The 140540-nt window shown below is 39.8% G+C and overlaps 12 protein-coding genes and 4 pseudogenes across 15 annotated transcripts in view; 6 read left to right on the forward strand and 10 right to left on the reverse strand.

Annotated features, from left to right (window-relative positions):
• Window positions 1–744: 744 nt before the first annotated feature.
• Window positions 745–5438, reverse strand: LOC149116550 (uncharacterized). Its single transcript, XM_089283763.1, has 5 exons — window positions 5036–5438; window positions 3619–3875; window positions 3082–3193; window positions 1364–1680; window positions 745–1119 (listed from the first exon to the last, which is right to left on the reverse strand). The coding sequence occupies exons 1-5, from the start codon at window positions 5133–5135 to the stop codon at window positions 946–948; spliced, it is 960 nt and encodes a 319-aa protein (XP_089139889.1). The 5' UTR covers window positions 5136–5438; the 3' UTR covers window positions 745–945.
• Window positions 5439–8261: 2823 nt separating this feature from the next.
• Window positions 8262–9265, forward strand: LOC149116551 (uncharacterized). Its single transcript, XM_089283750.1, has 2 exons — window positions 8262–8523; window positions 8972–9265. Exons 1-2 carry the CDS (start codon window positions 8316–8318, stop codon window positions 9064–9066), a joined length of 303 nt encoding a protein of 100 aa, XP_089139876.1. The 5' UTR covers window positions 8262–8315; the 3' UTR covers window positions 9067–9265.
• A 1087-nt stretch (window positions 9266–10352) lies between these two features.
• On the forward strand, window positions 10353–19744 carry LOC149116552 (peroxisome biogenesis factor 10-like; the record flags this gene model as incomplete). Its single annotated transcript, XM_089279924.1, has 9 exons — window positions 10353–10479; window positions 10773–10853; window positions 12503–12579; window positions 14519–14624; window positions 16587–16652; window positions 17115–17197; window positions 17684–17794; window positions 18344–18526; window positions 19527–19744. Coding segments are annotated over 9 exons (909 nt in total), but the record flags the coding sequence as incomplete, so codon positions are not given.
• Window positions 19745–20528: 784 nt separating this feature from the next.
• On the reverse strand, window positions 20529–25075 carry LOC149116553 (uncharacterized). The gene is made up of 5 exons (XM_089283708.1): window positions 24720–25075; window positions 23475–23734; window positions 22728–22842; window positions 21508–21824; window positions 20529–20708 (listed from the first exon to the last, which is right to left on the reverse strand). Exons 1-5 carry the CDS (start codon window positions 24817–24819, stop codon window positions 20529–20531), a joined length of 972 nt encoding a protein of 323 aa, XP_089139834.1. The 5' UTR covers window positions 24820–25075.
• A 943-nt stretch (window positions 25076–26018) lies between these two features.
• Window positions 26019–29722, reverse strand: LOC149116554 (uncharacterized). The gene is made up of 4 exons (XM_089283702.1): window positions 29348–29722; window positions 28430–28576; window positions 26786–27102; window positions 26019–26371 (listed from the first exon to the last, which is right to left on the reverse strand). Exons 1-4 carry the CDS (start codon window positions 29655–29657, stop codon window positions 26198–26200), a joined length of 948 nt encoding a protein of 315 aa, XP_089139828.1. The 5' UTR covers window positions 29658–29722; the 3' UTR covers window positions 26019–26197.
• An 11331-nt stretch (window positions 29723–41053) lies between these two features.
• Window positions 41054–45502, reverse strand: LOC149116555 (uncharacterized). The gene is made up of 5 exons (XM_089283696.1): window positions 45365–45502; window positions 43948–44204; window positions 43410–43521; window positions 41681–41997; window positions 41054–41436 (listed from the first exon to the last, which is right to left on the reverse strand). Exons 1-5 carry the CDS (start codon window positions 45462–45464, stop codon window positions 41263–41265), a joined length of 960 nt encoding a protein of 319 aa, XP_089139822.1. The 5' UTR covers window positions 45465–45502; the 3' UTR covers window positions 41054–41262.
• A 2138-nt stretch (window positions 45503–47640) lies between these two features.
• LOC149116556 (calmodulin) lies at window positions 47641–48641 on the forward strand. Its single transcript, XM_089283752.1, has 2 exons — window positions 47641–47899; window positions 48348–48641. The coding sequence occupies exons 1-2, from the start codon at window positions 47692–47694 to the stop codon at window positions 48374–48376; spliced, it is 237 nt and encodes a 78-aa protein (XP_089139878.1). The 5' UTR covers window positions 47641–47691; the 3' UTR covers window positions 48377–48641.
• Window positions 48642–49601: 960 nt separating this feature from the next.
• Window positions 49602–59107, forward strand: LOC110051394 (peroxisome biogenesis factor 10-like). The gene is made up of 9 exons (XM_089283711.1): window positions 49602–49846; window positions 50140–50220; window positions 51871–51947; window positions 53889–53994; window positions 55955–56020; window positions 56483–56565; window positions 57048–57158; window positions 57708–57890; window positions 58890–59107. The coding sequence occupies exons 1-9, from the start codon at window positions 49738–49740 to the stop codon at window positions 58962–58964; spliced, it is 891 nt and encodes a 296-aa protein (XP_089139837.1). The 5' UTR covers window positions 49602–49737; the 3' UTR covers window positions 58965–59107.
• A 784-nt stretch (window positions 59108–59891) lies between these two features.
• Window positions 59892–64487, reverse strand: LOC149116557 (uncharacterized). The gene is made up of 5 exons (XM_089283465.1): window positions 64388–64487; window positions 63141–63400; window positions 62070–62184; window positions 60855–61171; window positions 59892–60071 (listed from the first exon to the last, which is right to left on the reverse strand). The coding sequence occupies exons 1-5, from the start codon at window positions 64485–64487 to the stop codon at window positions 59892–59894; spliced, it is 972 nt and encodes a 323-aa protein (XP_089139591.1).
• A 659-nt stretch (window positions 64488–65146) lies between these two features.
• LOC149116558 (uncharacterized) lies at window positions 65147–74106 on the reverse strand. Of its 2 annotated transcripts, XM_089283700.1 has the most exons (6): window positions 73981–74106; window positions 73776–73850; window positions 68535–68853; window positions 67638–67784; window positions 65991–66307; window positions 65147–65576 (listed from the first exon to the last, which is right to left on the reverse strand). In XM_089283700.1, the coding sequence occupies exons 3-6, from the start codon at window positions 68842–68844 to the stop codon at window positions 65403–65405; spliced, it is 948 nt and encodes a 315-aa protein (XP_089139826.1). In that variant the 5' UTR covers window positions 68845–68853; window positions 73776–73850; window positions 73981–74106; the 3' UTR covers window positions 65147–65402. The 2 variants fall into 2 exon arrangements, with proteins under 2 accessions (XP_089139826.1, XP_089139827.1); XM_089283701.1 differs by lacking the exons at window positions 73776–73850; window positions 73981–74106 and having other exon boundaries at window positions 68535–68870.
• A 4104-nt stretch (window positions 74107–78210) lies between these two features.
• On the reverse strand, window positions 78211–84276 carry LOC110051370 (uncharacterized). 2 transcript variants are annotated; one of them, XM_089283695.1, is made up of 5 exons: window positions 84057–84276; window positions 81667–81923; window positions 81128–81239; window positions 78839–79155; window positions 78211–78594 (listed from the first exon to the last, which is right to left on the reverse strand). In XM_089283695.1, exons 1-5 carry the CDS (start codon window positions 84142–84144, stop codon window positions 78421–78423), a joined length of 948 nt encoding a protein of 315 aa, XP_089139821.1. In that variant the 5' UTR covers window positions 84145–84276; the 3' UTR covers window positions 78211–78420. The 2 variants fall into 2 exon arrangements, with proteins under 2 accessions (XP_089139821.1, XP_089139820.1); XM_089283694.1 differs by lacking the exon at window positions 84057–84276 and adding an exon at window positions 83091–83352.
• Window positions 84277–99362: 15086 nt separating this feature from the next.
• On the reverse strand, window positions 99363–107731 carry LOC149116559 (uncharacterized; annotated as a pseudogene).
• Window positions 107732–108873: 1142 nt separating this feature from the next.
• On the forward strand, window positions 108874–111217 carry LOC149116560 (52 kDa repressor of the inhibitor of the protein kinase-like; annotated as a pseudogene).
• A 9655-nt stretch (window positions 111218–120872) lies between these two features.
• On the reverse strand, window positions 120873–131928 carry LOC110051408 (uncharacterized). Its single transcript, XM_020757441.2, has 5 exons — window positions 129048–131928; window positions 125451–125707; window positions 124017–124137; window positions 123051–123367; window positions 120873–121951 (listed from the first exon to the last, which is right to left on the reverse strand). The coding sequence occupies exons 1-5, from the start codon at window positions 129130–129132 to the stop codon at window positions 121775–121777; spliced, it is 957 nt and encodes a 318-aa protein (XP_020613100.2). The 5' UTR covers window positions 129133–131928; the 3' UTR covers window positions 120873–121774.
• Window positions 131929–132015: 87 nt separating this feature from the next.
• The window catches only part of LOC110051385 (uncharacterized), a 10684-nt pseudogene continuing 2159 nt past the window's right edge, over window positions 132016–140540 (reverse strand). The window contains exons 2-4 of the transcript XR_016205734.1: window positions 140259–140510; window positions 139322–139436; window positions 132016–137219 (exon numbers count right to left, since the gene is read on the reverse strand). The product of XR_016205734.1 is annotated as an uncharacterized LOC110051385 (transcript). The remainder of the gene's footprint in view (window positions 137220–139321; window positions 139437–140258; window positions 140511–140540) is intronic.
• Window positions 133285–134881, forward strand: LOC110058558 (uncharacterized; annotated as a pseudogene).

Here is a 140540-nt window from a genome sequence, read left to right on the forward strand (position 1 = left end):
AAATCTAAGCGCACCACAATATTCCTTATTAAGTTTCAGGAAAGGTCACAATGTTTCACGACTAGTTAACAAATTGACGTCAGTTTTTATACCTCTGTTCTCTTGTTGATGATAAATTGCGTCATAACGTTGTCAAAGTGGCTGTGGAACCACGAGCCGCAGGCGAGTGGTTCTGCAGTAAACTTTGACGTTGTTATGACGAGATTTATCATCAATAAGAGGGCAGACGCATGAAAAACTGAAGTCAATTTGTTTTTTAAAATAACAAGACCCCAAAATGGTCAAATGCCGGGAATAAATGAGGGGAAAAAGACGCCGTAAACTTGCCGTAAACAAAGAGCGAAATTTTATTCAAAATGACGCGACCATTGTCAATAGCTTTTCTCGCTTTTTGATTGGCTATTTAAAAAAGTCCATAAAATCTCATTGGTTAAAAAGTTGAAGGTTTGACAGCTGAAAATGGAACTTAAAAGCTTGCATAAATTAAAATTTTATGCCTCTGTACTCTTATTGATGATAAAAATGAGCCAATCAGCGCGCGAGAAGTTAGATAGTTATTGTTGAAAGCTTGATTTCTGTTTAAACAAGGACAGATCGAAATCACCACGGGCACTTCAAAACTCTTTCCCCCTACCAAGGCTAAACAGGTTTGAAATCGAAGCTATTGCGCAACAACACCTTGTCTTCAAATAAGGGAAGAAAGTAAAACAGGTACGGAAGAAACAAATCAAATGTGAGCCCAGCTTGTTATTTGTTATCACCGGTTTATTGCTGCAAAGTATTTAACCCTTATTAATTTACAGTTTTAGTTATTTTTCTTTTTTATAGAGTAAAGCGGTTTACGTAGCGCTGTCATTGCAATCATTAAACTAGGAGATTATGTCTTAGCGAAGCAACTCAGTTCTTCTAAACATTGCTCACTCAGTTCAATATAACATCCAATCCTTAATCCTTCTCACAAACAATGTCGCCTTTGAGATCATCAAAGTTTATGTGACCCCACCCACCAGAGCTGGCATCAATGAGCCTGACTCGAGCGAGTTTACCAATCAAGTCTTGGACGTCCCAGCTTTTACGGCGCATCGTCTCCGTGCAGTAACCAGTCTTATTTCTGACCACCTTAAATACAAACAGACAAGAATTCTCAGATCACAAGGAAAAGAAGTAATTTGAATTGCACTTGATTTAATTAAATTAATCTAATTTAATTTTGATGACCGTTCACAATCCTTGAGTACATGCATTCAATTACTTGCGCACCTACCACACCCTATAATCTCTATTCTACTCATTAACACCAATAACCTCTCATGAAATCTTAGAGATGTTCGAGAGAGGCTGGAGAGATCGATTTACTTCTCACCACGTTGTCGACCAGTAGCTCTGCCCGAATGACAGTCACGTTACAGCCTCCACCGATGAGAAACGAGATCTTTCTGCCAATAATACGAAAGCGCGTTGATGTAAGAGTTCCTCTGGGTCCGTCTCCTTGAACGGCTCCCGCCTGTGCCTCTTTGGAAGGCCTGTTCTCGAATCCCCCTATCCACCAGTCCCCCTGGTGTTTGGATGGCTGTCCTCTATTGCGGGCAGTAGGGTTGTCACCAAACGTTGGTTGGTTATTAAACACTGTATCAGTGCTTTTCCAGCCATCAATCCGACGCTCGAAGTCGAAGTTGCAAGCTGTGAATATATAAGAAGAAGAACGAATCAGATAACAGTGTCTTTTTTTTTTTAATTTTGGAAAATCCTGATACAACCGTCCTTGTTGTTGTTGTTGTTGTTGTTGTTTTGTTTTCTTGTCAAATGATTCGAGGCTTTAGTAGCAAATGCAAGGGATGGCCTAGACAATTTCCTTAGACAAGCCAAATCATACGACCATAGATGACACATGTTGACAGATCATAAGTGACAAAATATTCCCTGAAATTAAAAAATTTAAGATACATAAATTTTGATCTTCCAGCAAAAATTTTCTCCAGAAATGTTTTGCCTTGGATCTAGATATTCTAGATATTTCAGGGCAACAGTACTTTGAAACCCGTGTTAACCCTTTGACGCCCAAGGAGTCATATACGGCTACTTAATAGTCGTGCTCTTTGTACCACTTGTGGCGTCAACAATTTAAATGTGACCAGATATTCTTGTTAAGCAGATGGTGGAGCTAGGATATTCGCACAACAGTAGGTTTTGGATATCGACGGCATTCTGACGTAGCAAATTGAAAAACGTTATCAGTTTTGGTGCAAAAATGGTGGTAAAATGGCCCATTATACCTATAATTGATCAAGGTCCCATTTCCAGGCATTGCCCATAATTTACACCAAACTTTTTTACGGCAGCTGGAAAGAATATGAAACGTAAAAAGTAGCGAGAGTGAAAGGGCCGAGAAAAATGAAAGGAAAAGATCAATAAAAACATTCGGAAAGGGAAATCACAAAAAGAAAAGAAATGGCTTATGCGCATCCACCAAATTAAAATATTCTACATTTTTGTACTTAATCTTGGGGAAATCTATCTGTTTGGCAAGAAATAGTTTTTTTCAGCAAAACCTAGCAAGGCCATTTAGCGTCATGTCAGCCATAAACCTGATTTAAGGGTTAAAAACGGTATTTTTTTAGCGACCATTTGACCGTGAAAGAGTTAAATTAAGCCATATTTTTGCTGAAGCCTTCTTTTCGTAATCATAATTTCTAGCTGGATGACTATAGTACAGCTCATTTAAGCGTGAATTTTTTTTTTTTGGCGTCATCCTAGCATTACTTTCTGTAAACAACACGTTGCACTTTTTTTAAAAGGTCTTTCAAGGAGGTTTTAGACGCAGCATTCAAGTTTCTATTTAAGAGCTTTTAATACTTTTGTATTTGGTGGTAGTGTTGTAAGCACTACTACCAAATACAAGGGAAACAAAAGCGCAAATCAAGCCCACATTAAAGGCCCAATTCAGTTCGATTCGGGTCCAAAGAATCTTGGTGAAATTTTCCATACGATTTATTCTCGCCGTCTCCAACTCGAAGTATACATATTGTTCTAGCTGTACCAGAAGGTTACTAAATGTTTCCTTTGTTAAGATTTCACTTTTACCTTCGCAGTGCTCCCCAGTGAATCCTGGTAAACATTTACAACGGAAGTCTTTTGCTGTATATCCTACTTGACAAGTTCCATTGTTAAAACATGGGCTGCGGCTGCATGGATTCTGGTTAAAAAAATGGAGTGTAAAAAATATTGAAAAATCAGTTGTCCACATATGCTCTTTCCGATTTATACTTAACAAACTGACGCCAGCTTTTTATGCGTCTGTCCTGTCACATTGTGAAGTATTATATCAAACAAGAAAAGACCGTGTGTAACCACATTTCCAAACACCGAGGAGATATATGTAGTTGAAATTACGACACGCAGCGGAGTTTTTTTTTTGACGACCCTTGCGGTGTTTGGAAATGTGATCAAACACTGTCTTCAGTGTTTGACCAAACACAGAGTTTTCGTTGGCAGACAAAACAAACATAAACGAAAAATTTACATGCGAAGAAAAATGTACTGTCAATGTTTCGTAAACAGATACAGCTATCAGACAGCTGAACTGAACACTGACTGAAACTCAACAGTAAAACTTTTTACCTCGATACCGAGATAGATGTAATCCATCTTCTTATGCAGCACAGGGAATGGTTTGCTCTCTTCAGTGGCGTTATTCAACTCACATTTGTATTTTCCTTTCCGCCAAGGCCCAAAATTTATGGACACACAGTTGGGCTCAATAAAACACAACACCCGGCAGCTCCCCTGATTAGGTACCTCTTCCATTTTGATTACGTGGCCCCTCATTTCTCTGTCTGCTATTGGTTTCTTAAATATGATCATGCGACATTCATCATCTGTAGAAGGCAAACATGCAGCTGTCAACTTAGAGACAGGAATTCTAAAAGTCATTTGCATTCATCTTGCCTGTACATGTTTTAGACTCCTCTTATTAATGCTCTTTTGGTATTCATGATGTCTGAGCATTATGCATATTTTCGGGCGCTTTCACCTCGAATGAAAATAGAAGTTAATTTAGACGCAACACCCAGCTAAGGAAAAAAAAATATCTCGGAGTAGCTTAAAGAAATAAAAAATGCTAGGGAGCAAGGCGTTTATTGCTCCAAAATGTTAGTTTGTATTGAAGAACATAATCTCTCAATGAGCGCAGCAGCATCTAATGTATTTATAATTTGAATTCATACAAATATTGATTCTAGAATAATCTATTTAGAGACAAGAAATTATGACAGAGGGCATTGTTATCATGTACGATGTTAGAGTTTATTTGGAAATGCACATGTAGCTGGTATCTTTCTGTTAACTCCAATATTTCTAGTTGTCGTTTGACCAAATTTCGTCTAGATTCTCTTCTTATCAAGTCTCTGGTTTACAAAGCTAGCGAAATTCCCTTTTATGGTTTTAGGCGTTATTCCAAATTTCTAAACAGGAAGAGTTAAATTCTTAGACCGGGCTGGAAAGCCAAGAAGAACTCAAGTTTGCACAACGAAAGAAAACTCCGCATACGGCCACACAGCGACCGAATAGCAGCTAATTCCGTACTCTTCTGATATTAAAGATCCAGCTAATGAAAAGGAAAGAAAAAGAAAACTAATAACAATAAAAAAAATTATACCTTGCTTTCGAAGAGGAAAAAAATCATAATTATTTATAAAGCGGTCCGCGATCAAAGATGCAGCTAGTTTTATTTTTGTAGTAGTAGTTTCACGTGCCATGAATGTAAAAGAGAAAGCTAATAGAGTTATGAAGAAAAATTGGATCAATATCAGCCGGGGCCAAATGACCTTATGTAAAAAGAACTATAAAAATTTATCAAAATCACCTTATGAAACTCATGACTCCAGAATAGCCCTATGTAATTGTATTCTTAAATCGGCCGAATAAACCTCCCTAATTTAACAATCTTAAATCGGCCGAATTCTAGGCCAAAAAAAAAAGTGCAAAACGATAAAACGAAATAAGGAAACAAAACGAAAATGAGGGCAACGTTTCCTACCAGAACATCCATAACATCGTGAAGAGATGATTCCAAAGAAAGCAGAAAGAATGTAGATAACGGGAGTGCGCGGTCGTTTAAAATTCCTGGATGAGGCCATTCACAGTTCGGATAAAATTTAGTTCCTTGTTCTATATCCTTCAAAAGCCCTCGAGATCAAAACGGGCTTGGAAAACTGAAGCACCGTTTAACTAAACGACGCAATCGAAAGAGGCGTTAAAATTTGATGTGGCAAAACGGCTACCGCTATGAAAGATCTAAGATCTTAATGGCTAACTTAAAATTAAATTTGCTAATGGGCCATAGAATGGTGATATTTTTTGTTGTTTGTACCAATGGGGAATGAACGCTGGCAGCTTGATACAAATTCAGCTCTTTCGAAGAGTTGTGAATGTTTATGCCACCGGGCTATGTTGTTTTGGCGGATTTCCAGCACTAACAGGTCGGAATTAGCATTAAAACACACGTGAAAAACAAAAACAAAGACGGTGCGCGGGAGAAAAGGCATAATTCTCGGACAAAAAATACAAGAAACTTTAGGTTTCTAGTATTTTTCGTCAATATGATGAGCAAAATGCAATTTCTCGGATTAACTTTCATCTTCTATCCTTTATCTACTAAAATATTTAAGTAGAAAGAAAAAAAAAGGCATACATCGACAAATAGCAAGTTTGACAGGGTAAGACGGAGTTTCATTGGTACAAAAATTGTGGTCTAAAGGAAAGCAGTAACGTTAGTAACGAGATAAGCTAATTGAATATTGAACAGTCTGACATTCAGTATTAGCCTCACGCAACGTTTCTGGGGGCCAGAAAAACACGCGCATGCGAACAATTGCAAAAACTACTAGCTAGGAACAACCATCATAGAAAGCTTAAATGCGAATGCTGTTTGCAAACGAGGAATGTCTAAGAGTGAAGTAGTACAAAAGACGTCTGACAAACTAAACGGTGATTAAAACGGTGGAAATGGAAGAGGAAGAGCGTACATACATGTACTAAAATCTTGAAATATTTACCGCAGCATCCATGCGAAAATGGCAAGACGGTTCCAAGAATTAAGATGAAAGTCTTTATTCTTCGCTTGAATGTGGCTGAAGGAGACATTTTCGCGGGTACCGTATGATAATTTTATTTTAAAAGGAAAATTAAAAAAGGTGTTCCGCATATTTATTTGGCAGATCGACAGTTAGACAAAACGTGTTAAGTGACTTAAAACAGGTGTCGTTAAAATAAAAGTTATAGTTGGGTCTCCGGAGTACTGTTTGTGACTGCCTGTTTTCAAAGTAAGGCAAAAAATGGTCAAAAATATTTATTTCAAAAAAAACTGAGCACAGCTCAAGTGCACCGACTGAAAGCAAAAATTTAGAATTAATTGAGTTGACATCAAGCTCCTGTCTGAGGAGTCCACAAATGTGCCCATAGTTCTTAAATTCATCCAAGCACAACTAAAAGCCGTATCAAAGAAAAATTAATGGACTGAGCAAAGCGTATCTGCAAAAGAGTTTTCTTCAGCTTTATAGATCTTCACTATTCTCATCAGCGCGCGCTCAAAGGATCCGAGAGCGCGTGAGTTTTGACATCTTCTGCTTACCAAAGGATCGAAAAATTATTATCAGCTCTCATGAATATTTGAACAGGCAGAAGATTGACGAGAGCGAAATGTCGTTTTGTTCTTCTGGTACCCCCCACGATTGTCTGAAGACCAAGTTTTGACCACGATGCATTGAGCGCTGTGAGCATTGGAAAACAATAGAAACGTCTGACGTAAACCAACACAATAAGAGGCGTGCAAAAATCATAATCATTATATCAATAAGCATAATACTTTTTCATCAACCAAAACCAATCACTACTCGCTCGCACACGTTTTCCCTCGCTTTGCGTCAGCTACGTGTATTTAAGAGTTTTGATTGGTTCATTGGATTGCCTGATGACCAAAATGGCTCAATTACAAAGTGAAACCATACCTACATGACATATGTAAGGGTGTTAGTAGTAATGGTGGCTCATATGATCGGTAACCAATCAGGAGGCGAGAAAGACAATGGGCTATTGTTTGGAGAACAATGCGCTCTATTGTTCTCCAAATCCAAGATGGCGCCTTGAACAATCGGACCAATCAGGAGCCGAATTAAGAATACAAGATGGCGGCGCCCACGAAAGTCGGGCATGTTGGAAAACAGGCCACCAGCCTCGACGGAGGACTGGGATCGGTCTCACGGATTTCCATGACGACACAAATCACGCCAGGGTCATGCAAAAATTGTCATGCAACTTCAAATTCGATACTTACAGTGTCCTGTGGTCCTAAACAACAGAGGGTCGACAAAGGGGTGACGGATCGACCGGTTCGACCGTCACACCGGAAGTCATGTCGCGAAAAGGGATAGCAGAAATAAACAGGCGAATGAAGTGTGTGAATACTTGGTCTAAAAAAAGGGGGGGCTACAAACGTTCGCACAAGTTTAAAGAACGACGCACACTAATGATGAGTCTCTCGCAAACTGACAAACGGTCACGAATCGCCACCATCTGTCCTGGTCGTGACGATCCGCCAACATGTCGTGATCCATCTCGATTGGTACGGCCGACATTTTCACCTCCCTCCATAATACCATTAAAATTATTTAAGTCTCTCGTGAACGGACAAACTGTCACGAATCATCACCATCCATCACGGGTTGTCGCGATCCGTCCCGATCGGGACGATCTGCCGACAATTTCACCCCCCTTCATAGTACAAATATGATTTTTTCTAAGTCCTTCGTGACCTGGCAAACGGTCAAGGGTTGCTACCATCCATCCCAAACGTGATGATCTGCCGAGATGTCACAAACTGACAAACAATGATGGGCCGTCACGACCCGTCATGGACCGTCACCAGTTTGGCGACCCGTTACGGATCGGGTGTATTGGACAACCCTCCAATCTCTTCTCCAGAGGCTGTGTTTCTTTTTGTAATTAAGCCCCAAGAATTGAAACCTTCAACTTAATCAAACGGCAAACCAGCATTTATCGCAGCATTTGCTCTTTCTTGACATGTTCACAAACCATTATTGAAGTTAAACACTTGCACAATCAAACTGGAACCACAATATCCTAGTTCCAGTTTTTTTTATATTGGTATTTCGTACAGAGTGTCAGAGATCCGGTTGCCGCTGACTGAAAATGCATGGGATTGTGTCTTTTTCCAAAGTGTTTTAATGACCAGTTCCCTTGCTTACATTTTGTTTTCATAAACAGGTAATGGAACGATTGATTTCCCTGAGTTTCTCACCATGATGGCAAGGAAAATGAAAGATACCGACAGTGAAGAGGAAATCAAGGAGGCTTTCCGAGTGTTTGACAAAGACGGCAATGGTTTCACCAGTGCAGCTGAGTTGCGACGTGTTATGACAAACCTGGGAGAGAAACTCACAGATGAAGAAGTGGACGAGATGATCAGGGAAGCAGATATCGATGGCGACGGGCAAGTCAATTATGAGGGTAAGGAACACTGTTGAAACATTTTTTAAGAAGCATGCAGAAGCTTGTTGTTAAACTTGCATTGGCAGAACAGTTTCGTGGTGCGACACTTGTGCAGCTATGTTGGGAGTATAAAGTACCCTTTTTGCTTCCTAGCTAAACACGTGTAGTTCAGTAATCAAGGCTATGGTCTAAGAAAAATTTCAACGAGCTCAGAGGTTCCTAACCATGAAATCCTGGGTGCCCAGCACTTAGGCTTATATGAAAAAAGTCAGCTTTCCCAGTTGCTCAAAGTCAAAAGTTAGTAGCCTGTGGCACCCAGGCACTTCTAGAGCACAGCCCAGGTAATCATACACTATTATTTGTGCAAGCGAGTGAGTTGTGTCAGGATACCACTGAACATGTCTACTTGTACAAATCCAAGATTCAGTGTTCCGAGATAAATTTTGTTTTGTCTCTGTACTTGCAGAATTTGTGAAGATGATGACATCAAAGTTAACATCTGAACTCATGCCAGATTCGTCGACCTTCAGAAGCCATTTTGGTGTATTATACTTCATGTAACACTCAACCAGGAGTGCATCATCACCTTTGGTCCTATGATGACAGTGTGTGTAGATAGCACGGAACAACTTCAAAAGTGAAGAGTTCAATATTTGCTAGAAACTCTCCTCTTGTGCTGTACTATATTTCCAGTCATTTGTGTTTATAATTTATTGTCAGACTTGTTTTGTTGGAGCATTAAAGGGCCACTATAAGAAGATTAGTGAGTGTTGTGTGTTTTGTTAATAAAATGAAGAAGCCAACCCTCGGAAGGGAAAAAACATGGCGACTGGTACATTTACCCAAAATTCATAGTACAGGAAAGTTCTAAAGCCTTCAAACCTAACAGGAACATTGTTTTCAGTACAGGAACAAGTATTGCAAAAAAAAGGCTGTCCGTGTGCATAATAGGCTATAGGTATAATGTACAGGCACTGTCTGGGTTTATTTTCGTCCTTGTGGCAACTACTGCAAACTGGGAAGATCATTAACCACTCCTGCTGTATGATTGGCTGCCCAAGCAGGCAGGCAAAATCGGTACGGAAAGAATTTCATTCCCATAGCCCAGAAGTAGATTCTTTGAGTATCCTTCACTTGTCTGTCTTGTGGTGAGTTAAGAAAATTACCATAAGAAATTAAATTAGCGTAGTTTGGGTTTCCGTAATTAGTACCATACGTGTCTTCCCCCGGCCCTAATTCAGTAGTTGATATTGTACCTGTGATTTGTGCTTTTCAAAAAGTAAGGGACATGGATCAGTGTTTCGGTCTGGCTTGTTCACATGGCTGCTGTGTAGGGTAAGAGTGGCTGCCGCTGGTGCCTTTCCGTGCTGACTTCTGGATTCTGCTCCTGAGTTGAATTGTAAATTACGTTTAAACCTTGGAAAAAATTAACTACAGTGACGCCCTGTTAATCTGGTCACCAATGGGCCACAAAAATCTGGCCAAGCTTTTGTATGGGCCAGAATAAAGTCGTGCTACCACTGTTCATAACCTTATGGGAAGGCTGACACGTAGCAGTAGGGAAATTACTTTTGTGGAGCCGCTATTCTCTCTATAATCTTCCCTGACTAGAGTAAAACCTTGAAAAGATGTTTTATACTCAAGCAAAGCTGCAGTAGTTTGAAACAACCTCGACATGAGTTGTTCTCTCGAGAGAACCTGAGAAAGAGTACCTTTCATATTCGCGCCAGTCTTCCGCGACATGAACCCAAAATGGCGGAGATGTTGGTTGTGGTTGTTAGTCCAATATGAAGCATCAGCATGTCTCTAAAAGATTCCACACGATGATTGCATGCACAGAATAACTCTTCAACAAGCGTTTACAAATTTTTGTTCGTGCAGGGCAACCGGAACTCGTTCGTTCGAACCAAAAAGATGTGTGCTATCTCGGTTTCTTGAGAGAGGGAATTGGACAAATTTACAGGAATTTCCGAGGTGTGCTCTGTCAATTTCTTTACTTAAATCTACTGAAATGCCCTTGTATGTTGACGTTATATCTCCTTTGCTGGATAATGGAGATAATTTTTTAACTCGTTGATTACTCTTTGTTAAGAATTAATCCCTTGATAAAACAGATTCCCGCACAAAGAAAAACGTGCAACTTAATTCATTCTCTTTTTAATATAGAGTCTGTCATTCTTGTCCTGGTCGAAATTTGTAATTCATGGAAATTTCAACTAAAATAATATATAATTTAAGTAATTCACCAATAACATTTTAATTTTAAGGTCCATTCTCTTGGATCAAATGGAAAGCAGAGTTGGAGCTTCTAGCTGATGTCTGTTATTTTGGAATAACTACAATAAGTGGTATGTTGCAGAATGGTTGCCTTAATTTTGCCCCATGGTGTGCACATGACATGTACAATAATGATGATTTCTTTGTCTTCTTTTTAGCTTGATAAGGAAAATTGGTAGACCTTTTTGGAACTTAATTGTTGCTGGAACATTACTTATGATAATGATGGAGGTTTGAACAGAATGATACCAGTTTCGCCCCCACCGAGTTTGCCCCCACTGTAAAATTTCTATTTTGAGTTCGCCCCCAACTTTTAGTGTTCGTGTTTATGTATTTGCCATGAGTTATTGAACGTTTTCGAAGAACCATTTCAGTCTATGTATGTTTGCTTGTTCGCGAGTGCATAGCAACAAAGTCCAACGGTTACCGGTCATCTCGCCACAAGGGAGTCTCGCCACCAATGAAGTCTCCACCAAGGGAAGTCACCTTGCCACCAAGCGAAGTTTCCTCGCCACCAGTAATCTAATGAGGCAGTGGATAAAAGAATGAGGAATAATTTCTATATGCGACTTGATCTGGTTGGGGGCGAACTTGATCAAGTTGAGTCGATGTGGGGGCGAACTCGGTGGGGGCGAACTCGCCATGGGGCGAAACTGGCAGCTACCTTTGAACATGACTCTGAATTACACTGTTCACCACCTCTCTATTTTTCAATGCACCCGAAAGAAAAGGCGAGCAAAGTGAGAGTGAAGCACATGGGGCTGGGGATGACAAACGAAGAATAGAGAGACTGTGGACATCTTTGGAAAAAAGTGGTTTTATTAGGTTCCACCCTCTGTTATCACCTTGTCGCTAACAGCTCCGCCTCTTGGCTAATTGGGTACATGTAAATTGGTTCAATTAAATTTTAGTGGTCACTCGCTCATTTAATTGATTATAAGTTCAGTCTGCAAACAACAGCACATGCATTCAGGTGTTGAGGATGTCGTCTCTGGCAACTATTACTTCACAAAAAAAAAAAAAAAAAAATGCAAAGAGAAAGCCAAAATCAAGAAATCTTTACTACTGACTTGTGGATGAGGAATTTTAGTAAGAGGCCTCATATATCAATGGAAAATTTATTTGTTGAGCCTAAAAGTGAATGTGTTACATTAAGCATGACACAGTTGTGTAGTGGGGTATATTTGTAAGTTGTTTTTCAACATGTTTTGGAATTTTGCATCCAAAAGTCTTTTACTGTACTGAAAACAAGCTTGTACTCTGCTTCTCCAATTGGCGGAAATCCTAAGCTCTTCCATCTCTTTTACATGTATTTGTTCTTTCATGATGCTTTTGAGTGGTGAAACAATGAGAACAACAACATTCACACCATTTGCATTTCTTTTGCCGTTGCGTAGAGTTGATATATCAGACTCTTTCTAAAGCCAGTCAGCAAAATTGTAACAAAGTCCTTCGACCGAAGAAGATGAACAACAACCTCTTTCTCTTCATCTTTGAGCGTGGAAACATGCCCAAAGAATCACATAGAATTACATAGTTACAAATTTTACATACAGTGTACATTACTAATTACATGTAAGTGTGCATAGGAAAACAGTGTTCAAAAGATGTAACAGCATGTAATGCTGTTAGATAAGTAATGTACACTGTATACATAGAATATAACCCAACACCACCTGGGGCAATTTTCAATGGGGCCCTCTTATTTTTGTCCTTGAAGGTTTTCAAGCTCTTGGAGAAGAATACTGTAATATTGTTCAAGTTGACAAAAGTAAAACAAGGGTTCCCTCATTGCTGGTAAGTTATTAAAAGATTAAGGAATAAATCAACATGTGTTTCTTCACTGCAAATGTGTAATTTTGAAATGCATGTAAATATTCTTATTAATACTTTAAAATACTACATGTACACTGTTGTGATGTGGTGTAGGTGGTTATTCAAAATTGTGAATTATTGTCCCCTTTTTCCTAAACTGATTAAAGACTCTTTAAGCCCCGACAGTGCTATTAATGGCACAAACCTTTATACCCTGATAATGCCATATGGCACAAAATGCTATAATAAGCTTAATATTTGTCCAATTCATTTCAAATTTGGACAACAAAAGGATGTTCGAGAGATCTTCACATTGGAAGCATAAAATCATACCCGCCTCCTGAATCAGACTTGATTAACCACCCCTCAAGTTTTTGAAACTTTTGCACTTTACAATTTTACGGTCAAGTGAATATCTGATAAAAATCTGTGCACTCCGAGCTGCAAATTAAGCTATTGTTTAGGGGTGTACCCAATATGTACAAGAAATAAGGTATTTTTGAATGTGTTCATTTTTTTACATTGCAGAATCCTCAATTCAATTTGTGACATTTTGTATACCTGTTGTGGTGATTTAGGACATATCCCAAACAATACCTTTCAGCCAATATATTACTTGTGGTCTTTCAATCTTCTGTTATCATTTTAGAAAAATAGGTTTTTTTCTCCGGAACTTAAAGGGTTAAGAATTTGATATGAGAAGAAATCAGGTGTCAATCTTTTGATGTGATATGTCAAACATAAAACACCAGGTTTGGCCACGTTTCCAAACACTGAGACGGGAGTTGAAAATAAGATGCACAGCGGATTATTTTTGATAAACTTTGAGGTGTTTGGAAATGTGGTTTAACATTGTCTTGAGTGTTTGATATCTAAAGCTAAGGCAAGCCTTTTGATAGGGTGTGACAAAAAAAAAACAGAAACTATGCGAAATTTTTGGGGCAGATTATGCGATGAGAACTGGCTATTATGCGATAAATTATGCAACTTGCAACTTTTTCTGAGCTTTTTAAAACTTGTTTTACTTGGTTTCTGAAGAAGAAAACCACATTTGGGCTGCTCCATAGACAATTTGAACTCAAAGGAACAACAATTAAACATCTATGCATAAATTGGGACAAAAAAGACATGAGGTGCTTGTCGACTATGGACTTCCAAAGATGGTCAATCACAGTGTTGCATGATGAACAAAACATCTGCTTGTTGTCCTCAAGGAAGGCGTATTTTCTTGCTCTGTCTCTCGCAGTTTGATTTTGCAGAAGGCAAGATTTTGTCTTTCACTAAACGAAACAGTGGGAGCTTTCACCACAGACTTATCCGTTAGGGATATTTGTTTCATATAAATTTCCACACAAGAAGCTACAGTTTGCAGTCAAAATAAACAGCAACTTGGATTTCATGTTGTTGAAATATACCAGCAATTCTGATTAGTCCAGGAAGAGAAAGGGATTTTTTTGCATTACACCAATGGACAATTCTTTGAGAATGAAAACTACATGTGGAACCAGTCCCCAGACGGCCAAGAAATGCCTTGGACTTCGGTTGTTTTCGAAGTCATAGGTTTTGGTTGCAGGATAGCCTGCAAACAGGCTCCCGGCGAGAGCAGAAAAAAAGATTCAAGCCCTTGTAGTTGTGTTGGTGTCTGTGCTAATTGGTACATGTAAGCAGCTATATTCTATGTTATGTTTCAGTATGTTACCACATATTTAAGGCAGGGGTTTCATTAACATTTTCAGCAGGACCTGGCGACAGTGTGGTTTCTACAAGCGGGCAAAACGTTTAGAGCTGAATATCGTTATAAGTCAAAGAACTTTTCTCTAGATGGTCAAACCATGCAGGCAGAATTATCCTTACAGCCGAAACCCCTGATAAGGTAGTGATAAATTATTATAAAGCAAACTGGAGTCATTTTATTCAACAGCGCAGAGGGAGTCTGGTTTTGCTCTATGTGTTTGGTCCTTATGTGATTGACAAAGCTCTGAGAAAGCTTGAACTTTGGCTCCATAATGAGGAAAATCAGCCCAGTGGTGAGATGAGTTTTTGAAGATATGATATTAATGTTATTTGCTATTTTATCAGTTGAACAAATAGATTTTATGTAGCTGGTGTCTTTCCAGTAACACATAACAGATGACTTCAAAATTTGGTTAGTATAAAAAAGTGGCACACAAAGAGATAGTCGTCTGTGTGACTGATGTTCTTACCATGCATTGATATCTTCTGTGATCTATTACTGAACAGACTCATGGATCTATCTGTTTTATATTAAAAAAGAAACAGAAAAAAAATTGTGACATCATGTCATCTATGCATGTGATCTCCAACAGATCACAAGTATTATATATACATGTACATGTAAGTACCAATTAAAATGCAAGAATAGTTCGACATATTAGATAAAAAGTTGTTGTCACTATTGTGTGGCTTTCAATGCTGACCAAGGTTATTAGGTCGTGCTCAGTGCTACAATGAAATTTAATGTCGGAGTCTAGGAAATGATATGACATAGAAGTCTTTCTGGGGGAGTCTTTGGTTGATCCTCTGTTCTGGATCCTTAGTTAATCATTAGTGTTCTTAGATTTTTGAAATGAATATTTTGATTTCAAATTTTTAAATTTCATCAAGTTCTTAAAAAAGAAGATCCACTCACTGCTAGCTTTAAGTGTATTTTTTCCCAATGCAGTGAAACCTGTATTAAGCTTACCTCCAATTAAGCTAACACCCTCTATTAAGGGGACACCAACTTGAGTCCCTAAATTTTCTTACCACATTTACTGTAGAACAAATCTGCATTCAGCGGACACCTATATTGAGCCATTTATTTGCATAAAACATGCAATAAAGGAACACTTCAAGTGCTTTTTATTTCCAAGAGCATCTCGGACTCCTTAAAATTGTTCAGTGTTGTCATTTTAAAGCCAAGCAGAATATTCTGAATTGATGCATTGACTGACAGGACATTGGGCTATGAGCAGTCCTTAGTCTCATATACTTGATGACCACAGTTTTAGTCACGAATTTCTGTGCACCAAATTTTTATACACTCGTTACAGTCAGAAAATACTGTTTGGATATCCTGTGATCAGGCATTATTTTTAACCTTGTTTCACTGGCGATGATAAAAGAAGAGAGTGTAGAGGAAAAGATCGCAGGTTAAATTATGTGTTGTTATGCGACGAATTGTGGTTATCATTCAGTAAATGTGATGATTTCAAAAGGGTTAATAATTAACTATTGTTGCACAATGTATCAGAACCAGTTTTAAGACGACACCCTGTATTAAGCGGACACAACTGGGTGTCCCAAGGGGATCCACTTAAACTTATTGGTCAAGAACCTGACCCGGGGAAGGGGGGTACTCCCTTATATGGGCTATATAGGTATGTGCAGCCCCAAAGGGTATGGTTTTTCAGCTGTTTTGGTCATAAATAGGGTATTGATTTTAGCTGATTTTGGCCATTTTGGTCATAAATAGGGTATGGTTTTTGCACTCTAGCCTTGATATGGGTATGTCTTTAAAAAGAAGCCAGTTTTTTCATTATGGAAAAGAAAATCAACAAAAGCCCTTTACAAATTATGGTTACGGTAATTTAACATTGGTCTGAACTAGGGAACTTATTATAATGCAGCTGTGAAGCAGAGTTTTGATTTAAGGGTTAGGTCATAAATAGGGTTTCGAATTTTTGGTCAGCTCATAAATAGGGTAGGGAATATCGCAGATTTTGGTCATAAATAGGGCAAGGGTTTTGGGAAGCGGGCCGCACACCCCCACCCGATTTTTCTGGGAGTTCCCCCCCCCCCCACCCCCCAGGGGTCAAGAACTTAAGGTTGCTCCTAATGGTTTCTATTACCTCCAAGCACTTATGCTATGGTGGGATAAAACTGCCTTAAATTCTCGCAAGTTCAACTCTTTTTTAAATTTTTACGAATTTAGTGGCTCCGAACCCTTATAATACGTTCATCACCAAATGTCTTTTAATCTGTTGCAGGATTTAATACAAGGACAAGAGAACTGCTATGCACTTTTATTCCCATTCTTAGAACTGTGGTTCTTTGTAAGTACAGCGTATATCTGCCGCCATTAAGTGCTATAGAGACAGGGTCCGGTCGATCAAAGGCTAGCCTGCGTAGCAGACGTTTCCAAAAAAGCACGCGAAGGGAACGAAACTGCCAGCGAATGCGAAAAATAAGGAGCAGGGGGGATTTTGCTCACCCCAGGGGAGCTCCTTCGCCTGGAAAAGAAAAGCCGGAAACGGCTGCTACCCGGATTTAAGATTTAAGTGGTTTGACTCTAAAAGAAACTGTTGGGCTACATTATCGGGCAGTTGAAACACCTGCTATTTGTCAATTTGAAGTCGATAAAGATACCTGCCACAACGGACTGGTGAAGCTGGTGTTTTGAGCGTCAGCCCCTTGGTTAATTTGGTTAATTTACCTTCATTTACTTCAAGTTGATAAATAACATAAGCTTCAGTAATGAGAAAATTGTTAACACACATTTGTATTTTAATTTACAGATGTCCATAGAGCACACTTAGCACTGTTTTATTTGAACGGCGTTTTCTATCACATCGCGAAAAGGCTAACTGGAGTCCAATATGTAAGTAATAATGCGCAGTGCATGACACTTTTAGTCCTACCGTGTGCGACGGAGCCACTATTAGATTTGGCTTTCTGATTGGACTGATTACAGGTTTTTTGAGCCAATCGCTTAGCGTAGAAATTTAAACCTAAGAAAAAATGTGCATTACTTGCGACACTCCAGTGGTAATTGCTGGAAAACAAGTTCCCATAAAACAGGTTATTCTATTTGTCTGCAATTCTAAATAAGAGCCGGGTACATTACTCTTACATGTATAAACGTCATCGATTATTTTGAGTTTGTTTTTCTGTTTTTTGTTTGTCTGTTTGTTTGTTTGTTTGTTTGCTTGCTTGCTTGACATGTTTGTTTGGTTTGTTATTACGTGGCTCCTGCGTGCTTATGACCAGCAATCAGGCGTTCTTTTTTTGGTAAACAACGAACGCCTGATCGCAGGTTTGACTGCATTATGATGCTCATCGTATTAAACTCATCTTTGGCTTCCAGCTCTTGGTTCGAAGCAGTCTCAGAAATGATGGTTCCAGACCTACTTATCGCCTGCTTGGTTATCTGTCCGTTATTCAACTGAGTATCACTCTCTTATTGACCGCCTATCAGGTGAGATATCAGCGCAGTAGCCAATACCGTTGCCTCTCGTCACGTATTCCACAACGTTGATGCTTGTGGAGGCGTTACGCGATAAGAAACATGTAAGACAGCGTCCACTCTACGCCGGAGAAATTTGAAAACGCAGCTTTATTTCTACGGTTAGGCCGCCAACCGTTCACACTAATCCGTCACGAAAACGGAGCTTTTCGAAAACGCTCTCGTAACCGTAGGAATTTCAACAGGCTGGCTTTTCGTGCGACCATTTCGTTCACATTTTCGTTTGCATTTTCTTCCTCTGAGTAGACGTTGCATGACGCAAAAGAGAATTCAAATCTAAATGATTTAGCATTTATTTCTAGGTGTTTTTTTACAACTCTGCAATTTTTCCTTTCAAATATGTACTATTTAGTTACATAGCTCGCAGCCTAACATCTATCCCTTTCTGTGTTCTCTCCTCTGGGAAAGAATCGTCAAGGTGACCCTGTTGACTCTCCAGTCCTTACAGAGCTAACAAGTTTACTAACAAGGTTACCACGATTGTCTCTTCGTTTTTAACAGCATTTAAAATCTGGCAAGTCGCTAGAAAGCCTTGTAACAACAGACAAGACAACACAAGCAAGCGCCACTATTACGCCTGGCTTGAAGTGTGCACTCTGCTTGGAGAGACTGCGGGACAAGAGTGCAACTCCGTGTGGCCATTTGTTTTGTTGGAGCTGTATTACTGAATGGTGTAGCAGCAAGGTGAGACCGCCACAGGGCTATGCATGCTGTGAAGTCATAATTGACTAGGCACTCAACTCGAATGAAAAAGACGATTATGGTTACCGAGTGAGAAAAAACAAAGAACGGAACCTTTAAATACAAAATAGAGAACAACCAAAGACCTTTTGGTCGGTTTTGCGGTGACTTCCGTCGACTTGAGTGGATATGTTAGCTCGATCAGCAAATCATTTGATAATACACGTATAAAAAAATTGCTTAATTATGATCGGCTAAAAAAAGTGGTGCAGCTTTCGTGTAATACGAGTGCAGAAAAGTGCAAAATAGCATAGCTAGGGTAAATTACAGCAAAGGCTTCCGACGTTAGTATGACGAAACTCGGAAGATCGTAAATTCCTAAAGCTCTCCTGAGCCCTCCTGGAGACCCGAAGATATAAAGAAGACTTCCGAAGACCTCCAAAGATTGTCGAAGAACAACGAAAGTTCTCAGAATTTCCAAGAATTTCCGAACGTCATCCGGAAATTCCGAAGATGGTCCTAAAAATTCTTAAGATTACCGAAAATCTTCCTAAGAGTTCCAGATATTTTTTAAACCCATCAGAAGGTCTTTTAGTTTGTGAATACTTTCGGAAACTTTTCAAAGATATTAATAAGTACGATCAGAGCGCTAAGTACTCAACGTAATGTGTAGCTCGTGGCTAAAGAAAGTGTACTTACAAGGGCATTATTATCAGTAAATCACTTAATATTTGGAGGAATTGTGCACCTTTTTTTTTCCAAACTCTGGCGCAATCCCCCTCCTGGGGGCAAGGAACTGAAGATTTTTCAAACACTGCAAAATTTACTCGACGCGCCTATCTATTCCAAATTGCCCTTGAAAAGTTGTGATTAACCCAAGTACTCAAAAGTACTGGTTAAACGAGGTGACCCAACTTTACCTGGGTTTTAGTAACTTGATTATTTTCATTCACTCGACTTTGTGACTTCTTCTAATTGAAGTGATCTGTATTTTCTATTCTAGCCTGAATGCCCGCTTTGTCGTGAACCTGTTCAGCTCTCAAGACTGGTATTTCTACACCACTACGAACCCACGTAAACTGTTGCTTTTATTTTAGGTAGTTTAAAACAGATTTTATTCAACTCAGGTCAAAAATCATACAACCCCGCGCATAAGTTGACGTTCGTGTAAAGTTGGGTAGGAAACTTGTAAATAAAGAGGGAATGTATATTCAATCAAAAGGAAGACTTGTTGTTCATTAACATAAATCTTGTGTCTGTTGTTTGCGTTCGGGGGAGATGTGCCTTAATTCTAGTTTCTATAATTATGAACGCATAATTATGAACGAAGCAGGAAATGCCATCGGTTTTTAAACTGGAATACGATAGCGCATTATTTTATCAGGGATCCTGCGGTTTTAAAACAATATTTCTTTCGACCGCGCGAGAGTTCCAGTCATGATTTGGGAAGAGAAATTAGTGTCTATTTTTGTGGGTAGCGTGGTGGCCTGGGTAAGAGCGCTGAACTCCGAATTAGCTCGGATTGGAGGTTGGGGTGGGCTCATTATGTAGTATTTTGGGCAGAGTGACACTTCACTCTCACAGAACCATCTCCACCCAGGTTTATAATTTGGTGTCGGTGAACTTAATGCTCAAGGAAATCTTACGATGGACTAACATGCTATATACAGTTGGGAGGAAAATTACTCCTAGTCGTTTAAAAGCTAGAGTCTAATGGTATGGGACGTCTTGTAGCCCAATGCAGACTGGGCCTATCACTATATTTTTGGTCTTCTTTTGTGTCCAACACTCTCAGAATTATACAATAATACTACAAACTAATTGCCTAAATATATGAATATTGTGCATTTTTCTTTTAACCGGGGGGTGGAGGAGAGGGGGGTCTATTATCCCCGTCATAACCCTCCACAAAATTGCCCGTGATTATTTTAAAGCCATGTAAAATAAAACGGTTTTCATTAACTACATGGAATGTTCTAGTACAACCTTGAAATTGAAATTTGCCTCAGTCTTGTGGACAAATAATATCGCCTTTGAGGTCATCAAAGTTGATGTGACCCCACGAGATGTCGCCAGGGTTTTCGTCAATGAGCCTGACACAAGCATGTTGACCAATCAAGTCCTGCACATCCCAACTCTTACGATACATCGTCTCCTGGCAGTTACCAACCTCGGTCCTGACAACCTGTAAACAATATGGTAATTTCTCGCTCTTCCTCTGTTTGTTTACACAGGCGGTTTGGAGGGTTTTTGTTTGTTTGATTGTTTGTTTGTTTGACGAGCCGCATTAAGGGAGGTGGCCCTGAGAGGAGTAATCTTTGTAAATTTTATGAATGAATAGGTCGTGGTTTGCCCTGTACTTTGTTAGGCAGTGAGCCGGAAAGACATACGACAGGAAAAACTTGTCCAAGAGAGCTGGCACCTCTTAAGTTTGCAAGTTTGCAAGGGGAAAGAGAAAGCTACAAGACTATCATCTTTTCTTTAAATATTCCCTTGAATAAATATTTGACTGACGTTCCACTCTAGCTTCCCATTAGCTCCACCCCGTTCCCCACTGCCTGTGATAATTTGTGGTTTTCTCGCGCGCCTTCGACACTTCGCGCAGAACGAGCCGTTTCATATTACTCCCCTCGAAGACATCAAACTTGTCTATGATCTCCCTGGAAAAACAAAGTTTGCTGTGATAACCCTCCGCAAATGATAAATAACTTCTTGAATTCCATTACTATAACTTATACAGTTCCCACTGGATCAATAGAAAAGGATTTTCCTCTGAAGTCAACTGAAAATTCAAGAATTCAAAAATCAAATCGCCCCCAAAGAATCAAAATTCAAAGATCAAATATGCCCTTAAAGTATTACCAAAATAAAGACAGCTTTGTTAAGCATTCAAGGACACCTTAAACTTGAGTCAAGAGTGTGTGAGGGCTACCACAAATAGCATGACATTAAATCAGCCTGATCATGAAGGATGGATTCTGTACCTGATTATTCACAATTAGCTCTGCACGAACAGAATCCTCAGTGCAGCCTCCACCACCAATGAGGAACGAGATTTTCTTGCCCACGATAGCGAAGCACGGGGGTGTGAGGGTTCCTAAAGCAGCGTCCCCTTGATTTTGGCCCGCTGGGTAATCTGGGGAGGGACGGATCTCAGCACCTCCTATCCACCAGTACCCCTGTTGTTTGGCAGACTCTCTGCCACGCGCTGCAGGATTATCACCAAAGGTGGGCTGTTTATCAAAAGCTGTACCAGTTTTTTCCCAGCCCCCGATACCGTCTTCAAAATCAAAGCTGCAGGCTGTGTAAGAAGGAGAGAAATTTTATTTCAAATTATTCTCAAATTTCACAAAGGTTGAAATCACTAGATTACCAATAATTGACATACGATCTCACGGCCGTTGCTCCAACCTACAGGTGCTAACATTTGTAAATAAAACAGAATTGTCTCGTTAACGGCTGTAAATCAAGGTTCGAATTACCTTTAGCCTCTTTCTCAGAGCCAGTTTTGGTGCCCATTCTATTATATGAAAATGAGGTTGCATTCACATAAAATTTAAACTCATTTTCATATGAATGGTTGTGCACCAGGCCTTGCTTTGATAGAGAGGCTTACGGCAATTCGGAAATTGGCTGTTGTGTTTTCTCTGAAGCGATAATTCAAGACCCTTTTTTTTTCATCATATTAAGATTTACTCTGACGATTTAACTTTAACTTTTGTCAGGCAAAGTTTAAACGCATAAAGAAATTCCTAATCCACAATAGGGGGTTCATGAAACCTTAGGACAAAAGGTTCCGGAAGCGGACAGTTCAACCCTCCCTCCATAAGCCACCCATCTCTCACCCGGCAGTAATTAGCAAAGAAAATTTCCGTGAGGAGAGCTAAAATTGAAGAATAAATGTAGGCAGTTTCTATCTTGCACCATGCAGGCATACTGCCTGAAGATTTGCCTGATGTAATGTGCCCCTTTTTATTCAGAGCATGCCTGTGGAGCTCATACACATATTCACCATGAAGTGCGTGGCTTTCATGTTTTGTTTCTCAATTCAAGAGTGTGGAGAAGCACGTGTGTGTGTGTGTGTGTGGGGGGGGGGGGGGGGGGCGGTGCAGTAGAGATTAGCCTTCTCCTGCTCCCATAGGGAGGGGGAGGATTTACAACCTTCAACCCTTCAATTTTTGACTTAAGAACTTCTTACATTTACCTTTGCTGCAGAGCTCCCCAGTGAATCCTGGGGGACATTTACAACGAAATCCTTTCGCGGTGTATCCTACTTTACAAGTGCCAGCGCTAAAACATGGGTTGCTGCTACAGGGATTCTGTTTAAACGAGAATGAAGCAGATACAAATAGATAAATGTGAATAATATGATTTAAGACTAAGTAGTGCTGGTGATTATCTGGAGAAAGAGGAGGTGATGGCAGGAGAGGAAGAAGAAGGAGAGAAGGAGGAGGAAGAGGAGGAGGAGGAGGGGAAGGAGGAGAAGGAGCGGGAGGAAGAAGAGGATCGAAGAAGGAGGAGGAGGGGAGGAAGAAGAGGAGGAGGAGGAAAAGGGGGATCGAAGGAGGAGGAGGAGGAGAAGGAGGAAGAGGAAGAGGAGGATCGAAGAAGGAGGAGGAGGGGGAGGAGAAGCAGGAGGAGAAGGAGGAGGAGAAGGAGGAGGAGGAAGAGGAAGAAGAGGAGGAGGAGGAAAAGGGGGATCGAAGGAGGAGGAGGGGGAGGAGAAGTAGGAGGAGGAAGAGGAGGAGGAGGAAAAGGGGGATCGAAGGAGGAGGAGGAGGAGGAGGAGGATCCAAGGAGGAGAAGGAGGAGGGGGAGGAGAAGGAGAAGGAGGAGGAGGCGGAGGGGGAGGACGAGGAGGAGGACGAGAAGGACGAGGAAGAGGAGGAGGAGGAGGAGGAGGAGGAGGGGGTGTTACTTTCTTATTCACCCTCATAATCAAACACCTTACCTCAATACCGTAAAAGGTGTAGTCCATCTTGTTCTGTAAGAAAGAGGAAGCTTGGTTTTCAGCCGTATCGTTATTCAACTCGCATTTGTGTCTGCCTCCATCCACAGGTCCAACATTTATGGACACACAGTTAGGCTCATTATAACACTTTACTTGGCAGCTCCCCGGATTGGGAGACTCTACGGTCCTAATCAGGTGGCCGGTAAAAGTTTTGTGTTGTATTGGCTCGTTGAACAAGATTCTGCGACATTTATCAACAACTGTGAAAAGACAAATAAAATTTTGGATCGTTTCTCCTGTTTAACCCGTGAGGGGGAGTGGGTAGGGGGGGGGGGGGGGGGCTTTGGGCGATGCTGATTTAAAACATGCGAACTATATTCGTCGAGCTTTCTGACTTGTCCTAAAATTTACCAGGGATATTTTATTACGTTTGGTTACTTGACTTTCCTACGGAACCATTGTTTTCAAAGGGTGTTTCAACGAAATTTAATGTTCTGGCATGCGTGATTCACCGAAGTGAAAAAACGGTTGACGAAGCTTTACTAGTCAGTCAGTACTTTTGGATATACAGAGTGGGCCACAAAGACATCACCACCTCCCCCCTCTATTTCTGGCTAAATCCTTAAGAAAACCGATAATTACTCACTCATACATGTTGGAAGAACAAAAAGTTGTTAACTTTTGTCGCCGCTTAAGCTTTGAGGCTAATTTCGGTAATGGACGGCGTTTGTGAAGATGAAGCTTTAAGCGTAATTAGCGAAAACAAAAAAACAAACAGCAAAGTATAAGCGAGATACAAGAAAGCAGCTGTGACTAATTAAAGACTGGCGAAAAACAACGCTTTTACTGTGCTTCAGTTTCTTTTCTTTTCTTTTTTTGTTTTTTGAAAAATTTTGTTTAGCACCATCTTGTTCTTCAAGTTTAAATAAATGTTCCGACATGCCTTCTATCTCTATCTAGCGTACAAGTAATTCGGAGCAGACAGTGTGTGTCTTTATAGCTCATATTTGGAAACTTTCTCACCGATCTTGGAATAATTAGCATTTTTAATCCTGCCTGCAGTGCAACTAAACGATGCAATGATTTTCGCAGCTTCTGAAAACTCAGCCCGGATGAGGCAGTATGGAACTTTATTTCAGCACGCGTTGTTCAAACGGATTAGTGATAAAGAAAGTGTTAGAGTGAAATACAACTTCAAACCAAAATAGAGAAGCAAAAAATTAATTGACAAAGTCATACTCTTACCACAACACCCGGCCTGACAAAATGGAAGGATGATTCCAAATGAGATAGCGATGACTGGTAAAAAGTTGCGCTTCAAACTATCTGAAGAAGAATCCAGCATTCTCGTCAACGCGACAAATTTTGATTAAAAATTGTTTTACGGCCACTCTGATATCATCAATTTTAGTTTCACATGAAAATACATAGCAGGTGTTTGCCAAAACGTCAATGGAATCTTGCATGTTGTTAAATACCTTGTTCCAGTTCATTAATAGATATCGCTGTTTTCAATTTTCAGTTTTGGTGCACCGTCATTCCATGATGTAACCTAGACATAACTACAACGGCATGTAGTAATTATGAATACTGAATAAAAATTGTGCTATGCATTTTTAAAAAATCCCACAAAAATATCTTCAGAGAATTAACAGACCAGTTTGTGACGGTAAAAATAACAATTATGATAGATTTGTGAAAAGATTTTGTTCCCAGTGCTTGCCAGTTCTTGATGCCGTGGGATTACGAATTGTTTTAGTCAACAAAGTCCAGGCTACAATCAGGTTGCTTTTTAGAGAGTCATTGTTTTGGCTTACCATATGAATAAAAAAAATCCAGAAATTTTGGTTGGAACGTAAGTGCAATGATTTAGGTAAGAGTAAAGTCGGATAAAACACAGTTAAATGTTCTAAAATCGCCGAGAAACATCACATAGACAACAAATGATGTGAATACATATTTATTATCATTTTATTTCGAGATCAATTTTCGCTGTAAGGCTTCATGCAAATCTACCGTTTTTACGGGTGGTCAAAATTGAGCCTGCGTCCCTTTGGTCAACTCCAACTGTGACAACCTTTCGGAGTGATAGGGTGGGAAGATGAGAGAACCTGGGATCGAGGTTACATCTCCGAGATCTGTGCGGCAAATGTTGCGTTAATGGAAGTCACTCGTGGTTTGCTTTTAACTTCAAGAAAGATAAATTTTGACCAAAAAAAAAAAAAAAAAAAAAAAAAAAATAGCGTGTCCGAGTAAAATAGCAGAACGTTGCATTGGAAACTGATCCCTAACTCTGGTGGACAATTTTGTTTGAATGCTGTTTAAGTATAAAAGCCTCCCAAGGCTAAATAGATTTAAAAGTGATCAAACAATTCCGAAGTTATTGCGCAACGACACCTTGTATTCAAATAAGGAAAGAAAGAAAAGGTAAGAGGTTCGAAAAAAAAACTATGGATATGAGCCCAGCTTTTTATGTGTTATCACTTTTATTGCTGCAAGGTATTTAACAATTGATTTACAGTTATAGTTTTTAGTATTACCTTTATTTCGATTGTGATTATCATTTTTTTTAAAATAGAGTAAAGTGGTTTACCTACGTGTTCACTTTGACTGAAATATGACTTAAAGCTCGCAAGTTAGGACATAATGACTCAGAGAAACGACTCTTATTTCTATCAAATCTTGTAAAAATTGCTCCATTAGTACAACATGACATTAAATCTTTAATCCTTGCCACAAATAATGTCGCCTTTGAGGTCATCAAAGTTAATGTGACCCCACACATCAGAGCTGGCATCAATGAGCCTGACTTGAGCGTGTGTACCAATCAAGTCTTGCACATCCCAGCTCTTACGATACATTGTCTCTGAGCAGTTACCAACCTTGGTCCTGACAACCTTAAAAACAAAACAGAAATATTTTGTTAGATAGAAACAAAAATTAGCGTTCACAACGAGAAACTCAATTCGGTCTTTTTATCAACTGCACTAAACCAGGAGGGTGGAGAGGCAACTGTGGAAATATTTCTTTTTCTAGGTCATTTCTTTGTGTGCAACCTCATCTAAGTTGGTAGAGCAATGCACCGGTATCGCAGAGGCCTTGAGTTTGAATTGCGTTCAAGCCTGCACTTGATTTAATTAAATTAATCTAATTTAATTTTGATGACCGTTCACAATCCTTGAGTACATGCATCCAATTACTTGCGCAGCTACTACACCCTATAATCTCTATTCTACTCATTGAGACCAATAACCTCTCATGAAATCTTGGAAACGTTCGAGAGAGGCTGGAGAGATCGATTTACTTCTCACCGCGTTGTCGACCAGTAGCTCTGCCCGAATGACAGTCACGTCACAGCCTCCACCGATGAGAAACGAGATATTTCTGCCTATAATACGAAAGCGCGGGGATGTAAGAGTTTCTCTGGGTCCGTCTCCTTGAATGGCTCCCGCCTGTGCCTCTTTATAAGGCCTGTTCTCCGCTCCCCCTATCCACCAGTCCCCCTGGTGTTTGGATGGCTGTCCTCTATTGCGGGCAGTAGGGTTGTTACCAAAAGTTGGTTGGTTATTAAACACTGTGCCAGTCCTTTTCCAGCCATCAATCCCATGCTCGAAGTCGAAGTTGCAAGCTGTGCAGATAATTATAGAAAGAAGAGTGAGACTGGTAAACGTTGTTTAGGTCTTGGGACGTTCTCATACAGCCGTCCGGCATGTTTACGACACATGATCCAAGGCTCTAGAGGCAAATGCATGTGAAGTGCCTTTTTATTTCAGAAAGCGTATAAGACCCGAATGGTGGATCCTCCCATGCCCAACCTCGTCTACCCTTGCGTACTACTCTTCGCAGTAGACCGCGACACCCACGAGTAACGTTATTGATGCCGCGAGTTTCTTTCAAACCGATTACGTGGTACATTGAAATGCACCACGTGAGGACATTTTTTCTATGTGACGTCATGAATTTTTCATATTACGTGATGTTCATTCACAACGTGTTTATCTTCAAGAGGAAAACTTATCGTGTCGAATGCGTCTAAAAAACGCGCTCCGAGTTTGCCCTGATCATATTTTATCTTCAGCTGATAAACAGCGACCATGCTGACAGTTCCATGGCAGACAAAAAGCGCGATAAGCTTTCCTCTTGAAGATAAAGACGTTGTGAATGAACATCACGTAATACGAAAAAGTCATGATGGCACACAGAAAAATGTCCTCACGTGGGGCATTTCAATGTACCACGTGATTGGTTTGAAACAAACTGGCAGCATCAAAAACGTTACTCTGAAGGTGGCAAGAAAATTTGTGGGTGGCGCGGTCCACTAGGAAGCGTAGTATGTTGACTCTGGTTCCCTGACGAAGCAAATGAAAACTTGACCTTATACATCCTTTTTACATGCTTGAACCTCGGCGGGATGGGGCGAGGAGAGGGGGGTGTGGGAGGGCTGTTTGTGGCCCTACCCAATATGTCACCAAATGTACCGACTCCTCAGGAATAAGAATTACATTCCATATAAAGCATCCGAGGTTTGTTTACTTAAGTAATACCCACGAGTCAATCATGAAGTTATATTACACGTAAATGACGTAAAGCCTTGTCATCTTGGATCCACCATCTTGGATTTAAAAAGTTTTCAGAAATATCAAAACTGCGCCATGGAATTAAAAATAGAACAATTCTGCAAAGGTTTTCGTACAAAATCTTTCTATCTTCCAAATCCGTACAAGCACAATGCCCTTTGAAAATATGGTTGCCATAACACGTAGAGTCACATGGCAAATGTTCCCTGATAAATGTTAGGAAAAGACACAAAGTTTGACGAATGTAGCTTGAGAGCTTCCCGTCCTCCGCTTCCCCCCTCCCACCCTGCTTCCCCCAAGCTAACTGTGGAAGAGCAAATCACGAATCCTTAATTTCTAAGCTAACACACAACTGACATACAGACTGTTGACAGTAACCTAAGTTCATGTCGCAATGAACCAAAACTGCCGTTCCATTCCCGGTTGGATCAAGCCAATACTTGCTGCTAATGGTGTCTTTGCCTTCGCTTGCCTTTATTTCCTGACACGAATGCGCTGGGAGCTCCGGAATGGATCCCAGAGGAGCTTTAATCAATGAAAAAATAACATATTACAAAACGTGATAAGGATACTACGATCTCTACTATTGTGATAATACTCTCTGTCGAACGAAAGCCTGTACGCTGATAGCTGCGAGCAAAAACTTAATGTTCTAAAAAAAGAACCCCTTTTTTAAGGATAGTTGATGAACGTCAAACCCTCGGGAAAACAAGGCCTACTAAACCTGAGATATCTTTTTCATTATTAGAAAACGAGATGTCATTGAACCGAGGATTGCAACCACAAACGGAAATTTATACCCTTTCTTTTGATGCACTTTTAACCCCCCCTTCTTCCCACGGGGGAGGGGGCACTCAACAAAGCTTTTTAATTTTTACCTCCGCCTTGAGGGCCAGTCCTTTACCATTTTGTGTTCCATTTTGACACAAAAGGCGCCCCTTTCGTATTCCTTTTATTGAAAAAAGGTACACGTACTTACTTAAGAACAGTGCAACTGGCTGGTCGTATGAACGAATCTCCAAAAGAGGAAGTCCAGTCTTATCATTTACTTTTTGCGTCTGTTCGAAATATATGACAGCTTCCCCTACCCTCTCATATACCTCAACTTGTGAAATCCCTTCTCTATTATATACCTGAAGCCCGAAAAAGGTACTCCTTTCGAGACGCTTCACTAAAAGTCGATAATAGGCACTAAAGAAAACAGCATAAGACTTATTGTTGGCATCCGCCTCTGAAAAGCGTCTACTCTTTAAAGCTTCCTTATAGTTTAAAGCTTCGTTATAGTTTTGTACATACCCCGGTTGCTCAAGCGTCGTTTGTAAACACGTGCCGGGTCTGAGCGGAAATGTTCCGGTCTTGCCTCCTTGGTGCGGTTGTTCACTTCACACGAATTTTCCCCTACGACGTAGTTATAGCTTTGACAGGTGAGTTCTCTTTCACAGCTGATATCACACTCGTGAATGGCTCTTACGGAGAACTTTTTAAAGACGAATCCTTGTAGAGCCATCCCATTTATGCTCCGTTCCTGTCTGCATTGCTCCCCAGCAGATACGCAGTCCATAAAGAAGCCGGCGAAGAAGAAGGAACATATAACAGTCCACAGCATTTTCCTGGTCTTTCAATTTGTAAATGCAGGAGAGATTAATCCAAATTGAAAATTTTTAATTTAAGTAGGACATTCACCAAACTCAAGGTATCGTTCAAGTTGCAATATTAATAAAAAAAATGATCTAAATTCAGTCCACAGCTGCAACTTACTACCTAGCAATTACTGTTACCTAGCATGAGTAGATCAATCCAGGTTAATGAGCCGACCATCGACCGGCGAATGGCTAATCACAAAATGAGAGAGAATGGACCACAACACAGAATGTCCCCTGAACAACGCTTCTCCATTTTGGGCAAACAGATAAGAAAAACCAAAAGGGCTGGAGGTTTGAAAATTTTAACTCGTCCGTGCGAACACGACAGGTGGTATTAAATTCTGGTATGTTTTTGGCTTTCACGGGTTGCGTGCGCAAACTAATAGGTCAATTATTGAAAACATTTATTTCTTCTGACTATAGATGTTATTAGCTTGGCGGTTAAGTTTTTGAACCTTTTTGGCTCTGTTCAAAACAAAGCGAGTACAAATACGTAACTTTGACATCTGTTTTGATGGATTAATCAAACTCATTTTAATTTACATATTGGGGGAAATTGCAAAATAACCTTTCTTTGGCTTTTGGCATAAGGGTTCTTAATGATATTGTAATTATAAGATATTTAACTCTTTGAACTGAACGGAGAGTAACTATAGAATGGAAATTTGAAACCTTAGTCTCATCTCCTCTCCTGTTATCACAGTAATAATTTTTTCCACTTGATATTCTACTTGAATTATCCGTGGTGAAGTGTAATTCAAATCAAATGCTTCAGGCGACTAATTCCTAGTTTTATATTAATACGGGCTCATCTTAATTGACTCCAAACAATTAAAGAGGTGGTGAAACTTGGTGAAACATGGTGAAGTTATTAGCTCTTTAGGTCTAATATTCAAGATTGTTTTACAAACACTGTTTAATTTCTGTGTGGATAATTAAAGCGCTAATAAGCTCATACATTCTTACGTAAGGAAGATCGTAGCACTATGTAAACTACCTTCGCTTGGTATTAAGATCGTATTACTAGAGATTAAGAGCAAATGTCAACAAAAACCAAGTAAAATTTGAATTTGGCGGGAGAAGTAGAAAAATCGATTTTTCTCTCTTTTCGTCCACAAATAGCCCTTAGGTAGATATGAAGCGTGATATGGTTTTTTCGAGCTCGAAGCGCTTTAAATTCGAGAAAATCGAGGGAAACGATTTTCGCCTCAACGGTCACCAAAGTGGCCAATCGTAAAGACTTCAAATTGGTAATCTAAACTTAATTTGCATTCGAGTGTAAAAGAGAACTAAAACTTATCAATACTTTTTCTTGAAAGACAAAGTATTCAGCTATCCAAAACAGGTTAGAACTTGACTTGAGCGCCATTTGGGAATAAACACACAATTTTTAAAAAAATCCCTTTCAGTTACTAGGTGGAATTCCTAATTTAGGAATAAAATTCAGAGATATTTTTCGACATGTGCCATAACTCCAAATTCCCTGAAACTTCGCCTTTGGAACACTTTTATGTTGTTGTAAAACATGTATTAAAATCAGTTTGGGTTATTCTTCGAGTGGTTTTTGAGGCCCGGCTGAAAAACTCCGATTTTACCTGAAACATGACGAAAAGTAAACAATGGCTTCAGCGTGTTGGTCTGAGGGCAAGCGAGTACAGGCATTTAAATCCTTAGGGTATGAGTTCTTTGTACTAATAAGCAAATTGTTTGCTTGCACCTGTAATAAAACTGTTCAATCTCAACGCCAGAGTAACTTTATTTAATCCGAATATGTTTCATCGCTTCCAATCCCATACATTGTTTCGAGATGTCGATTTCACACCGAGAAGAAACAAGAAGTCGAAAACGTTTTACTACGCGGCCTTCCAATTATCAATTTAAGATAGCTGGCCGCTGAAGGAGATATTTAAAGCTTAAAGCAGTTACGTTTTCTGTAACTATCAGGTTTGGTTGCAGGACCGGGATTACAGGTTAAATTTGGTAAAGAAATCTTAAGGTTTCATTGTTTATTTTGTTTGCAAGTCACGGTTTCATTCCCGGCCGTGGAATTTCCTATGTCCCACGGCAGAGACCAGAATGGGTTGTTTTACAAAAGTGCGGCGTTTATTTGCGAAGTAAAACATGTTTCCGATAGTCTTTAGTAACCTTGTCAATATATAGTTAGGTTAAAAAGAAGGTCACGCGAATTTCAATTAAAAGTTCGGTCAGAAATATTTCCCGCCAAAGCGAAGTTATTTTTTTGCAATGTTTTCTAGTCACTTTGGTTCGACTTTCTGCTATTGGCAATCCATGACTCACTAAAAGACCCGCTTGTAATGGTTAGCTAGACTGCAGAATAGAATATTTAAGCACGCCAAATCCATTAAGCTAATTTATTTTACCCAGTATTTTCCCAAGAGAATTCTACTTTAGACGTCACGCTGCATGTAAAAACAAAATGTATCCTCAGTTCTCTTGTTCTTTATTCGCTTTGTTTGTTTGTTTGTTTTTGTTTTTGTTTTTTTTTTTTTGCCATCGTGCAAAACATACTGCAACCATATAATGATCGAACCTCTACCCTAAATTAATTTTGAGACTTTTGTTAACACTTCGTTTGCTTTCGGAAGGCGTGACACGTCATATATACAGCGGTTTAAGGTCAGACGACAGAAGTTCGCAAATACGGATCTTTTTTAAAGGTTTCTATCGTTTATCCTTGGTATGTTTTAAAAGTATGAACTGTTGTGTTTTTGGATCAGAAGAATTGCTAAGCAATGCGGGTGGACTCTGGTCAGTTATTGTTCCATTAACGGCGCTTAAACTGATGAACGAGATTCTCGAGGAAAGTCAGAGGTCAGATCCTATTTGGTAGCGATACGAAAAGACAGGTTGGGTGACACCAATTTGCCGCTATCCACCATGGTATCCGTTCCACGAAGAGGTTACGAAGGAGAGAAGAATAGAAATCTGTAAATGCAGCTATGTCAGGATTACTATGGTTGGCCATTCGTTTCAAAATTACGACAGGGTATACGCGGGTTTTTCTGCCGCGTATACTTGTTTACATACGTTACGTTTGGGCTTTAAGCTCATACATACGACCATTTAGACCGCGTATATACGCATTTTTAAAGGGCCACATATTTGCGTAAATCCAAGCGCGAGGATATGCGAAATAAATGCCCAAATATACGCGTCCTACAAGGACCCATATATACGCGTGCTAAAATGCGCGTATATGCGGGTCTCGTAAATTACGTTGTATATGCTAACACGAAATGGGCCTTTTTAAGAGAATGGCTGGTCGTGTATCATAGCAATGAAAATTACTTGAACTAAAAATCGTCAATATGGCGGCAGTGGCGAAATGGCTTGTCTTGCTCTATCTGCTATTTAATGTTTGTTACTGCAGCTCCCCTAGTGAATGATCTTCTAGCAACAGTTATGCGTGTTTTGAATGACTGTTCAAGATTTTATCCCCACGCTAATCGTAACATGGCAGAGAACTTGATCGTTCGTCGTGAAGTTACTGTGGATTCTGTTCACCGTTTAGGACAGAGGTGTCCAAGCGAATGCTGAGAAAATTCTGGCTCTTGAATTGCTGGTGAGACAAATTCAATACTTACTACATAGATGGGAAATGTTTGCAGTTCAGTTTTGATCTTGAGTAATCGCAAACTACACAAAGCATAAGCAGTGGAAGACATTTTTATAGAGAAAAATTTATATTTGGGTTAACTTTTAATCCTGGGTTAGCGTTAACCGGCTTTCGAACAACCCGGCCCTGCTGGTTCGAGAAATAAGACGGACGTGGGTTTTCCAATTCTGGTATCAGTATCATGCTGGGTCATTTGCGAAGTAGAAACATCTATGTTCAGCGTCAGCGTGTAAGGGAAAGTTTTTTTCGAACTGACCCAGCAGGGTCTGATTTGAGGTGGTTCAATACCATCACAAGGCGTCAGGAGACCTAATTCTCTCTGGCACATTGATGGACTACATACACTGCCTTATCAGTTGGAGGTTTATAATACATGGTGGTTTTGACAGGGCTTTAGACTTTAAGTTGTGCAACAAAAAATTCTGCTGCGACTGGGCTCTCGGCTCTGTTCTTAGCTGCTGTGCAAAGTTATGGATTGCCCTCTAGAGTGTGTTCAGACGAAGGGGATGAAGATTTAGAGGTAGGAAGAGCTATGCTATGGCACAGGGGATTTAATAGGGGAAGCAAAATTGCTGGGTTGTCTGTACACAACCAGTGAATCGAACGTCTCTGGAGAGAAGTCTTTATTGAGGTCAGTCAGTTCTACTACACTCTGTTCTACCGGATGGAAGAAAATGGCATCCTGGAATCGAGCAGCGTAATCGATCTGTTCTGTTTGTATTAAATATTTCTTTCCAGAATTAACAACCAGTTAAACCTCCTAGCTGAGGCATGGAATAACCATGCTGCACGCACAACCAATACGGATGAACGCAGTGATTTTACAAGATATATGTAATACTGGAAATACTAGCTGTCAGGAACACATTTGATGATAACACCCAACCAGATGAATTATCTGGTGAAGACCCAAAAGGACTTACACTAAAATCACATTCTGTTTCCTAAAATTCCCCTTGAGGTATTGATATATCATTGGCTGGACGACCCACTCTTCCATTAGAAGCTAATGGGAGTACACTGAGGTGCATAAAACTGCTCTTAATGCAAACATTTCCCATCTAAGTAGTAAATATTACATTTGCCTCACCAGCAATTCTAGAGGCCGTATCCTCTCAGCATTCGCGTTGGTACCTCTGTCCAATGAATCAACTAAAGGATTAGCCTGTGTAGCTTGACGGTTTAGCATATTTCTTAAGCAATTTGAGCGCGAGCGTACAAAGCGACAAAGCCGCGAAAACGAGCAGGACCCCCCCCCCCCCCCCCCCCCCCCAAGCTCCTCGTGGCTGCGCCGCATTTGGCCGCTTTCTTAGCGCGTTCAAATTGCCTAAAACCCGCTACGCAAGCTACGCAGGCCACTAAACGATATACAGAGTAATCCACAGCAACTTCACGACGATTAGCGTTAGGATAAAATCTTGAACAGTCATTCAAAACACGCATAACTGTTTCTAGAAGTTCATTCACTGGAGAGCTGCAGTAACAAACATTAAATAGCAGATAGAGCAAGACAAGCCATTTTACCACTGCTGCCATATTGACGATTCCTAATTTAAGTAATTTTCATTGCTATCATACATGAACAGCCGTTCTCTTAAAAAGGCCCATTTCGTGCTGGCATATACAACATAATTTACGAGACCCGCATATACGCGCATTTTAGCACGCGCATATATGGGTCCTTGTAGGACGCGTATATTTGGGCATTTATTTCGCATATCCCCGCGCTTGAATTTACGCAAATGTGTGGCCCTTTAAAAATGCGTATATACGCGATCTAAACGGTCGTATATATGAGCTTAAAGCCCATACGTAACGTATGTAAACTAGTATACGCGGCAGAAAAACCCGCGTATACCCTGTCGTAATTTTGAAACGAATGGCCAACCATAGATTACCAGCGGAAATCTTTTTTGCGATCAATGTTGTTGTTTTTGTCGGCGCAAGTTAGTATACCTTCCGTTGTACCTTGTAAATGGGCAAGTCCTATATTAGAAGGTTGGAAAATAAGCGCCTGCTCGCATTTACTTTGCAGTCCCGTTTTCCATATTCAACCGAAGTAAAGCAACTCTGTAACTTTAATTTATACATGTACACAGTTAAACAGGTTGAATTGTTTAGAATTGCGGTCCGTGATTGTGAAATCTACACATTATCCGTTTGTCAGTGATCTAATTTCACGTAGAAAGATTGAAATTTTCCTTGTGAGTGAAGGTACTTTTGAATGTATGAAAAAACTCATTTTATCCTTTTTTTTTTACTTTAAAAGAAGCATATCGACCTGCAGAACGAAAATATGACAATGAAAGAAGTTAAACCGCTTTACTTCAGCGGTCTCTTCTGTCTCTAAGCCTCAGGAAAACACCCAAGCAGTCTATTGCTTACTTCTTGCTGATCAGTTTCGTTAAAATCCGGTTATCTCAGCGGCGCGTTAAAAGCCACTCGAAGAATAACCCAAGCTGATTTTGATATATGTTTCACAACAACATAAAAGTGTTAAGTACAAGGAACTAATAATACAAGGACTTTAAACGCCTATACCGCATTGCCCTCAGACCAACACGTAGAAGTCCATTGTCTACTTTTCGTCACGTTTTAGGTAATATCGGGGTTTTCCAGTCGGGCCTCAAAAACCACTCGAAGAATAACCCAAGCTGGTTTTAATACATGTTTCACAACAACACAAAAGTGTTCCAAACGCGAAGTAAAACAACCCATTCTGGTCTCTGCCGTGGGACATAGTGAATTCCACGGCCGGGAATGAAAACGTGACTTGCAAACAAAATAAACAATGAAACCTTAAGATTTCTTTACCAAATTTAACCTGTATTGCCGGCCCTGAAATAACTTTTTGCAACCGAACCTGATGCGTTACAGAAAACGTAACTGTTTTAAGCTGTAATTAAGTAAATGTCTCCTTCAGCGACCAGTTATCTTAAATTGATAATTGGAAGGCCGCGTAGTAAAACATTTTCGACTTCTTGTTTCTCCTTGGTGTGAAATCGTCATCTCGTCACAATGTCTAGGATTCGAAGCCATAAAACATATTCAGATTAAATAAAGTTACTCTGGCGTTGAGATTGAACAGTTTTATTACAGGGGCAAGCAAACAATTTGCTTATTAGTTCAAAGAACTCATACCCTAAGGATTTAAATGCCTGTACTCGCTTGCCCTCAGACCAACACGCAGAAGCCATTGTTTACTTTTCGTCATGTTTTAGGTAAAATCGGAGTTTTTCAGCCGGGCCTCAAAAACCACTCGAAGAATAATCCAAACTGATTTTAATACATGTTTTACAACAACATAAAAGTGTTCCAAAGGCGAAGTTTCAAGGAATCTGGAGTCATGGCACATGTCGAAAAATATCTCTGAATTTTATTCCTAAATTAGGAATTCCACCTAGTAACCGAAAGGGATTTTTTTTTTAAATTGTGTGTTTATTCTCAGATGGCGCTCAAGTCAAGTTCTAACCTGTTTTGGATAGCTGAATACTTTCTCTTTCAAGAAAAAGTGTTGATAAGTTTTAGTTCTCTTTTACACTCGAATGCAAATTAAGTTTAGATTACTAATTTTAAGTCTTTGTGATCAGCCATTTTCGCGACCGTCTACGCGAAAATCGTTTCCCTCGATTTTCTCGAATTTAAAGCACTTCGAGCTCCAAAAAACTATATCACGTTTCATATCTACCTAAGGGCTATTTGTGGACAAAAAGAGAGAAGAATCGATTTTTCGACTTCTGCCGTCCTATGTATGCTAATTAGAAAAATTCACTCTTAAGAGCATAAAAACATAATGGTGCCCAGGCGGTCAACTGCTAAGGACAGACAATGTTTCACTTTCAGTTCCTACTTCACTTGGTTACCACCTCAACAGAATTTTTTGACTATAAACAAAACGAAAAGTTTTTTCGTCTTCGATGCAGGATCTTCCTGGTGTTAGGATCTTCATCGTTCCTTATCAGTAGCTCCTTATACTAACCTTTCTGCTGTCTTACTTTCGGTTTTCTTCGACCACGGTTTTTACGGCTTCGCCAAGAAGAAATTGAAGGCTTCTGTGTAATAAAATATAAAACAAACATTAAGGAATATTAAGCACTATTATAATACAGACGTTTTCTTTTTCCCAAACTCCGCTCTAGATAAAGCTGTTATTTTTAGTAAATGGCAGAATTCCTCTCCAGTACCTCAGCGAAAGATAGCGACAGTCCTAGATACTGTGATAGCCTTGCATTGAATTACTTGCAAGCTATAAGTTCAGCATGTTAAGGGGCATAAACAGCCTGTAAAGGCTTCAATGAGCTATTATGCTGAAACCCAATATTAATATATATATAAATATTTTATTACATACATTGCTAGCTCCGTGACTGGGTAGATGAACAAAATCTTGCGCTGTGATTGGCTACCCAAGCGGGCGTTTTTTTGTTTTGTTTTTATTACAGCTATATTTAAAAACAACATCATTAACGTCTTCTATTTCCATTTTTATAAATATTTCTTGTCAGCAGTAGTTTTTGAAAGAAAAAAAATTGGACAGAAAGTCGAACTTTCTTTCTTCTGGCGCTTTTTATCAACTTTTTGTTAAAAAACGTCAGGTTGTAGACGCTAAAAGGAGAACTTCCAACTCATTTGTGGGGCCGGGTGAAAACGAGTTAGAAGGAAAAGCATTAACTCACGGTTCACATCCGTGGTTCTAAAACATCTGTGTTAAAAGGTCGCTATTATTAGCGTAGATTGATTGACACCTAAATATAATGGTCTTGGTTTCGTTAAAAATTAGGATATTAGCTGCACTGAAGGTACAAAACGAGTGTTATAATACGTTAGGCACGCAGGTTGTAAAGTCAAACCGAATAAGTCTTGGAGACGGCTTCACACTTTAATTTTGTGGCCGTGCCGTGGGAAAAATCGCTTAAGACCAACCACTGTACAATTTGTTCCCTTTTCATCACGTCATTAACATACAAAATAATGGATTTTGCTAGGCAACTACGCACGACAGATGAGAATATATCCAAAATTAACTGTAACTCAGGAGTGTTAAAAATTAGCGCTCGCCTGCTAGCCCACATGAGCGTAAAAAGCGGTGTCGGATGAGTACCAATCAAAGATCACTCGCCCGTTTGGCGAGTACGATTTTCAGTTTTAGGAAATTATTTAAGCTTAAATAATGACAACAGTCCTTTTTATTTTCTATTTTGGCAAGAATATCTCTAAATCATACCTTTTTAATCTTTCGAGAAGCTTAACTAATTTGTCAATAAAATGCAACTTATTGTTTCATAAACGGGGCAAAATGAAATCCGTTTTTATCTTAGTAATAATTAAGATAACGGTTACACGTGTATGTATATAGTGATACGGCTGGTCTCTACTTGAGCCGCCACGTATTTCTTAGTTTTCGCCTGACGTCCTGGCTGCCATGTTGGAGCCCCTAAACAAAGAAACGACGGCCATGTTGGAGCCCACAATTTAACCTCCGGGAATTGAACTCTATTTTTATGTGAATCTTTTCTTTGTTTCCGTGAGAAAACACGACTGTCGATCACGTGAGTGAAAACCAAGAACTACGGCATGGGAATAGAAGATGGCACACGAGAGGGACTACGATGTTTCCTTGGCTAAGCAATGAACCTTATAAAGAAAATTAAAAGAAGAAAAATTAAAGAAAACTAAAATTGTAGTTATCTTTGGGTTGAAAGTCTTTTAGTATAACTTCCACGTGCTGACAAGTTGTTTGACTTCTCCAATGTCTCGATTTTAGGGATATAGGCGAATTAGGAAGTGCCAGCTGTTCGTTAAGCTGTTTTTCAGGTAAAACGACGGAAATATGTCAAAGGTTGATGATAAAACTGTCGAGGATAAACAGTGAAATCGGTCCGTGATCCCAAGGAGGCAGAACAAGTCTGAGAAAGCCCAACACGAAATGGCAAGCTGCTCTTCCGTGATTACGAGTTACCCCCCAAAACATATGGTTTTGAGTCATTGCAGAGAGTACTTTTGGGAGAGGAGGCATTTTTCTGCATGGGCGAGTTAAAATTACAGTCATTTTGGGAGTCACTCGCCCGAATGCCGAGTGCTGTCAAAAGTTTAAATAAATGGACCAATAGGCCTTCTACCTCTAAATTCGGGGCAGACAGTGTGTGCCTGTATAGCTCGTATCTGCAAACTTTCTCATCGATCTTGGAACAATCCTGCCTGTAGCGTAACTAAACGATTCAATAATTTTAGCTTCTGAAAACTGAGCCCGGATAAAGCAATGTAGACACTTTGTTATTTTGAAGGAAGAAACAACATTGAGCTTTGTTTGGAATTGTCTGCCCACTTTCCTTCTATTTTTATTCATCATAACGTGCGATTACGGCTTCCGTAACTATAGTGGAATGTTAAAATAATTATGATCTGATTGGGCGTTTTAAAGGCGTGGGTCCCTATGAAAACTCACAGGAGGTCAAATGCTATAAATAAAAAAAGGGGGCGAAAAGGGTTGACTCCAAGGGTTACTATGGGAGCTGGAGGCTCCGAGTATTTGACTCTCGGTGGGGTCGAAAATTTAAGGTGGCTGTGGACCCTCTACAACGAATTTTTGAAACTTTGCAAAAGGTCTCATCTTATCGTGGTTATCACAATTCCATGATTAAAAATGAGGATCATTGAGCTCGTTTTTGGGTTATAAGCACTTAAAGCTAAAATTAAGAGTGTTTTTGACAGGTTTTATTGTTAAAATGGTAAAGTGTTATATAAAAAGGATGAGCACAACTTGTTAACAGTGATTGGGCATTTGTGTGATGCCATTGCAGGATCATTGAACAAAGAGTAGTAGTATTGGTCTATCAAAGTAGAAGTGATAAAAAGAGCTGGAAACTATTGACAACCACCTTAACCAGTATTTTAACCGACTTTGAATTAGTTTACTCTCACCTAAATAAATTTAAGTGCAAATATGTTTGTCATAGAAACGTCAAGTCACGAAGTCAAAATCTAAGCGCACCACAATATTCCCTATTAAGTTTCAGGAAAGGTCACAATGTTTCACTACTAGTTAACAAATTGACGTCAGTTTTTATACGTCTGTTGATGATAAATTGCGTCATAACGTTGTCAAAGTGGCTGTGGAACCACGAGCCGCAGGCGAGTGGTTCTGCAGTAAACTTTGACGTTGTTATGACGAAATTTATCATCAATAAGAGGGGAGACGCATGAAAAACTGAGGTCAATTTTTTTTTTTTACAATAACAAGACCCCAAAATGGTCAAATGCCGGGAATAAATGAGGGGAAAAAGACGCCGTAAACTTGCCGTAAACAAAGATAAGCGAAATTTTATTCAAAATGACGCGACCATTGTCAATAGCTTTTCTCGCTTTTTGATTGGCTACTTAAAAAAGTCCATAAAATCTCATTAGTTAAAAAGTTGACGGTTTGACAGCTGAAAATGGAACTTAAAAGCTTACATAAATTAAACTTTTATCCCTCTGTACTCTTACTGATGATAAAAATGAGCCAATCAGCGCCCGAGAAGTTAGATAGTTATTGTTAAAAGCTTGATTTCTGTTTAAACAAGGACAGATCGAAATCACCACGGGCACTTCAAGACTGTTTCCCCCTCCCAAGGCTAAACAGGTTTGAAATCGAAGTTATTGCGCAACAACACCTTGTCTTCAAATAAGGGAAGAAAGTAAAACTAAGAGGTACGGAAGAAACAAATCAAATGTGAGCCCAGCTTGTTATTTGTTATCACCGGTTTATTGCTGCAAGGTATTTAACGCTTGTTAATTTACAGTTTTAGTTATTTTTCTTTTTTATAGAGTAAAGCGGTTTACGTAGCGCTGTCATTACATGATTAAAGCCTTCAAACTAGGAGATTATGTCTTAGCGAAACAACTCAGTTCTTCTAAACATTGCTCACTCAGTTCAATATAACATCCAATCCTTAATCCTTGTCACAAACAATGTCGCCTTTGAGATCATCAAAGTTAATGTGACCCCACCCACCAGAGCTGGCATCAATGAGCCTGACTCGAGCGAGTTTACCAATCAAGTCTTGGACGTCCCAGCTTTCACGGCGCATCGTCTCCGTGCAGTAACCAGTCTTATTTCTGACCAACTTAAATACAAACAGACATGAATTCTCAGATCACAAGGAAAAGAAGTAATTTGAATTGCACTTGATTTAATTAAATTAATCTAATTTAATTTTGATGACCGTTCACAATCCTTGAGTACATGCATTCAATTACTTGCGCACCTACCACACCCTATAATCTCTATTCTACTCATTAACACCAATAACCTCTCATGAAATCTTAGAGATGTTCGAGAGAGGCTGGAGAGATCGATTTACTTCTCACCGCGTTGTCGACCAGTAGCTCTGCCCGAATGACAGTCACGTTACAGCCTCCACCGATGAGAAACGAGATCTTTCTGCCAATAATACGAAAGCGCGTTGATGTAAGAGTTCCTCTGGGTCCGTCTCGTTGAACGGCTCCCGCCTGTGCCTCTTTGGAAGGCCTGTTCTCGAATCCCCCTATCCACCAGTCCCCCTGGTGTTTGGATGGCTGTCCTCTATTGCGGGCAGTAGGATTGTCACCAAAAGTTGGTTGGTTATTAAACACTGTACCAGTCCTTTTCCAGCCATCAATCCCACGCTCGAAGTCGAAGTTGCAAGCTGTGAATATATAAGAAGAAGAACGAATGAGATAGCAGTGTCTTTTTTTTTTAATTTTGGAAAATCCTGATACAACCGTCCCTGTTTTTGTTGTTGTTGTTTTGTTTTGTTTTGTTTTGTTTTTTTGTCAAATGATTCGAGGCTTTAGTAGTAAATGCAAGGGATGGCCTAGACAATTTCCTTAGACAAGCCAAATCATACGACCATAGATGACACATGTTGACAGATCATAAGTGACAAAATATTCCGTGAAATTAAAAAATTTAAGATACATAAATTTTGATCTTCCAGCAAAAATTTTCTCCAGAAATGTTTTGCCTTGGATCTAGATATTCTAGATATTTCAGGGCAACAGTACTTTGAAAGCCGTGTTAACCCGTTGACGCCCAAGGAGTCATATACGGCTACTTAATAGTCGTGCTCTTTGTACCACTTGTGGCGTCAACAATTTAAATGTCACCAGATATTCTTGTTAAGCAGATGGTAGAGCTAGGATATTCGCACAACAGTAGGTTTTGGATATCGACGGCATTCTGACGTAGCAAATTGAAAAACGTTATCAGTTTTGGTGCAAAAATGGTGGTAAAATGGCCCATTATACCTATAATTGATCAAGGTCCCATTTCCAGGCATTGCCCATAATTTACACCAAACTTTTTTACGGCAGCTGGAAAGAATATGAAACGTAAAAAGTAGCGAGAGTGAAAGGGCCGAGAAAAATGAAAGGAAAAGATAGATCAATAATAACATTCGGAAAGGGAAATCGCAAAAAGAAAAGAAATGGCTTATGCGCATCCACCAAATTAAAATATTCTACATTTTTGTACTTAATCTTGGGGAAATCTATCTGTTTGGCAAGAAATAGTTTTTTTCAGCAAAACCTAGCAAGGCCATTTAGCGTCATGGCAGCCATAAACCTGATTTAAGGGTTAAAAACGGTATTTTTTTAGCGACCATTTGACCGTGAAAGAGTTAAGCCATATTTTTGCTGAAGCCTTCTTTTCGTAATCATAATTTCTAGCTGGATGACTATAGTACAGCTCATTTAAGCGTGAATTTTTTTTTTTTTTTTGGCGTCATCCTAGCATTACTTTCTGTAAACAACGCGTTGCACTTTTTTTAAAAGGTCTTTCAAGGAGGTTTTAGACGCAGCATTCAAGTTTCTATTTAAGAGCTTTTAATACTTTTGTATTTGGTGGTAGTGTTGTAAGCACTACTACCAAATACAAGGGAAACAAAAGCGCAAATCAAGCCCACATTAAAGGCCCAATTCAGTTCGATTCGGGTCCAAAGAATCTTGGTGAAATTTTCCATACGATTTATTCTCGCCGTCTCCAACTCGAAGTATACATATTGTTCTAGCTGTACCAGAAGGTTACTAAATGTTTCCTTTGTTAAGATTTCACTTTTACCTTCGCAGAGCTCCCCAGTGAATCCTGGTAAACATTTACAACGGAAGTCTTTTGCTGTATATCCTACTTGACAAGTTCCATTGTTAAAACATGGGCTGCGGCTGCATGGATTCTGGTTAAAAAAATGGAGTGTAAAAAATATTGAAAAATCAGTTGTCCACATATGCTCTTTCCGATTTATACTTAACAAACTGACGCCAGCTTTTTATGCGTCTGTCCTGTCACATCGTGAAGTGTTATATCAAACAAGCAAAGACCGTGTGTAACCACATTTCCAAACACCGAGGAGATATATGTAGTTGAAATTACGACACGCAGCGGAGTTTTTTTTTTTGACGACCCTTGCGGTGTTTGGAAATGTGATCAAACACTGTCTTCAGTGTTTGACCAAACACAGAGTTTTCGTTGGCAGACAAAACAAACATAAACGAAAAATTTACATGCGAAGAAAAATGTACTGTCAATGTTTCGTAAACAGATACAGCTATCAGACAGCTGAACTGAACACTGACTGAAACTCAACAGTAAAACTTTTTACCTCGATACCGAGATAGATGTAATCCATCTTCTTATGCAGCACAGGGAAAGGTTTGCTCTCTTCAGTGGCGTTATTCAACTCACATTTGTATTTTCCTTTCCGCCAAGGCCCAAAATTTATGGACACACAGTTGGGCTCAATAAAACACAACACCCGGCAGCTCCCCTGATTAGGTACCTCTTCCATTTTGATTACGTGGCCCCTCATTTCTCTGTCTGCTATTGGTTTCTTAAATATGATCATGCGACATTCATCATCTGTAGAAGGCAAACATGCAGCTGTCAACTTAGAGACAGGAATTCTAAAAGTCATTTGCATTCATCTTGCCTGTACATGTTTTAGACTCCTCTTATTAATGCTCTTTTAGTATTCATGATGTCTGAGCATTATGCATATTTTCGGGCGCTTTCACCTCGAATGAAAATAGAAATTAATTTAGACGCAACACCCAGCTAAGGAAAAAAAAAAATCTCGGAGTAGCTTAGAGAAATAAAAAATGCTAGGGAGCAAGGCGTTTATTGCTCCAAAATGTTAGTTTGTATTGAAGAACATAATCTCTCAATGAGCGCAGCAGCATCTAATGTATTTATAATTTGAATTCATACAAATATTGATTCTAGAATAATCTATTTAGAGACAAGAGATTATGACAGAGGGCATTGTTATCATGTACAATGTTAGAGTTTATTTGCAAATGCATATGTAGCTGGTATCTTTCTGTTAACTCCAATATTTCGAGTTGTCGTTTGACCAAATTTCGTCTAGATTCTCTTCTTATCAAGTCTCTGGTTTACAAAGCTAGCGAAACTCCCTTTTATGGTTTTAGGCGTTATTCCAAATTTCTAAACAGGAAGAGTTAAATTCTTAGACCGGGCTGGAAAGCCAAGAAGAACTCAAGTTTGCACAACGAAAGAAAACTCCGCATACGGCCACACAGCGACCGAATAGCAGCTAATTCCGTACTCTTCTGATATTAAAGATCCAGCTAATGAAAAGGAAAGAAAAAGAAAACTAATAACAATAAAAAAAATTATACCTGCTTTCGAAGAGGAAAAAAATCATAATTATTTATAAAGCGGTCCGCGATCAAAGATGCAGCTAGTTTTAATTTTGTAGTAGTAGTTTCACGTGCCATGAATGTAAAAGAGAAAGCTGATAGAGTTATGAAGAAAAATTGGATCAATATCAGCCGGGGGCAAATGACCTTATGTAAAAAGAACTACAAAAATTTATCAAAATCACCTTATGAAACTCATGACTCCAGAATAGCCCTATGTAATTTTATTCTTAAACCGGCCGAATAAACCTCCCTAATTTAACAATCTTAAATCGGCCGAATTCTAGGCCAAAAAAAAAAAGTGCAAAACGATAAAACGAAATAAGGAAACAAAACGAAAATGAGGGCAACGTTTCCTACCAGAACATCCATAACATCGTGAAGAGATGATTCCAAAGAAAGCAGAAAGAATGTAGATAACGGGAGTGCGTGGTCGTTTAAAATTCCTGGATGAGGCCATTCACACTTCGGATAAAATTTAGTTCCTTGTTCTATATCCTTCAAAAGACCTCGAGATCAAAACGGGCTTGGAAAACTGAAGCACCGTTTAACTAAACGACGCAATCGAAAGAGGCGTTAAAATTTGATGTGGCAAAACGGCTACCGCTATGAAAGATCTAAGATCTTAATGGCTAACTTAAAATTAAATTTGCTAATGGGCCATAGAATGGTGATATTTTTTGTTGTTTGTATCAATGGGGAATGAACGCTGGCAGCTTGATACAAATTCAGCTCTTTCGAAGAGTTGTGAATGTTTATGCCACCGGGCTATGTTGTTTTGGCGGATTTCCAGCACTAACAGGTCGGAATTAGCATTAAAACACACGTGAAAAACAAAAACAAAGACGGTGCGCGGGAGAAAAGGCATAATTCTCGGACAAAAAATACAAGAAACTTTAGGTTTCTAGTATTTTTCGTCAATATGATGAGCAAAATGCAATTTCTCGGATTAACTTTCATCTTCTATCCTTTATCTACTAAAATATTTAAGTAGAAAGAAAAAAAAAGGCATACATCGACAAATGGCAAGTTTTACAGGGTAAGACGGAGTTTCATTGGTACAAAAATTGTGGTCTAAAGGAAAGCAGTAACGTTAGTAACGAGATAAGCTAATTGAATATTGAACAGTCTGACATTCAGTATTAGCCTCACGCAACGTTTCTGGGGGCCAGAAAAACACGCGCATGCGAACAATTACAAAAACTACTAGCTAGGAACAACCATCATAGAAAGCTTAAATGCGAATGCTGTTTGCAAACGAGGAATGTCTAAGAGTGAAGTAGTACAAAAGACGTCTGACAAACTAAACGGTGATTAAAACGGTGGAAATGGAAGAGGAAGAGCGTACATACATGTACTAAAATCTTGAAATATTTACCTACATGACATATGTAACGGTGTTAGTAGTAATGGTGGCTCATATGATCGGTAACCAATCAGGAGGCGAGAAAGACAATGGGCTATTGTTTGGAGAACAATGGGCTCTATTGTTCTCCAAATCCAAGATGGCGCCTTGAACAATCGGACCAATCAGGAGCCGAATTAAGAATACAAGATGGCGGCGCCCACGAAAGTCGGGCATGTTGGAAAACAGGCCACCAGCCTCGACGGAGGACTGGGATCGGTCTCACGGATTTCCATGACGACACAAATCACGCCAGGGTCACGCAAAAATTGTCATGCAACTTCAAATTCGATACTTACAGTGTCCTGTGGTCCTAAACAACAGAGGGTCGACAAAGGGGTGACGGATCGACCGGTTCGACCGTCACACCGGAAGTCATGTCGCGAAAAGGGATAGCAGAAATAAACAGGCGAATGAAGTGTGTGAATACTTGGTCTAAAAAAAGGGGGCTACAAACGTTCGCACAAGTTTAAAGAACGACGCACACTAATGATGAGTCTCTCGCAAACTGACAAACGGTCACGAATCGCCACCATCTGTCGTGGTCGTGACGATCCGCCAACATGTCGTGATCCGTCTCGATTGGTACGGCCGACATCTTCACCTCCCTCCATAATACCATTAAAATTATTTAAGTCTCTCGTGAACGGACAAACTGTCACGAATCATCACCATCCATCACGGGTTGTCGCGATCCGTCCCGATCGGGACGATCTGCCGACAATTTCACCCCCCTTCATAGTACAAATATGATTTTTTCTAAGTCCTTCGTGACCTGGCAAACGGTCAAGGGTTGCTACCATCCATCCCAAACGTGATGATCTGCCGAGATGTCACAAACTGACAAACAATGATGGGCCGTCACGACCCGTCATGGACCGTCACCAGTTTGGCGACCCGTTACGGATCGGGTGTATTGGACAACCCTCCAATCTCTTCTCCAGAGGCTGTGATTCTTTTTGTAATTAAGCCCCAAGAATTGAAACCTTCAACTTAATCAAACGGCAAACCAGCATTTATCGCAGCATTTGCTCTTTCTTGACATGTTCACAAACCATTATTGAAGTTAAACACTTGCACAATCAAACTGAAACCACAATATCCTAGTTCCAGTTTTTTTTATATTGGTATTTCGTACAGAGTGTCAGACATCCGGTTGCCGCTGACTGAAAATGCATGGGATTGTGTCTTTTTCCAAAGTGTTTTAATGACCAGTTCCCTTGCTTACATTTTGTTTTCATAAACAGGTAATGGAACGATTGATTTCCCTGAGTTTCTCACCATGATGGCAAGGAAAATGAAAGATACCGACAGTGAAGAGGAAATCAAGGAGGCTTTCCGAGTGTTTGACAAAGACGGCAATGTTTTCACCAGTGCAGCTGAGTTGCGACGTGTTATGACAAACCTGGGAGAGAAACTCACAGATGAAGAAGTGGACGAGATGATCAGGGAAGCAGATATCGATGGCGACGGGCAAGTCAATTATGAGGGTAAGGAACACTGTTGAAACATTTTCTAAGAAGCATGCAGAAGCTTGTTGTTAAACTTGCATTGGCAGAACAGTTTCGTGGTGCGACACTTGTGCAGCTATGTTGGGAGTATAAAGTACCCTTTTTACTTCCTAGCTAAACACGTGTAGTTCAGTAATCAAGGCTATGGTCTAAGAAAAATTTCAACGAGCTCAGAGGTTCCTAACCATGAAATCCTGGGTGTCCAGCACTTAGGCTTATATGAAAAAAGTCAGCTTTCCCAGTTGCTCAAAGTCAAAAGTTAGTAGCCTTTGCCACCCAGGCACTTCTAGAGCACAGCCCAGGTAATCATACACTATTATTTGTGCAAGCGAGTGAGTTGTGTCTGGATACCACTGAACATGTCTACTTGTACAAATCCAAGATTCAGTGTTCCGAGATAAATTTTGTTTTGTCTCTGTACTTGCAGAATTTGTGAAGATGATGACATCAAAGTAAACATCTGAACTCATGCCAGATTCGTCGACCTTCAGAAGCCATTTTGGTGTATTATACTTCATGTAACACTCAACCAGGAGTGCATCATCACCTTTGGTCCTATAATGACAGTGTGTGTAGAGAGCACGGAACAACTTCAAAAGTGAAGAGTTCAATATTTGCTAGAAACTCTCCTCTTGTGCCGTACTACATTTCCAGTCATTTGTGTTTATAATTTATTGTCAGACTTGTTTTGTTGGAGCATTAAAGGGCCACTATAAGAAGATTAATGAGTGTTGTGTGTTTTGTTAATAAAATGAAGAAGCCAACCCTCTGAAGGGAAAAAACATGGCGACTGGTACATTTACCCAAAATTCAGAGTACAGGAAAGCTCTAAAGCCTTCAAACCTAGCAGGAACAGTGTTTTCAGTACAGGGACAAGTATTGCAAAAATAGGCTGTCCGTGTGCATAATAGGCTATAGGTATAATGTACAGCCACTGTCTGGGTTTATTTTCGTCCTTGTAGCAACTACTGGGAAGATCATTAACCACTCCTGCTGTATGATTGGCTGCCCAAGCAGGCAGCCAAAATCGGTACGGAAAGAATTTCATTCCCATAACCCAGAAGTAGATTCTTTGAGTATCCTTCACTTGTCTGTCTTGTGGTGAGTTAAGAAAATTACCATAAGAAATTAAATTAGCGTAGTTTGGGTTTCCGTAATTAGTACCATACGTGTCTTCCCCCGGCCCTAATTCAGTAGTTGATATTGTACCTGTGATTTGTGCTTTTCAAAAAGTAAGGGACATGGATCAGTGTTTCGGTCTGGCTTGTTCACATGGCTGCTGTGTAGGGTAAGAGTGGCTGCCGCTGGTGCCTTTCCGTGCTGCCTTCTGGATTCTGCTCCTAAGTTGAATTGTAAATTACGTTTAAACCTTGGAAAAAATTAACTACAGTGGAGCCCTGTTAATCCGGTCACCAATGGGCCACAAAAATTTTGTATGGGTCAGAATAAAGTCGTGCTACCACTGTTCATAACCTTATGGAAAGGCTGACACGCAGCAGTAGGGAAATTACTTTTGTGGAACTTCCATTCTCTCTGGTTATACATATAATCTTCCCTGCCTAGAGTAAAACCTTGAAAAGATGTCTTATACTCAAGTAAAGCTGCAGTAGTTTGAAACAACCTCGACGTCAGTTGTTCTTTCGAGAGAACCTGAGAAAGAGTACCTTTCATATTCGCGCCAGTCTTCCGCGACATGAACCCAAAATGGCGGAGATGTTGGTTGTGGTTGTTAGTCCAATATGAAGCATCAGCATGTCTCTAAAAGATTCCACACGATGATTGCATGCACAGAATAACTCTTCAACAAGCGTTTACAAATGTTTGTTCGTGCAGGGCAACCGGAACTCGTTCGTTCGAACCAAAAAAATGTGTACTATCTCGGTTTCTTGAGAGAGGGAATTGGACAAATTTACAGGAATTTCCGAGGTGTGCTCTGTCAATTTCTTTACTTAAATATACTGAAATGCCCTTGTATGTTGGCGTTATATCTCCTTTGCTGGATAATGAAGATAATTTTTTAACTCGTTAATTATTCTTTGTTAAGAATTAATCCCTTGATAAAACAGATTTCCGCACAAAGAAAAACGTGCAACTTAATTCATTCTCTTTTTAATATAGAGTCTGTCATTCTTGTCCTTGTCGAAATTTGTAATTCATGGAAATTTCAACTAAAATAATATATAGTTTAAGTAATTCACCAATAACATTTTAATTTTAAGGTCCATTCTCTTGGATCAAATGGAAAGCAGAGTTGGAGCTTCTAGCTGATGTCTGTTATTTTGGAATAACTACAATAAGTGGTATGTTGCAGAATGGTTGCCTTAATTTTGCCCCATGGTGTGCACATGACATGTACAATAATGATGATTTCTTTGTCTTCTTGTTACCTTGATAAGGAAAATTGGTAGACCTTTTTTGGAACTTAACTGTTGCTGGAACATTACTTATGATAATGATGGAGGTTTGAACAGAATGATAACGGTTTCACCCACACCGAGTTCGCCCCACTATAAAATGTCTATTTCGAGTTCGCCCCCAACTTCTAGTGTTCGTGTTTACGTATTTGCCATGAGTTATCAAGTGTTTTCGAAGAACCATTTCAGTCTATGTATGTTTGCTTGTTCGCGAGCGCATAGCAACAAAGTCCAACGGTTACTGGTCATCTTGCCACAAGGGAGTCTTGCCACCAATGAAGTCTCCACCAAGGGAAGTCACCTTGTCACCAAGCGAAGTTTCCTCGCCACCAGTAATCTAATGAGGCAGTGGATAAAAGAACGAGGAATAATTTCTATATGCAACTCGATCTGGTTGGGGGCGAACTCGATCAAGTTGAGTTGATGTGGGGGTGAACTCAGTGGGGGCGAACTTGCTATGGGGCGAAACCGGCAGCTACCTTTGAACATGACTCTGAATTACACTGTTCACCACCTCTCTATTTTTCAATGCACCCGAAAGAAAAGGCGAGCAAAGTGAGAGTGAAGCATATGGGGCTGGGGACGACAAACGAAGAATAGAGAGACTGTGGACATCTTTGGAAAAAAGTGGTTTTATTAGGTTCCACCCTCTGTTAACACCTTGTCGCTAACAGCTCCGCCTCTTGGCTAATTAGGTACATGTAAATTGGTTCAATTAAATTTTAGTGGTCACTCGCTCATTTAATTGATTATAAGTTCAGTCTGCAAACAACAGCACATGCATTCAGGTGTTGAGGATGTCGTCTCAGGCAACTATTACTTCACACACACAAAAAAAAAAAAAATGCAAAGAGAAAGCCAAAATCAAGAAATCTTTACTATTGACTTGTGGATGAGGAATTTTAGTAAGAGGCCTCATATATCAATGGAAAATTTATTTGTTGAGCCTAAAGGTGAATGTTTTACATTAAGCATGACACAGTTGTGTAGTGGGGTATATTTGTAAGTTGTTTTTCAACATGTTTTGGAATTTTGCATCCAAAAGTCTTTTACTGCACTGAAAACAAGCTTGTACTCTGCTTCTCTAATTGGCAGAAATCCTAAGCTCTTCCATCTCTTTTACATGTATTTGTTCTTTCATGATGCTTTTGAGTGGTGAAACAATGAGAACAACAACATTCGCACCATTTGCATTTCTTTTGCTGTTGCGTAGAGTTGATATATCAGACTTTTTCCAAAGCCAGTGAGCAAAATTGTAACAAAGTCCTTCGACCGAAGAAGATGAACAACAACCTCTTTCTCTTCATCTTTGAGCGTGGAAACATGCCCAAAGAATCACGTAGAATTACATAGTTACAAATTTTACATACAGTGTACATTACTTATTACATGTAAGTGTGCATAGGAAAACAGTGTTCAAAAGATGTAACAGCATGTAATGCTGTTAGATAAGTAATGTACACTGTATACATAGAATATAACCCAACACCACCTGGGGCAATTTTCAATGGGGCCCTCTTATTTTTGTCCTTGAAGGTTTTCAAACTCTTGGAGAAGAATACTGTAATATTGTTCAAGTTGACAAAAGTAAAACAAGGGTTCCCTCATTGTTGGTAAGTTATTAAAAGATTAAGGAATAAATCAACATGTGTTTCTTCAATGCAAATATGTAATCTTGAAATGCATGTAAATATTCTTATTAATACTTTAAAATACTACATGTACACTGTTGTGATGTGGTGTAGGTGGTTATTCAAAATTGTGAATTATTGTCTCCTTTTTCCTAAACTGATCAAAAACTCTTTAAGCCCCGATAGTGCTATTAATGGCACAAACCTTTATGCCCTGATAATGCCATATGGCACAAAATGCTATAATAAGCTTAATATTTGGCCAATTCATTTCAAATTTGGACAACAAAAGGATCTTCGAGAGATCTTCACATTGGAAGCATAAAATCATACCCGCCTCCTGAATCAGACTTGATTAACCACCCCTCAAGTTTTTGAAACTTTTGCACTTTACAATTTTACGGTCAAGTGAATATCTGATAAAAATCTGTGCACTCAGAGCTGCAAATTAAGCTATTGTTTTGGGGTGTACCCAATATATACAAGAAATAAGGTATTTTTGAATGTGTTCATTTTTTTACATTGCAGAATCCTCAATTCAATTTGTGACATTTTGTATACCTGTTGTGGTGATTTAGGACATATCCCAAACAATACCTTTCAACCAATATATTACTTGTGGTGTTTCAATCTTCTGTTATCATCTTAGAAAAATAGGTTTTTTTCTCCGGGACTTAAAGGGTTAAGAATTTGATATGAGAAGAAATCAGGTGTCAATCTTTTGATGTGATATGTCAAACATGAAACACCAGGTTTGGCCATGTTTCCAAACACTGAGACGGAGTTGAAAATAAGATGCACAGCGGATTATTTTTGATAAACTTTGAGGTGTTTGGAAATGTGGTTTAACATTGTCTTGAGCGTTTGATATCTAAAGCTAAGGCAAGCCCTCTGATAGGGTGTGACAAAAAAAAAAAAACAGAAACTATGCGAAATTTTTGGGGCAGATTATGCGATGAGAACTGGCTATTATGTGATAAATTATGCAACTTGCAACTTTTTCTCAGCTTTTTAAAACTTGTTTTACTTGGTTTCTGAAAAAGAAAACCACATTTGGACTGCTCCATAGACAATTTGAACTCAAAGGAACAACAATTAAACATCTATGCGTAACTTGGGACAAAAAAGACACGAGGTGCTTGTCGACTATGGACTTCCAAAGATGGTCAATCACAGTGTTGCATGATGAACAAAACATCTGCTTGTTGTCCTCAAGGAAGGTGTATTTTCTTGCTTTGTCTCTCGCAGTTTAATTTTGCAGAAGGCACGATTTTGTCTTTCACTAAACGAAACAGTGGGAGCTTTCACCACAGACTTATCCAATAGGGATATTTGTTTCATATAAATTTCCCCACAAGAAGCTACAGTTTGCAGTCAAAATAAACAGCAACTTGGATTTCATGTTGTTGAAATATACCAGCAATTCTGATTAGTCCAAGAAAAGAAAGGGATTTTTTTGCATTACACCAATGGACAATTCTTTGAGAATGAAAACTACATGTGGAACCAGTCCCCAGACGGCCAAGAAATGCCTTGGACTTCGGTTGTTTTCGAAGTCATAGGTTTTGGTTGCAGGATAGCCTGCAAACGGGCTCCTGGCGAGAGCAGAAAAAAAGATTCAAGCCCTTGTAGTTGTGTTGGTGTCTGTGCTAATTGGTACATGTACGAAGCTATATTCTATGTTATGTTTCAGTATGTTACCACATATATAAGGCAGGGGTTTCATTAACGTTTTCAGCAGGACCTGGTGACAGTGTGGTTTCTACAAGCGGGCAAAACGGTTAGAGCTGAATATCGTTATAAGTCAAAGAACTTTTCTCTAGATGGTCAGACCATGCAGGCAGAATTATCCTTACAGCTGAAACCTCTGATAAGGTAGTGATAAATTATTATAAAGCAAACTGGAGTCATTTTACTCAACAGTGCAGAGGGAGTCTGGTTTTGCTTTATGTGTTTGGTCCTTATGTGATTGACAAAGCTCTGAGAAAGCTTGAACTTTGGCTCCATAATGAGGAAAATCAGCCCAGTGGTGAGACGAGTTTTTAAAGATATGATATTAATGTTATTTGCTATTTTATCAGTTTAACAAATAGATTTTATGTAGCTGGTGTCTTTTCAGTAACACATAACAGATGACTTCAAAATTTGGTTAGTATAAAAAAGTGGCACACAAAGAGATAGTCGTCTGTGTGACTGATGTTCTTACCATGTATTGATATCTTCTGTGATCTATTACTGAACAGACTCATGGATCTATCTGTTTTATATTAAAAAAGAAACAGAAAAACAATTGTGACATCATGTCATCTATGCATGTGATCTCCAACAGATCACAAGTATAATATATACATGTACATGTAAGTACCAATTAAAATGCAAGAATAATTCGACATATTAGATAAAAAGTTGTTGTCACTATTGTGTGGCTTTCAATGCTGACCAAGGTTATTAGGTCATGCTCAGTGCTACAATGAAATTTAATGTCGGAGTCTAGGAAATGATATGACATAGAAGTCTTTCTGGGGGAGTCTTTGGTTGATCCTCTGTTCTGGATCCTTAGTTAATCATTAGTGTTCTTAGATTTTTGAAATGAATATTTTGATTTCAAATTTTTAAATTTCATTAAGTTCTTAAAAAGAAGAGCCACTCACTGCTAGCTTTAAGTGTATTTTTTCCCAATGCAGTGAAACCTGTATTAAGCTTACCTCCAATTAAGCTAACACCCTCTATTAAGGGGACACCAACTTGAGTCCCTAAATTTTCTTACCACATTTACTGTAGAACAAATCTGCATTCAGCGGACACCTATATTGAGCCATTTATTTGCACAAAACATGCAGTAAAGGAACACTTCAAGGGCTTTTTATTTCTAAGGGCATCTCGGACTCCTTAAAATTGTTCAGTGTTGTCATTTTAAAGCTAAGCAGAATATTCTGAATTGATGCATTGACTGACAGGACATTGGGCTATGAGCAGTCCTTAGTCTTATATACTTGATGACCACAGTTTCAGTCACGAATTTCTGTGCACCAAATTTTTCTACACTTGTTACTGTCAGAAAATACTGTTTGGATATCCTGTGATCAGGCATTATTTTTAACCTTGTTTCACTGGCGATGATAAAAGAAGAGAGTTTAGAGGAAAAGATCGCAAGTTAAATTATGTGTTGTTATGCAACGAATTGTGGTTATCATTCAGTAAACGTGATGATTTCAAAAGGGTTAATAATTAACTATTGTTGCACAATGTATCAGAACCAGTTTTAAGACGACACCCTGTACTAAGCGGACACAACTGGGTGTCCCAAGGGCGTCCACTTAAACTTATTGGTCAACAACTCGACCCGGGGGGGGGGGGGGTACTCCCTTATATGGGCCATATAGGTATGTGCAGCCCCAAAGGGTATGGTTTTTCAGCTGTTTTGGTCATAAATAGGGTATTGATTTTAGCTGATTTTGGCCATTTGGTCATAAATAGGGTATGGTTTTTGCACTCTAGCCTTGATATGGGTATGTCTTTAAAAAGAAGCCAGTTTTTTCATTATCGAAAAGGAAATCAACAAAAGCCCTTTACAAATTATGGTTACGGTAATTTAACATTGGTCTGAACTAGGGAACTTATTATAATGGAGCTGTGAAGCAGAGTTTTGATTTAAGGGTTAGGTCATAAATAGGGTTTCGAATTTTTGGTCAGGTCATAAATAGGGTAGGGAATATCGCAGATTTTGGTCATAAATAGGGCAAGGGTTTTGGGAAGCGGGCCGCACACCCCCACCCGATTTTTCTGGGAGTCCCCCCCCCCCACCCCCCAGGGGTCAAGAACTTAAGGTTGCTCCTAATGGTTTCTATTACCTCCAAGCACTTATGCTATGGTGGGATAAAACTGCCTTAAATTCTCGCAAGTTCAACTCTTTTTTAAATTTTTACGAATTTAGTGGCTCCGAACCCTTATAATACGTTCATCACCAAATGTCTTTTAATCTGTTGCAGGATTTAATACAAGGACAAGAGAACTGCTATGCACTTTTATTCCCATTCTTAGAACTGTGGTTCTTTGTAAGTACAGCGTATATCTGCCGCCATTAAGTGCTATAGAGAGAGGGTCCGGTCGATCAAAGGCTAGCCTGCGTAGCAGACGTTTCCAAAAAAGCACGCGAAGGGAAGGAAACTGCCAGCGAATGCGAAAAATAAGGAGCAGGGGGGATTTTGCTCACCCCAGGGGAGTTCCTTCGCCTGGAAAAGAAAAGCCGGAAACGGCTGCTACGCGGATTTAAGATTTAAGTGGTTTGACTCTAAAAGAAACTGTTGGGCTACATTATCGGGCAGTTGAAACACCTGCTATTTGTCAATTTGAAGTCGATAAAGATACCTGCCACAGCGGACTGGTGAAGCTGGTGTTTTGAGCGTCAGCCCCTTGGTTAATTTGGTTAATTTACCTTCATTTACTTCAAGTTGATAAATAACATAAGCTTCAGTAATGAGAAAATTGTTAACACCCATTTGTATTTTAATTTACAGATGTCCATAGAGCACACTTAGCACTGTTTTATTTGAACGGCGTTTTCTATCACATCGCGAAAAGGCTAACTGGAGTCCAATATGTAAGTAATAATGCGCAGTGCATGACACTTTTAGTCCTACCGTGTGCGACGGAGCCACTATTAGATTTGGCTTTCTGATTGGACTGATTACAGGTTTTTTGAGCCAATCGCTTAGCGTAGAAATTTAAACCTAAGAAAAAATGTGCATTACTTGCGACACTCCAGTGGTAATTGCTGGAAAACAAGTTCCCATAAAACAGGTTATTCTATTTGTCTGCAATTCTAAATAAGAGCCGGGTACATTACTCTTACATGTATAAACGTCATCGATTATTTTGAGTTTGTTTTTCTGTTTTTTGTTTGTCTGTTTGTTTGTTTGTTTGCTTGCTTGCTTGACATGTTTGTTTGGTTTGTTATTACGTGGCTCCTGCGTGCTTATGACCAGCAATCAGGCGTTCTTTTTTTGGTAAACAACGAACGCCTGATCGCAGGTTTGACTGCATTATGATGCTCATCGTATTAAACTCATCTTTGGCTTCCAGCTCTTGGTTCGAAGCAGTCTCAGAAATGATGGTTCCAGACCTACTTATCGCCTGCTTGGTTATCTGTCCGTTATTCAACTGAGTATCACTCTCTTATTGACCGCCTATCAGGTGAGATATCAGCGCAGTAGCCAATACCGTTGCCTCTCGTCACGTATTCCACAACATTGATGCTTGTGGAGGCGTTACGCGATAAGAAACATGTAAGACAGCGTCCACTCTACGCCGGAGAAATTTGAAAACGCAGCTTTATTTCTACGGTTAGGCCGCCAACCGTTCACACTAATCCGTCACGAAAACGGAGCTTTTCGAAAACGCTCTCGTAACCGTAGGAATTTCAACAGGCTGGCTTTTCGTGCGACCATTTTGTTCACATTTTCGTTTGCATTTTCTTCCTCTGAGTAGACGTTGCATGACGCAAAAGAGAATTCAAATCTAAATGATTTAGCATTTATTTCTAGGTGTTTTTTTACAACTCTGCAATTTTTCCTTTCAAATATGTACTATTTAGTTACATAGCTCGCAGCCTAACATCTATCCCTTTCTGTGTTCTCTCCTCTGGAAAAGAATCGTCAAAGTGACCCTGTTGACTCTCCAGTCCTTACAGAGCTAACAAGGTTACTAACAAGGTTACCATGATTGTCTCTTCGTTTTTAACAGCATTTAAAATCTGGCAAGTCGCTAGAAAGCCTTGTAACAACAGACAAGACAACACAAGCAAGCGCCACTATTACGCCTGGCTTGAAGTGTGCACTCTGCTTGGAGAGACTGCGGGACAAGAGTGCAACTCCGTGTGGCCATTTGTTTTGTTGGAGCTGTATTACTGAATGGTGTAGCAGCAAGGTGAGACCGCCACAGGGCTATGCATGCTGTGAAGTCATAATTGACTAGGCACTCAACTCGAATGAAAAAGACGATTATGGTTACCGAGTTAGAAAAAACAAAGAACGGAACCTTTAAATACAAAAAAGAGAACAACCAAAGACCTTTTGGTCGGTTTTGCGGTGACTTCCGTCGACTTGAGTGGATATGTTAACTCGATCAGCAAATCATTTGATAATACACGTATAAAAAAATTGCTTAATTATGATCGGCTAAAAAAAGTGGTGCAGCTTTCGTGTAATACGAGTGCAGAAAAGTGCAAAATAGCATAGCTAGGGTAAATTACAGCAAAGGCTTCCGACGTTAGTATGACGAAACTCGGAAGATCGTAAATTCCTAAAGCTCTCCTGAGCCCTCCTGGAGACCCGAAGATATAAAGAAGACTACCGAAGACCTCCAAAGATTGTCGAACAACAACGAAAGTTCTCAGAATTTCCAAGAATTTCCGAACGTCATCCGGAAATTCCGAAGATGGTCCTAAAAATTCTTAAGATTACCGAAAATCTTCCTAAGAGTTCCAGATATTTTTTAAACCCATCAGAAGGTCTTTTAGTTTGTGAATACTTTCGGAAACTTTTCAGAGATATTAATAAGTACGATCAGAGCGCTAAGTACTCAACGTAATGTGTAGCTCGTGGCTAAAGAAAGTTTACTTACAAGGGCATTATTATCAGTAAATCACTTAATATTTGGAGGAATTGTGCACTTTTTTTTTTTAAACTCTGGCGCAATCCCCCTCCTGGAGGCAAGGAACTGAAGATTTTTCAAACACTGCAAAATTTACTCGACGCGCCTATCTATTCCAAATTGCCCTTGAAAAGTTGTGATTAACCCAAGTACTCAAAAGTACTGGTTAAACGAGGTGACCCAACTTTACCTGGGTTTTAGTAACTTGATTATTTTCATTCACTCGACTTTGTGACTTCTTCTAATTGAAGTGATCTGTATTTTCTATTCTAGCCTGAATGCCCGCTTTGTCGTGAACCTGTTCAGCTCTCAAGACTGGTATTTCTACACCACTACGAACCCACGTAAACTGTTGCTTTTATTTTAGGTAGTTTAAAACAGATTTTATTCAACTCAGGTCAAAAATCATACAACCCCGCGCATAAGTTGACGTTCGTGTAAAGTTGGGTAGGAAACTTGTAAATAAAGAGGGAATGTATATTCAATCAAAAGGAAGACTTGTTGTTCATTAACATAAATCTTGTGTCTGTTGTTTGCGTTCGGGGGAGATGTGCCTTAATTCTAGTTTCTATAATTATGAACGCATAATTATGAACGAAGCAGGAAATGCCATCGGTTTTTAAACTGGAATACGATAGCGCATTATTTTATCAGGGATCCTGCGGTTTTAAAACAATATTTCTTTCGACCGCGCGAGAGTTCCAGTCATGATTTGGGAAGAGAAATTAGTGTCTATTTTTGTGGGTAGCGTGGTGGCCTGGGTAAGAGCGCTGAACTCCGAATTAGCTCGGATTGGAGGTTGGGGTGGGCTCATTATGTAGTATTTTGGGCAGAGTGACACTTCACTCTCACAGAACCATCTCCACCCAGGTTTATAATTTGGTGTCGATGAACTTAATGCTCAAGGAAATCTTACGATGGACTAACATGCTATATACAGTTGGGAGGAAAATTACTCCTAGTCGTTTAAAAGCTAGAGTCTAATGGTATGGGACGTCTTGTAGCCCAACGCAGACTGGGCCTATCACTATATTTTTGGTCTTCTTTTGTGTCCAACACTCTCAGAATTATACAATAATACTACAAACTAATTGCCTAAATATATGAATATTGTGCATTTTTCTTTTAACCGGGGGGTGGAGGAGAGGGGGGTCTATTATCCCCGTCATAACCCTCCACAAAATTGCCCGTGATTATTTTAAAGCCATGTAAAATAAAACGGTTTTCATTAACTACATGGAATGTTCTAGTACAACCTTGAAATTGAAATTTGCCTCAGTCTTGTGGACAAATAATATCGCCTTTGAGGTCATCAAAGTTGATGTGACCCCACGAGATGTCGCCAGGGTTTTCGTCAATGAGCCTGACACAAGCATGTTGACCAATCAAGTCCTGCACATCCCAACTCTTACGATACATCGTCTCCTGGCAGTTACCAACCTCGGTCCTGACAACCTGTAAACAATATGGTAATTTCTCGCTCTTCTTCTGTTTGTTTACACAGGCGGTTTGGAGGGTTTTTGTTTGTTTGACGAGCCGCATTAAGGGAGGTGGCCCAGAGAGGAGTAATCTTTGTAAATTTTATGAATGAATAGGTCGTGGTTTGCCCTGTACTTTGTTAGGCAGTGAGCCGGAAAGACATACGACAGGAAAAACTTGTCCAAGAGAGCTGGCACCTCTTAAGTTTGCAAGTTTGCAAGGGGAAAGAGAAAGCTACAAGACTATCATCTTTTCTTTAAATATTCCCTTTGATAAATATTTGACTGACGTTCCACTCTAGCTTCCCATTAGCTCCACCCCGTTCCCCACTGCCTGTGATAATTTGTGGTTTTCTCGCGCGCCTTCGACACTTCGCGCAGAACGAGCCGTTTCATATTACTCCCCTCGAAGACATCAAACTTGTCTATGATCTCCCTGGAAAAACAAAGTTTGCTGTGATAACCCTCCGCAAATGATAAATAACTTCTTGAATTCCATTACTATAACTTATACAGTTCCCACTGGATCAATAGAAAAGGATTTTCCTCTGAAGTCAACTGAAAATTCAAGAATTCAAAAATCAAATCGCCCCCAAAGAATCAAAATTCAAAGATCAAATATGCCCTTAAAGTATTACCAAAATAAAGACAGCTTTGTTAAGCATTCAAGGACACCTTAGACTTGAGTCAAGAGTGTGTGAGGGCTACCACAAATAGCATGACATTAAATCAGCCTGATCATGAAGGATGGATTCTGTACCTGATTATTCACAATTAGCTCTGCACGAACAGAATCCTCAGTGCAGCCTCCACCACCAATGAGGAACGAGATTTTCTTGCCCACGATAGCGAAGCACGGGGATGTGAGGGTTCCTAAAGCAGCGTCCCCTTGATTTTGGCCCGCAGGGTAATCTGGGGAGGGACGGATCTCAGCACCTCCTATCCACCAGTCCCCCTGTTGTTTGGCAGACTCTCTGCCACGCGCTGCAGGATTATCACCAAAGGTGGGCTGTTTATCAAAAGCTGTACCAGTTTTTTCCCAGCCCCCGATACCGTCTTCAAAATCAAAGCTGCAGGCTGTGTAAGAAGGAGAGAAATTTTATTTCAAATTATTCTCAAATTTCACAAAGGTTGAAATCACTAGATTACCAATAATTGACATACGATCTCACGGCCGTTGCTCCAACCTACAGGTGCTAACATTTGTAAATAAAACAGAATTGTCTCGTTAACGGCTGTAAATCAAGGTTCGAATTACCTTTAGCCTCTTTCTCAGAGCCAGTTTTGGTGCCCATTCTATTATATGAAAATGAGGTTGCATTCACATAAAATTTAAACTCATTTTCATATGAATGGTTGTGCACCAGGCCTTGCTTTGATAGAGAGGCTTACGGCAATTCGGAAATTGGCTATTGTGTTTTCTCTGAAGCGATAATTCAAGACCCTTTTTTTTTTTTCATCATTTTAAGATTTACTCTGACGATTTAACTTTAACTTTTGTCAGGCAAAGTTTAAACGCATAAAGAAATTCCTAATCCACAATAGGGGGTTCATGAAACCTTAGGACAAAAGGTTCCGGAAGCGGACAGTTCAACCCTTCCCCCATAAGCCACCCATCTCTCACCCGGCAGTAATTAGCAAAGAAAATTTCCGTGGGGAGAGCTAAAATTGAAGAATAAATGTAGGCAGTTTCTATCTTGCACCATGCAGGCATACTGCCTGAAGATTTGCCTGATGTATTGTGCCCCTTCTTATTCAGAGCATGCCTGTGGAGCTCATACACATATTCACCATGAAGTGCGTGGCTTTCATGTTTTGTTTCTCAATTCAAGAGTGTGGAGAAGCACGTGTGTGTGTGTGTGGGGGGGGGGGGGGGGGTGCAGTAGAGATTAGCCTTCTCCTGCTCCCATAGGGAGGGGGAGGATTTACAACCTTCAACCCTTCAATTTTTGACTTAAGAACTTCTTACATTTACCTTTGCTGCAGAGCTCCCCAGTGAATCCTGGGGGACATTTACAACGAAATCCTTTCGCGGTGTATCCTACTTTACAAGTCCCAGCGCTAAAACATGGGTTGCTACTACAGGGATTCTGTTTAAACGAAAATGAAGCAGATACAAATAGATAAATGTGAATAATACGATTTAAGACTAAGTAGTGCTGGTGATTATCTGGAGAAAGAGGAGGTGATGGCAGGAGGGGAAGAAGAAGGAGAGAAGGAGGAGGAGGGGAAGGAGGAGGGGGAGGAGGGGGAGGAGGAGGGGGAGGAGGAGGAAGAGGAGGATCGAAGAAGGAGGAGAAGGGGGAGGAGAAGGAGGAGGAGGAAGAGGAAGAAGAGGAGGAGGAGGAAGAGGAGGATCGAAGAAGGAGGAGAAGGAGGAGGAGGAAGAGGAAGAAGAGGAGGAGGAGGAAGAGGAAGATCGAAGAAGGAGGAGAAGGAGGAGGGGAAGGAGGAGGAAGAGGAGGAGGAGGAGGGGAAGGAGGAGGGGGAGGAGGAGGAGGAAGAGGAGGAGGAAGAGGAGGATCGAAGAAGGAGGAGAAGGGGGAGGAGAAGGAGGAGGAGGAAGAGGAAGAAGAGGAGGAGGAGGAAGAGGAGGATCGAAGAAGGAGGAGAAGGAGGAGGAGGAAGAGGAAGAAGAGGAGGAGGAGGAAGAGGAGGATCGAAGAAGGAGGAGAAGGAGGAGGGGAAGGAGGAGGAAGAGGAGGAGGAGGAGGGGAAGGAGGAGGGGGAGGAGGAGGAGGAAGAGGAGGAGGAAGAGGAGGATCGAAGAAGGAGGAGAAGGGGGAGGAGAAGGAGGAGAAGGGGGAGGAGAAGGAGGAGGAGGAAGAGGAAGAAGAGGAGGAGGAGGAAGAGGAGGATCGAAGAAGGAGGAGAAGGAGGAGGAGGAAGAGGAAGAAGAGGAGGAGGAGGAAGAGGAGGATCGAAGGAGGAGGAGAAGGAGGAGGAGGAAGAGGAAGAAGAGGAGGAGGAGGAAAAGGGGGATCGAAGGAGGAGGAGGAGGAGGGGGTGTTACTTTCTTATTCACCCTCATAATCAAACACCTTACCTCAATACCGTAAAAGGTGTAGTCCATCTTGTTCTGTAAGAAAGAGGAAGCTTGGTTTTCAGCCGTATCGTTATTCAACTCGCATTTGTGTCTGCCTCCATCCAAAGGTCCAACATTTATGGACACACAGTTAGCCTCATTATAACACTTTACTTGGCAGCTCCCCGGATTGGGAGACTCTACGGTCCTAATCAGGTGGCCGGTAAAAGTTTTGTGTTGTATTGGCTCGTTGAACAAGATTCTGCGACATTTATCAACAACTGTGAAAAGACAAATAAAATTTTGGATCGTTTCTCCTGTTTAACCCGTGAGGGGGAGTGAGGAGGGAGGGGGGGGGGGGGGGCGTTGGGCGAGGCTGATTTAGAACATTCGAACTATATTCGTCGAGCTTTCTGACTTGTCCTAAAATTTACCAGGGATATTTTATTGCGTTTGGTTACTGGACTTTCCTACGGAACCATTGTTTTCAAAGGGTGTTTCAACGGAATTTAATGTTTTGGCATGCGTGATTCACCGAAGTGAAAAAACGGTTGACGAAGCTTTACTAGTCAGTCAGTACTTTTGGATATACAGAGTGGGCCACAAAGACATCACCACCTCCCCCCTCTATTTCTGGCTAAATCCTTAAGAAAACCGATAATTACTCACTCATACATGTTGGAAGAACAAAAAGTTGTTAACTTTTGTCGCCGCTTAAGCTTTGAGGCTAATTTCGGTAATGGACGGCGTTTGTGAAGATGAAGCTTTAAGCGTAATTAGCGAAAACAAAAAAACAAACAGCAAAATATAAGCGAGATACAAGAAAGCGGCTGTAACTAATTAAAGACTGGCGAAAACCAACGCTTTTACTGTGCTTCAGTTTCTTTTCTTTTCTTTTTTAGTTTTTTGAAAAATTTTGTTTGGCACCATCTTGTTCTTCAAGTTTAAATAAATGGTCCGATATGCCTTCTATCTCTATCTAGCGTACAAGTAATTCGGAGCAGACAGTGTGTGTCTTTATAGCTCATATTTGGAAACTTTCTCACCGATCTTGGAATAATTAGCATTTTTAATCCTGCCTGCAGTGTAACTAAACGATGCAATGATTTTCGCAGCTTCTGAAAACTCAGCCCGGATGAAGCAATATGGAACTTTATTTCAGCACGCGTTGTTCAAACGGATTAGTGATAAAGAAAGTGTGAGAGTGAAATACAACTTCAAACCAAAATAGAGAAGCAAAAAATTAATTGACAAAGTCATACTCTTACCACAACACCCGGCCTGACAAAATGGAAGGATGATTCCAAATGAGATAGCGATGACTGGTAAAAAGTTGCGCTTCAAACTATCTGAAGAAGAATCCAGCATTCTCGTCAACGCGACAAATTTTGATTAAAAATTGTTTTACGGCCACTCTGATATCATCAATTTTAGTTTCACATGAAAATACATAGCAGGTGTTTGCCAAAACGTCAATGGAATCTTGCATGTTGTTAAATACCTTGTTCCAGTTCATTAATAGATATCGCTGTTTTCAATTTTCAGTTTTGGTGCACCGTCATTCCATGATGTAACCTAGACATAACTACAACGGCATGTAGTAATTATGAATACTGAATAAAAATTGTGCAACCTTCCGGAGTGATAGGGTGGGAAGATGAGAGAACCTGGGATCGAGGTTACATCTCCGAGATCTGTGCGGCAAATGTTGCGTTAATGGAAGTCACTCGTGGTTTGCTTTTAACTTCAAGAAAGATAAATTTTGACCAAAAAAAAAAAAAAAAAAAAAAAAAAAAAAATAGCGTGTCCGAGTAATATAGCAGAACGTTGCATTGGAAACTGATCCCTAACTCTGGTGGACAATTTTGTTTGAATGCTGTTTAAGTATAAAAGCCTCCCAAGGCTAAATAGATTTAAAAGTGATCAAACAATTCCGAAGTTATTGCGCAACGACACCTTGTATTCAAATAAGGAAAGAAAGAAAAGGTAAGAGGTTCGAAAAAAAAAACTATGGATATGAGCCCAGCTTTTTATGTGTTATCACTTTTATTGCTGCAAGGTATTTAACAATTGATTTACAGTTATAGTTTTTATTATTACCTTTATTTCGATTGTGATTATCATTTTTTTTAAAATAGAGTAAAGTGGTTTACCTACGTGTTCACTTTGACTGAAATATGACTTAAAGCTCGCAAGTTAGGACATAATGACTCAGAGAAACGACTCTCATTTCTATCAAATCTTGTAAAAATTGCTCCATTAGTACAACATGACATCAAATCTTTAATCCTTGCCACAAATAATGTCGCCTTTGAGGTCATCAAAGTTAATGTGACCCCACACATCAGAGCTGGCATCAATGAGCCTGACTTGAGCGTGTGTACCAATCAAGTCTTGCACATCCCAGCTCTTACGATACATTGTCTCTGAGCAGTTAGCAACCTTGGTCCTGACAACCTTAAAAACAAAACAGAAATATTTTGTTAGATAGAAACAAAAATTAGCGTTCACAACGAGAAACTCAATTCGGTTTTTTCATCAACTGCACTAAACCAGGAGGGTGGAGAGCCAACTGTGGAAATATTTCTTTTTCTAGGTCATTTCTTTGTGTGCAACCTCATCTAAGTTGGTAGAGCAATGCACCGGTATCGCAGAGGCCTTGAGTTTGAATTGCGTTCAAGCCTGCACTTGATTTAATTAAATTAATCTAATTTAATTTTGATGACCGTTCACAATCCTTGAGTACATGCATCCAATTACTTGCGCAGCTACCACACCCTATAATCTCTATTCTACTCATTGAGACCAATAACCTCTCATGAAATCTTGGAAACGTTCGAGAGAGGCTGGAGAGATCGATTTACTTCTCACCGCGTTGTCCACCAGTAGCTCTGCCCGAATGACAGTCACGTCACAGCCTCCACCGATGAGAAACGAGATATTTCTGCCTATAATGCGAAAGCGCGGGGATGTAAGAGTTCCTCTGGGTCCGTCTCCTTGAATGGCTCCCGCCTGTGCCTCTTTATAAGGCCTGTTCTCCGCTCCCCCTATCCACCAGTCCCCCTGGTGTTTGGATGGCTGTCCTCTATTGCGGGCAGTAGGGTTGTCACCAAAAGTTGGTTGGTTATTAAACACTGCGCCAGTCCTGTTCCAGCCATCAATCCCATGCTCGAAGTCGAAGTTGCAAGCTGTGCAGATAATTATAGAAAGAAGAGTGAGACTGGTAAACGTTGTTTAGGTCTTGGGACGTTCTCATACAACCGTCCGGCATGTTTACGACACATGATCCAAGGCTCTAGAGGCAAATGCATGTGAAGTGCCTTTTTATTTCAGAAAGCACATAAGACCCGAATGGTGGATCCTCCCATGCCCAACCTCGTCTACCCTTGCGTACTACTCTTCGCAGTAGACCGCGACACCCACGAGTAACGTTTTTGATGCCGCGAGTTTCTTTCAAACCGATTACGTGGTACATTGAAATGCACCACGTGAGGACATTTTTTCTATGTGGCGTCATGAATTTTTCATATTACGTGATGTTCATTCACAACGTGTTTATCTTCAAGAGGAAAACTTATCGTGTCGAGTACGTATAAAAAACGCGCTCCGAGTTTGCCCTGATCATATTTTATCTTCAGCTGATAAACAGCGACCATGCTGACAGTTCCATGGCAGACAAAAAGCGCGATAAGCTTTCCTCTTGAAGATAAACACGTTGTGAATGAACATCACGTAATACGAAAAAGTCATGATGGCACACAGAAAAATGTCCTCACGTGGGGCATTTCAATGTACCACGTGATTGGTTTGAAACAAACTGGCAACATCAAAAACGTTACTCTGAAGGTGGCAAGAAAATTTGTGGGTGTCGCGGTCCACTAGGAAGCGTAGTATGTTGACTCTGGTTCCCTGACGAAGCAAATGAAAACTTGACCTTATACATCCTTTTTACATGCTTGAACCTCGGCGGGATGGGGGCGAGGAGAGGGGGGTGTGGGAGGGCTGTTTGTGGCCCTACCCAATATGTCACCAAATGTACCGACTCCTCAGGAATAAGAATTACATTCCATATAAAGCATCCGAGGCTTGTTTACTTAAGTAATACCCACGAGTCAATCATGACGTTATATTACACGTAAATGACGTAAAGCCTTGTCATCTTGGATCCACCATCTTGGATTTAAAAAGTTTTCAGAAATATCAAAACTGCGCCATGGAATTAAAAATAGAACAATTCTGCAAAGGTTTTCGTACAAAATCTTTCTATCTTCCAAATCCGTACAAGCACAATGCCCTTTGAAAATATGGTTGCCATAAACACGTCAAGTCACATAGCAAATGTTCCCTGATAAATGTTAGGAAAAGACACAAAGTTTGACGAATGTAGCTTGAGAGCTTCCCGTCCTCCGCTTCCCCCTTCCCACCCTGCTTCCCCCAAGCTAACTGTGGAAGAGCAAAATCACGAATCCTTAATTTCTAAGCTAACACACAACTGACATACAGACTGTTGACAGTAACCTAAGTTCATGTCGCAATGAACCAAAACTGCCGTTCCATTCCCGGTTGGATCAAGCCAATACTTGCTGCTAATGGTGTCTTTGCCTTCGCTTGCCTTTATTTCCTGACACGAATGCGCTGGGAGCTCCGGAATGGATCCCAGAGGAGCTTTAATCAATGAAAAAATAACATATTACAAAACGCGTTAAGCATACTACGGTCTCTACTATTGTGATAATACTCTCTGTCGAACGAAAGCCTGTACGCTGATAGCTGCGAGCAAAAACTTAATGTTCTAAAAAAGAACCCCTTTTTAAGGATAGTTGATGAACGTCAAACTCTCGGGAAAACAAGGCCTACTAAACCTGAGATATCTTTTTCATTATTAGAAAACGAGATGTCATTGAACCGAGGATTGCAACCACAAACGGAAATTTATACCCTTTCTTTTGATGCACTTTTAACCCCCCTTCTCCCCACGGGGGAGGGGGTACTCAACAAAGCTTTTTAATTTTTACCTCCGCCTTGAGGGCCAGTCCTTTACAATTTTATGTTCCATTTTGAGACAAAAGGTGCACCTTTCGTATACCTTTTATTGAAAAAAGGTACACGTACTTACTTAGGAACAGTGCAACTGGCTGGTCGTATGAACGAATCTCCAAAAGAGGAAGTCCAGTCTTATCATTTACTTTTTGCGTCTGTTCGAAATATATGACAGCTTTCCCTACCCTCTCATATACCTCAACTTATGAAATCCCTGCTCTATTATATACCTGAAACCCGAAAAAGGTACTCCTTTCGAGACGCTTCACTAAAAGTCGATAATAGGCGCTAAAGAAAAAAGCATAAGACTTATTGTTGGCATCCGCCTCTGAAAAGCGTCTACACTTTAAAGCTTCGTTACAGTTTTGTACATACCCCGGTTGCTCAAGCGTCGTTTGTAAACACGTGCCGGGTCTGAGCGGAAATGTTCAGGTCTTGCCTCCTTGGTGCGGTCATTCAGTTCGCACAAATTTTCCCCTACAACGTAGTTATAGCTTTGACAGGTGAGTTCTCTTTCACAGCTGATATCACACTCGTGAATGGTTCTTACGGAGAACTTTTTAAAGACGAATCCCTGTAGAGCCATCCCATTTATGCTCCGTTCCTGTCTGCATTGCTCCCCAGCAGATACGCAGTCCATAAAGAAGCCGGCGAAGATGAAGGAACATGCAACAGTCCACAGCATTTTCCTGGTCTTTCAATTTGTAAATGCAGGAGAGATTAATCCAAATTGAAAATTTTTAATTTAAGTAGGACATTCACCAAACTCAAGGTATCGTTCAAGTTGCAATATTAATAAAAAAATGATCTAAATTCAGTCCACAGCTTCAACTTACTACCTAGCAATTACTGTTACCTAGCATGAGTAGATCAATCCAGGTTAATGAGCCGAACATCGACCGGCGAATGGCTAATCACAAAATGAGAGAGAATGGACTACAACACAGAATGTCCCCTGAACAACGCTTCTCCATTTTGGGCAAACAGATAAGAAAAACCAAAAGGGCTGGAGGTTTGAAAATTTTAACTCGTCCGTGCGAACACGACGGGTGGTATTAAATTCTGGTATGTTTTGGCTTTCACGGGTTGGGTGCGCAAACTAATAGGTCAATTATTGAAAACATTTATTTCCTCTGACTATAGATGTTATTAGCTTGGCGGTTAAGGGACCGTTCATTTTTTATGAGGGAGGGGGGCTGGTGGGATTTGGGAAGCACCATTTAAAAATCGCATGACCCCCCCTCAGCTTACCAATTTTTTCACATGGCCCCCCCTTATAGCGGTCATTTTTTGGGATGACCCCCCCCCCAAAAAAAATTGAACAAACAATATTTAGATTTCAACTTTTTTAATATTTCTCTATTATCCCCCTACTTCACGTTATTGTGCTCACTATGAAGACAATATTTACAATCCCTATACTACAGAGAGCTGTTGTTTAAAAAACAAATCAAAAGAAAGAGAAGTCAATTTCGGATCTCCTAGTTATGGCTCGCCCTGAGGGTGTGGCATTTGGCCTCTCATTGGTATCTTCCTCATCTGAATTGATGAATGCAAGAATGACATCACTTGAGTCATCTTCTCCCCTAGAGTCAATGGCATCACTGTCATACTCATCATTGTCACTTTCATCCGTTTCACTGCTGTCAGCACTTACCCTGTTGTCATTTTGTGTCAATGTCCTGGCATTTCTCAGTGTTGGTTGGCCATCTCTGAGAGGACTCTTCTGCCGCAAGCCTGAATGTCTCACAACTGCCTTTACTTTCTCACTCTTGCTGCTTTTCAAATGCTGTTTCAGCCCGTGGTGGTTCAAGTACTTGTTTTGTTCTGGAACACGTTGCTTTTTAAGCTTGGTTAAATCTTCGCACAACTCAGTCCAAGGATAATCCTCATATGATTTATCTTTTGCGTCCCTACTTTGCGTCCCTTCTGCTCTCCTTTTCCTTTTAAATTCCAGCACTTCAAGATGCTGAAGATAATCCACCACAAACTTTGATTTGACAATAAACTTATCTGCAAATAGAGCAACGCTCTCTGGGTCAGATAAAACCAGCCTGCCACCTCCATGCTCTTTCTTCGCTTGGACCCTTGGCTGCCAGTCATCTGGATCACGCCCTTCTTTTGGGGTCTTCTGGTAGGAGAGGTAGTGGTATTCCGGTAGGCAGGAATGGTCAGGAACTGGTTTAGGATATCTTTCTATGGGTGATCCAGTCCATTCACAACAAAAAGAACAAATTTCTCCTACCTTTTCTTGACAGGACAACTTTAGAAACTCTCTGTAGTTCTCCCCCTCCTCATAGTGCTCATTCATAAACTTCTCAATCTTACGGAAGTAACAGTAACCTGGAACAGAGTCTTTCCTTGCTCCTGCATTGTGATACTGAACCAAGTACGAAGTGTTGTGAAAAAACTGGAAATCTGTTGATGTGTTGTGTGAAACACATTGTTACATTTAATTTACAGATGTCTTTATTTGGAAGGTTTTTACCTCTACTCTAGTGATAGGCATGTATAAATGTTGCCCTGTCCAGGTAAAACAAAAAGCTACGAGTGTTCTCAAATCTTGCAAATAGTGGATTACTTTTTATGAATTTTAGCATACTTGTTGTGGTTTAAATTTATCTATGGTTTAAAATTTCTTAATTTTCAAGGTAAAATGGGGTTGACTAGCCTACACGACTTTTACGGTTCGTGACATTTGTACATTTACCGTTCTCTGTTCGGTCACTCGACCTTTCTTGTCGCTTCACTCGTGTTCATGAAGGGCACTTCATGTTGTGTAATAAGGAGGAATTGAGTGGAGTTGAGCTGTTAGATCGTGCTATGGCAAATTTTTACAGGTCATAGGTCTGCATGGTTTCCGCTGTTATCTGCATGTCGACTCGTTGAGTTTGACACCTCTGTAATTTGCCATGTGTTTATGCATTGTTTAGGCTCATTTCTATTGCAAGATATACTTTTAAATCTCCATGAATTTGCTTTTGAGGGACAAAATATGAAATTTACCGTGAACATGTTGCTTACTTGCATTCTATATTGTGACGTCGGGCCCGGCTGTGATTAGAACTGTTTGCAAGCACAGTAGGTAGATCGTTATCACGGATATCATATTTGTTCTCCTACGATTTCCTTCGGAGACGCCGTAGCTTTACTTTGAGAAAGCTATACGTTTGTCTAGAGACATTCCTATGTTTCTTGCAGCTATCTGATCGAACTTGTGTTTCTCTTGCTCGATGTATAGGTTTATTCCTCCTTTTTATTTCCTCCTCTTCTGCAAACCCCGTCTTTAAAATGGGGTTGATGCTATACCTTGAGTGCGTATTTTTGCTTTAAGCTCCTTGACGTTAGTTGAGTGCTGCTATGTCTTGCACGATGTAGAACGGGGCACGTCCATAATAATCATGAAAGAGGCTCATTCCAAAATGCGCAATAATGGCGAAAGCGACGAGTCGTTTAAGAAAAGGTTTACAGCTGAACGATCCAGGCAGTTTGACATCTTACAAGCAAAAGAAGCAATCTTTCTAAGTGCGGGTGGCTGTTCAGAAAGGGCGAGTGAGTTTTCCATGCCAGGGTACCAGTTGAAGCCCAGTGATGGAAGAAAACTGAACTTCTCCATCAAAGAACACAGAGCAATGGTGGAAAAGTTGAATGCCACGATTCCACACTCTTTCAGTCCAATGGGCTTGCTTTAAAGCAGGGCGAAGAATTTGCCCACAGTTTTAATGTAAAACAGATAAAATTTATAGAAGCTAAGTTGACGAAGGTCACGCAGGACATGGAAGCACTAGAAAATAAGAAGAGCAATTATAACAGCATAGTCAAGGGCATACTCAAACAGCACATCAACAAAAGGAGAAGGAAAAAAGAAAACCGCAGAAAGTCAAATGAAAGAAAGAGGAAGCGGACTGAAAACAACGTCCAACGAGTTTATGGAATCTGTGTTGGAAACCCGCTAGGAAATGATCTTCCACAATGCCTTGTGTACCCTCCTAGAACGGCCATCCCGGAAGAGTGTATTGAAGTTGAGCATGTTGCCACGTCGTTATTTAGAAGAGATGGGCCATACATCGCACAGCTCTTGGAAGGGAATTATTTCACCAATGCTGCAAGAAGCAGAATCACCACCAACCTTGAGCAGGAAGTCAGAGATTATGTTTACACCTTCATGTACCCTGAAGAGTACACTCTGACGGAAAGCATTGCTGCTTCTTGCAGCATTGGTGAAGGAGACTCCCATAGCAGCACAAGCGGCGACGAAGAACTCGACGACAGCGAAGATGAAGATGACTGCCAGTGAAAGTTGCATTCGAAAATAACAGTGTTAAATACTTCTTTTCAGTAGCTACAAATGCTTTTTGTCGCCAAACGTTTTTTTAAAGCAAATGGAAAGTTTATAATAAATTTGTATCCTGCCTTCTATGTTTATTCTATAGCAATTTTTTTGATATTCAAACATCATGCCATTTTAAAGTTTTACTAAAATATTTCACGTGACCCCCCCTTTTTCCCTTATTTTTTTGGGATGACCCCCCCTCGAAAGCCATTTTTTTTTCGCATGGCCCCCCCCCCAAATCCCACCAGCCCCCCCTACCTTATAACAAATGAACGGTCCCTAAGTTTTTGAACCTTTTTGGCTCTGTTCAAAACAAAGCGAGTACGAATACGTAACTTTGACATCTGTTTTGATGGATTAATCAAACTCATTTTAATTTACATATTGGAGGAATTTGCAACATAACCTTTCTTTGGCTTTTGGGATAAGGGTTCTTAATGATATTGTAAGATATTTAACTCTTTAAACTGAACGCAGAGTAACTATAGAATGGAAATTTGAAACCTTAGTCTCATCTCTTCTCCTGTTATCACGGTAATAATTTTTTCCACTTGATATTCTACTTGAATTATCCGTGGTGAAGTGTAATTCAAATCAAATGCTTCAGGCGACTAATTCTTTGTTTTATATTAATAGGGGCTCGTCTTAATTGACTCCAAACAATTAAAGAGGTGGTGAAACTTGGTGAAACATGGTGACGTTATTAGCTCTTTAGGTCTAGTATTCAAGATTGTTTTACAAACACTGTTTAATTTCTGTGTGGATAATTAAAGCGCTAATAAGCTCATCTCTTCTTCTGTTATCACGGTAATAATTTTTTCCACTTGATATTCTACTTGAATTATCCGTGGTGAAGTGTAATTCAAATTGACTCCAAACAATTAAAGAGGTGTGAAACTTGGTGAAACATGGTGAAGTTATTAGCTCTTTAGGTCTAATATTCAAGATTGTTTTACAAACACTGATTAATTTCTGTGTGGATAATTAAAGCGCTAATAAGCTCATACATTCTTACGTAACGAAGATCGTAGCACTATGCAAACTACCTTCGCTTGGTATTAAGATCCTATTACTAGAGATTAAGAGCATAAAAACATAATGGTGCCCAGGCGGTCAACTGCTAAGTACAGACAATGTTTCACTTTCAGTTCCTACTTCACTTGGTTACCACCTCAACAGAATTTTTTGACTGTAAACAAAACGAAAAGTTTTTCGTCTTCGATGCAGGATCTTCCTGGTGTTAGGATCTTCATCGTTCCATATCAGTAGCTCCTTATACTAACCTTTCTGCTGTCTTACTTTCGGTTTTCTTCGACCACGGTTGTTACGGCTTCGCCAAGAAGAAATTGAAGGCTTCTCTGTGATAAAATATAAAACAAACATTAAGGAATATTAAACACTATTATAATACAGACGTTTTCTTTTTCTCAAACTCCGCTCTGGATAAAGCTGTTATTTTTAGTAAATGGCAGAATTCCTCTCCAGTACCTCAGTGAAAGATAGCGACCGTCCTAGATACCGTGATAGGCTTGCATTGAATTGCTTGCAAGCTATAAGTTCAGCATGTTAAGGGGCATAAACAGCCTGTAAAGGCTTCAATGAGCTATTATGCTGAAACCCAATATTAATATATATATAAATATTTTATTACATACATGGCTAGCTCCGTGAGCAGGTAGATAAACAAAATCTTGCGCTGTGATTGGCTACCCAAGCGGGCTTTTTTTTTGTTTTGTTTTTATTACAGCTGACCGTCAGCCTGAGCACGGAAAATAAACACAACTCAAAAACTTGCAAATTCGCTTACATTTTAGATGTTTTTCTTTGTGTTTCGCAAAATGCAAAGTAAAAAAGTACTAGCGAAGACAAAATAGGAGAAAGACAGAAAAACAAGAGCAATAGAAAGAGAAAAACTAACTCCGTGTGGCTTTGTTTGATCTTACCGAAGTGCGCTGGTAATGTAAATTGCGCACGCGCTGATAGGATAACTTCCAATATATATCGGGCGCACTTCCGGTTTCTTTAAATGCTAAAGGAAACGCGGTTTTTCATTAAATCCAGCCTTTTTCGACGAATTCCGATTAAAGCCAACATTGGCAACATAGCTATGCATTTCTTTTTCGAAATCATGCTTTTTTCAGAAAATTACGAATTTTTCAATATTTTGAAATGCTTTCAAAATCTGACCTTTTAGAAATGATACAAAATCGATGCATAGCGTAACGAAGATTTAAATTAAAATATTAAATCAATGAAAAAAATCCCGAGAAAGCAATCTGCCTGGGAGCCTTTGCATTTTTTCTGTATTAGTCACATGACCATAGGCGTGGCCTGGTGACGTCATCACTAGTGTTACTGATCATGAAAAAGTTAAAACACATGAAATAACTCTGAAGTAACCAAAAATGACGAGGTTATATGAGAATAAATTTTCCCTAGCAACGGCTCGAAAAGATCGGTTAATGGGCCCTTAACCTCTTCTATTTCCATTTTTATAAATATTTCTTGTCAGCAGTAGTTTTTGAAAGAAAAAAATTGGACAGAAAGTCGAACTTTCTTTATTCTGGCGCTTTTTATCAACTTTTTGTTAAAAAACGTCAGGTTGTAGACGCTAAAAGGAGAACTTCCAACTGATTTGTGGGGCCGGGGTGAAAACGAGTTAGAAGGAAAAGCATTAACTCACGGTTCACATCCGTGGTTCTAAAACACCTGTGTTAAAAGGTCGCTATTATTAACATAGATTGATTGACACCTAAATATAATGGTCTTGGTTCGTTAAAAATTAGGATATTAGCTGCACTGAAGGTACAAAAAGAGTGTTATAATACGTTACGCACGTAGGTTGTAAAGTCAAATCGAATAAGTCTTGGAGACGGCTTCACACTTTAATTTTGTGGCCGTGCCGTGGGAAAAATCGCTTAAGACCAACCACTGCACAATTTGTTCCCTTTTCATCACGTCATTAACATACAAAATAATTGATTTTGCTAGGCAACTACGCACGACAGATGAGAATATATCCAAATTTAACTGTAGCTCAGGAGTGTTAAAAATTAGCGCTCGCCCACCAGCCCACATGAGCGTAAAAAGCGGCGTCGGATGAGTACCAATCAAAGATCACTCGCCCGTTTGGCGAGTACGATTTTCAGTTTTACGAAATTATTTAAACTTAAATAATGACAACAGTCCTTTTTATTTTCTATTTTGGCAAGAATATCTCTAAATCATACCTTTTTAATCTTTCGAGAAGCTTAACTAATTTGTCAATAAAATGCAACTTATTGTTTCATAAACGGGGCAAAATGAAATCCGTTTTTTTCTTAGTAATAATTTAGATAACGGTTACACGTGTATGTATATAGTGATAAGGCTGGTCTCTAGTTGAGCCGCCACGTATTTCTTAGTTTTCGCCTGACGTCGTGGCCGCCATGTTGGAGCCCAAAATTTAACCTCCGGGAATTGAACTCTACTTTTATGTGAATCTTTTCTTTGTTTCCGTGAGAAAACACGGCTGTCGATCACGTGAGTGAAAACCAAGAATTACGGCATGGGAATGGAAGATGGCACACGAGATGGACTACCATGTTTCCTTGGCTAAGGAATGAACCTTATAAAGAAAATTAAAAGAAGAAAAATTAAGGAAAATTAAAGTTGTAGTTGTCTTTGGGTTGAAAGTCTTTGTGCCGACAAGTTGTTTGACTTCCCCAATGTCTCGATTCTAGGGATATAGGCGAATTAGGAAGTGCCAGCTGTTCGTTAAGCTGTTTTTCAGATAAAACGACGGAAACGTGTCAAAGGTTGATGATAAAACTGACGAGGATAAACAGTGAAATCGGTCCGTGATCCGAAGGAGGCAGAATAAGTCTGAGAAAGCCCAACACGAAATGGCAAGCTGCTCTTCCGTGATTACGAGATACCCCCCCCCCCCTCCCCCCCCAAAACATATGGTTTTTGAGTCATTGCGGAGAGTACTTTTGGGAGAGGGGGCATTTTTCTGCGTGGGCGAGTTAAAATTACAGTCATTTTGGGAGTCACTTGCCCGAATGCCGAGTGCTCTCAAAAGTTTAAATAAATGGCCCAATACGCCTTCTACTTCTATCTAGCGTACAATTAATTCGAGGCAGACAGTGTGTGTCTGTATAGCTCGTATTTGCAAACTTTCTCATCGATCTTGGAACAATCCTGCCTGTAGTGTATCTAAACGATCCATTGATTTTAGCTTCTGAAAACTGAGCCTGGATAAAGCAATGTAGAAACTTTGTTATTTCGAAGGAAGAAACAACATTGAGCTTTGTTTGGAATTGTCAGCCCACTTTCCTTCTATTTTTATTTATCATAACGTGCGATTACGGCTTCCGTAACTATAGTGGAATGTTAAAATAATTGGGTGATCTGATTGGGCGCTTTAAAGACGTGGCTCCCTGTGAAAACTCCCAGGAGGTCAAATGTTATAAATAAAAAAAGGGGGGCGAAAAGAGTTCACTCCAAGGGTTACTATGGGAGCTGGAGACTCCGAGTATTTGACTCCTGGTGGGGTCCAAAATTTAAGGTGGCTCTGAACCCTCTCCAAAGAATTTTTGAAACTTTTTAAAATGTTTCATCTTATCATGCTTATCCCAATTCCATGATTAAAAATGAGGATCATTGAGCTCGTTTTTGGGTTATAAGCACTTAAAGCTAAAATTAAGAATGTTTTTGAGAGGTTGTGTTGTTGAAATGTTAAAGTGTTATATAAAAAGGATGAGCACAACTTGTTAACCAATGGTTGGGCATTTGTGTGATGCCATTGCAACATCATTGAACAAAGAGTAGTAGTATTGGTCTATCAAAGTAGAAGTGATAAAAAGAGCTGGAAACTATTGACAACCACCTTAACCAGTATTTTAACCGACCTTAAACTTTTAGTTTACTCTCACCTAAATAAATGCAAGTGCAAATATGTTTGTCATAGAAACGTCAAGTCACGAAGTCAAAATCTAAGCGCACCACAATATTCCTTATTAAGTTTCAGGAAAGGTCACAATGTTTCACGACTAGTTAACAAATTGACGTCAGTTTTTATACGTCTGTTCTCTTGGTGATGATAAATTGTGTCATAACGTTGTCAAAGTGGCTGTGGAACCACGAGCCGCAGGCCAGTGGTTCTGCAGTAAACTTTGACGTTGTTATGACGAAATTTATCATCAATAAGAGGGCAGACGCATGACGCAAGTCAATTTTTTTTTACAATAACAAGACCCCAAACTGGTCAAATGCCGGGAATAAATGAGGGGAAAAAGACGCCGTAAACTTGCTGTAAACAAAGATAAGCGAAATTTTATTCAAAATGACGCGACCATTGTCAATAGCTTTTTTCGCTTTTTGATTGGCTTCTTAAAAAAGTCCATAAAATCTCATTGGTTAAAAAGTTGACGGTTTGACAGCTGAAAACGGAACTTAAAAGCTTACATAAATTAAACTTTTATCCCTCTGTACTCTTATTGATGATAAAAATGAGCCAATCAGCGCGCGAGAAGTTAGATAGTTATTGTTCAAAGCTTGATTGCTGTTCAAACAAAGACAGATCGAAATCACCACGGGCACTTCAAGACTGTTTCCCCCTCCCAAGGCTAAACAAGTTTGAAATCGAAGCTATTGCGCAACAACGCCTTGTCTTCAAATAAGGGAAGAAAGTAAAACTAAGAGGTACGGAAGAAACAAATCAAATGTGAGCCCAGCTTGTTATTTGTTATCACCGGTTTATTGCTGCAAGGTATTTAACGCTTACTAATTTACAGTTTTAGTTATTTTTCTTTGTTATAGAGTAAAGCGGTTTACGTAGCGCTGTCATTGCAATGGTTAAAGCCTTGAAACTAGGAGATTATGTCTTGGCAGAACAACTCAGTTCTTCTAAACATTGCTCACTTAGTACAATATCACATCCAATCCTTAATCCTTGTCACAAATAATGTCGCCTTTGAGATCATCAAAGTTAATGTGACCCCACCGGCCAGAGCTGGCATCAACGAGCCTGACTCGAGCGAGTTTACCAATCAAGTCTTGGACGTCCCAGCTTTTACGGCGCATCGTCTCCGTGCAGTAACCAGTCTTATTTCTGACGACCTTAAATACAAACAGACAAGAATTCTCAGATCACAAAGAAAAGAAGTAATTTGAATTGCACTTGATTTAATTAAATTAATCTAATTTAATTTTGATGACCGTTCACAATCCTTGAGTACACGAATCCAATTACTTGCGTAGCTACCACACCCTATAATCTCTATTCTACTCATTAGCACCAATAACCTCTCATGAAATCTTGGAAACGTTCGAGAGAGGCTGGAGAGATCGATTTACTTCTCACCGCGTTGTCGACCAGTAACTCTGCCCGAATGACAGTCACGTCACAGCCTCCACCGATGAGAAACGAGATCTTTCTACCGATAATACGAAAGCTCGGGGTTGTAAGAGTTCCTATGGGTCCGTCTCCTTGTTCGGCCCCCGCCTTTGCCTCTTTAGAAGGCCTGTTCTCGTTTCCCCCTATCCACCAGTCCCCCTGGTGATTGGATGGCTGTCCTCTATTGCGGGAAGTAGGGTTGTCACCAAACGTTGGTTGGTTATTAAACACTGTACCAGTCCTTTTCCAGCCATCAATCCCACGCTCGAAGTCGAGGTTGCAAGCTGTGAATATATAACAAGAAGAACGAATCAGATGACAGCGTCTTTTTTTGTTAATTTTGGAAAATCCTGATACAACCGTCCTTGTTTTGTTGTTGTTGTTGTTGTTGATGTTTTGTTTTCTTTTGTCATAGTTAGTAGTAGTATGGTTTTGTTTTGTTTTTGTCAAATGATTCGAGGCTTTAGTAGTAAATGCAAGGGATGGCCTAGACAATATCCTTAGACAAGCCAAGTCACACGACCATAGATGACACATGTTGACAGATCATAAGTGACAAAATATTCCCTGAAATTAAAAATTTTAAGATACATAAATTTTGATCCTCCAGCAAAAATTTTCTCCAGAAATATTTTGCCTTGGATCTAGATATTCTAGATATTTCAGGGCAACAGTACTTTGAAAGCCGTGTTAAGGTTAGCGTAAACCTGCGCGGGTGTCCTTAGCGAAAAAAAATATTACCGCGCTGTCTTAAAGACAACCACTACAAATTATGTATCAATGCAAAGGTTATAGAATGCTCTATTCGATAAAAATTGTTTTGACTCAATTTTTTTTAATCATAAGGCGAGCGCGACCTAAAAGCGCGAAACGACCGACGTTCCATTGAGCGAATTTATCGGGTATCAAACTCGACCGCATCAACAAAGCTACTGCATTATATCATTCACGAGGCATCAATCATCAAAACCGTGTGAGGGTTTGTCGATATTCCTATTGGTTGTTTTGGAAAATTCCTGTCAAGTTTGATGTCCAAAAATACAGCGACACGTTTTACGACGAAGCGGGCCATTGCAGGAGATCAATTTTGAAAAACGCAAATCCCCCACACGGTTTTGATGATTGATGCTATTCATGATAGAGCATTCTATAACCTTTGCATTGATATATAATTTGTAGTGGTTGTCTTTAAGACAGCGCGGTAATATTTTTTTGGCTAAGGACACCCGCGAAGGTCTACGGTAACCTTAACCCTTTGACGCCCAAGGAGTCATATAATAGTTGTGCTCTTTGTACAACATGTGTCGTCAACAATTTAAATGTCACCAGATATTCTTATTAAGCAGGTAGTAGAGCTAGGATCTATTCGCACAACAGTCGGTTTTGGATATTGACGGCATTCTGACGTAGCAAATTAAAAAACAGTTATCAGTTTTGGTGCAAAAATGGTGGTAAAATGGCCCATTATACCTATACTTGATCAAGGTCCCATTTCCAGGCTTTGCCCATAATTAACACCGAAATTTTTACGGCAGCTGGAAAGAATATGAAACGTGAAAAGTAGCGAGAGTGAAAGGGCCGAGAAAAATGAAAGGAAAAGATCAATAAAAACATTCGGAAAGGGAAATCGCAAAAAGAAAAAAAAAAAAAAAATGGGTTATGCGCATCCACCAAATTAAAATATTCTACATTTTTGTACTAATCTTGGGGAAATCTATCTGTTTGGCAAAAAATAGGTTTTTCAGCAATACCCAGCAAGGCCCATTTAGCGTCATGGCAGCCAAAAACCTGATTTAGGGTTAAAAACGGCATTTTTTTTGTCAACCATTTGATCGTGAAAGGGTTAAGCCATATTTTTGCTGACTATAGTACAGCTCATTTAGGCGTGATTTTTGTTGTTGTTGTTGTTGTTGTTGTTTTTTTTTTGGCGTTATCCTAGCGTTACTTTCTGTAAACTACGCGTAACACTTTTTAAGGTCTTTTAAGGAGGGTTTTAGATGCAGCATTCAAGTTTTTATTTAAAAGCTTTTCGTACTTTTGAAGTTACAAGCTGTAAGCACTACTACGAAATACAAGAGAAACAAAGGCCCAAATCAAGCCCACATTGAAGGCCCAATTCAGTTCGATTCGATTCCAAAGAATCTTGGTGAAATTTTCCGTACCATTTATTCTCGCCGTCTCCAACTCGAAGTATACATGCTCTAGCTGTACCAGAAGGATTACTACATGTTTCCTTTGTTAAGATTTCACTTTTACCTTTGCAGAGTTCCCCAGTGAATCCTGGTAAACATTTACAACGGAAGTCTTTTGCTGTATAGCCTACTTGAAAAGTTCCATTGTTAAAACATGGGCTGCGGCTGCAGGGATTCTGGTTAAAAAAAAATAACGGAGTATAAAAAATATTGAAAAATCATTAGTCCACATATGCTCTTTCCGATTTACACTTAACAAACTGACGCCGGCTTATTATATGTCTGTCCTGTCACATCGTGAAGTGTTATATCAAAGAAGAAAAGACCGTGTTTGACCACATTTACTGAAACACCGAGCAGATATATGTAGTTAATATTACGACACGCAGCGGTGTTTGGGGTGTGTTTGAGGTGTTTGGAAATGTGATCAAACACTGTCTCGAGTGTTTGACCAAACACTGAATTTTGGTTGGCCGACAAACCAAACATAAACGAAAAATTTACATGCGAAGAAAAAAAGCACTGTCAATGTCTCACAAACGGATACAGCTATTAGACAGCTGAACTGAACACTGACTGAAACTCAACAGTCAAACTTTTTACCTCGATACCGAGATAGATGTAATCCACCTTCTTATGCAGCACGGGGACAGGTTTGCTCTCTTCAGTGGCGTTATTCAACTCACATTTGTATTTTCCTTTCCGCCAAGGCCCAAAATTTATGGACACACAGTTGGGCTCAATAAAACACAACACCCGGCAGCTCCCCTGATTAGGTACCTCTTCCATTTTGATCACGTGGCCCCTCATTTCTCTGTTTGCTATTGGTTCCTTAAATATGATCATGCGACATTCATCATCTGTAGAAAGCAAACATGTAGCTGTCAACTTAGAGACGGGAATTGTAAAAGTCATTTGTATTCATCTTGCCTGTACATGTTTAGACTCCTCTTATTAATACTCGGCTTTTAGTATTCATATTTCTGAGCATTTTGCATATTTTTGGGCGCTTTCACCTCGAATGAAAACAGAAATTAGTTTAGACGTAACAGCCACCTAAGGAAAAAAATCTCGGAGTAGTTTAGAGAAATAAAAAAATGCTATGGAGCAAGGAGTTTATTGCTCAAAAATGTCCGTTTGTATTATAGAAAATAGTCTCTGAATGAGTGCAGTAGGATCTAATGCATTTATAATTTGAATTCATAGAAATATTGATTCTAAAATAACCTACCTAGCTAAAGGCAAGAAATTATGTCAAAGGGCATTGTTATCATTTGCGATGTTAGAGTTTATTTGCATATGTAGCTGGTATCTTTCTGTTAACTCCAATATTTCGATGGGTCGTTCAACCAAATTCCGTCCAGGTTCTCTTCTTATCAAGTCTCTGGTTTACAAAGCTAGCGAAACTCCCTTTTATTGTTTTAGGCGTTATTCCAAATTTCTAAACAGGAAGAGTTGAAATTCTTAGACTGGGCCGGAAAGCCAAGATGAACTCAAGTTCGCACAACGAAAGAAAACTCTCCATACGGCTACACAGTTACCGAATAGCAACTAATTCCGTACTCTTCTGATATTAAAGATCCAGCTAATGAAAAGAAAAGAAAAAAAAAAACTAATAACAATAATAAAAAAAAAAATTATACCTTGCTTTCGAAGAGGAAGAAAATCATAATTATTTATTAAGCGGTCCGCGATCAAAAATGCAGGAAGTTTTAATTTTGTACTAGTAGTTTCGAGTGCTGTGAATGTAAAAGAGAAAGCTGATAGAGTTGTGAAGAAAAATTGGATCAATATCAGCATGGGGGCAAATGACCTTATATGAAAATAACTATAAAAAATTATAAAAATCACCTTATGAAACTCATGACTCCAGAATAGCCCTATTTAACTTTATTCTTAAATCGACCGAATCGACATCCCTAAATTAATAACCTTAATTCGCCGAATTTTAGGCCAAAAAAAAAAAAAGCGCAAAACGATAAAACAAAATTAGGAAACAAAACGAAAATGAGGGCAACGTTTCTTACCAGAACATCCATAACATCGCGAAGAGATGATTCCAAAGAAAGCAGAAAGAATGTAGATAACGGGAGTGCGTGGTCGTTTAAAATTCCTGGATGAGGCCATTCACACTTTGGATAAAATTTATTTACTTGTTCTATATCCTTCAGAAGCCCTCGAGATCAAAACGGGCTTGGAAAACTGAAGCAGCTTAAACTAAACGACGCAATCGAAAGAGGCGTTAAAATTTGATGTGGCAAAACGGCTACCGCTATGAAAGATCTAAGATCTTAATGGCTAACTTAAAATTAAATTTGCTAATGGGCCATAAAATGGTGATATTTTTTTGTTGTTTGTATCAAGACAAAAAAATTCAGCTCTTTCGAAGAATTGTTAATTTTTACGCCGCAGGTCGGAATTAGCATTAAAACACACGTGAAAAACAAAAACAAAGACGGTGCGCGGGAGAGAAGGCATAATTCTCAGACGAAAAATACAAGAAACTTTAGGTTTCTAAAGTTTCTTGTATTTTTCGTCTATATGATGAGCAAACTTCTCGAATTAACTTTCATCTTCTATCCTTTACGTACTAAAATATTTAAGTTGAAAAAAAAATAATAATGGCATACAAAGACAAATAGCAAGTTTAACAGTGTAAGACGGAGCTTCATTGATACAAGAATTTTGGTCTAAAGGAAAGCAACAAAGTTTGTAACGAAATAACTTAATTGAATATTGAACAGTTTGCCATTCAGTATCAGCCTCACGCAACGTTTCTGGGGGCCAGAAAAACACGCGCTGCGAACAATTGCAAAAACCATTAGCTAGGAACAACCATCATAGAAAGCTTGAATGCGAATGCTGTTTGCAAACGAGGAATGTCTAAGAGTGAAGTAGTACAAAAGACGTCTGACAGACTAAACGGTGATTAAAACGGTGGAAACAGAAGAGGAAGAGTGCACATACATGTACTAAAATCTTGAAATATTTACCGGAATATCCATGCGAAAATGGCAAGAAGGTTCCAAGAATTAAGATGAAAGTCTTTATTCTTCGCTTGAATGTGGCTGAAGGAGACATTTTCGCGGGTACCGTATGATAATTTTATTTTAAAAGGAAAATTAAAAAAGGTGTTCCGCATATTTATTTTGCACATCGACAGTTAGACAAAACGTGTTAAGTGACTTAAAACAGGTGTGGTTAAAATAAAAGTTATAGCTGGGTCTCCGGAGTATTGTTTTGACTGCCTGTTTTCAAAGTAAGGAAAAAAATGGTCAAAAATATTTATTTCAAAAAGAACTGAGTACAGCTCAAGTGCACCGACTGAAAGCGAAAATTTAGAATTAATTGAATTGTCATCACTTTGGCAGTGTTTACATTTAAAGTTCCTGTCTGAGGAGTCCACAAACGTGCCCATAGTTCTTAAATTCATCCAAGCACAATCAAAAGCCGCATCAAAGAAAAATTAATGGACTGAGTAAAGTGTATCTGCAAAAGAGTTTTTTTCAGCTTTATAGATCTTCACTATTCTCATCAGCGCGCGCTCAAAGGATCCGAGAGCGCGTGGGTTTTGACATCATCTGCTTGCCAAAGGATCGAAAAATTATTATCAGCTCTCATGAATATTTGAGCAGGCAGAAGATTGACGAGAGCGAAATGTCGTTTTGTTCTTCTGGTACCCTCCACGATTATCTGAAGACCAAGTTTTGACCACGATGCATTGCGCGCTGTGAGGATTGGAAAACAATAGAAACGTCTGACGTAAACTAACACAATAAGAGACGTGCAAAAATAATAATCATTATATCAATAAGCATAACACTTTTTCATCAACCAAAACCAATCACTACTCGCTCGCACACGTTTTCCCTCGCTTTGCGTCAGCTACGTGTATTTAAGAGTTTTGATTGGTTCATTGGATTGCCTGATGGCGCCTATTGTAGCTGACCAGAGTAATAACGTTTGCTTCGGATTTAAGTCGCTCGATTGAAAACCACTCTGATACTGTTGATGGTAACCATGACAAAGAGCCACCGGGTTCATCATTATGCCAAATTGATCGCCTCCCTGTTCAAGAAAAAACTGGACATCAGAAACTCGAGCTCTAACCTATCTCAGACCAAAATGGCTCAATTACAAGGTGAAACCATACCTACGTGACATATATAAGGGTGTAGCCCGGGCTATTATAATGCTCTTTAATGTCCTTGAACATAAACTATGCTATAAGCAGACCATATGAGTGAATAAAGTTGTTTTTGTTGTTGCTGTTTACCACTGACCTTCAGCTTAGTCAGTTAAGAGTGCCTGCCTGTAAAAATCAGACAAATTCTTAATTTCGCGGCAAGGGTCGAAAATTCCATTTCGCTCATATTCCTATGGTAGATAGGCTAGGGCATGAGAAAAACTACTGGATAGTTTTTTTTTTTGGCAAAATATCCTTTTATTTCAAAGAAATATACAAATTACCAAAATCGGTTAAAATCGTCATTTGACGCACCATTTTATTAAACAAATTTGAGAGCCTCGCATGCAAAACCACATCATTCTTCCGTCTTTAAAACACTCAAATATTTTTGTGCAATGTTTAAATGTATACTGGGTTGATTTTAGGGAATGCTGCGTTGTCTTTTTGGGTGCAGAATAATTAAATTTGGAAGACATGTATTTCATTCACTTAAAAGTACTTCGTAAAAATAATTGATTTTCACCATGTGCGAAACCATCAAATGGATTAAGCTTCTGGTGGTTGAGTCGCAGAAGGATGGTCTACAGATTCCTGCAAAAATTTCTTTGGGCAAATGATTGTGAGCGACGCGAGAGCTTTTCAAAGTACGTTAAAAATGCAGATATTTGACCATCCGTCGTCAAATTTCAGTCTACGGGTTAGACATATATTTTAGCACGCGCCACATGTCTTGAGCTATACTAAGTTGAAATAGACACAGAGCTGATAATTTCGAAATGTTCTAACCTTATTTGCTGTAAAAGGCAGGTCCAAAAGCCCATTTGAGGTGTTTCTGTCACCATTCGTCACACATAAAGCAAAAGTTTGCTTTTGTTTACACAACGTCCGATGTACATCGCCAACTGTCAACTTATTTAATTAATGGTCGAATACCATGAATCTGTGACCCTCTTTCGACACGTATGATCACCACTGCATCTAAGTCAAAAACGGCTGAGTGATTTGTAGATAATTGCTTGCTTTGCACTACACCAAAATATTACGTTTGATCATCTTTTGATCTATTGCTGCTTGAATCCTTGCTTGCAGCGGTTCCTTATTTGTTCGTCACGCAATGCTCTCATCCCATTTTAGGGGGTAGGGGTAGGACAAACTCTTTCCTAATACGTAAGGCTCCGTAAGGCTTGAAACCACAGGAATCACACAGTCTTGTTGAGTAGGAAGAGATTAAATTAAGCAATGAAAAGAATGAATAGTTAACCATTGCCCGTGTTGTCATCTTTTACTAGACCACCGCTACCTACATGCCCTGCGTAATACTGTAACGCTAAACTAGGTCTTTTCGCGCTGTGCAATTATTTTTGGTTTACATATAATACAGTGGGATAGCCTCGGGGAAATGGGAGGTGGCCGCTTAATAGGGGTTGGCCGCTTAATAGAGGTTGGTGCACCTTGAATATTTTTTCACTATCGGGTTATAAATTTAGCTAAATTTCTTAGTAAACATGGAGTCAATTCAAGACAATCATGATAGATGTCATTCTCGAAGACCCGTGGGCAGTTAGGGGGGGGTAGGGAAACAGTCTAAACGTGTCTTCGCCCGAATTTTTTTCTCACGCGTTTCACGGTTTCCATCTTGGCTTATTTGTGATTTATATGTACAATGCATGTCTTCAATGCATTGTGATTTTTTTGTCAATAAAGCTCATTGTGCTGTTGGGATTGGACCCTTGCTTCAGAAAATCCTCGGCTATGTCGACCTAATGTCAATTTTCGCCGTATCTCTGTCCTTGCGTTTTCATGATGCCTTTACATATTCTTTACGAAATTTATTTAAGCTTTCGCTGCAAGCAGGCTAATTTGTAACCACAGATTTCCCTTCTTATGCAAAACTCAGAGGTAGTTGGATGGCAACCTTCCTCGTCATTGCTGTCTGAATAAGAACTTAATTCATATGAAAAACCAATATTGAGCTTTACTTCTAATTATGTCCGTCCAGGAAGTGACCCAGTGAAGGTAAAGCCCCGATAAAATACGCGCGCTCACGGTTTAAAACCGTGCTTGTATTAGATTATGAGCTCGAGATTTCTACCGCGGGATAGTTGACGACTGCGCAGTCTGGGTCGACTATCGCGCATAGAAATCGAGAGCGAAAATCTAATTGTTTTAGTATAAATCTACTAGTCGTTCAAAAATTTATCCTAAATCCTTTTCACAGACACTTCGAAAACGTAAAGAAGCGGCCGCCAGTTCGTTAACAAGCGCACACTGCTACGCTACTCACCACGGCTACAACAGAATAGATAGTGAGTAGCGCAGCCAATTAGCGAACGGTATTCGTGATAGAACGCTAGTAGATTTATACTAAAACAGAATAGATAGTGACCAGCGTAGCCAATCGGAGATTTATACTAAAACTCGATAGAAACACGGAACATGTTTTCTATCTCTTAATTATTATAACGCCCGAGTACGTACTAAAATGGAATGTTTTAATTGTGTTCTGATTGGGCGTTTTAAGAATGGCTGACTGTTAGGACCGAGAAACGCCGGTCAACCTCCCATTTGACAAATCGCTCATATTTTGCCTAAAGATACCCTTAGGTGACCTAATTCTAAAAATCATATTTAAAGGTTCGAGCGAATTTTTATTTTTCAGAAATTCGCGAAAATTTGAAAGCGCGGTCAAACTGCGGTTTTTCGTGTAATGAAATGACCGAAATAAGGTGCGAGGACGAAGCGCTGCTTAAGTCTTAAAATAAACTCAATTGACTTCAAACTTCACACAAATGTGGAACAACCACTCTAATTTATTCCTCGCTTTAAACTAATCTCAGATATGTTGATATAATGGTTTTACGAACCATTTTAAAAACAACTATGAAGCGTGTGAAAAATAACGGCAAATTATAGGTCATGTTTAACAGCATAAAAATGCATCTGGTACCTCCCTTTCCGATTATTTTACTTTACAGCGTTAAAATATCATTATTAAAGATATACCATGCCAAGTTTCATGCTCGAACTCGCAGTATTTCCCTTTGTGAAAAACGAAAATCTATGTCAATGTGTTGGGCGCAAATAACACAATAATTATGCACGAACCAGAGACAAATCAATTTCAATGGCGAAAGTAAAAGGCTATCATTAATTAGAATCCCGTCAATTCACTGCTATCAGGAGAAAAATAATGTCCACTGCATAAAAACTGTTTGCACACGTTTTCGAACCATTGCGCGTTAACTTTGTTTAATTTCGTGTCCGCCGTCATGTCTAGTTTGTCATGGCGTGTATTTCCTTAATGTCAACAACACGTGAATTGTTGTCATAACAAACGCAAGAGATTTCCTGGAACCTTAATGTTTTCGATTCACCAAAACGCTTTAAGTTCGTTAAGACACAATAATGGGTCAACTTGGAATGCTTTTTAGCATCAAGGACGTTAAAGGACTGTAAATTAATCGAGTTGAAATATCTTGAAGCAAATCAAAATCGCGCCCTTATTCTAATTTGGTAAACAGCCGATCTCCGTTCAAGTTAGAGAAGTCGAGAGGTTAATCCGGCAATGTACTACCGGTACAACAACAAAATCAAACCGAGGTCATCAAAAGTGTAAGTTTAAAAGTGTAGTGGCAAGTTCCAAATAAATTTCGCCTATATAAATTGGAAACAAGATGTGAAACGGTCGGACCCGAAACAAATAAACAAAATAATAATACGACTAATTTAACCCGAAAATGTTACAGAAAACATACCTAAAAGCCGTCGATTCCCCTCGATACCACTCCGCATTGCCTTAAAGAGCCCAAGCTTTCTGCTGTAAGAATCAGGGGCCTCATGAATCTGTATTTGTTATATCGGCAACCATGCTGCGTGGCTGATATTCGAGACTCAGTAAAAGTTGTCACACAACCGTACGAGCAGCCCAGTCACGCTTTCACTGCTCTTGCGCAAATGTTCAACATTTCGCAGTTTACATAAACCGACTACAAGTTTAAAGTTGTGACAGTAGATTGAAATGCGCTTGTTAAAGCTGTCCTATCGAGGAACAATTATTTCTTGTTTTTGAATGGCTCTTAGTTGTAGCTACAGTCGGGGAGGGGGGAGAGGGTATTCCCGGAAACTTCGGATATCTGTATGCCGTGGAAGATTAAGTGGTCTCCAGCTCTTAACGCCAACACTGAAACACTAGATGATTCTCGAAGTATCACAGGGGTCACTAAGCTAAATAATTTTGAGTGTAGCTCCGATGAGTCAATTAACCGTTGGCGCGCATATTGCATTGACCGTGGACAGGTGGAAAAACAGTTAAACCGGAAAAGCCTGTTGCACATTGTAATTTAGCGTTGTCCAACACGCAGTCGGTCTGGTTGTAATGTTAATCGTATTTAAGAGAATCTCAAGTTTTCTTTCGACACATACTGGGGTGACATACTGCTAGATGGGCGTGGCCGGGAGCCACGAGTCAATCAGTCAATTTGCCATGCTTAACCGAGAAGAGTGATAGTGAGCCACTAGTGGAAGGACTGCAGATTGTCCCTACGCTTTACCCTAATAGGCCTCTGTGTTATTCTAATGAACTGATGCTGAGCTCGCTCGAGGGGGGTGGTGAGATGAGAGACCCTGGGAACGAGGTCGAGACGATTCGGCGGTTAGTTTTTCCTCTTAAGTGTCTTCCTCCTCTACTCCCTCCCCTTCTCTACAAAAATTTAACGATCCTTCCCCCCTCCCCCCCCCCCCCCCCCGTAAGAGGTGTTTGCTAAATACCGAAGAACTCAAACACCGGCAGTTCCTAAGAATACTTCCGCCAAGTGTAGTTGTTAATAAAATACTTCAGAAGCGCTGAGTTTGGAGCTTTTCCGCGCGCGAGTGGGAGAGGTATATCTAGTCCCATGTCTTCGCACCCGCACGGTAGCATACACAGTTTCAGGTTCTTTAGGTCACCCTCCATCGCCAAGGCACAGAAGTCTTGCTGGTCGTGTACCAAAGGATGCTGGAGCTGGAGTATTTCTACAACTTCCTTTGCCTGACTAAAATTTCTCTCCTCTTCAGATGCCTGAACATGCATCTCATCAGGATCACTTTGGCGCATTGCGGCACTTAGGTGAGAGAAAAACTAGCACCTGAAAAAGACGAATATTATAAGGATCCCGGACACTGCGCATTCCCGCGCCGCCAGTTCGGCGTCAACCTTTCGGCCTGTCGTTTGACCAAAGCGGAATTTTGCCATAAGATACGATTGCTGCTTGTCACTGACTGCCCTGAGAGCCCAAACCTTTTTTAAAACAACGAGGGCTTCCTGGTGACCTATTGTGGCTTTGAGTTAAGCGCCAACGCCTGCTCCAAGCAAGGTTTGTAGCACATTTTGGCTAAGTCCATAAGGAAATAGCTTTCCAGGGACTGAGTACATTTCTCCAGCGACAAGTGCCTCTCTAAAGTAGACAGCCTATAAAAGACACGAATGCAGCGGCCTTGAAGACATCAATGCACCCCTACCGTGCATGGTTACAATCTATGGAAACCTCAGCAGACGCTTCCTCGGTCACACCCGTTGATAATGGCACTGATGTTAAGGTCGCAGTCACTCTTCTCGGTTAAGCATGGCGAGTTGACTGACTTGACTCGTGGCTCCCGGCCACGCCCATCGAGTAGTATGTCTCCCCAGTATGTGTCGAAAGAAAACTTGAGATTCTCTTAAATACGATTAACATTACAACCAGACCGACTGCGTGTTGGACAACGCTAAATTACAATGTGCAACAGGCTTTTCCGGTTTAACTGTTTTTCCACCTGTCCACGGTCAATGCAATATGCGCGCCAACGGTTAATTGACTCATCGGAGCTACACTCAAAATTATTTAGCCTAGTGACCCCTGTGATACTTCGAGAATCATCTAGTGTTTCAGTGTTGGCGTTAAGAGCTGGAGACCACTTAATCTTCCACGGCATACAGATATCCGAAGTTTCCGGGAATACCCTCTCCCCCCTCCCCGACTGTAGCTACAACTAAGAGCCATTCAAAAACAAGAAATAATTGTTCCTCGATAGGACAGCTTTAACAAGCGCATTTCAATCTACTGTCACAACTTTAAACTTGTAGTCGGTTTATGTAAACTGCGAAATGTTGAACATTTGCGCAAGAGCAGTGAAAGCGTGACTGGGCTGCTCGTACGGTTGTGTGACAACTTTTACTGAGTCTCGAATATCAGCCACGCAGCATGGTTGCCGATATAACAAATACAGATTCACGAGGCCCCTGATTCTTACAGCAGAAAGCTTGGGCTCTTTAAGGCAATGCGGAGTGGTATCGAGGGGAATCGACGGCTTTTAGGTATGTTTTCTGTAACATTTTCGGGTTAAATTAGTCGTATTATTATTTTGTTTATTTGTTTCGGGTCCGACCGTTTCACATCTTGTTTCCAATTTATATAGGCGAAATTTATTTGGAACTTGCCACTACACTTTTAAACTTACGCTTTTGATGACCTCGGTTTGATTTTGTTGCTGTACCGGTAGTACATTGCCGGATTAACCTCTCGACTTCTCTAACTTGAACGGAGATCGGCTGTTTACCAAATTAGAATAAGGGCGCGATTTTGATTTGCTTCAAGATATTTCAACTCGATTAATTTACAGTCCTTTAACGTCCTTGATGCTAAAAAGCATTCCAAGTTGACCCATTATTGTGTCTTAACGAACTTAAAGCGTTTTGGTGAATCGAAAACATTAAGGTTCCAGGAAATCTCTTGCGTTTGTTATGACAACAATTCACGTGTTGTTGACATTAAGGAAATACACGCCATGACAAACTAGACATGACGGCGGACACGAAATTAAACAAAGTTAACGCGCAATGGTTCGAAAACGTGTGCAAACAGTTTTTATGCAGTGGACATTATTTTTCTCCTGATAGCAGTGAATTGACGGGATTCTAATTAATGATAGCCTTTTACTTTCGCCATTGAAATTGATTTGTCTCTGGTTCGTGCATAATTATTGTGTTATTTGCGCCCAACACATTGACATAGATTTTCGTTTTTCACAAAGGGAAATACTGCGAGTTCGAGCATGAAACTTGGCATGGTATATCTTCAATAATGATATTTTAACGCTGTAAAGTAAAATAATCGGAAAGGGAGGTACCAGATGCATTTTTATGCTGTTAAACATGACCTATAATATGCCGTTATTTTTCACACGCTTCATAGTTGTTTTTAAAATGGTTCGTAAAACCACTATATCAACATATCTGAGATTAGTTTAAAGCGAGGAATAAATTAGAGTGGTTGTTCCACATTTGTGTGAAGTTTGAAGTCAATTGAGTTTATTTTAAGACTTAAGCAGCGCTTCGTCCTCGCACCTTATTTCGGTCATTTCATTACACGAAAAACCGCAGTTTGACCGCGCTTTCAAATTTTCGCGAATTTCTGAAAAATAAAAATTCGCTCGAACCTTTAAATATGATTTTTAGAATTAGGTCACCTAAGGGTATCTTTAGGCAAAATATGAGCGATTTGTCAAATGGGAGGTTGACCGGCGTTTCTCGATCCTAACAGTCAGCCATTCTTAAAGGCGGGACGCAAAATCTCTTGGAAGGTCAAATTCTAAAAATAAAAAGAGACAGGAAGGATCCACTCCAAGGGTTAGTATGGGAGTGGAGGATCCAGGTCATGGCCGACTGGTGCATGGGAACGAAAATTTAAGGTGGCTCTGAGCCCCCTCGACAGAATTGTTTTAAACTTTACAAAAAGTTGCATCTTATCATGCTTATCATGCTATGGAGAGCAATTGTAAATACTAAGTTTCTGGTATTTTTTCTAGAATGTTTAATCATGCAGTGTTTGTACCAGAACCTTCTACAATCGCGCTACTGGACAGTTTAAAACATTCTACTAAATATTGTATTTACGATGTAATGCTACATAAATAGTTGTGTTAGAAGCTTCAAGAACGTTCTAAAATATTAATTAATTATATGTAAGGACTCAGTTAGCTAGCGTGGGTTGTTGTTGTCGGGAGACCGACTGGAGAAACTATACCAAGAGAATTGTAGAGAGTTATGTAGTATTAAGGAACTTTATTTAAGTCAAGTGGATCGAGAGGAGACTTTCTTCGGAGGCAGCGACGTTTACAATCACAATAAGATGATTAAAAATGGGGGTCATCGAGCTCGTTTTTGAGTTATAAGAACTTAAAACTAAAATTAACGGTGTTTCTGACAGGCTGTATTGTTGCCATGGTAACTTGTTATATAAAAAGGCTGACCACAACTTGTTTGCTTGAGCATTTGTGCGATACCATAGAGCTGGAAACTATTGTCAGCCATCTTAAACCGTATTTTAACCGACTTTTGATTTTTAGTTCACTCCTACCTAAATAATTGCAAGTTCAATCACGGTTGCTATAGAAATGTTACGTCACGTGACCAAAACAAAGGGCAGCACAATATTCCCTAATAATTTCTTTTAGAACAAGTCACACTGTTTTACGACTAAAGCTTGTGAAATCACCACGGGCATTTGAAACTCCTCCCCTTGAGGCAAAATAGGTTTAGACGTGATACAACAATTTTAAAGATTGTGGGAAATGACATGCAGTCTTCAAATAAGGCATGAAAGAAAAACTAAGAGTAACGAAAGGAACAAAACGAATGTGAGCCCAGCTTGTTATCTGCTGCAAGAGGAGACACTAGAGGAGATTTTCCCGGATTCGTAAATGTTTCCGGATTCATTAATTTTAGAGTAGTCGGATTCGTAGGCGTTTACACTGAAAGGATATTCCATTACACCTGACGATAATCCCGGGACATTTATGATGGAATGGTTAATAAGCTGTTTGTTGCCTCGACAACGAGAAACAAAATGCCGCCAAAAAGAAGGGGTTAGGGGTAGGTTCGATTGTGCCATTGTCGTCGTCTCCGATAAGGTGTAGATGACGTCAACATTGTTTGCGTCGATAATTGTGATTTCTGAGGAACATGGCATTACCCATTATCAAAGTGATTACCTGGACATGTCACTGAATGAGGCAGCAAACGACCGCCAGCAATGGCCATCAATGTGACTATGACTTTGACTACATTACTACGCCGCCATTTTGGTTCTACCACAAACTCAAAAGATCGCAGGCGGAAAAATATCCGGATTCAAGAGAAAATAGTTTACGCGACAAAACTCTCCGGATTCAAGAGTTTTCAGATTCAAACTTCCCACCTTAAATTCCGGATTCAAAATCTTTGGAGACATGACCCAACAGGAGAGTTTTTATTTCGGATTCGTCCACTTGTGTGTAAACGGCAAAATCAATCCGGCACTAAAACGTCCCGGATTCGTCACGAATCCGGAACAATTTCCTCTAGTGTAAACCTAGTCTAAATTCCAGATTCAAAATCTCCAGAGACACGACCATCACCGGGGAGTTTTTATTTCCATAAGTCAAAGGAAATTTGTTCGGACAGTAGCTAGTTTGACATGTAAACAGCAAAAAAAAGTCGCGAAATGTTTTTGAAACGTTTATTTTTCTACGAGAGCGAATTTTCTACGATCACTCAGTATTTTTTCCTCCGTTTTAGAAAATGTTCTGTAACTTTTCACTGAAGTTGAATATGGGAATTCGCTGGCGCGTTTTTTTAGAGAGTTAGCGAAAAAAAAATTCGCTTTGACTTGTAGCTTTCAAAAAAGGATTCGGTCATCACATTAAGAGATCGTGAAAAATTCGACCATTCATTTTATTTGAAAATTCTCAATATAGCTTAATAGCCAGCTCTATAAGTAACCACTAACAGCTCAGTTAATGACAGATGAAGAGCAATTTTTTGTATGGATGCCTTGTTGATAAACCATTATTATTGTTATTATTATTATTGTTATTATTATTATTATGATTATTATTATTCTTTTAAGATTAAATTTGGAAATACAGTTAACAATAAAGATTAGCGAAAAAACTGAGCAACGACGTTTCGGTGTCATCCTGGCACCATTTTCAAGTTAAAAATATTTGTGCGAAAAGTAAACTAATTTATACCAATGGTAGAGGTGCGAAATTGAATAAATTAAGATTAAGATAGCTGTTCAATGTTCATGTTCATTCCAATGAGGTGTCAAACACTGGTAATGAGTTCAGTGTCTGTTCAAAGCCTAAACAAATACTTTTGCGCGAATGGAGTCTGACTGTGTGTTAAGGCTCGGTTTCTTCTTGCGAATCCACAACATTTCGTGGATCAAGCAATCGAACTTTCCCTGACATTTCTTTAGGATCTTAAAGTTGTTAGTCAGGTCACCAACTGTATCAACTCGGTGTTCATTTTGAAGGCGTTTTCCGATGGCGGTAAATCGGTGTTCCTCAATGCGCTTGTAAAGATGACGGCTAGTGTAACCGACGTATTCTGCATCACACAGATCACATATATAGTTATAAACAACGCACTGCTGATTGATCAAAGGTGGTTTTGGCTCTTGTACTTTGAGATCATCGCCAATTTTACGGCTTCTGAACACCGGCTGTAGTTTGTGATCAAGTTTATTACTCAAGTCCGAGAGATGTTTCTTTACTATGTCCGCTGATTTCTGGTCTTTAAAAGGCAGGACAATGCGGTAGATATTCTCTGTTGGAGGCGTCGATCTTGTGTCTGGTGACATCACTGAATTAACGAAACGGGTGATGGTGGAGTTCACAAGAGAATCTGAGTACTTGAGGTTAGAAAAGATCAGTTTAAGGCGTTCGCATTCTGTTGAGAATAGTTCCCATGTTGAGGACAAGCGGTAAGCACGGTTTAACATGGTTTTAACTAAAGATCTTTTATAGCGGTTGTCGACATGACTTTGGTGGTGTAAGAGGAGACCAGTGTTTGTGGGTTTACGGTAAACACTTGTTACCAGCTTGCAGCCCTTCTTGCATATTTCAATGCCGACAAATGGTAGCTTACCGTTAGATGCGATCTCCATGGTGAAGGATATGGATGGATGACAGTTGTTCAAAGTCTTCAGAAAGGCTTCTGCGGTTGGTATGTCTTTCATTGTGGCTAGTGTATCATCCACGTAGCGTCTGTAGAAGTCTGGCAACTTGTTCTCGTTTTGTAGCTTTTCCTCGATAGAACAAAGAAAAGTATTGGCCATTAGGGGACCCAAGGGAGAGCCCATCGCATCGAGTTTCTTCAGCTTTGCCAGAATTTCGAACTAACTCCTACCTTCGCCAAAGTTGATCAAACAAAGCATATGAAATGGTCAAAGGCTTCCGAGCAATTTTCAACTAATGTCATCGCAGAAGAACTAAGGGCAAAAGTAAAGCAAAATGCGACACTGAAGAAGGAACTTAACGGAATCCACGTTGAAATACGCCGGAATTGTTCATCGCTCCAATACATGTGCATCCTGAGAACGATGGTTAACCTCCGCAAAAAGCACTATGAGAAAATGATGAGCGGCCATATCAACAAAATCATGAAGCTGCTAAACAAAGATCACGATGTGGACAAACATATCCAGAACATTTCCTCCTACAAGCTTTCATTCTTCCAGAAGCTTGTTCTGTGTCGAGGTTTGAAGTTTTCCTTGCCGCAACGCATCTCTTCAATGGACATTCAAGCTAGCTTCGAGAAAGCCTTCTGGCAACTGGAGCCTTCATTATCCGATGATAAGAAGGAATTAGCTGCGGCGACCCTTCGATCGATTGCGCTTAACTACATCGAGTGCAAAGCCCCCAAACCACCGAAAGCGCTACAAAGAGCTATTGAGCAACTAAAACGAAGAGATGACATCGTAATCACGAAACCAGATAAAGGTACAGGAGTAGTTGTTATGGATAAGGCAGAATATGTTCGCCTTTTGAGTGAATCTTCCATCAACGATACAGCTAAATTTACCGCCGTAAGTTCGGAGAGACCCAAGACGCGTGGACGACCGCTCAAAAACTACCACCCTTTACTGCAGAAAGAGAAACACCTTGAATCTGTCGTGCGCAAAATTCTCCCAAAACAGATTGCCGACTCAGTTTGCCCGAAAGGATCACGACTCGCCCATCTTTATGGTCTGCCAAAGACTCATAAAGAAAAACTGGCGATGAGGCCCATTCTATCCGCCACAAGTACTTACAACTTCGCCCTCGCGAGATGGCTCGACGATAAACTGAAGCCCCTGTCGATCAACAGCTACACAATATCTGACACATTTTCCTTCGCTGATGAGATTCGCAATCTGAGCCTCAACGAATCTGACATCCTAGTATCTTATGATGTCTCTTCGCTATTTACGAACGTCCCACTACAAGAAACCATCGAGATCCTTGCTGATAGAGCTTTTGTTGACAACTGGTTCAACAAAACACACCATCTAAACATCAGCAAAGTTGATCTAATTGAACTGTTGTCAGTAGCAACAAAGGACCAGCTATTTCAATTTAACGGTCAACTCTACCAACAAATTGATGGAGTAGCGATGGGCTCTCCCTTGGGTCCCCTAATGGCCAATACTTTTCTTTGTTCTATCGAGGAAAAGCTACAAAACGAGAACAAGTTGCCAGACTTCTACAGACGCTACGTGGATGATACACTAGCCACAGTGAAAGACATACCAACCGCAGAAGCCATCCATCATCATGTCATCCATCCATATCCTTCACCATGGAGATCGCATCTAACGGTAAGCTACCATTTGTCGGCATTGAAATATGCAAGAAGGGCTGCAAGCTGGTAACAAGTGTTTACCGTAAACCCACAAACACTGGTCTCCTCTTACACCACCAAAGTCATGTCGACAACCGCTATAAAAGATCTTTAGTTAAAACCATGTTAAACCGTGCTTACCGCTTGTCCTCAACATGGGAACTATTCTCAACAGAATGCGAACGCCTTAAACTGATCTTTTCTAACCTCAAGTACTCAGATTCTCTTGTGAACTCCACCATCACCCGTTTCGTTAATTCAGTGATGTCACCAGACACAAGATCGACGCCTCCAACAGAGAATATCTACCGCATTGTCCTGCCTTTTAAAGACCAGAAATCAGCGGACATAGTAAAGAAACATCTCTCGGACTTGAGTAATAAACTTGATCACAAACTACAGCCGGTGTTCAGAAGCCGTAAAATTGGCGATGATCTCAAAGTACAAGAGCCAAAACCACCTTTGATCAATCAGCAGTGCGTTGTTTATAACTATATATGTGATCTGTGTGATGCAGAATACGTCGGTTACACTAGCCGTCATCTTTACAAGCGCATTGAGGAACACCGATTTACCGCCATCGGAAAACGCCTTCAAAATGAACACCGAGTTGAGACAGTTGGTGACCTGACTAACAACTTTAAGATCCTAAAGAAATGTCAGGGAAAGTTCGATTGCTTGATCCACGAAATGTTGTGGATTCGCAAGAAGAAACCGAGCCTTAACACACAGTCAGACTCCATTCGCGCAAAAGTATTTGTTTAGGCTTTGAACAGACACTGAACTCATTACCAGTGTTTGACACCTCATTGGAATGAACATGAACATTGAACAGCTATCTTAATCTTAATTTATTCAATTTCGCACCTCTAACATTGGTATAAATTAGTTTACTTTTCGCACAAATATTTTTAACTTGAAAATGGTGCCAGGATGACACCGAAACGTCGTTGCTCAGTTTTTTCGCTAATCTTTATTGTTAATTATTATTATTATTATTATTATTATTATTATTATTATTGCTATTGCTATTGCTATTGCTATTGCTATTGCTATTGCTATTGCTATTGCTATTGCTATTGCTATTGCTATTGCTATTGCTATTGCTATTATTATTGTTATTGTTATTGTTATTATAAGCTTCAATTTGTTGTAGAGGTTTACGAATCTACAGTTTAAACCGGACGTGCCACATCGCTTGGACGCAAGACACCTCTAAAGGTATACGGTAAACACTCAACACACTCAACACACTCAAGACACTCTCAGAAATATGCAATAATACTACAAACTAAATGTCTAATTAGATGAATATTTTAATACTTTGTGCATTTTTCGTTTGGCTTGGGAGGGAGGCTATCATCTCTGTCAGGTCCGTCAACAAAATTACCCCTGATTAATTTGAAGCCGTGTAAAGTAAAACGATTTTCATCAATTCATGAAATGCTCTAGTACAACCTTGAAACTGAGATTTGCTTCAGTCTTGTGAACATACAATATCGCCTTTGAGGTCATCAAAGTTAATGTGAACCCACCCTCCAGAACTGTCATCAATGAGCCTGACACAAGCATGTTGCCCAATCAAGTCCTGCACGTCCCAGCTCTTACGATACATCGTCTCCTGACAATCACCAACCTCGGTCCTGACAACCTGTAAACAATATAAACTAAGTTGTAATTATTCGTTTTGTTCTGTTTGCTGATTGTCTGTTTGTTTCGACAGACGTACTCTTTGTTTCTTTGTTTGTTTGACGACCTGGATTAAGGGAGTTGCACAGACTCTCATATTAAAGCGAGGAAAGTAATCGTAGTAACCTTTATGAGCGAAAAAGCCGTGGTTTGCTCTGTAAGCCAGAAAGGAATATGACAAGAAAAACTGGTTAAAGAGAGAGCTGGCAACTCTTAAGGGTGCATGTTGGCTTTGTCTTCAGCTTTGATTCGCGTCTTTAAAGTGCACCTAACCCCAAAAATGTTTTTTCGCTAGAACGAATCTACTTATTATTTGAAATAGTTCTGCGAAAAAATTTTTGAATTCCGTTAAATCCTCGATTTTCTGTGCCACGACGAAATCTCGAAAATAGCTCCAAAACACCGCCATTTTGTTTCACGACCGAGTTTGAGGAGAATGGGTCCAGCGGCCCTTGTGACGTCTACCCAGGAAGGTTGGATATCTCATTTCCTCTCATTTCCTTCAGGATGGTGCAATACACATTCGAAAAGTGCGCAGAAAACGCCTTCCAGAGGTGCTATCGGCTGTTGCAGCAATATTCCAGATTTAAAGAAAGATATACTGTACAATTTACTGACGATGATCGGCTAATGGTACAATAAGGACGTAAACGATGGTTGATTTTGTCGAACCGAAACAAGCGAACTGAATCTGTGAGAATCATTGAAGAACTCTCACTGGAATTTGTTCCGCAGACTTTCGAACGCTATTTTCATAAATTTTCTGCTTAAAGCTAACCAGAAATTTGTAGAAATACTACCTACAACCTATATCTTCCAATCCCGCAATATTTATAACATAACCGGCAAAGTTGTGTGATCCGGTCATGATCAAGAAGCGTTATACTGATATGTAAATAGATCGCAACTGTACGCCGCTAACCAACACTTATTTCTCTTTCGATTTAGATGAAAGTCGAAGATTAATCCTCTAGAATTACATGATAACAAAATTGTTAGACTCACAGAGTTTTTCGAAGGTTTGGAAATCAGCAGTGCGACAGAGATTCTGTGCAATAGCGTCGAAAATATGACCGCGTAACATTATCTGCGGACCGCTTAGGGAACACATCCTTTTCGCTTATCCGACGAATTTCACTGCAAACTGAGAACAATTTACATTGGTTATTTGGAGTTACGACTTAAAACGTGTGACAATGTGAAATCGGTAATTGTATGAAATGTTTCCTTCCGCCTTGCTTCCCGCAGCTTCAAAAATACAGGTCCAAACAATACGATTTTCAATCGATCGAAGCCAATGTTTTGGAGGTCATCAAGTCTCGAAAACTGCAACACGTACGTCGTTCTTATAAACATGAAGCATTCAACTGAAAGTAAAACACAAACTGGATTTAACAGAACCTTGACAAAATACATTCTCGGTAAGGACAAATGTAAACGGGCTATAAACACGCGTGGGAATCTTATGTTTAGTTGACGAAATTACCATCCAAAGCAGTCCTTGAGTTTTCTTTCCTGCTTTTCGTTTGCCTGCTCCTCCACTTCGTATCTAGCTTTCCATTCCTAATATACAAGCAGCTCGTCCGCAAAGACGTCTTCCCCGTCTTCGCTTGAAATATTGTAAATTGCTCTCAAAGCTCTAAGCAGTGAGTTCACAGTTGTCGAACGTGCTCGATCGAAGTTTATTTCGGAGCCTTCCGAATCGAAACTTAACTCTGACTCCAGTGACGAAAAAGAAATGATTCTGAGACAAAACTTGGACGTTTTAGTCCCTAAATACATCGGAACGATTAGTTTTGCGTTCTATTTTCTCGAGCATATACAGAGAGTTGACTGAGGCGCTATTGTGTTTGGTTCCTGGGTAGACGTCATCAGGTACCGCCGCCCCAGACTCCCTAAAACGCGGTCGTGAAACACTTAATCGCGACTTTGAAAGGGCATAGAAAATCGAGGATTCAACCAAATTCAAAAATTTCTTCGCCCAAATGCTTCAAATAAAGTCTAGATTTGTTTTAGCGAAAAAAACATTTTGGGGTTAGGTGCACTTTAACAAACAGTATTTGACGTGTGAGAGTAATTGTTGATGAGTGATTGTTTTGTCAGTGGTCCAACAAATTTGCCAGCACTTTTTACTTTGATAAACGTCAAAGGCGTGTTAAAGGTTGCGTGTCGTGATAATGCGCGTGCGCGACTTTAATTGACACTGGAAGCTTAAAGCCTATTGAGAAATAACCAGTGTCGTACCATACACCCACTGCCTGAGATCATCTGTAGTTTTTCTCATGGTCCTTCGACACATGGCGTAGAAAGAGTCGCTTCTTATAATTCCCCTCGAAGACATCTGCGATTTTCGTGGAAAAACAAAATTTGCTGTGATAACCCTCCACAAATGATAAATATCTTGAATTCTGTTGCCATTATACAGTTAGCACTTGATCAGTAGAAAGTTTCCTCTCTGAAGCCAAAATTGACAGTTCAAAACTTCAAAAATCAAATCGTCGCACAAGCGGAAAAAGAGTGCAACATGCTCTTAAATAGTGACCAAAAATCAAGACAGCTTTGTTACCTTTGAGTAATGCATCAAACACGAAAGACCGAGTTTGACCACTTTTCCAAACACCGAGAAGAGAAGCTAGTTGAAAATACGACGCGCAGCGGAGTAGTTTTGACGAACTTCGAGGTGTTTGGAAAGGCGTCAAACTCGGTTTTTCGTGTCTGATATATCTTTTCAATTGAAACCAAAACTAAGGAGAAAACGAAGAAATAAAAACGCAAAAAACTGTGCTAATTAACATCAGATATTGAAACACCGTCCCGGTCATGAACTCTTTGGTTAAAGTGTAATGAATAATTAATGAGTTTGAGAATACACATTCAAGAGCCATGGACACCTTTAACTTAAGCCAATAGTCTGTGAAATGTAACAAGTAGAATAACAACAAATCAGCCTGGTCAATTAGTTTGTGTCCTGTACCTGATTATTCACAATAAGCTCTGCGCGAACAGAATCCGCATTGCAGCCTCCACCAATTAGAAACGAGATGTTCTTGCCCATTATAGCGAAGCATGGGGATGTAAGGGTTCCCTGGGCAATGTCTCCTTGAACTTGACCTGCCGGGTCATCCTGGGAGGGACGGACCTCGGCACCTCCTATCCACCAGTCCCCCTGTTGTTTGGCGGGCTCTCTGTCACGCGCTGTAGGATTATCACCAAAGGTGGGCTGGTTATCAAAAGCTGTACCAGTTTTTTCCCAGCCCCCGATACCCTCTTCAAAATCAAAGCTGCAGGCTGTGTAAGAAATGAGGGAGGCATTTAATTTAAGATTATTCTCAAATTTCACTAAGGTTGAAATTACCAATAACTGATATTCGATCACGACTGTTGTCTCAGCCTTACATGTTCTCAAATTTGTAGATAAAATATAATTGTCTCATTAACGGCTGTAAATCAAGGTTCATGAAATGGGCTTTCTCTCAAGCGACAATTCAAGGACCTTTTCTTTTCTGTTATGTTTTAAGAACTTGTCAAACTGCTTGTTCTTTTTTCGCAACCTAGGATGTATGCTGAGGATTTCTTCTTAACGTTCGTCAGTGCAAAGTTTAAACGAATAGAGAAATTGCTAATCCACAATAAGGAATGCATGAAAACTTGGAGCAAAAGGTTCTGGAAGGGGACAGTTCAACCTCCCCCCATAAGCCACCCATCTATCCCGAGGCAGTAATAACCGAAGGAAATACCTATCGTGAGAGCAAAATTGAAGGATAATGATTGGCGGTTTTTATCTGGCACCATACTGCCTGAAGTAGTTACTTAGAGTATGCCTGTGGAGCTCATGCATGTATTCGCCATTAATCACGTGACTTTCATGTGACTTTCCTTAATGCAAGGGAGTGGGAAGCTAGGGGAAGGGTGCAATAAAGATTAACCCTCTGCTGCTACCATAGGGGGTTCGAGATACGATCCGGCACCCCCACATAGGGGGTACAGGGGCATTCTCCCCCGAAAGATATTTAAAATATAAATCCTCGGGAAAAAACGTTGTGGTTTCATTCCATTAACAAGGATTGAAGGCATTTATTAATATTATTTTTTAACACGTTCTATGACTTAAGTCGAACCGCCCATCCCCCCTTCGTTCAACCGCCACAGAGGTTGGGGGAATTTACAAGCTTCGACCCTTCCATTTTCCAACTTTAGATCTGCTTACATTTACCTTTACTGCAGAGTTCCCCAGTGAATCCTGGGGAACATTTACAACGAAATCCTTTCGCAGTGTATCCTACTTGACAAGTGCCATCGTTAAAACATGGTTTGCTGCTACAGGGATTCTGTTTAAATGAGAATGAGGCAGATATAAAGAGTTAAGTATGAATAATAAGAAGTTCGAGGACTTAGTGGTGCTGGTGGTACGCAGTGAGGAAGAAAAGGAGGTTTTGGAAGGAAGTAACAAGGGAGAGATGAAGGAGGAGCTTGGGAAAGAGAAGAAGAAGCAGCGGCAAAGGGCGGGAGGAAGAGGGGTAGGAAATGAAGGTCCTGCTGCGAGGGGAGCAAAGGGCAAAGAGGTAGCGGAAAAAGAGGGGTTGGAGAATAAATCTTCGCATCTTTGATGCAAACGCTGTTTGCTAAGGGACGGACCATTAGAAAAGTGCCGCGGGGGGGGGGGAGGGGGGGTGGGGGAAACAAAAAAACATTCATGTAAGGGAAAATGCCAAGAAAAAAAATTCGTGCAAAGAAGAAGGTAAAGAAAAAAATTCATGCAGGAGGAAGGTCCAATTGTGACTTTTATTTAATATATAAAATTTGCAAGTGTCTATTAAAAATAATTCTTATTCAAAATATTCTTGGGGCCTTACCCCAGGCCCTGCTATATTATTACTATTAATAGATAAAGGCGTCTAACAGTGTACTGAAGTGTTTCCTCACACTGCATGAAATGACAAATATAAGGTGACATAAATTAATTCATACTACAATAGCCAGAAATGTAATTCAGATATCAATCATATTACCAGGCACAATATGAATAAACAAAAATCACTTTCTTCCTATTGAAAGGAGACAATTAGAACCTTGTTTTTGTTTTAAATTGCAGCTAGTGTACGTACAACATACACTGGCATCTTTTTGATAATGTACCTTATGCATATGTCCTTTTTTATTTATCAAAGGCAAACCATTCAATCCTACTGTGCTGGGATGCGCACAAACACCAGAAGGACATTTCAGGGAGGTGTAAAATGTATCCCACCATTCCTTTTAATGTCTGTGGACATCTTCGCCCGTCGGGGCATTTTGACAGAATACAGCCAGCTACCAGACTATGTCCAATTCTCACACGAAAGGTGAGTCTTTTTTTAGTAAAATTAAGCCTAAGTTCATTTAAGTTATTACAGAGCACCATAAAAATTAAAAAAACTTTTGAGAATTATTTGAATATTTCACTTTTGCTAAACAGGTACCCTCTTTTTGGATTGACATTTTGGAGTGGAGGGCACTACAGAGGGGCTGTTTTGGTGAATAGAGTATGGCATCATTATGATGGGCTGTGGGAGAGGAATTCCAGAGGGCAGGGACTGAAAAAATGCACAGGGAAGCCGTCCACTCCAAGTGGCTTCCTCCTCTCTCTTTGTGTATACATTTTCGAAAAGATTTTGCATTGAAAAGTGGCCTGTATCCTTTGATCTGTGGTAAGCGTAGAATAATTTATAAAATTAAGCACAAAATCGTAGATAATGAACCAATATTTCACTGTTCAAAAAAAAGCACCATTTGTCTGAAAAACAAATCGTGCAGAGGGTTTCAGCTGAGGAAAAAATTCCCCCCCCCCCCCCCCATCACTTTTCCAATGGTCCGTCCCTAATATAATACTAATCCACCCTTCTCTCCAAAAAGGACAAATTAAGCAAACAGTAAAAAACAAAACAAATGTCTACAGACTTTATAACAATTTAAGACGAAATCCGATAGAAAATCGAGCAATTTTAGTTCTTAGTTGACAAAACTCTGGTACCAGAATAATTTTAAGTATTTATAGTCCTTTTTACATTTTCTTAAAGCTAAAGATATAAATAGTTGCCTGAAATAACACCGAAAACAATTTTCCTTAGGAACGAGAGAAAACAAATTTCAAAGTTCAGAGAAATTGCGCAAACACAGATAAAATTTCATCATCAGTTTCATTTCACCAGTACTTTCAAGTGTTTCATGCGAAGTTCAACATTTGTTTTCGACGTTTGGTGTTGCTAGAAATAATTTTTTTTGAGAAGATATTTAAAACAGTCGTAGTGAGGTTTGCACTACGATGTAAATAATCTGCAAAGGTACAAAGTTTTTGTCCACTTGTTACTCGAACTTCTGGTGAATTCCGTCTTAAGTTTCTTTCTCCTGCCTCATAATTTTATATACCTATATTTTATTTCGCTTAATATAATTGTTACTATTTATATCTTTTTTTTCCTTTTTCACATTTCTTGCTATCAAATTCCCGGGGAGGGAGGGGTGTGTGGAAGGTGTTATTTTCTTATTCACTCCTTAGTGAATAGACGCGAATGGTTATGTAACTCGCTCAAGTTCTTTCTTGCATGTTTTTGTTCTCTTTTTTGGCCTTGACCCTGCACAAAACACAATAGTTGTTTACTCCGTACTGGGGAACTAACCAATAGAAACGTGTTGGTTACTCATGCATAGTGTATGAGCGCAAAACAAAAGATTACGCACGGTCGTGGACCCTCCAACATAAATCTTGGCATCTTTGTTTACTCCTCTGATGTTTGCCGTGCTTCATAATCAGTCCCTCTATGAACTACGTTCACTCTCTTAATCAAACACCTTACCTCAATACCGTAAAAGGTGTAGTCCATCTTGTCCTGTAAGAAAGAGGAAGCTTGATTTTCAGCCGTATCGTTATTCAACTCGCATTTGTCTGCCTCCATCCAAAGGTCCAACATTTATGGACACACAGTTAGGCTCATTATAACACTTTACTTGGCAGCTTCCCGGATTGGGAGACTCTACGGTCCTAATCAGGTGGCCGGTAAACGTTTTGTGTTGTATTGGCTCGTTGAACAAGATTCTGCGACATTTATCAGCAACTGTGAGAAGAGAAATAAAATTTTGGATCGTTTCCCCTGTTTACCCCGTGAGGGGGAGTTGGGGGCGGGGGGAACGATATACGTCAAGCTTTCTGACTTGTCCTAAAATTTACCAGGGATATTTTATTGCGTTTGGCTACTTGACTTTCCTTTATACGGCAACATTGTTTTCAAAGGGTGTTTCAACGAAATTTAATGTTCTGGCATGCGTGATTCACCGAAGTGAAAAAACAGTTGGCGAATCTTTAGTAGTGAGTCAGTACTTTTGGATATACAGAGTGGGCCACAAAGACATCACCACCTCCCCCCTCTATTTCTGGCTAAATCCTTAAGAAAACCGATAATTACTCACTCATACATGTTGGAAGAACAAAAAGTTGTTAACTTTTCGCCCCACATAAGCCTTGAGGCTAATTTCGGTAATGGACGGCGTTTGTGAAGATAAAACTTTAAGCGTAATTAGCGAAAACAAAAATAAAAACAGCAAAGTATAAGCGAAATACAAGAAAGCAGCCGTAACTAATTAAATACTGACGAAAAACAACCCCTCCACAGTGCTTCAGTTTCTTTTCTTTTCCTTTTCTTTTAATTTTGTTTAGCACCATCTTGTTCGACAAGTTGAAATAAATGGCCCAATACGCCTTCTATCTCTATTTAGCGTACAATTAATTCGGAGCAGTGTGTTTCTGTATAGCTCATATCTGCACACTTTCTCATCAATCTTGGAATAATTAAGCATTTTTAATCCTGCCTGCAGTGTAACTAAACGATCCAATGATTTTAGCAGCTTCTGAAAACTCAGCCCGGATAAAGCAATATAGAAAGTTTATTTCAGCACGCGTTGTTCAAACGGATTAGTGATAAAGAAAGTGTTAGAATGAAATACAACTTGACCCTAAAATAGAGAAGCAAAAAATTAATTGACAAAGTCTTACTCTTACCACAACACCCGGCCTGACAAAATGGGAGGATGATTCCAAATGAGATAGCGGTGACTGGTAAAAAGTTGCGCTTCAAACTATCTGAAGAAGAATCCATCATTCTCGTCAACGAGATAAATTTTGATTCAAAATTGTTTTACGGCCTCTACGATATTATCAATTTTAGTTTCACACGAAAATACATGGCAGGTGTTTGCCAAAACGTCGATGGAATCTTACATTGTGTTAAATACCTTGTTTCAGTTCATTAATAGAACTCGCTGTTTTCAATTTTCAGTTTTGGTTCACCGTCATCCATCATGTAACCTAGACATAACTATAACAGCATGTAATAATTATGAATAATGAATAAGTATATCTTACTATGAATTTTTAATACATCCCATGAAAATATCTACAGAGATTTAACAGACCAGTTTTTGACGGTAAAAATAACAATTATGATAGATTTGTGAAAGGGTTTTGTTTCCAGTGCTTGCCAGATCTTAATGCCGTGAGATTACGAACTTTTTTAGTCACAAACGTCTAGGCTACAATCAGGTTGTTTTTTAGAGAGTCATTGTTTTAGCTTACCATACGAATAAAAACTAATCCAGAAATTTTGGTTGGAACGTAAGTGCAATGATTTAGGTAAGAGTAAAGTCGGATGGAACACAGTTAAATGTTCTAAAATAGCCGAGAAACATCACATAGACAACATATAATGTGAAATACAAACTTCAATGCATATTTATTATCATTTTATTTCAATATCAATTTTCGCTGTAAGGCTTCATGCAAATCTGCTTTTTTTTTACCGGGTGGTCAAAATTGAGCCTGGGTCCATTCAGTCAACCATAACTGTGGCAACCTAGTTCCCAGGGTCTCTCATCTTGCCGCCCTTCCGGAGTGATGGCGAGGTGGACGGGGGGGGGGGGGGGGGGAGAGATGAGAGAACCTGGGAACGAGGTTAGAACTCCGAGATCTGTGCGCAAATGTTGCGTTAATACAAATCACTCGTCATTTGCTTTTAACAGCAAGAAAGATTAATTATGGCAAAAAAAAAAAAAAAAAAAGAAAAAATAGCCCGTCCGAGTAATGCAGCAGAACTTTGCATTGGAAACTGATCCCTAACTCTGGTAGACAATTTTGTTTGAATGCTGTTCAAGTAGAAAAGCCTCCCAAGGCTAAATAGATTTAAAAGTGATCAAACAATTACGAAGTTATTGCGTGCAACGACATCTTGTATGCAAATAAGGGATGAAAGAAAAGGTAAGAGGTCCGAGAAAAAACTATGGATATAAGGCCAGCTTTTTGTTTGTTGTCACATTTATTCCTGCAAGGTATTTAACGCTTAATTATCTTTATTTCGATTGTGATTATTATTATTATTATTATTATTATTATTATTATTATTTTTTTTTTTTTTTTTTTTTTTATTTTGTATTTTTTAATAGAGTAAAGTGGTTTACCTACGTGTTCACTTTGACTGAAATGACTTGAAGCTCGCAAATTAGAACATAATGAGTCAGGAAACAACTCTTATTTCTATCAAATATTCGAAACATTACTCGATTAGTACAATATAACGTTAAATCTTTAATCCTTGCCACAAAAGATATCGTCTTTGAGGTCACCAAAGTTAATGTGACCCCACCCACCAGAGCTGACATCAATGAACCTGACTTGAGCGCGTTTTCCAATCAAGTCCTCCACATCCCAGCTCTTACGATGCATTGTCTCCAAGCAGTTACCAACCTTGGTCCTGAAAACCTTAAAAACAAAACAGAAATATTTTGTTAGCTAGAAAGAGGAATAAGTGTTCACAACGAGAAACTCAATTCGATCTTTTCATCAACTGCACTAAACCAGGAGGGTGAAGAGGCAACTGTGGAAATATTTCTTTTTCTAGGTCATTTCGTAAGAGAACGTGAATCTGTTCTACTGACACTGCAATTAATTTGTGTAATGAGTCACTCCCATACTTCCTTGGCTTGGTATAGCTTTTCTCACAAATTTTCCGTTTTTAAATAGATATATTTTTTTGAGAAAATTAAACAAACGCACGGTGAATTTACTTCACAATTTTGTTGCCAACGATAAGGAGTTTTGCTAATTTATAGCTAATATCAGTAATTATTATATGGCTGTGTCTCACAACAGGGGCGTAGCCAGAGGAGGGTTTCAGGGGTTCTGGAACCCCCCTTTTGGGTTGTGAAAATGAATATTATTTCAAGAGGAAAAAAGTATCAAAACCCCTGTTCGAAATTCCGCGAAACGAGATTTTCGTTTTTGAAGAAGAACAAAAGAAAATCAATTTAAAAAGGCATAACATGCTCTATCGCAGGTTACAATATTATACGGGTGCATAAATTGGCTATCACTTGTCCTACGTTTTGTTGACAGTGATGGATATATTCACGAGGAATTTTTAGGATTCAACAGTCTGCAGAGGATAACCGGGGAGGCGAACGCTAACTCGATACTGGATACCCTACCACAGTGGAACTTAGACATAAAAAACTGTCGGGGACAAGGGCACGCTGGAGCGTCTAATATGTCATCCTCTAGGCACGGTACACAGGCACTGATACGGGAAAAAAATTCCAAAGGCTGTGTACACACACTGCAGGGCTCACTGCCTAAACCTCACAATCATTCAGTCCTGTGATCAACCCCTTATCAGAAACAGGCTTGGAACATTCAATGAAGTTTGCAATTTTTTTAGGTATTCACCGAAGCGTAGCAAGTTTTTGCTTGCCGTAATTGAGAAAGAAGCCCTCGAGGCCAGCAAAACAACGTTGCTCAGCTTGTGTCGAACACGGTGGGTTGAAGGGCATGAGACACATGAGGTTTTCTTTGCGCTTTTGCCATCTATACTAAGAGCACTAGAAGGTATGTCAAATAAGCGGCTGTTTGCAAATCAATTCGGGGAAACTGCCATCTATGCCACGCGTTGTTGGTCGACAACAGCACCGAAGCAATGTCGAAGCAGGGACACCGAAGGATTACTACAAAAGAGCGCTCACATTTCCTTTGTTGCATCATCTTATTTCTGAGATAGACATATAATTTGACCCAATAATGTGCTGTGATGTCTTCCCTCCTGTGCCTACTTCCAGCATTGCTAGTTTCTCGAAAAGGAAGCCCTGTACAAGCCGCTTTGCAGTACTATGCAGATGACCTACCATCACCCCAGGTTTTTGATGTGGATCTTTTCCGTTGGCGGCGCAAGTGGCTAAACGCGGATCAAGACCTACCCAGCAGCGCAGTTCAGGCATTAGAAAAATGCAGCCATGAATTCTTTTCAAACGTACATAAGTTGTTGCGCATCTTATGTACGTTGCCAATTACCTCTGCAGAATGTGAGCGATCGTTTAGCACATTGCTCCGACTGAAAACTTATTTGAGGGCGACCATGATCAGTGAGCGAGAGTCTGGCCTTGCGCTACCATCCATTATGGTAGGCAAATTGACATTGGTGCAACAATCGACATTTTTGCACGGAAGCATCCACGGCGCCTCCTTCTTTCTGATATCCTAGCTGAGTGAACGGTAAATCACAAGTCTACAGCATTTGATGAAGTATGTAATATGTTAAACAACTATTTTATTATCCATTTTTAATTCTATAAAAGTCCATCTCTTCAGCAAGTGACATTTGCAATCCCGTCTTAGAAATAATAGCTACGTTTGGCGCTAAAATTATTAGAAATTTGTGCTTAGAATCAAGGAAACGCCATTTCTGAAGACCCAAATTTCAAAAATTTTCCGGGGGAGCATGCCCCCGACCCCCATTGTAAAGAGTGCCTCCGCCGCTCGATTGTCAATCGGGCAAGTTATATACATTAGGAACCCCTCTATGCAAAAAGGCTGGCTACGCCCCTGCACAAGGACTGGGAACTACCGAATTTACGAATTTGATTTGCTGATATCGATACTGACCGCGGTCTAGATTTTCCCATCTAGACCGGCATCTAGACGGGTTTCATTTTGCGTTGAAAAAGTAGCAAACTAAAATACAAAAATGTTCACCATTTTCTTTTATATTCTTCTCAATCATTTATGGAAGTGTCAAAAAGCCTGATGACAAAGAAAAAAAGTAAAGAGGACGAGCAAATTTCGGCAGATTTAAGTTAAGCTCATCGCCGTTCGCAAGCAAAATGTCAGCAAGCAAGTTACATTAAACGAATTAAAGTTTTCTTCTTTGCCATGTAATAAACATCTTATTAACCGAGCTAAGTCGGTCTGTAGGGGAGAATCTTTACCTCGGTTGTGTGTATAGACCTCACTGCGTTCGGTCTGTCCTCACGACCTCGGTCAAGATTCTCCCATACAGACCTCCAACTCGGTTAATAAAAGCTAAGTATTGAAAGTGGTAAATTTCGTTTTAAAAGTCTCTCTTGTCCGCTTGATGGTAATTTGGTTTCAGCTCAGGATCTAAAGGAACACTGCTTTTGTTAAGTAAAAACCTTCTTCACGGATCCGCTAACAAATCTATCACATTCCCTTTTTTTAGGAAGAGTGGGTACAAATAAAGATTGAGTGATTGATTCCCAAACCTCGACTGATTTTGTGTGTGCTGGAGGCCATCCCGGAGATAGGAGGAAATCAAAGAAAACACGAATAAAACCAACAACTAGGCTAGGAACGAAGTTTCATTAAATCTTTACCTGGTTGTTTACAATTAGCTCTGCCCGGACAGAAATCTCTTGACAGTCTCCGCCAACAAGAAACGATATCTTCTTGCCCACGATACAGAAGCATGGGGACGTAAGAGTTCCCTGGGTAAAGTTCCCTTGACTTTTGCCTGCCGGGTCATACGGGGAGGGACGGACTTCGGCACCTCCTATCCACCAGTCCCTCTATTGCTTGGCAGGTTGTCTTCCACGTGCTGTAGGATTATCACCAAAGGTGGGCTGGTTATCAAAAGCTGTACCAGTCTTTTTCCATCCTCCGATACCGTCTTCGAAATCGAAGCTGCAGGCTGTGTGAAAACAAAGAAACTCTTTGACTCAAAAATGTTACCTCATTAGCATATGGTAACTTCAAAGAGTTAGCCCATGTTTTAAAGGTTTTATTTGTGTGAAAAGTTTATTTGGGGAAATCTATCTGTTTGGCAAAAAAACCTTTTTCAGCAAAACTAAGGCCTATTTAGCGTCATGGCAGCCAAAAACCTAATTTAAGGGTTAAAAACGCTATTTCTTTTTGCGATTATTTGGTCGTGAAAGGGTTAAGCCATGTTTTTGTTCGACGTCTTCTTTTCGTAATCTTCTTTTCGTAATCATATCTTTAGCTGGATGACTATAGTACAGCTCATTTAGGCATGTTTTGTTTTGGCGTCATCCTAACGTTACTTACTGTAAAAATCTACACGTTGCACTTTTTAAGAACTTTTAAGAAGGGTTTTAGTTTCTATTTAAAAGCTTTTAGTACTTTTGAAGTTATAAGCTGAAAGCACTACTACGAAATACAAGGGAAACAAAAGCCCAAATCAAGCCCACATTAAAGGCCCAATTCAGTTTGATTCGGGTCCAAAGAATCTTGGTGAAATTTTCCACACGATTTATTCTCGCCGTCTCCAACTCGAAGTATACATATTGCTCTAGCTTTACAAGAAGGATTACTAAATGTTTCCTTTGTTAAGATTTCACTTTTACCTAATTCGCAGAGCTCCCCAGTGAATCCTGGTAAACATTTACAACGGAAGTCTTTTGCTGTATATCCTACTTGACAGGTTCCACTGTTAAAACATGGGCTGCGGCTGCAGGGATTCTGGTTTAAAAAAAATTTAGTATAAAAAAAAAAAAAAATTGAGAAATCAGTAGTCCACATATGCTCTTTCCGATTTATACTTAACAAACTGACGCCAGCTTTTTATGCGTCTGTCCTGTCACATTGTGAAGTATTATATCAAACAAGGAAAGACCGTGTTTGACCACATTTCCAAACACCGAGAAGATATATGTAGTTGAAATTACGACACGCAGGAGAGTTTTTTTTTTGACGAACTTTGAGGTGTTTGGAAGTGTGATCAAACACTGTCTTGAGTGTTTCACAAAACAAAGAATTTTGGTTGGCAGACCAAACAAACATAAACGAAAAATTTACATGCGAGGAAAAAAGCACTGTCAATGTCTCACAAACAGATACAGTTATCAGACAGCTGAACTGAACACTAACTGAAACTCAACAGTCAAACTTTTTACCTCGATACCGAGATAGATGTAATCCATCTTCTTATGCAGCACGGGGTCAGGTTTGCTCTCTTCAGTGGCGTTATTCAACTCACATTTGTATTTTCCGTTCCGCCAGGGCCTAAAATTTATGGACACGCAGTTGGGTTCAATAAAACAGAACACCCGGCAGCTCCCCTGATTGAGTACCTCTTCCATTTTGATCACGTGGCCCCTCATTTCTCTGTCTGCTATTGGTTCCTTAAATATGATCATGCGACATTCATCATCTGTAGAAGGCAAACATGTAGCTGTCAACTTAGAGACAAGAATTGTAAAAATCATTTGCATTCATCTTGCCTGTACATGTTTAGACTCCTCTCATTTATACTCGGCTTTTAGTATTCATAATGTCTGAGCATTTGCATATTTTCGGGTGCTTTCACCTCGAATGAAAATAGAAATTAATTTAGACGTCAAAGCCAGCTAAGGAAAAAAAAAATCCCGGAGTAGTTTAGAGAAATAAAAAAATGCTATGGAGCAAGGCGTTCATTGCTCCAAAATGTTAGTTTGTATTGAAGAACATAGTCTTTCAATGAGCGCAGCAGGATCTAATGTATTTATAATTTGAATTTATACAAATATTGATTCTAGAATGATCTACCTAGTTAGAGGCAAGAAATTATGTCAGAGGGCATTGTTATCATTTACGATGTTAGAGTTTATTTGCAAATGCATATGTAGCTGGTATCTTTCTGTTAACTCCAATATTTCGATGGATCGTTTAAGCAAATTCCGTCCAGGTTCTCTTCTTATCAAGTATCTGGTTTACAAAGCTAGCGAAACTCCCTTTTATGGTTTTAGGCGTTATTCCAAATTTCTAAACAGGAAGAGTTGAAATTCTTAGACCGGGCCGGAAAGCCAAGAAGAACTCAAGTTTGCGCAACGAAAGAAAACTCTGCATACGGCCACACAGCGACCGAATAGCAGCTAATTTCGTACTCTTCTGATATTAAAGATCCAGCTACTGAAAAGAACAATAGCCTGCGTAGCAAGCGTTTCCGTGGGGTTTGGAAGCAAAGAAAGACCGAGGGAGGGGATTTTCGGTGTTTTCTCTGCGCGGAAAATGGGGCGAGAGGCAAAAAAAGAAAAAAAAAAAAAAAAAAAGGGGGTGGGGGAGGGAAGGAAGGAAACGCTTGCAGACAAACCCCTGGATTTGAAAACCTCCGTTCGCCAGCGAACGGGGCTCGTGATTGGCTGGGCTAGTCCAATATTATTGACATCTGTCGATCAAAGGTATTTCAATACCGTTGAGTGCCAGACAAAAGGGGAAGACGCGTTCGAAGCTTGGTTACAAAACGCTTTAGTCGTTCGACAGTACGGTAGAAATCCTGTAGGACAATGACGATGCTTTGGTTTATTCGAAGCCTGCAGAAGCAAGCGCGACACAATTTTCAGCTGTTCCTTTAATTTTAACATTACTTTCTTGAATGCCACATGCGCCAAGGACAAGATAATAAACCACGGGACAGAAAATTCGCACTACTGCGTAGGAAAACCTAGTGATTTCGTCTGGCTTGTTTCAAAGCAACATGTTGTCGTAGGTACTCTGACATTTCATTAGAAGCATTTTTAATGACAGCATTTAGAACCTCTAGTACAATTCTGAATGATTTGTTATCGTGTTAGCTGCGGCATGCCAGTTTTTGTTACATATTTGCCTTACCAAAAATTTAGTCGTCTCGTCGCGGGGAATTCTTACGAGGACATTTTATAAACAACTTCGACTTGGAGGCCGCCTAGGGGAAGATTATCTTTATTCAGATACTGGTTAAGATTATCGTTATTTTTCCTCTCAGATGTTTGAAGCCTCTCCTGCCCAAATTCCAAAGTTTTCCGAGAAGACTTTCCGTTATTTGTTTTTGCTACAGACGATAACACTCGAACCGATTTGCCGATCTGGCGTTTCCAGCAAATGCTTCTTTACTGGAGTTGCCTTTGTGAGAGTTGACTTACTAATTTTACCTTGTATCGATTCCTGGACGAATGAATACAGTTGGAATGGCCAAAGAACAAGAGTGTTTATAATGAATACAGTGATCCAAGATTTCGAATCTTGCGAGCACAAGGAGTATAAACGCGACTTGAATACTTCTCACATTTTAACTTTCTGGCAGATTTGTGCTAAAACTTAACCCTTGCAGTCCTTCCTTTTAGACGGATTGAGTAGAAATACAGCTTGATTATAAATTACCAAATTTAATTCATCGAGATTTCTCCGTTCCCACCTTGCGCTCGTTGTTTCAGACATATTTTGACAAGTTAAAGTTTATTTTGGTTCAAAGTTCACTTCCCCTACGGAAGGCCGAAGATTTTATTGGTTAATTTATGACAGCCGATGACAGCACGAAATCTCAGTGTGCGCACTCAGGCATGAAAGGTCAAGTGGGCGGTTTTCAAAATCCAGGGGTTCGTCTCCAAGCGTTTCCTTCCTTCCTTCCACTCCCCCTCCCCCCTCTTTTACTCGCTCCATTTTTCGCGCTGTAATTCTTTGCTCCCGCACCCCACAGAAACGCTTGCTACGCAGGCTAAAAGAACAACAAAAAACCTTATACCTTGCTTTCGAAGAGGAAGAAAATCATGATTATTTATAAAGCGGTCCGCGATCAAAGATGCAGGAGGTTTTAATTTTGTAGTAGTAGTGTCAGGTGTTATGAATGTAAAAGAGAAAGCTGATAGAGTTATGAAGAAAAATTGGATCAATATCAGCTTGGGGGCAAATGACCTTATATAAAAATAACTATAAAAAATTATCAAAATCACCTCATGAAACTCATGACTCCAGAATAGCGCTATGTAAGTTTATTCTTAAATTGGGTCGAATAGACATCCCTAATTTAATAAACTTAAATCGGCCGAATTATCGGCCAAAACAAAAAAGCGCAAAACGATAAAACAAAATGAGGCAACAAAACGAAAATGAGGGCATCGTTTCTTACCGGAGCATCCATAACATCGCGAAGAGATGATTCCAAGGAAAGCAGAAAGAATTTAGATAACGGGAGTGCGTGGTCGTTTCAAATTCCTGGATGAGGCCATTCACACTTCGGATAAAATTTATTTACTTATTCTGTATCCTTCAAGAGCCTTCGAGATCAAAACGGGCTTGGAAAACTGAAGCACCGTTTAACTAAACGACGCAATCGAAAGAGGCGTTATTTAAAGAAACGTCTATGAAATTTGATATTGCAAAACGGCTTCCGCTATGAAAGATCTAAGATCTTAATGGCTAACTTAAAATTAAATTTGCTAATGGACTGATGGAAGGGTGATATTTTTTTGTTGTTTGTGCCAATGCAGACTGAACGCTGGCAGCTTGTCGCGAATTCAGCTCTTTCGAAGAATTGTGAGTTTTTATGGCGCCGGGCTATGTTGTTTTGGCGGATTTCCAACACTAACAGGTCGTAATTAGCATTAAAACACACGTGAAAAACAAAACCGAAGACGGTGCGCGGGAAAAAAAGGCATAATTCTCAGGTAAAAAATACAAGAAACTTTAGGTTTCTTGTATTTTTCGTCTATATGATGAGCACATTTCAATTTCTCGGACTAACTTTCATCTTCTACAAGTATGCTTTATGTTCTAAAATATTTAAGTAGAAAGAAAAAAAATAATGGCATGCAACGACAATAGCAAGTTTGACAGGGTAAGACAATCGGCTTTGGACCTGCCTTTTGCAACAAATAAGGTTAGAAAATTTCGAAATTATCAGCTCTGTGTCTATTTCAACTTATTATAGGTCAAGTCATGTGGCGCATGCTAAAATAATCCGTCGTCAAATTGAAATTTGACGACGGATGGTCAAATATTTGCATTTTTGACGTACTTTGAAAAGCTCTCGCATCGCTCACAATCACTTGCCCAAAGAAATTTTTACAGGAACCTGTAGATCAGCCTTCTGCGATTCAACCACCAGAAGCTTAATCCATTCGAAGGTTTCGCACATGGTGAAAATCAATTATATTCACGAAGTACTTTTAAGTGAATGAAATACATGTCTTCGAAATTTCATTATTTTGCACCCAAAAAGACAACGCAACATTCCCTACAACCAACCCAGTACACATTTAAACATTGGAAAAAACTATTTGAGTGTTTTAAAGACGGAAGAATGATGCGTTTTTGCATGCGAGGCTCTCAAACTTGCTTAATAAAATGGTACGTCAAATGACGATTTTAACGGAAGTTGGTAACTTGCATATTTCTTTGAAATAAACGGATACTTTGCCAAAAAAACTATCCAGTAGTTTTTGTCATGCCCTAGCCTATCTACCACAAGAATATGAGCGAAATCGAATTTTCCACCCTTGCCGCGAAATTAAGAATTTGTCTGATTTTTACAGGCAGGCACTCTTAAGTATCACTGAGTTTCACGCATCGTTTCTGGGGGCCAGAAAAACATGCGCATGCGAACAATTGCAAAAACCACTAGCTAGGAACAACCATCATAGAAAGCTTGAATGCGAATGCTGTTTGCAAACGAGGAATGTCTAAGAGTGACGTAGTACAAAAGACGTCTGAGAAACTACACGGTGATAAAACGGTGGAAATAGAAGAGGTAGAGTGCTCATACATGTACTAAAATCTTGAAATATTTAGCGGAGCATCGATGCGAAAATGGCAAGACGGTTCCAAGAATTAAGATGAAAGTCTCAATTCGTCACTTGAATGTGGCCGAAGGAGACATTTTCGCGGGTACTGTATGATAATTTTATTTTAAAAGGAAGATTAAAAAAAAACGTAGGTGTTCCGCATATTTATTTGGCCGTCGATAAAACCAGGAACATGGAACATTCCGGAACATCCCGGAGCATCCCGGAACATCCCGGAACATCGAATAATTATAATATGAAAAGGTATTATCGGGGATAGGGGAGTCGGTAGGGAAGGGGTAGGAAGCGTTCACTTGGGTATTCATTCAACTGACTACAATGAGTGCAGACTCCTCTTCTTTCCCGCCAATTGCGTCACGTGGCTTTATACCACTGGGAATGGGGAATGGGAAAGGAAAATGGAAAGTGGGAAATGAGAATGGGGAACGGTGAACGGGGAATGGGGAATAGAGAATGGGAATGGGGAATGGGGAAAGGGGAATGGGAAATGGGGAATGGGAAATGGAGAATGTGGAATTGGGAATGGGGAATGGGGAATGGGGAATGGGGAATGGGAAATTGAAAATGGGAAATTGAAAATGGGAAATTGAATTTTTTTTTACATTAATTTTTTATAAGGTGGAAAAGATTTTTTCAGCGGCTATTATCAATATCCACGTTTTATTTTTTGCAACGTTCTGCGCCAGAATAAAAGGATATGATAATGGGAGAAGTCACCCTGCCTTGTTTATTTATGTCACTACGTGAAGCCATACTTGTTATTGGCCGGCTGGACTAAATGCAACTAACATAAAGTAGTTCGAAATAAATCCGTTCTGTAGACGGCGAGTAAGCCGATTAAATGACAAAGTTGCGTAAACAAACCCACTCTTAAGCCAATTCACTGCAGGAAGAAAACGCTCAGGGTCGGTCTGTGTAGTTAAACACTGTGACCTCAGGCTTGAAAATGCTGCCTGAGGCCGCAGGGCGAGGGCAGTATTTTTAAGACGTCGGTCACAGTTTTTCACTAAACGGACCGACCAGCCGGCTACTAACAAACATAGCTTCAGGTAGTGAAGTAAATAAACAAGGCAAGGTGACTTCTCCCATTATCATATCCTTTTATTCTGGCGCAGAACGTTGCAAAAAATAAAACGTGGATATCCATAATAGCCGCTGAAAAAATGTACTCCACATTACAAAAAGTTAATGTAAAAAAAAATTCAACTATATTTCCCATTTTCAATTTCCCATTCCCCATTCCCCCTTTTAGTAACATCCGTTTTCTTAAGCTTTATAGGTCTTCACTATTCTCATCAGTGTCCGCTCACAGGATCCGAGAGCGCGTGAGTTTTGACATCATCCGCTTTCCAAAGGATCGAAAACTTGTTGTCAGTTCTCATGAATTTTTGAGAAGGCAGGAGATTGATGAGAGCGAAATGTCGTTTTGTTCTTCTGGTACCCTCCACAATCGTCTAAAGACCAAGTTTTGAACACGATGTATTGCCCGTTGTGAGCATTGGAAAACAATAGAAACGTCTGACGTAAACCAACACAATAAGAAACGTGCAAAAATCATAATCATTATATCATAATCATAATCATAATATCAACAATCATAATACTTTTTCATCCAATTAGGACTCAAACCAAAACCAATCGCTACTCGCTCGCACACGTTTTCCGTCGCTTCGCGTCAGCTACGTGTATTTAAGGACGGTGCCTACTTTTGTTAGTGCGCACACATTCTCTGCATTACGCAAGGCATGGTTTAAGTGCCACGCGCGCCCTAGGTTGACATTATGACGCCATCAACTACGCTACCAAGTACGCGAGTAAAATAAAAGAAAGATCTTCCTGCTATGACCAAATCAAGTTTAATGAGCCTGTACTTAAGCCTGCAACACCAGACTAGAAGCATATCGCTAACCACTAACTGCTAACGTCTTCCAGCTGAAAAACTGGCTGAAATCCAACTGTAAACCTGAACCTGCAGATGGCGTCGTGCGCGCGCAAAACAAGTGCGTGATACGCAAATGTTTTATTTACTGGGGAGGTGACAGGGAAAAATGTAACGGGAACCTTAACAAGATTAATAACTTTAAAAAACGCGTGGTTACCCCTGCATTTTATGTTATGAAATGAAAGTGGCAAGCCTATTCAACACGTGATTAGTTTCTGGTTGTGAACAAAAGATATTTAGACTGTAATTTAGCTGAACCAGTGGAAGGCTGTCAGAGACATTAAAAGCGCGGTTGCAACGATTTTGTTATTAAAAACATACCAAAAATGTTTTTTTGTTACCATTTGGCATGTAGTTTTCAGATATTTATAAATGTGTCTGCTTTTTTGTATGAAAAGGCGAATTCTAAGAAAATCTGTGAAGAAATATCATTTCCTTCTTTTTTCAGAAAAATGCTGATGTCAGCATTTTTGTTGAGATTCAAGGCTAATTATCTCGAAAAAATGCGTGGCTACCCCCATTTTTCCTCGTGGATTCCAATAGCCCTTGCAAAAATCTACTTTTTCCGCGAAGTCCTGACCCGGCGCAAAACCTTTGTATTTAGTAGGCACCGTCCTTAAGAGTTTTGATTGGTTCATTGGATTGTCTGATGGCGCCCATTGTGGCTGGCCAGAGTAATAACGTTTGCTTCGGACTTACGTCGCTCGATTGAAAACCACGCTGATACTGTTGATGGCAACCATGACAAAGAGCCACCTGGTTCATCATTATACCAAATTGATTGCCTCCCTGTTCAAGAACAAACTGGACATCAGAATCTCGAGCTCTAACCTATCTCAGACCAAAATGGTTCAATTACAAAGTGAAACCATACCTACATGACATATGTAAGGGTGTTTCAGTTTCAGTTTCATTTTTTTTTATTATTGGACTATTTACAGAAAAAAACAACTTAACATGGTTTACAATGATGTAGCCCGGGTTATTATAATGCTCTTTAATGTTCTTGAACATAAACTATACTATAAGAAGATTCAAACTACTTATGTTCTTGTAGAGGAAACCATGCCCTCGTCCTCATACAGGGAAAAACTCTGAAAAGTTAAGGAGATTCATACCCTGTCCACTTAATATTTAACGATTACAACGTTTCTATCATTTATTCTCATTCTAATAACTTGAGACTGACTTGGAAACTTTGGGGCTTTTCAGTCTCCAGACTCAAATGTACATTACTTTTCTATCCTTCATGTATATATGTATATATATTTGTAAGACCATATGAGTCAATAAAGTTGTTTTTTTGTTGTTGCTGTTCTACGATTGACCTTTAGCTTTGTCAGTTAAAAGGACCTATTAATGGAGGCTTTTATTCATTCTTTTCACAAATGATGTCGCCCTTAAGGTCATCAAAGTTGATGTGACCCCAATTGTCAGAGCTGTAATCAATAAGTTTAACGCGAGCGGTTTGGTTAATGAGGTCTTGGACGGCCCAGCTCTTACGATACATCGTCTCGGTGCAGTTACCAGTCTCCTGTCGAACAACCTGAAAACAGAAATTTATGCTTTGGTTAGAAAGGGAGATTGCTGAGCCCTAGTGGAGCTATACAGAAAAATCTTATGTCGATAACCTTCATTCAATGAGTTGAGTGACTTAAAGCAAAAACACGTAGAAGAACTTTCTACGGTACACAATTGTTCTCTACCCAACGAAATGTCAGCGTGAAGTGTACAAGTCGAACTTTCTCAAGCCGATAACCTGATTTAAAAGAATGTCGGTTATCGTGCCCTGGCTATTACTTTAAGAAAAATACGCTACCGTGTGGCATTAAATTTTCGTGAGATCTAATTTTCAGGAATTTCGCGGATTTTTCATCGATCCGAGAAAATTTAATCCTGTGAAAACAAATTCCCGCCAAAAAACAACTTCCGCGAGAATTTTCTCCTCTTATTTACCTCACTGAAATTCAATGAAATTGGTTACAAACAGTGTCACGAAAACGACCTACCGTATTTTCTTTACAATAATTACAGTAATGCAATTAGAGTCTGCTGCCGGGATCTTTACAAATTTGCATTTTAAATCAACTCTGTAAAGATAAGGAGAGCTATCTCCTGAAATCCGTACATGAAATTCGCACAAAATTATTCCCAGGAGCAAAATCTGAAATCAAAATTCGCGAAAATTTGTTCCCGCAAAACTCGAAAAATCTAAAATTTGCGAAATTAAACTCCCGCGAACATCTCATGCCACACGGTATACGAAACGTTTATTTAGGCTAACACACAAAGAAACATTTTTCCCCGGAAAGGCTGAATCATACCTACTTTTCCTGAGGTGCAGTTGTAGGCAAATAAGTATAGGTTTTGCTTCTCACAGTTAAGAAAACACTGTTACATTTGATTCTCTGGTTACCTACATGGTTATACAGTTCAAGACTTTTTATTGACGAACCAGTTTGGAAACGAGATTATTAACCTATTTCGGAAAGGAGATTTGCAAACTAGTTCAAGTTTTGAAACGATATCCCACATTTTTAATTGAGAATCGAGAGTCCCAAACTAGTTTGGAGACGAAAATCCCAATCTATAGTAAGAGGTAACGCGATTCTCAAACTTGCTCAGCAGTGAGTTTTAATACTCACCTTGTTATCGACAATTAGCTCTGCGCGAACCACGGTCGCATTGCAGCCTCCACCAATGAGAAACGAGATATCTTGACCTTTGATAAGGAAGGAAGCAGACGTGAGAGTTCCCTGGGGTATATCGCGTTGAAGTTTTCCCGCTTCCATGTGTCTGCACGGCCGATCCTCGGCTCCCCCTATCCACCAGTCGCCCTGGTGATTGGAAGGCTCTCCTCTGTTGCGGGCAGATGGGTTGTCACCAAAAGTCGGCTGGTTATCGAACACTGTACCAGTTTTTTCCCAGCCAACAATGCCACTTTCGAAATCAAAATTGCACGCTGTATAGAAAAAATTCCATGGAGTAAGTCATAAATTCTCGAATCTTCCTCAAAACCTCTCCTAGGTTTTTGTTTTTTCTTTGCAAAAGGATAGTCTTTTTTAAGTTCATAATGATTATAAACTGAACAAGTATTTTCTACAATAAACAGGGCCACCGCGCCATTTTAAATTCTTAAAATGCAGTATTAAAGCTTTAATCATGGCCAAACTTTCTTAAATAATAGCAGAAACATTTTGGTGTATTCTTCAACCATTTGATGACATGCTGTAACTTGCGGTTTCTATGATAACCACGCTTTTAAAGGACGATTGACCAAATTTATGTGATTTGCAAGCATAATTTTGTAGGTTAACAAAATTTAGGTTCATGCCAGTGCAAAGCTGTCACAGTCTTTGCGTGCATTTTAGAATTTTTCACATCAATTTCAGATAATTTTTGGCTAGTTCGAAGTGAAATGACGTCATGATTGCCGCTAATATAAGCAGTTGTGTGTTTCATGCACATCATATGTACATTTGATCACTGTAGGAAATATTTATGGGGGAGGACAGCTGTAAGGCTTATGAACGTAATCGAAGCTCAGCCTAAATAGACTTGTCACGGACTGAAAGTTCTGGGTAAGAGAACAAATCATAGTCTCCATGCACCTTCTTCTTCGCAATATTCCCCAATGAATGGTGGAGGACATTTACAACGAAATCCTTTCGCAGTGTATCCCACTTGACAAATGCCATTGTTTAAACATGGGCTGCTGCTGCTGCAGGGATTCTGTTGAAAGAGGGATTAGAATATTGAACCAAAGCGATACCCAGATGTACATTTAATTTCAAAGCTTAAGACATATGCTCTGGAGATCCAGGGATAGAGACTGAATGTGGAGGCTATTATCAATACTGATCGAATGACTAAATGCACCACTGATTCAAAGAAAGGGCGAGATGCGATTTACAGTTCTTTAGAGCCTGTGTTTCTCATTTCTTGTCATTATCCGCTTGTGAAGGTTAGACCTTTCCGTGCGCTTGAATTGGGGCCATCAAAAATTAACAATCAACAGTAGCAAAAAGTAAAAACAACATGTAGCACTAAGCTTAAAGGAGCTCAGTCACGGTTTGCGCATACTGAAACGTTTAGCCCCAATTTTTCAAATTCGTCGTTTGTAATCCGTGTTAATCTTCTCCATCCTTAGCTATCCTTGTTCCTTTATGGTTTACCATCATCTCTTTGGTGTTTTTCTATCTTATTAAACCGTTATTTTCAGGTTTCCTACCATTTAAAGGTAACTTTGTATGTGGCCAAAATAACTCCAAATACCGTGAGTGAGCTCCTTTAATGCGATTCTGTAGGGTATGCTCTAATTTTCCAACAATAGAGACCTTTAGATCCACGTTTACCGCAAACGTCAAACTGCGGTTTGAAGTTAGACGTTTGCCGTTCGCCATTCGGACATAAACCGATTTAGATTGAAGTCAACTGGAGCAAATAGAAATCATCCTGTCAATACAGTAGAAATTTGTCAAAATAACGTCGAATTTGAAAAAAAAAATTTTTTTTCTAGCATGTGTAGTTTTCTAAAGAACTACAGCATCATAAAACACACATTCGACTTAAGCCGCCGCCATATTGGATTTCCACTTAGTGCCTTTCTACAAATAACAACAAAGGGCTAGGTAATTGCTTATTTGCCTGAAACATTCAACCGATTTGTAGAAAAAGGGTCACTTTATTCGATTTCAGCATTTGTACGTGGCATAAAATACAATTCAAGGCAATAAAGCTTGTGGTAAATGACTTACGTGAAAACCTACTTCTTGACGTTCAAAACGCGAGTCGAAAACCTCAACCGTGACGTCTGGCTCGGGTCACGTGATCCCTAGCGGTTAGCCGTTCGCGGGAAACGTGAATCTAAAAGTCTCTAATACTGTGGTCTCACGCATTGCCGAAACTAACGCGCCCTTTTACAATCACACTCTGATATGTGACTTGAAAACATTGACCTGCCTATTAACGAAGAGCGCACATACCCACAAGAGATACAATTCCAAAAGGAATCGCTCTGCAGCTCAAAACGAAAAAAAAATTACCTCAACTGCAAGGTAGATATAATTTTTCTTTTCACGCAATGTAACGGCAACTAGGTTTTCTTCTGTAGCATTATTTAACTCGCATTTGTACACTCCTCCATTCAAAGGTCCAAAATTTAGGGACATGCAGTTGGGCTCCATATAACACATGACTCGGCAGCTCCCTTGATTGGCTACTACTTCCATCCTTAACACATGACCTTTCATGACTTTGTTTGGTATTGGTTCCTTGAATATGATGATGCGGCATTCATCATCTGTGAAAAGGAAAAGGAGGGAGTTGTAATATTCATTCTCTCCGTATCTGAGCCCGAGCTTTTTCCGACCCCTTAAGGGGAGATTCTGCGTCTAAAATACATCATTTGACGTTAGCAACATGGGATGGTGACATTCATCACGTGAAAATTGCGTCATGTTATCTTAACAGCTGCCAACTTGGATTCGCCATCTTGGATTCCTTGTTTTCTTTCTTTCTTTTTTTTTTTTTTCTTTTTTCACAAAGCACTAGCGTAAGAAAAGCACCAAAAGTTACCGAAATAAATTAACAGTGTTTAAAGTCCTACAATAAATTATAACAACCTCGTGAAAGGTATAATGTTTTAAATGTTAAAACATAAAATGCCGAAATGTGAAAATAGAAACGTGACTGTCAAAATACGGTTAATATGGAAACATCTGGCTCTGAGAGCAATAACGTGTCATACCATGTCATAATGTTTATTGATTTTAAATTGTTATTCAGAACTGTCATAATTTAACATGAAACTATTTACACCTCGCCTGTACATATTTAAACGACACTTGCCGTTATTTTTTATTTCGAACTTCATCATGCTGTCAAGATGACTTCGAAACGTCGTTTTTTACCGATGATATCCATTGTAAAATGCCCGAAAAAATTATTCTGAGGCAAATGTTATATTAAGGCGCCAAGTTTTACTGGCTTTTTTGGTCAATATCGGAAAAGGTTTATGCATTTAAAGTCAGTGGGAACACTTTCCTCCTGTCATCGTATCCTGCGCTTTAATTACAAAATTCTTCTTCTTCTTCTTCTTTTTCCAAATTTGGATACTCGATGAAATACACGGTACTACATAGAAGATCTCCATACAATTACACCCAACGCCGACTATATTGCAGAAAGGGTTTTTTCCCAACTAAGGTGGTTTTAATAGCTTCTGTCTAACAAAACGGTTAATCCAGCGAGGGGATTGTGGTTTACGTAACCGTGTTGATTTTATCCGTGCTAGTAGTAGGTTTAAGTCCTCCATTCTGCAACTGGTTGGCTCAGTATTTTTGGATACTCGTGTCATGTCGGTAACTCCATGTAAATATCAAACTGCTTCCTGTTGCCTGACAATTTTGAGTCTTAATAATGCATTGATACTTGGGTTTACTGATACCCGAAGGCCGTACTTTTCTTATCGTTTCCTTATCGTTATCGTATCGTTCGCGAAAAAATTCGCTCGAAATTTAATCCACAGGGAAAAAAAATGAATAGCGATGAAAATAGTACTGACAGCAGCGAAAACTTGCGTTTTTGTTTTATGCGTGCTGTTGACAATAGAAACTCTTGGTTGTGGACGGGAAATTAAAATGTTTGGATGCAATTTTTTTTTTGGTTGTTTGTTTTTTTTGCATTAGTTCTTGTGTGTTGCTCATTATAGATATAAAAAAAATAAATAACCCACGACAATTTACGATTTACTCCAATGCTAAGTCCTGCGAAAATAACAAGTATTCCATACGCAAAACCATGCCCAAATTAAGCTGTTTAAGGTGCCCCTAACCCCCAAATTTTTTTTCGCTAAAACGAATCTAGGCTTTATTTGAAGCATTTGGGCGAAGAAAGTTTTGAATTTGGTTGAATCCTCGATTTTCTATACCCTTTCAAAGTCGCGCTCGAAGTGTTCCTGATGACGTCCACCCAGGAACCAAACACAACGGCACCTCAGTCAGTTCTCTGTATTTGCTGGAGAAAATCGAAAACAAAACTAATCGTTCCGATGTATTTTGGGACTAAAACGTCCAAGCTTTGTCTCAGAATCATCTCTGGAGTCAGAGTTAAGTTTCGATTTGGAAGACACCAAAATAAACTTCGATCGAGCACGTTCGACAACTGTGAACTCACTGCTTAGAGCTGTGAGAGCAATTTACAATATTTCAAGCGACGAAGGGGAAGACCTCTTTGCCGACGAGCTGCTTGTATATTAGGAATGGAAAGCTAGATACGAAGTAGAGGAGCAGGCAAACGAAAAGCAGGAAAGAAAACTCAAGGACTGCTTTGTATGGTAATTTCGTCAACTAAACATAAGATTCCCACTCGTGTTTATAGTCCGTTTACATTTGTCCTTAGCGAGAATGTATTTTGTCAAGGTATGATTGTTCTGTTAAATCCAGTTTGTGTTTTACTTTCTGTTGAATGCTTCATGTTTATAAGAGCGACGCACGTGTTGCAGTTTTCGAGACTTGATGACCTCCAAAACATTGGCTTCGATCGATTGAAAATCGTACTGTTCGGACCTGTATTTTTGAAGCTGCGAGAACAAGGTGGAAGGAAACATTTCATACAATTACCGATTTCACATCGTCACACGTTTTAAGTCGTAACTCCAAATAACCAATGTAAATTGTTATCAAAGTTTGCAGTGAAATTCGTCGGATAAGCGAAAAGGATGTGTTCCCTAAGCGGTCCGCAGATAATGTTCCGCGGTCATATTTTCGACGCTATTGCACAGAATCTCTGTCGCACTGCTGATTTCCAAACCTTCGAAAAACTCTGTGAGTCTAACAATTTTGTTATGATGTAATTCTAAAGGATTAATTTTCTACTTTTATCTAAATCGAAAGAGAAATAAGTGCTGGTTAGCGGCGTACAGTTGCGACCTATTTACATATCAGTTAATACGCTTCTTGATCATGATCGGATCACACAACTTTGCCGGTTATGTTATAAATACTGCGGGATTGTAAGATACAGGTTGCCAGTAGTATTTCTAAAAATTTCTGGTTAGCTTTAAGCAGAAAATTTATGAAAATAGCGTTCGAAAGTCTGCGGAACAAATTCCAGTGAGAATTCTTTAATGGTTCTCACAGATTCAGTTCGCTTGTTTCGGTTCGACAAAATCAACCGTCGTTTACGTCTTTAATGTACCATTAGCCGATCATCGCCAGTAAATTGTACAGTATATCTTTCTTTAAATCTGGAATATTACTGCAACAGCCGATGGCACCTCTGGAAGGCGTTTCTGCGCACTTTTCGAATGTGTATTGCAAAATCCTGAAGGAAATGAGAGGACGTGAGATATCGAACCTTCCTGGGTAGACGTCACAAGAGCCGCTGGACCCATTCTCCTCAAACGGTGTTTTGGAGCTATTTTCGAGATTTCGTCGGGGCACAGAAAATCGAGGATTTCACGGAATCCAAAAATTTTTTCGCAGGACTATTTCAAATAACAAGTACATTCGTTTTAGCGAAAAAAAAAAATTGGGGGGTTAGGTACACTTTAAGTTGAACAGTAAGTGTTAGCAAGAAAACTTTTGTCACACAAAAACAAACAGGGAAAGTGTATAAATTAAAGAAGGAAAAATGCTCACCGGGACATTCACAGGATACTAAGATCATAACTCCAAATAAAATACAAAAAGTAAGGAAGCTTGCCATCATTTTGCGTCTAAACATCTCAGCGGAAGCTATGCTTTGAGATTCTCGTCTGTTCGTGCAGTTTTACCGGTCAAAATAGCTGATATCACCTGTTAAAAGATGTAAAGTATATATTGATATTAATACCGTCACGTCCTCAAAACACGAAAGCGTATAGGCAGGTGTTTTCCTGGTTTCTTTTGTTTCAAAACCGTAAGCATATGGTTGAATTCCTAGTATTATCAAGTTAAATTATTCAAAGTGTATGTTCTGATAGTGTTCAGCTAAGTTCTTTCAGTAAAATGAACTCTCAGTAAATGCTCTTTTTGAAAGATGAAAAATTTCATATTAACGGTATTGTCTAATAGCCATTTATAGTAAACCACTGTTATTTGATCCAGTTATAAAATATGCATGTATAACAAGTTAGGCACGTTTGATGTCCAGTTAATCATTAATCAATCGCTCTAAATTAAACTGCTGGAGGTTTGATGGACTTTGTTTTCCCAGTAAGTAATCTGTACCATTGATCCACCAATCTTTATTGAAAATTACCTTGAGTTTTTAAGTAATCAATTCGGATGGATCACAAAACTCGTAAAACCCTAACGGTTCACTGTCAAAACAATTAATTAGTTTCTGAAAACATGGTGACATGAGATAAACAAAAAAGCGTAACTAAGGCCCGGTCCACACGTATCCGGATATTTTTGAATCCGCAACCGGATATTTTTTGCTGCGTGTGGACAGGGAAACTTTTGAATCCGGAAAGAAAAAGTTGCGGCTTCAAAATTATCCAGATACGCGTGGACGGCGCCTAAAGGACGACTTTTGCATGATTTTGTACCTTAAGCTTGCATAGCTCTTGTTTTCTAAGGTGGTTTCAATAGCTTCCGTGTTAGATAACCGGTAAGCGAGAGAACCAAAGTGCTTTGTGTAACCGTGTTGATTTTAATCCCTGCTAGTCCTGGGTTTAGGCTCTGCATTCTACAACTCTTCAACTGCCTTGGTCAGTATTTCTGAAAACCCGTGTCATTTCAGTGACACCATGTAATTATCGAACTTCCTCCTGTTCCTTGAACAATTTCGCTTGAAATTTAATCAACGGGCAACAAAATGAATGGTGATGAAAATACTACTGACATCAGAGAAAACGTGCTTTTGTGTTCTTTTGTGTGTAGTTGACAAAAGGATACAAACTCTTGGTTGTGGAAGGGAAGATTTTTGAATGTAATTTTGTCTTCCTTAATTCTTGTTTGTAACTGACAATGTATCCAAAAAATTTAATCCACGAAAATTTCTACGAAGTCTTAGCGCCCGTATATGCAAAACCATGCTCAAATAAAGTTGTTTAAGTTAAACGGTAAATGCTTACAAGAAGACTTTTCACTCCGAAAGACAAACAGGGAAAGGCAATTAAAGAAAGCTGAAAATGCTTACCGGGACATTCACAGCATACCAAGATCATAACTCCAAATAAAATACAAAAAATAAGGAAGCTATCCATCATTTTTCGTCTAAACGTCTTGCTTTGAGATTCTGGTCTGTTCGTGCAATTTTACCAGTCAAAATAGCTGATAACGCATGTTAAAACATGTAAAGTATATGTTGATATTTATACCGTCACTTCCTCAAAACACGACAGCATATAAAGCAGGTGGTTGTTTCTTATCTTTCAAAACCGATTCTGAATCGCATGTGATTGAGTTCCTAGCATTATTAAATTAACCAACGTGCTTTGATAGTGCTCAGCTAAGTTGTTACAATAAAATGATTTCGCAGCAAGAGCTTTTCTTGAATGTTGGAAAATTATGAATTAACTGTATTGTTTAGTGGCCATTTATAATAAATAGTATTGAAAAAACTGCGTAGCGTCTTTTTAACTACAAGTGAATGTTAAAAATATTGTTAAAAAGACGCTTAATGGCGGTATAAATCAACTGACGTTTCGGCATTGCTGCCTTCTTCAGGGTGTTTAAGCTGCCACGTAAAATAACGAGATCGTTATTTGCAGTTGTGTGCTGCTTTGGAACTGTTTGCGCGTGCGAAAAAATGCGCGCGCGTGTCTCGAGATTTCATATAAATGAGAAATCGCGATTTATCCCCGAGGAGCGAGTGTTTGGAATTTGAAAATTTGTCTCATCTCCTCGCGTTGGCGGACATCCTTCTTTGCTGGCCCACGGCGACACGGACGTCTTCTAGTGAATGGCCTGGGCTATTGAAGTGTTGCGCTACGGGTAAGTCACTTTTCTTGTGTAGAACGTCGTGGCGTTGTTCCCTGAAACGGTCAGCCAATCTGCGTCCTGTCTCCCCGATGCAGACTGTCCTAGGATATTTACGGCAAGAAATACAATAAATGACGTTATCTGAAGTGCACGTGAAATGCGTCAGGTCGCTTTCGGAAAGTGGAAGCGATCGAGACCAGAAAAGAAAAAAAATAAACATGTTACGCGAAGGGTTCAAAAAGTGGAATGCCAAAAGGAAACTCCAGTATGATATCATATCCAAGGAAAACGAGCTCCCAGCAAAACGAATGACAAGAGTACTTGAGGTCAGTACATTTTTCTTTACCCGGGAGTCTTGAATTTTTGGTAAGATTTTCTTGCCTAGCTTGTCCTACTCATCGGCCTACCTGTTCTATTGGGTCCAACCCTAAATACAGCTAAGAGGGAAGCGAGCCGGCCACAAGGATCCAGACTGGTGGACATAGAGACCCTTACAGACGGTCTGAAGGAATGCTCGTTTTGTCATCGCGGTAAATACTCGATCACTATTTCTCGCTGCACTATAGCATATTTTGAGGATCTCAAAAAATGTTTTTAATTCTGGCGGGTTTGTTTCGTATTGTCATTTTTCTAAATATTGATTTGTTTGCTGCTACGAGTATAATCCTACAATATATTCATCAATGCGTTCAAATGATTTGTTTATTTCCAAAAACGTACAGTAAATGCATCATTTCTTCTACCTTGAAGAGATACCTATCTCAAGAATTTACAGAAAATAACAAATCCTGCACTGGCTTATAATATTGGTTTCTAAAGTCGCAAGCTTTACGGTCAGGACCACTTCATTCACCAGCCTAAAACTTGGTTGTATCGGCCTACTATATCATGAATAATTTTTCGGTTCATGAGAAATTGAAAGTGAGATTATGCTCAATGTCACCTACCATTCATTGTCAGAAGGAAACAATATTCACTCTCTCCTCAAACCAAGGTTACATGAAATTTGAACTGGACTTAGAATAACATGGCCATCCCACCAACAGGGCCTTATTCACAATAGCTGCCACATTGGTCCCATATTACAACCAAAATTAGCCATGTGGTCTTCCAGGGAGCAAACAATGCAAATTATTATATTGGGAAATCAGCTTATCCTCATACTCCCGTATTTTTCTCAAAAGTACACTGGAGTGTCAGATAATAGACAACTATAATGGAATTGTTACAAGTTAGGAGAGATTACTCTGTATGCCATTGACGTGTTAGTGGCACAAGAAGTTATCTTTTAAAACAGCTAAACATCTCTTTTTTTTTTTCAAGTGCACCATGTAGTGCAACGGCATAGGCAAAGAGCAAATGTGAAGAAAATTCATCACAATACAAAAAAACCTGGCTAAAATTTCTGGATTTGAAGTTGTTGGTTCCTTCAGAAATCACATGGTCAGTTAATTTTGCGCAAGTCTAAATTTTGGCTTATGCGCATGCCCGGAATTGAAATTTTGCTCAATTTTGCACCTAATCCTCGAAAAATATCCCCTTTTAGTAAAAAAAAAAGCTTTCTTAGCAAAACTTAGGCTTATTTAGCGTCATGGCAGCTAAAAAACCTGACTAGACGGTTAAAGACGGTATTTTTTGGCGAAAGCTTGGTATTCAAGGGGTTAAAACATCAAAAGAGCACAGATCCGGTGCACGTGGTCCATTGGCCTTTGATGTGAACACGAGAGCTGCCCTTACTTGTTTACATACAGATGTGGGCAACACCCATTTAAACAATTTACTTTCAACCTTCAATGTACCCGCAATGAACTCATCAACTTTTAAAAATCGGGAAAGGGAAGCTAGAAAGGCAATAGAACTAGTAACCAAAAATAATTGCCAACAATTTCTAAACCGTGAACGAGAGAAGGCAATCGAAAATGGTAACAAGCCGGAGGAGAACAATTTGGTACTCATTGCCTGTTCTTACGACATGGGGTGGCAGAAACGGGAGCGAGGCTTCAACTCCAATACCGGACATGCAGCAGTCACGGGCCTTTCAACTGGAAAGGTCGTTGACTACACAACGAAAAATAAAATGTGCCGCTCCTGTGATGAAGCTAAAAAGGCTGGAAAACAACCTAAAGACCACGACTGTAGAAAAAATCATTCGCGCTCTTCAAAGTTAATGGAACCTTTAACTGCAGTTGAACTTTTCATTATAAGGTAACTGAATCAAATGTCAAATTTTCAATTTATACTGGGGATGATGATTCAACAACTGAATCTCACCTAAAGCAAAAGGTACCCTACGGTGTGGAAAAATGGAGTGATACAGTTCACATAAAAAGATCCCTTACAACACGCCTATACAACTTGAGCCAACGAAGTAAGTTCCCCAACAGTTCGGTGTTGTCACAGAAAGTCATAAATTACCTTTTCAAGTCCTTTACATACTGTATTGCACAAAACAAAGGGGATGCTACAAACATGACATCTGCAGTTCAAAGCATTGTGCCTCATGCATTTGGTGACCATTCTGGTTGTAGAGAAACATGGTGTCGGTAAAAGAAAGACCCTTCACATTATTGTCACAGAGATATATCTTCCCTATGGTAAAGACCTCCAAGGAGATAGCCTTTAATCATTCCTGAAGTCTCTCTTTGATGAATATAGCACAGACATTGTTATCAACAAACTTGCATCTGCGGCAAATTCACAGCGTAACGAGTCTCTGAACAGTGTGGTCGGCTCGAAGAACCCCAAAATTCGCTTTTACGGGGGAAGTGAAAGCAATGATTATCGAGTGTCCTGCAGTGTCTCTCAAGTAAATTTAGGTTACAGGTGCATTCCTCAACATCTAACAGCACTTAACATAGAGCCAGGTTTTTTCTGTGTAGACCATACTACGAAAATGGACAAGAAAAGTGCGATGGACAAACAAAGGAAATTAACAGTTGCATTCAAGCGAAGTCGATCACAATTAAACAAACACAAGATTTCAAAAACCTCGAAAAAAGAGGCCAAAGAAGGTACCATGTATGGAAGTGGCATTGACCTGAACCTAAACTCTTCTGCGACAGCAATGGACTTGAACAATTCAGAACTTTCAATCACTGAACTTTACGACATATACGCTGCTATCACGAAACAACAACAAGAACAGGGCGAAAATGTAGTTCCGAAATACACTTCGAGACCCACAGTTTAGAAGGAGAAATTTGATGACAGTAAATTTTATCACTTTGTTTTATTTGACATCGAGACAAATTCAACAGGAAAATCAGCAGAAGTATGCCAGCTCGCTGCCGTGGATAGGTCAGACAAACAATTCTCATGCTATATTCTACCAAACAGAGACATAGATTCTCACGCATCAGAGGTCAACAAACTTACAGTTAAAACTGTCAATGGAATCCGTCGACTTCTTAAAGATAATCGACCCGTAGAGGCCTTTGAGTTATCGCAAGTACTTAGGCAGTTCTTAATTTTTTTTGAGGGCCAGCATAAATTCAGCTTCGTCACGGTCCACAAAGCCCGTTTGCACAATCTTGGCTGGACACAACGCCGAGACATTTGAATAGAAACAGGAAATAGTCTTAACTACGAGAACCTTAATTCGGTCTTTTAAGGTCATTCCCCAGTATTGCATTGCGCATCCCTACTGCGCATAATTTAACGCGTGATTAGCGCGCGCGCATTAAAAAATGGCGGCTTTTTCTTTACGTCTGGTCATTTTATCGCAAACGAGTACGGTGACCTATCATTTTTTTCTGTTTTGAATTGAGTAATAAATTTCTCTGTGTAAAATAAATATGGACCAATTCTCAGTGTAGAACAAAAAACAATCGTCGGAAACGTGAATTTAGCAAGCAATCGTAACTACAATCATGGTGCTATTATAAGGATTTATTGGGCATAAACCAGGTGCTGCTGCTCCTAAACGAACGTGGGGACCCCTCATTTTCATTTCAAAATTTAAGTTCCTATAATATAAACAATCAGTATAAGCAAGGTTTTACAAAAATCTCACTGTAGACTCTATTTCAGTGGAATGACCTTAATTTCGCTGTTAACTTTAAACTGGGAGGGCATCCTTACCTAAACCCGCAAGGGGGGTAAATAAACGAAACTGGTTTACAGACACGGCAGTGAATTTGTACAATATGAGTCACTTTGTCTTGCCCTGGTAAGTTTTCTGACCAAGGATAAGTCCTTGTTTTTTTTTTTTTTCTTTTTCTTTTTCTTTTTTTTTTTTTCTTTTTTTGTTTTGTTTTGTTTTGTTTTGTTTTGTTTTGAGAAACTTTAACAAACGCACGGCGAATTTACTTCAACATTTTGTTGTCAGCGACTATTGTTTTGGAAAAAAGACAGCTAATACAATAAAGGAACTGCTCCTTGATGTCGAGGAAAAGGTTGTTGTTATTCATCGTGGTAGATGCAATAATAAAGTGTATTATCGTTTGCCTCACGATGTAGTCACTTGAGATGTAGATCGCGACGTTTCGACTGCTTACTGCTAGTCTTCTTCAGGCGATAAGGTCGACTGATTGCACAGTATCATTCATATCACAAGTCTTATGTGAATAGCTTCCGCCGTTTCTGAACACACCCACGAGACCGGCCACTATCCTATCTGGAATGAAGTCAAGTTTATTGATCGAGATCCTCATTTGTACACACGTAGGGTCAAGGAAGCTATTCACATAAGACTTCACCCTAATAATATCAACAGGGATAGTGGAATTGAAATTCCTGAAGCATGGATGCCCACGATCAAGAAACACAACAACAGGAGAACGGTACAACAGCGGACCACTGAGGGAACAGCTACTCGCCGGAACAATGGAACAATAAGAGGATCGAAATGCACCAATCACAGCCGACCTTTATGATATAAATGATACTGTGCAATCAGTCGACCTTATCGCCTGAAGAAGACTAGCAGTGAGCAGTCGAAACGTCGCGATCTACATCTCAAGTGACTACACTTTATTATTGCTCCTTGATGTGTGACATTGTGAAACTGATACACACCTTGTCTAAATTAACATAGTTTGTAATAATAGTATTCTAGTTGCTTATGTCTGAGCGTATTACACTGTTACTTTTTTTTTTGGTTACTTGTACCTTTTTTCTATTGTTTATTCTTGTTTAATTTTGTTGAAAATTATCTCTATTTTCTTTCTTTCTTTCCTTTTTAATACGAATTCTTGTCCCCGCCTCGATTATTTCTGGAACTAGTTACTGGGGCAAGCAACTGTAACTGTATGAAAGAAAACAATAAAATTAATGCTCAAGCTTAGCTAATATAAATAAGTATTAACACAAGCAATTTCTTATAAATATTTCCCCTTTGTTCGCTTGATGATAATTCGCTGCTTTTAGCTTAGGCACTGGCAAGAACACTTTTTGTGACTGAAGGATAAGCCTTCCTCGCAGAACTGCAGATACCCAACAAACCTATCACATGCCCAAACCTCAAATATTGTTGTGTGTGTGTTTGTTTAGTCTATCTCTGGAGGCTCACTCAGAAACAAGAAGAAAGCAAAGTGAACAACTATAAATCCAACAACTAGCCTAAGAACGAAGTTTCATTAAATCTTGACCTGGTTGTTTACAATTAGCTCTGCCCGGACGGAACTCCCTTGGCAGCCTCCGCCCATAAGAAACGAGATGTTCTTGCCCACGATACGGAAGCATGGGGACGTAAGAGTTCCCCGGGCAGGGTCCCCTTGAATTTGGCCTGCCGGGTCATACGGGGAGGGACAGACTTCGGCACCTCCTATCCACCAGTCCCCCTGTTGTTTGGCCACCTCTCTGCCACGCGCTGTTGGATTATCACCAAAAGTAGGCTGGTTATCAACGCTATACCAGTCTTTTTCCATCCTCCGATACCGTCTTCGAAATCGAAGCTGCAGGCTGCGTGAAAAAGAAAAGAACAGTAAGAACCTCTACAACATTAAACGTTGCCCTCTAAATACTATAACAAATCGCCGCGATTTTCCAAGAACTGATGTGAACCTTTTACGAAGCTAATCAGAGAGGGCATCATCAACAGTTAAAGCAGAAAACTCTACCCTCACAGTAAAGCCAATTTGTTGTCACAGAACTAAGTCAGTTCAGCTTGCCAGTAATTAAACTAAACCACTGATTCAGATTCCCTATCGCCTACGGTCTATTTTTTAGCAACGTTGCAGAACAAGAAGCTTTTCATATCCTAGTATAATTATCGGATAATGTTCGATCAATTCCGGTTATTATCTCACTGGAAGACTCTATGACGTCATGTAACGACAATGACGTCATGACCATCAACAGCCATCTTAGGCCTAGGGCAAACGTCGAATCCAAGTCGCGTCGAATAAATTAAAAATAGGTGCGACAAAGATTCGACTTAATTCCAGCGTGGTAGGAAAAGTCGAACCTGGGTCGATCCTATGTCACAAGTTGCACTTCATTAAAACACGGGAATAAGCGCGTGTCCCCGTGCTATTCACTCGATGCGCGACTAGTTACTGCCAGGACTTGCTAGCGAAATGCCAATACTCAGACATACTTCAGACAACGGTAGACCCGGCGCGGCTCTCTTTAGGTCCCTGTCACAGGCCTCGCAGTAGGCAACGCTTTTACCGGCTGTCTATCCCTCAACGTCCTCGTTTTCTTCAAATACTGAGCATTTATTGCAAGTAGGCAATTCGCATCTCAAGCATTTATATTCAGTGTTAATGAAACAGGAACAACACATTTCCATCACGCTGTGCGATGTCAGCAATGACTTTCGGCATTCTCTTCCGGCATTCTCGTCCTAGAGGCCGCGCTCCTTTTGGTGCTGACCAAAAGGAGCACGGCCTCTGGGGACGAGAATGCATTCCCGGTCGCGAAATTGTCTTTGTACAGCGCATGCTCGTCAGGGGAGGGAGGGGGGGGGGGGGGGGACAGCGTTTCGCAGATGGAGGAGTATGTATTTTTGTGACGTTTGCCCAGTGCATCGCATTTGAATCAATTATTGTGTAATTTGCATGATTTATGAATTGAGTTCAGCGCGTGTTTAGAGCGGCGTTTGCTGAAACGCCGAACCACTGTCGCATTATCCGACTTGGAAAGTGGAACCTATGCTAGGGTCGAACCGATTAATTTGAGTCGAATTTAATTGCAGCAAACGTCGCACCATTCATGCGCCTATTTCAAAATTAATAGGTTCGACTAAGATTCGACGTTTACCCTAGGCCTTATAGAGCAAACCGACGGATATCTATTCAACTCAAAATAATTCGCAGGGTTCAATCCAGCCTCCCTTATTCTACCACGGAGGAGGTGTGATTTTGGGTATAATTCGGATCTGAGGGTTGAGAAAGGATGATTTTTCTTGGTTATTAAGTCATATGATTCCAATTGACGTCATTAAGTGTACCATCTTGAATCTATCATTTTGGATTTCACCATTTTTTCAAGAAGTCAGAAAACAACTTACATCGATGGAAAATAACTCTAAAATGGAAATTCAAATCTGCAATGTTGCTCAAGAAATATGATTACAACGAGGAATCATGTGAAAAAATGGTTGCTACGTGTAAAAAGCAGTTGACACGTCAAAATTTCTGCGAGGGATGAATGAACAGCTGCTGAAACAGAGCAAATTATAAATCCTCTTATTATACAACTAGCTCCGTGAGCGGGCAAGATGAACAGAATCCTGCGTTGAGACTGGCTACCCGAGTGCAAGAGCAAGATGGCGCTATCTTGCCCGCTTGAGATTACCCGCTATGTCTGCAGCCTGTTTATGAGCCTCAACTCCGTCTCGGTCCATAAACACGCGAAAAAAGGACTTGGCCAATATCCAGCCATCTTGATCTCAGGCTTGGTGAATAAACCACTTAATCAGAATTCTGAAAAAAAAAATCGAAGAGGAAGAGCATCCTGTCCCCTCCCCCTCCCCCCACCCCCTTTGTACGCCCGAGGATTGCATAACTTTCTTTACTGTTTATTTATTTATTTATTTAATTATTTATTTATTTATTTACCTTTCCTGCAAAAAGGTCCCATGAATCCTAGTGGACATTTACAACGAAATCCTCTCTCGATGTATCCCAGTTGACAAATGCCATTGTTGAAACATGGGTTGCTGATGCAAGGATTCTGGACAAAAATAAAATGATAAACATGACCCGTAAACTAGCGTTACTCTCTGCCTTTAGGTGTTTAGGGCGCTGTCCAATCGAGTCGACTACTAGCATCGATTGAATTTTTCATGTACCGTCTGCGGCAGTCTTTAGGTTGGCATTTATAGGATACTTAGCCCTGGAATGCAGCCCCCGCCCTTCGCCAAACCGGACGGAAGGGACGAGAGGGCTCACATACAGGCAAGACCAAGATGCCAGTAAATAATTGCACAACACAACAAGATATAAGGAATTAAAGGCAACCTAGCCCAAACGAGACGCTCGCCTTTCTTTGATTGCACGCACTTGAAACCAATCAGTCGATTGTCTAGAAAGCCTCAGTGACGGGCAAAGACAAAGTTTGTGTTTGGTTGAAAGTCGAATAGTTCCTTATGCTTATGTGATCGTCATGTTTTGTTGAGATCAGAATGACATCTTATCGTTTCTCCAACTGCCTCATAAGAGTAGCTTTTAATCAAGCTTTAGCATTCTTAAATTCCACCAGAATATCGACTGAGTCTTGGAGTAGTGCATAGGCACATTGCTTATACAGTTCAATCCCTATTAAACGGCCACCCTTGGGGAAATGGCTAGTGGCCGCTTAAAGGAGTTGGCCGCTTGATAGAGGTAAAAACAATAGAAAAGCGCTTATCGAGACTTTGATTACTGGCCGCCTAATGGGGGTCGCCGTTTAATAAGTGGCCGCTTAATAGGGGTTCGACTGTATACTTGTAATTGGGTAAAACAGCCTCCAGAGGGTACTGCACCCTCTGGAACTCTACAAAGACCCCGCATTTACCTCGATGCCAAGGTATAGGTTATTTTTTCTTGTAGTGGAGAGCCGTAGTTTCCACCGTAGCATCATTTAACTCGCATACGTGATTCCCTCCCTCGCCGAGTCCAATATTGATGGACACACAGTCAGGCTCCGTATAGCACAACACTCGACAGCTCCCTTCAGTGGGTACCAGCTCCCTCCTAATCAGGTGGCCCTTCATTGCTTTGTCTGAGATCGGCTCCTTCAAAATAATCATGCGGTATTCATCGTCATCTGCAAAGGACAAAATAAATTTTTAATCTT

The sequence above is a fragment of the Orbicella faveolata genome, unplaced genomic scaffold, assembly GCF_042242905.1.
Source record: "Orbicella faveolata isolate gen_17 unplaced genomic scaffold, um_ofav_v1 contig_12, whole genome shotgun sequence".
NCBI lineage: Eukaryota > Metazoa > Cnidaria > Anthozoa > Scleractinia > Merulinidae > Orbicella > Orbicella faveolata.

Excerpts from the sequence above, each read along its gene's own strand:
- LOC149116550 (XM_089283763.1), bottom strand. The coding sequence starts at position 5,135 with ATGGCCTCATCCAGGAATTTTAAACGACCGCGCACTCCCGTTATCTAC. Across the intron at positions 3,876-5,035 it reads ACGATGTTATGGATGTTCTG|ATGATGAATGTCGCATGATC; the intron begins GTAGGAAACGTT and ends TGCCTTCTACAG. Across the intron at positions 1,120-1,363 it reads AGCTACTGGTCGACAACGTG|GTGGTCAGAAATAAGACTGG; the intron begins GTGAGAAGTAAA and ends TTTGTATTTAAG.
- LOC149116551 (XM_089283750.1), top strand. The coding sequence starts at position 8,316 with ATGATGGCAAGGAAAATGAAAGATACCGACAGTGAAGAGGAAATCAAG. Across the intron at positions 8,524-8,971 it reads CGGGCAAGTCAATTATGAGG|AATTTGTGAAGATGATGACA; the intron begins GTAAGGAACACT and ends CTGTACTTGCAG.
- LOC149116553 (XM_089283708.1), bottom strand. The coding sequence starts at position 24,819 with ATGCTGGATTCTTCTTCAGATAGTTTGAAGCGCAACTTTTTACCAGTC. Across the intron at positions 21,825-22,727 it reads TGGGGAGCTCTGCAGCAAAG|CCTGCAGCTTTGATTTTGAA; the intron begins GTAAATGTAAGA and ends CTTCTTACACAG. Across the intron at positions 20,709-21,507 it reads AGCTAATTGTGAATAATCAG|GTTGTCAGGACCGAGGTTGG; the intron begins GTACAGAATCCA and ends TATTGTTTACAG.
- LOC149116554 (XM_089283702.1), bottom strand. The coding sequence starts at position 29,657 with ATGCTGTGGACTGTTATATGTTCCTTCTTCTTCGCCGGCTTCTTTATG. Across the intron at positions 28,577-29,347 it reads ACGACGCTTGAGCAACCGGG|CTCCTCTGGGATCCATTCCG; the intron begins GTATGTACAAAA and ends CATTGATTAAAG. Across the intron at positions 27,103-28,429 it reads TCATTGCGACATGAACTTAG|CTTGCAACTTCGACTTCGAG; the intron begins GTTACTGTCAAC and ends TTATCTGCACAG.
- LOC149116555 (XM_089283696.1), bottom strand. The coding sequence starts at position 45,464 with ATGGCCTCATCCAGGAATTTTAAACGACCACGCACTCCCGTTATCTAC. Across the intron at positions 44,205-45,364 it reads ACGATGTTATGGATGTTCTG|ATGATGAATGTCGCATGATC; the intron begins GTAGGAAACGTT and ends TGCCTTCTACAG. Across the intron at positions 41,437-41,680 it reads AGCTACTGGTCGACAACGCG|TTGGTCAGAAATAAGACTGG; the intron begins GTGAGAAGTAAA and ends TTTGTATTTAAG.
- LOC149116556 (XM_089283752.1), top strand. The coding sequence starts at position 47,692 with ATGATGGCAAGGAAAATGAAAGATACCGACAGTGAAGAGGAAATCAAG. Across the intron at positions 47,900-48,347 it reads CGGGCAAGTCAATTATGAGG|AATTTGTGAAGATGATGACA; the intron begins GTAAGGAACACT and ends CTGTACTTGCAG.
- LOC110051394 (XM_089283711.1), top strand. The coding sequence starts at position 49,738 with ATGTTTGTTCGTGCAGGGCAACCGGAACTCGTTCGTTCGAACCAAAAA. Across the intron at positions 51,948-53,888 it reads CAAGGGTTCCCTCATTGTTG|TGCAGAGGGAGTCTGGTTTT; the intron begins GTAAGTTATTAA and ends TTTACTCAACAG. Across the intron at positions 57,891-58,889 it reads CTGAATGGTGTAGCAGCAAG|CCTGAATGCCCGCTTTGTCG; the intron begins GTGAGACCGCCA and ends TTTCTATTCTAG.
- LOC149116557 (XM_089283465.1), bottom strand. The coding sequence starts at position 64,487 with ATGCTGGATTCTTCTTCAGATAGTTTGAAGCGCAACTTTTTACCAGTC. Across the intron at positions 62,185-63,140 it reads ACACCTTTTACGGTATTGAG|AATCCCTGTAGTAGCAACCC; the intron begins GTAAGGTGTTTG and ends TCGTTTAAACAG. Across the intron at positions 61,172-62,069 it reads TGGGGAGCTCTGCAGCAAAG|CCTGCAGCTTTGATTTTGAA; the intron begins GTAAATGTAAGA and ends CTTCTTACACAG.
- LOC149116558 (XM_089283700.1), bottom strand. The coding sequence starts at position 68,844 with ATGCTGTGGACTGTTGCATGTTCCTTCATCTTCGCCGGCTTCTTTATG. Across the intron at positions 66,308-67,637 it reads TCATTGCGACATGAACTTAG|CTTGCAACTTCGACTTCGAG; the intron begins GTTACTGTCAAC and ends TTATCTGCACAG. Across the intron at positions 65,577-65,990 it reads AGCTACTGGTGGACAACGCG|GTTGTCAGGACCAAGGTTGC; the intron begins GTGAGAAGTAAA and ends TTTGTTTTTAAG.
- LOC110051370 (XM_089283694.1), bottom strand. The coding sequence starts at position 83,190 with ATGGCCTCATCCAGGAATTTTAAACGACCACGCACTCCCGTTATCTAC. Across the intron at positions 81,924-83,090 it reads GCGATGTTATGGATGTTCTG|ATGATGAATGTCGCATGATC; the intron begins GTAAGAAACGTT and ends TGCTTTCTACAG. Across the intron at positions 81,240-81,666 it reads ACATCTATCTCGGTATCGAG|AATCCCTGCAGCCGCAGCCC; the intron begins GTAAAAAGTTTG and ends TTTTTTAACCAG.
- LOC110051408 (XM_020757441.2), bottom strand. The coding sequence starts at position 129,132 with ATGTTTAGACGCAAAATGATGGCAAGCTTCCTTACTTTTTGTATTTTA. Across the intron at positions 125,708-129,047 it reads AGTATCCTGTGAATGTCCCG|ATGATGAATGCCGCATCATC; the intron begins GTGAGCATTTTT and ends TCCTTTTCACAG. Across the intron at positions 124,138-125,450 it reads ATATCTACCTTGCAGTTGAG|AATCCCTGCAGCAGCAGCAG; the intron begins GTAATTTTTTTT and ends CTCTTTCAACAG.